General features: G+C 41.1%; 10 protein-coding genes and 3 long non-coding RNA genes across 18 annotated transcripts in view; 4 read left to right on the top strand and 9 right to left on the bottom strand.

Annotated features, from left to right (window-relative positions):
• trim62.1 (tripartite motif containing 62, tandem duplicate 1) overlaps window positions 1-11438 on the bottom strand; it is a 33300-nt gene extending 21862 nt beyond the window's left edge. The window contains exons 1-3 of one of the 2 annotated variants that reach the window (XM_078798625.1): window positions 10720-11438; window positions 10461-10551; window positions 7085-7606 (exon numbers count right to left, since the gene is read on the bottom strand). In XM_078798625.1, the coding sequence (XP_078654751.1) occupies window positions 7085-7492 (408 nt within the window). In that variant the 5' untranslated portion in view covers window positions 7493-7606; window positions 10461-10551; window positions 10720-11438. Of the gene's footprint in view, window positions 1-7084; window positions 7607-10460 lie in introns of both variants that reach the window. The other variant, XM_078798624.1, reaches the window with a different exon arrangement.
• Window positions 11439-11448: 10 nt separating this feature from the next.
• On the bottom strand, window positions 11449-19584 carry tnfrsf1b (tumor necrosis factor receptor superfamily, member 1B). The gene is made up of 9 exons (XM_058054450.2): window positions 19435-19584; window positions 16717-16822; window positions 14857-14982; window positions 14617-14775; window positions 13334-13427; window positions 13106-13269; window positions 12946-13038; window positions 12283-12341; window positions 11449-12204 (listed from the first exon to the last, which is right to left on the bottom strand). Exons 1-9 carry the CDS (start codon window positions 19474-19476, stop codon window positions 11749-11751), a joined length of 1299 nt encoding a protein of 432 aa, XP_057910433.2. The 5' UTR covers window positions 19477-19584; the 3' UTR covers window positions 11449-11748.
• Window positions 19585-21525: 1941 nt separating this feature from the next.
• On the bottom strand, window positions 21526-26393 carry miip (migration and invasion inhibitory protein). The gene is made up of 9 exons (XM_058054970.2): window positions 26170-26393; window positions 25647-25799; window positions 25471-25573; window positions 25278-25389; window positions 25123-25202; window positions 24931-25057; window positions 24197-24293; window positions 24007-24126; window positions 21526-21924 (listed from the first exon to the last, which is right to left on the bottom strand). The coding sequence occupies exons 1-9, from the start codon at window positions 26194-26196 to the stop codon at window positions 21799-21801; spliced, it is 945 nt and encodes a 314-aa protein (XP_057910953.2). The 5' UTR covers window positions 26197-26393; the 3' UTR covers window positions 21526-21798.
• Window positions 26394-34123: 7730 nt separating this feature from the next.
• Window positions 34124-49068, top strand: mmel1 (membrane metalloendopeptidase like 1). 3 transcript variants are annotated; one of them, XM_058055378.2, is made up of 24 exons: window positions 34124-34311; window positions 37518-37691; window positions 38746-38793; window positions 39302-39364; window positions 39449-39610; window positions 40730-40810; window positions 40930-41025; window positions 41101-41219; window positions 41384-41449; window positions 41586-41720; window positions 42757-42846; window positions 42965-43101; window positions 43169-43262; window positions 43327-43455; window positions 43608-43706; window positions 44340-44423; window positions 44499-44602; window positions 44686-44744; window positions 44820-44939; window positions 45809-45942; window positions 46035-46100; window positions 46171-46266; window positions 47024-47100; window positions 47217-49068. In XM_058055378.2, the coding sequence occupies exons 2-24, from the start codon at window positions 37535-37537 to the stop codon at window positions 47314-47316; spliced, it is 2316 nt and encodes a 771-aa protein (XP_057911361.1). In that variant the 5' UTR covers window positions 34124-34311; window positions 37518-37534; the 3' UTR covers window positions 47317-49068. The 3 variants fall into 3 exon arrangements, with proteins under 3 accessions (XP_057911361.1, XP_078654621.1, XP_078654622.1); XM_078798495.1 differs by lacking the exon at window positions 34124-34311 and having other exon boundaries at window positions 37495-37691; XM_078798496.1 differs by lacking the exons at window positions 34124-34311; window positions 38746-38793 and having other exon boundaries at window positions 37495-37691.
• Window positions 38091-41672, bottom strand: LOC131106386 (uncharacterized). The gene is made up of 4 exons (XR_013630272.1): window positions 41601-41672; window positions 40924-41008; window positions 40696-40796; window positions 38091-39591 (listed from the first exon to the last, which is right to left on the bottom strand). It is a non-coding gene; the product is annotated as an uncharacterized LOC131106386 (long non-coding RNA).
• Window positions 42603-44089, bottom strand: LOC144902037 (uncharacterized). The gene is made up of 3 exons (XR_013630273.1): window positions 43190-44089; window positions 43061-43114; window positions 42603-42769 (listed from the first exon to the last, which is right to left on the bottom strand). It is a non-coding gene; the product is annotated as an uncharacterized LOC144902037 (long non-coding RNA).
• Window positions 49069-50092: 1024 nt separating the features above from the next.
• On the bottom strand, window positions 50093-57188 carry prxl2b (peroxiredoxin like 2B). Its single transcript, XM_058054955.2, has 7 exons — window positions 57026-57188; window positions 56541-56745; window positions 54716-54767; window positions 54556-54619; window positions 54386-54461; window positions 51970-52088; window positions 50093-50299 (listed from the first exon to the last, which is right to left on the bottom strand). The coding sequence occupies exons 1-7, from the start codon at window positions 57086-57088 to the stop codon at window positions 50273-50275; spliced, it is 606 nt and encodes a 201-aa protein (XP_057910938.1). The 5' UTR covers window positions 57089-57188; the 3' UTR covers window positions 50093-50272.
• Window positions 57189-58387: 1199 nt separating this feature from the next.
• On the top strand, window positions 58388-68857 carry slc45a1 (solute carrier family 45 member 1). Of its 2 annotated transcripts, XM_058055792.2 has the most exons (10): window positions 58388-58545; window positions 58918-59360; window positions 60287-60379; window positions 60549-60773; window positions 62439-63307; window positions 63388-63541; window positions 64976-65152; window positions 65225-65430; window positions 66689-66914; window positions 68471-68857. In XM_058055792.2, the coding sequence occupies exons 2-10, from the start codon at window positions 58940-58942 to the stop codon at window positions 68497-68499; spliced, it is 2400 nt and encodes a 799-aa protein (XP_057911775.2). In that variant the 5' UTR covers window positions 58388-58545; window positions 58918-58939; the 3' UTR covers window positions 68500-68857. The 2 variants fall into 2 exon arrangements, with proteins under 2 accessions (XP_057911775.2, XP_057911773.2); XM_058055790.2 differs by having other exon boundaries at window positions 66689-68857.
• A 211-nt stretch (window positions 68858-69068) lies between these two features.
• Window positions 69069-72359, bottom strand: LOC131106178 (uncharacterized). Its single transcript, XM_058054999.2, has 5 exons — window positions 72133-72359; window positions 71647-71724; window positions 71269-71335; window positions 70589-70665; window positions 69069-69935 (listed from the first exon to the last, which is right to left on the bottom strand). Exons 1-5 carry the CDS (start codon window positions 72184-72186, stop codon window positions 69861-69863), a joined length of 351 nt encoding a protein of 116 aa, XP_057910982.1. The 5' UTR covers window positions 72187-72359; the 3' UTR covers window positions 69069-69860.
• A 6581-nt stretch (window positions 72360-78940) lies between these two features.
• odad1 (outer dynein arm docking complex subunit 1) lies at window positions 78941-89594 on the bottom strand. Of its 2 annotated transcripts, XM_058055181.2 has the most exons (16): window positions 89019-89594; window positions 88693-88773; window positions 88528-88624; window positions 88256-88445; window positions 88059-88184; window positions 87870-87983; window positions 87726-87793; window positions 85197-85384; window positions 84959-85093; window positions 84661-84743; window positions 84407-84575; window positions 84135-84280; window positions 83317-83414; window positions 83081-83171; window positions 82909-82996; window positions 78941-79070 (listed from the first exon to the last, which is right to left on the bottom strand). In XM_058055181.2, the coding sequence occupies exons 2-15, from the start codon at window positions 88757-88759 to the stop codon at window positions 82922-82924; spliced, it is 1647 nt and encodes a 548-aa protein (XP_057911164.2). In that variant the 5' UTR covers window positions 88760-88773; window positions 89019-89594; the 3' UTR covers window positions 78941-79070; window positions 82909-82921. The 2 variants fall into 2 exon arrangements, with proteins under 2 accessions (XP_057911164.2, XP_078654664.1); XM_078798538.1 differs by lacking the exon at window positions 78941-79070 and having other exon boundaries at window positions 82233-82996; window positions 89019-89592.
• LOC144902045 (uncharacterized) lies at window positions 89171-113125 on the top strand. The gene is made up of 3 exons (XR_013630282.1): window positions 89171-90571; window positions 90686-90977; window positions 112896-113125. It is a non-coding gene; the product is annotated as an uncharacterized LOC144902045 (long non-coding RNA).
• Window positions 89812-96887, bottom strand: tas1r3 (taste receptor, type 1, member 3). The gene is made up of 8 exons (XM_058055184.2): window positions 96691-96887; window positions 96312-96612; window positions 93675-94031; window positions 93208-93609; window positions 92928-93131; window positions 91528-91648; window positions 90680-91050; window positions 89812-90613 (listed from the first exon to the last, which is right to left on the bottom strand). The coding sequence occupies exons 1-8, from the start codon at window positions 96885-96887 to the stop codon at window positions 90026-90028; spliced, it is 2541 nt and encodes an 846-aa protein (XP_057911167.2). The 3' UTR covers window positions 89812-90025.
• A 17749-nt stretch (window positions 113126-130874) lies between the features above and the next one.
• errfi1a (ERBB receptor feedback inhibitor 1a) lies at window positions 130875-141932 on the top strand. The gene is made up of 4 exons (XM_058055182.2): window positions 130875-131043; window positions 135099-135311; window positions 135393-135475; window positions 138029-141932. Exons 2-4 carry the CDS (start codon window positions 135157-135159, stop codon window positions 139117-139119), a joined length of 1329 nt encoding a protein of 442 aa, XP_057911165.2. The 5' UTR covers window positions 130875-131043; window positions 135099-135156; the 3' UTR covers window positions 139120-141932.
• Window positions 141933-142374: the final 442 nt, after the last annotated feature.

The raw sequence follows: 142374 nt of genomic DNA, 5'->3' as shown, positions 1-142374 counted from the left end.
TAGTATAATGACGACATGATAGCAATTAGAGCAGTGGCACTTGAAAATGTTAGTTTGTAACCTCACAGACGTGATATCCACTTGTGGCTTCCCCCGTGGGACACAAACGAGCTTTGAGCTAACCGCATTGCTTGTTTGTGTTAACAATAAAATGTCATTGTGGTAAAAAGTCACATCTGGAGTTTAAAGAAGCTAAGCAAATAACTTTGCCACAAATGTAAACTTCAGCAGGTGAAAGCCAGGCAAAGCTTGTAAACAAAAGATGCAAGAATAGTCCGACGGCAATAGGTTTGATAAGGGAGTGATCAAAACACGCTGGCATCGATTGGCGTTGTCTGTCAAGCTGTTTCACTGAAGCCATTGCTGTTTCATAGACTAGTTTTGATTCTTGCAGCAATACACAACAAAGTGAGTCTTTTGTTGGCTCAATACAAGATGTGTCATTTTGTTGGCAACCTTACGTGACGCAGCAGATGTAGGATTTACCACCACATGCTGATTTTTGTGATCAGATTTACATATGCTAATCATGTATTTTTTTTACCGAAATCACACAATATTGATCAGTGGCTGATCAATTGATGCATCCCTTGTGTAATACCAGTCCAAGAGCGAGTACTGTCATTTTCCTAGTTTTCAGCCCGAGAATGTGGTCTGTGTTGGGTATTTTTCATATAAAAATACCCAACAGGTAGTATGGAGGCTAACAATGGGCTAAAATATCAAATATCATTTATCAAAGCAAATACATGAAAAAAAAAAAAAGACTTCAGCTGCTGAAGAAAAGGAGGCCAAGCAAGGCGAGGTGATGCTAAGCCACAGGGGAGGTGGGGGCGGCATCCGTGGGTGCCCTTGAAAAGGCCTGACTCATTACTGCAGCAGCACGGCCACGGGGAACAAGCGCAGCGATGGTGGTAGTGGTGGCAACAGCGTCAGAAGAGAGCTGTCGGGCCACAGCTTTTTAATGGTCGGGAGAGTGAATAGCCTTCTGCTGTGAAAGCACCAGAAGAGCACTTGGGAACGGGCGACAGAAATGCTAATGTGTTTTCATATTTGATGCGCTTGGTGAGTTGGTACAGGGGGGCGAACACTTAATCAGGAAGTGACGGGAAAGGTACTGGTGGATGCTTTCAATGACAGACTGGTGGGTACAGTCATTTAAATGTGCTTTTTATTCCACTGTATATATATATATATATAAATAAATATAATTGCCTAAGTCTATCAAGAATATGCAGCAAAGACCCCAAATATGACCTAATTAACTGAGCGACAGCCCCCCCCCCCATCAGTAAACTGATCTTTCACTGCTGTCAAGTAGAGTGTAAAGACTTCTTCGGGGCAAACAGACAGCAGGAGGAGTGTTCTGGTCTGAGTCTCAATCATCCAATTAAGGAGATGGCTACTATGCAATGACGAACTAGTATGCGTGCAGCCTCATGCAGATGCAAATATAAATCCCTCATTTAGCTAGCCTTCAAGACCCCCTATTATGCACAATCGGCTTTTTTAATGACGTAATATGTTCCTAGAACCCGTTGATGAACAACGTTGAGCTGTGCGCGTCAGTCATCGTGCACAGCACAACAAAATAAAATCAAACCTGAACTGTAAATAAAAAAAAACATTATTTATTCTGTAATATTTTCCGATGCAACTCCTGAGTGACAGGCGACAACAGACTGTAACAACACAATGATGATCACGACAGTCGATTTTGAGGCTTCGAGTTTTCATGACGTCATGAAGGCAAAACCTAGATGAGTCCACTCCACGTATACACCTACCACTTCACTAAAGACGGATGCAAAAAAAATAAAAAGCAGGCTTTGCTACACATCTTAAAAATAAAACCTTGCCAACTATCCATCAGTCGGCTACAGACATAAGCTGTAATGAAAAAACGATGTTAGCACTGAAGCTCACATAGCTACGCTTGCAGTGCCAACGGTGCTAAAACACAGTTACATTGTATCATCAGTTTTTCAAAAATATATTAATAAATCATGCTGTTTCATGGTTGAATACAGCCAATTCATATAAAAAAAAATATGTTTTTTGTGTGTCTTAATTAAACAAATTCAAGCATAAAAATGGCTAAATGAACTAACACAAATAAATAAGGTGTTAAAAAGATGCATTCAAAGTGTGATAGATGATATTCTACACCGGTCACTCGTGTTTTCGTTGAAACCTACATGCGCCAAATCTGATCGCCAGAGCAACAGGCTTTTATTGCAGGATTTAATTATCACAACAGGCACAATATGAGTAATAACATGATAATCATAATCATAATAACGCTGGCTACTGTTTCGCAACGCATGCCAAGCTAAAACTCTACTTTGAACCACTGAATCACTTCCTGTCCCCCACACATTCAGAACACATTTATTGTAACACACACAAGTACAAGTTTTATTCACGTCTTAATTGGCTTATTTTCTCTGATTATATCTTCTAGAATGTGTAATACAAGTGTAAAGGTGACTATATGGGTGCTATTTCATGTCTAAGATAAGATAAGATTTCTTTATTATGACCCAAAGTATTACATTTACAAATAATATAGATCCCCCCCCCACACACACACACTTATCACATTCAGGTCAGGAGACAATTAACTATGATTAATCAGAGATTACTGCCTATTTTAAAAGTGAATAAAGTACACAACAGTGCTTCTTTGTCTGAGACAGGCGTGGTCAAACAGTTTACTAAAGCATGGAAGCTAAAAACACAACAAACACCATTTGGGCTTGCTAAAAGCACTTCATCAGGGCCAGACTTTGACCAGCACACTTCCACTATTATGGGACCTCTAATACTATAAAAGTGTTGAGAAATATTGTAACATAGATCTTTTAATGACCATGTTTCATCATGCCCATTCTTACAAGCAGATTCAAGCAGCCGTTTGAGTTGGTTGGTTCTGTTGCCTTCACTGGCAGGTGACAGTGTTGGGATCATGTCACGCTGTTTACACATCAGACACAGCACATCGCACCCCCAGCCAACACACCTCGTAGTACAAACAAGACATATCAGGATTAACCGATCCCAACCGTGGTGAACCCAACTGAACCACTGCTGGGAACTGCTCTAGCTTTTATGCTAACAAATCAGCCCACGCCAGCAATTACATGCTGGATGAACATCTGCCAGATGTGTGTCATGTCGTGATGTCAAAAGTGTTTGGAGGCTTGTTTGTTTGTTTTGTAAATTTTGGCCTGCAGCGGGAGGTAAAGCCCCAACAGGCAGGACGCCGCCTTCGTCAAGGCCCGAGGTCAAAGCAGAGTGACATGCCAGGCTTAAAGGAGATTATGGCCTGCTACAGACCAACCCTGGGGCTGCCCTCCTCAGTGGCCACCAACTGGCATAATGCAGTTCCCCTCATAGGTCATAGAGTCCCAAGACTAGACATCGGTATTGAACCCACTACTGCTCAAGATGCTTCTTCATGTCCAGCCTCCCCAATGCAGCATCTATACCAGGGGTCTCAAACTCAATTTACTTGGGGGCCACTGTAGCTAGGGTCTGGGTGAGACTGGGCCGCATCAGTTCTAATCGAATTAAAATGTGTTTAGTAAGTGCATATTGCTGGTGTAATTCAGTTTTTCCAGGAAATAATCTTTAACTACAAGAAAAACGAAAAAAATATAACAGTTAACAGTATCGTGATATATCGTAACGTGAGCCTAGTATCGTGATACGTATCGCCAGATTCTTGCCAATACACACCCCTAATAGACATCGATCCATATGTTCTCATTGTGTTACTGTATTTCTGGCCAGTGTGTATCGCATGTTCAAAAACAGAATTGAATATCCTCTTGGGGAGCCAACAGCGGGCCGTTGTTCTTCTTCTTCTTTCTCTTATTAATGAGGCTTTTACAGGGGGTAACCCGAGCAAAACGAGACCTTGTATCTTGTTCAGACCAGCTCATAGCCGTGCCTAACAATGACAGCACATTTTTCACTCCGGCCTACGTTTGTTTTGTCTTGAACGTGACTTCAGAAGAAAGATTAGAAATCGACGGACAATGACACGCGCCGCAAATCAGCATCTCTGTATTTCAGAGAGTATACACTACACTTGCTGGCAGAGTGGATAGATTAGTCACGATGTCTGTGTTGTGTAGTTTCTACTGTGTTTAAATGTGTTTTGTTGCCCTTATTGTGGGGGGGGGAAAGCTCAGTGAGTCAGCGGAGGCCATGCTTTCTTCATCTGCTGCTTGTCGAGCGGGTGATGAGGTGAGACAACGCTAACTCACAGTCACTGACGCCAATAGAGGATTATCACTGCAGGCATCAGTAGTGTCTATTTTGTAGGTGTCATGCTGGAAAAAAACACCACCAGTTTCCCAAAAGGAGGGGATCATCTTGCTTCAGAATTCCACAGTACTTGTTGGAATTCAACTCAATTCAAATCAAAGCAACTTTATTTGTAGAGCACTTTTCCTGCAAAGATATGCAACACAAAGTGCTTTACAGAATTAAAAACAATTACCACAATTAAAAGGAAAAGCAATGGCTAAGAAAGCCCTTCACTCCCACACTCCATACTAGACACACACACACACACACACACACAGTAGGGAGACTAGCATGGCACTGAGGATCAAGGAAATGCCACCTTCGGGGCCATCCACACTGGGAGGAGCCGCAGGCCGTGCCATCGGGGGACCAGCCCCCGGGCCCCCCGACTCCGACAGACGGGCGGACCCCCACATCAAAAGGGAGGAACCCCCAGCTGGCCGGGTCGAAGGGACCCAAGGATGGCACCCCCTCAGCAGACCCGACAGTGTGGAGGACCCCCCCTTAGGAAATACTGGAGTTAAAAGCTAAAGACTAAGAGCATAAAATAGGACTAAAAAGAGTTAGTTAAAAGCCTGATTAAAAAGGTGTCTTTAATCTTCTTTTTTTTTTTTAAATTCCCCGCAGCTTCCCAGTACCAGCAGCACTCATGCAGCGCCACACCATTACACTACTTGACCATGACTGGAGGGAAGGCTTCTTTAAAGTCAGGGTTAAAAAAAAAAAAACCTCCGTCACTGCTGCATAGCCTCATCATGTAGATCTGGCACTGGCCTTTTGTACCACATGTTTAAAGTGCCTGCAGGCAAAGTTCTTCTGCATGCTTCTAATCGACACACTGCTCCTTACTAGCTCACTGGCGAGGACCAAGAAATAAAAGCAAACCTTGTACAAGCTAATGATACAAATCCTTTATACTATATTTTTTCTTGGATGCCAATTCCTAAATTAATAGACATTTGTACTCCTCATCATGGGACAAGGCTTTGTTTCCAGGGCTCATACTTTTTTCTTTCAGTGCCGGGAAGCCTTGCAAAGCTAGATCCAGAATACAAAACGGCAGATTGTTGCCGTGCAAAGCTCAGGGGCCGTGGGACAAGCTGGTTGGAGACAAGAGAAACATCTTGTGCTTTGCCTAATTACGTCCCCTCTCAATGTTGCACAATTTTCTCAGGCTTCAGACACAGAGCTTGATTGGGAATGACGGAGAGGTGGGAATGGACTTTGGCTGGATTAAAATGTCCTTCATTTTACAGTGTGAACTATTTAATTGATAATAATCCAATAAGGTTAATTTGGTGTATCATTACTACATAATAAACAGAGTTAGCTAGTTTTTCATATAGTTCATGACAATTTTGACTGCTCACATGCAGTCTTCAATTCAATTGAATTGACTGACTTTCTATTATTCATAAGGCAATTCATTCCCAAGCTCCCAAAGACGCACTAATTGGCTTTCAAAATGAAACCAGATGGGGAAAACCAGTACGCCCAGCTCTTAGGGGCATGTTAACAGAAAATGGAACACATCTTGCTAATTTATCTGGTGACCCAAATTGAATCTCTTGTGACCCCACAGAGGCCTGGCCCATTCCTCAACATTCTGGGCTCATCTGCCGTCTTGTTATTAGGTCATACAACTGTACTGTAATGCATCACTTTTTATCCCATTGTTGTTTGCAGGAGGAATAATCAATGTGGCGACCAGTCCAGGGTGTACCCCGCCTCTCGCCCGAAGACAGCTGGGATAGGCTCCAGCACCCCCGTGAGGAAATCGGTAGAAAATGAATGAATGAATGAATAACAAAAGGGAAGATAATGCTGTTTGTATATCATATTGACTTTTTTTAATTCGATTCGATTTTTGAAAGTTTTAAAGAGTTTTGCCGAGCGGATGGGAAGATACCAAAGAACCCAGAATTTTCCTCATTGTATGGAATTCTTCATTTACAGATTAGATTAAACTTTGTTATTGCTTATGTCACTGATACAGGGCAACAAAATGCACTAAGCATCCAACCAGAAGTGCAAATTTATAAATAACCTATTAGTAAATAAATGAAGAAATAGAATAGAGCTGTAAATGGACAGATACATGTACACATAATAACAGGCTATGACTATGATACAGTGTGGATATATACAGAGATATGAATGACTATAGTATGGCTATTGCAGATTCTACAGATTATAAACAGCATGCACAGTACGACTGTGACAAGATATAATAAGGGTAATATGTACAGTAGTGCAATGAAGTAGTGCAATGAAGTGACTATGAGTATAGTATCAGTATGTAAATGTTGGTAGTGTGTCCCAGAGTACAGCCCTATGATTTTGCATGGTAACGGAATCAAAGAATAGGCCAATAAAATTAACAATTTAATAAAACAATTAACTGTTAAAAGCGGAATCCCACAGGATTTGATATCATGTGAATGAAATTCTGTCTTGTTTGTGTGATTCCGCCAGCAGACCGTTGAATCGTAGCGAAAATGGTGACCAGAAACAACAGTGAAAGTTTGAAAAAAAAAATGAAAATAAAGTGTCTGACAACACACTTCCAATACATTATTGTGAGACCTCAAAGACTACAATAGCATGAGATCAATATGAATGAATGTATATGGAATAGGAAATGTGCATACACAAAGCCTAAATATTCATATTATTTCCATTCCCAGTGTGCTGCTAAGCGCTGACAAATGTTGAGAAAATGTCAGCCTCACCCTTGGGAGTGTGTGTGTGTATGTGTGCGACTGACCTGGATCTCCTCGTAGGCCTCGTCAATAGTGGTGACCTGATGCTGCTCGTGAAGCGCCGGCTCGTCGCAGAAGAAGCACACCAGGCTTTTGTCGGTGAGGCAGAAGAGCTTGACCTTCTCGTGGTCCTTGCAGGGATACGGGCTCCTCTGAGCGTTGAGTATGGCGTCCAGGGGGAAGGCCGAGTAGCGCTCCACAATGTTGGACAGCTTTAAACTGGGCGACAACAGCGGGTCGGCGAAGGTGCGCCGACACTCGGGGCAGTCCCGCGCTGCGTGAGGCTCCTGTCTGCTCCAGTGCTCTGTGATGCACTTGCGGCAGAAGTAGTGCTCGCAGCCGAAGCTGACGGGGTCCTGGTAGATGCTGAGGCAGATGGAACAGAGGAGCTCGTCCTTCAGGCAGCAAGCCATTTGCGGAAAAAAAGGAGACGGCGAGGGCAACACTCTGGAGCGCTTTAATCCTCAGCTGTGGAGTTTACTGGCATTCTTCGACAGTTTGGAATTCCTTTGCTTTTTTTTGGGTCTCTGTTTAAAGACAACAGTTCCACAGGTATCATCACTTTGAGCATCATCATGAAGCAGGGAAGGTCAAAATGCGGCCCTGGGGCCATTTTTGAACTGCAGCTGTTTTTGTGTTTGTTTGTTGTTTACTTGATGGGCCTGATTTTAGCCTAGCAACGAATAATTAACATACTCTTTTGATTTCCTGTATGTACTGTAAGTTTGCCATAAAGCCTATGAAGTCCATCTGATCTGGGAATGATTTGGAAATTTTAACAGTTCTATTTATGGTACAGACGTTACAGAATTCTCGCTACATCAAGGTTCAAGCATCGTGTCATCATACAAATTCAGTGTTATTTCATATTATCTGCAAACTGTATTTGTATATAACTCTGGGTAAAATTGTTGATTTGTTAATACTTGGGTTGTTTATATATTTTTTTTTATAATGTGTATTTTGTATATTCTGATTCTATACTCTTGCTGCTGTGCAATGCAGATTTCCCTACTGAGGGACAAATAAAGGCATATCTTATCTTATGTTGAGAACAGTATGTAGTGCAAATATATGAGATCCAACACCTGCGGAAACAACTCTTGCATCAAAGGCCATCGTCAATTACGTATGACGTACCACCGAAAAGAGCAAGTACTACAAATGTGAGTTATTGTACGTGTAAACATGTTAAACGCAGGAAGTGCTGAGAAATGGAGTAGTGGTAGGATTAAATAAGACCTGCTAACCATATTGGTTGCATAAAATGGACTCATTTGTACGGTGGTCGAGTGGTTAGCGCGCAGACTTCACAGCTAGGAGACCAGGGTTCAATTCCACCCTCGGCCATCTCTGTGTGGAGTTTGCATGTTCTCCCCGTGCATGCGTGGGTTTTCTCCGGGTACTCCGGTTTCCTCCCACATTCCAAAAACATGCTAGGTTAATTGGCGACTCCAAATTGTCCATAGGTATGAATGTGAGTGTGAATGGTTGTTTGTCTATATGTGCCCTGTGATTGGCTGGCCACCAGTCCAGGGTGTACCCCGCCTCTCGCCCGAAGACGGCTGGGATAGGCTCCAGCATCCAGCATCCCCCGCGACCCTCGTGAGTATAAGCGGTATAAAATGAATGAATGAATTATGATGCTAATAATACTTTGATACAATATGATGCAACTGATTTCATAATATGACATGTTTGATACCTGTGAGGCATGCGTGATATGAAGAAAGCCAGTTATGTTAGTTAGAGTAATTACACATTTAAAAGAAAACGAAAGACACAATGGAAAGGTTTGAGACCAGTGGTATGTAACAGCAATTGTTGGTTGTAGAATACTGTTAGCGATTAGTTACTATAAACTGTTATTTACTTAGCATTGACTATTGTTTAGACCGAGTGATAGTTTGATGCCATTTTGTTTTGCCATCCAGTAGGTTTTCTGGCTGATCACCAATCATAAACTTTTAAAAAGCCTGACCTACCTTTTTTTTTTTTTTTTTTTTTTTTAATATTGACAGCATTCAAGTTCCATGTTCCAATCTTATTTTGTTCAACAGTACCCGTGAAACAAGGTATATTCAAGACATATTTAAGAGTCAAAATACAAACAGAGTACACAAAATGATTTAATGCATCGTGTTAGCCAACAATGCCAAACATTTGGTTTCACTTCAGTTCACCATTGTATCGTTTTGAAACAGTAAACCATACTTTTGAGAAGCCACTGATGGATTCAACAAAGAGAATGGAAGATGATACAGTAAACAAAGACAACAATGGAGGACATCTAACATTTTGTGTTCTGTGTGGCTATTACATTCCTGTTGTTACAAGCAAAATCTGGTATTTGTTGGCTTAAAAGACAACAAAACAACAAAAAACTGCTGTAAAAATATGCTAAACCCCCACCCCCACGGTATTTTAAAAGCACTTCTATATAGTATATACACTACATAATTATATTTCGGGGATTTTGACCCTTTAGAGTCACATGTTTACATAACTACACTGTTTTTTTAATTGCAAAAGCAAAAAAATATTGAAATCGAAATACATACACATTTCAGTAAAAAGTTACAAATTTAGCTGCATGCTTTGAATGAGGAAGAAGTAGCGCCATCTGGTGGATAAATATAAGAATTAAAAATAGGAGGCCAGTCCTACGAAGAATTGTAAAGGTAACTTTAAGGATTGCAATACTTTATTAAAGATAAATGTGACATCGAAAAATTGCCTTTTTTCCCACGAGGAACAAAAGTGTGCAGTTTTTGTGTAGCATTGACAGTTTAGGTTAACTCGTAATATCTTAAAAGTTACATGTCATATAAACAGGAAGTCCCATTAATATTTATATTTAGTTCTGCACTTTTTCCCCTGAAATTTGGTGAAAATATTATTTTATTAGCTTAAGAGGATAATGTTAAGAGTTATAATTGTGGTATGACCCTGATGCTTTTTTCTTTCTAATAAAAAATAATAATAAAATAAGTCCTGCAGCAACCAACAGGGCAAGCACCTGCAGCAGGTACCTCAAGAAATTCACCTATATTTGTGGAATTTTACAGCTTAATACATCTGATAAAAATACACAAAAAATATTCTTAGATCACGTCTTTATACTGGCGTGTGAGCTTTAATTGTCTTTTGTTTGCTAAGATAGGCTAGATTTGTCAACACTAGCCAGTATAGCCACCAGCAACAGCAGAGGGGGAGGATGGGACTGTGGACACAGCCACATAAACCTCACTAAACAGTCCTTAAACATGCAACATTAGAAGCTGAGGAGCACAAGAAAATATATAAGACTTGACAAGAGTGCAAAATCGACAACCACTAGTGAAATAAATGGATAAAAAGCAGGTTAAATCCTTGACTTACCGGAGATTGTCAGGCGACAACGGCAGCTCGGAGGCAAGTCTCTAACCAGGAAGAAGAGAAATACACAGCGGCAACAGGCGCAACCAACTCGCTGAAACGATGGGGGAGATCGGAAAACAGATATATTATTAAAAGAAAGGTATCGTTTATATTTATGCAAGAAAACGTTGAACACACATTTAAAGCAATTAGTTAAGCGTTTTATTGATTGTTTTTACGATTTAAAAACACTCGTAAAATATAACAATGCAAAGCTTACCAATGTTGGTATAGTCCATACTTCCTCCCGGTGTTCTCCCAGTTTACACGTTTAAACTCGTAACAAACCAATCAAAATGTATACTTAAATTGGGAGGACAACTGATAAAATGACCACTATTTCAGGGTGTCAACTGAGTATACATTAAATATATATTTTATCAGCATAATCAGCGAGCAGCTCAAAACGTACCCTTTCCGCTATCGTACAGCAGATGGCAGCAGAGCCCCCTACAAACCATTCAGTAGATTTAACAGGTTTTCTAACTCGTTTTCAAGGAGGGTTACAATGCAATATGGCTGCTTTCAGAGGACCACTAGAAAATGCCAATATATATGAATATAAAATTGTATATAACCTAATGATATTGTTATACAATTGCACATGCATTTGATTGTTAAAATAAAATAATAGGAGTTTTTATTTCTTGCTTTTCAATACTTTACATATTTTATTTCAGGCCCAGCATTGAGTCTGAGGTGGAGATCCTACATGGCGGATACTTCACCTTTGTGGAACGCTTGTATTTAATTACCAAATAAATGCATAATGCAAGGAACACTTCCTGCCTTTCACTTTGAATGCACAGCCCTATTTGCTAGTGTCGCTAAATTGTCAACACTGATCTCCTCTACGTATGAGGTGTGTTATGAAACAGAGTTATGGTCGTCGCATTACTATCATTTGCTGTGGCCGTGATGAGGACCAAGTGTGGAATTACAACACTCCCAGACACTGGGAACACCAAGGTAGATTGAATTGCAAGGTTTGATGTGCGTGTATAGCATTTAATGTATGATGCCTTTTTCACTTAGTATTACTATGATCATTCATAGCTATGCCATAGTTGAGTCCCATTGGCTTCTAGCTGCCCTATTGTCTACAAATGAAAACTGTTGTCACGTTTTAATGTTACGAGATCTTGTGATGCGTGATCTTGTGACACTCCTACTATTTACAGATATATACAGTAGGTACAAACTACTAATATATATATATATATATGTATGTATATATATACATGCTTTTTCATGCTTTTTCATTGGCACTCTCCTGCTCGGACAACTCTTTTCCCTCTTCTTGCTGTGGCATGTTGAAGGACTTCATATCCTCCTCCTCATCTCCAAGTTGGAAATCAGAGTGTCTCTGAATGAAGCATGCAGACGGCATGTAGTGTGAGTCTCCACTCCCAAGGTTGAAAGTGATGTTGACATTAACGTGCGGACTGGCGGTGACAGGACTCTGAGGCCAAGGGGGCTGTTTAGGTTGGATGGCGGTCTCTGAAACAGCAGACTGGTGCAGGGCTACGGTGGACTGCAGGGGTTCGGAGGACTCCTGACTGCTGGTGTCGCTGGTGGTGTCACTGCTGCTGCTGCTGCTACAGTGACCTGAATCCCCGCTGACTTCCACACTCTGCAGCAGGCAATGTTGCTCCAGCAAAGGGACCGCAGTCGGTAGAGTTTCACCCAAGTGACCCTGATTGACCTGCAATGAGAAGAAGGAAATCAGAAATATTAGCATGCAACACACCAAAGAAGGAGAACTGTCAGAAAAAAAACTCACTTTATCACCACTCTTGCAATTTTCATTTCCATTGTTTTTAGGCTGCAACCTTGCAGTGCCTGACAAAGACAATGTTATTAGTAAGGATGGGCATAGAAATCAACTGATAGTTTCTTAACAATTTAGTCACATGACACACCAGCGACTACATAGACTATATATTCATTTTTACTGGTTTAATTTCGGCTGCACGGCGGTCGAGTGGTTAGCGCGCAGACCTCATAGCTAGAAGACCGTAGTTCAATTCCACCCAATGTTTTTAGAAACATTAGTCTTCAATGAACCTATCATGCGGACAGATTAGTTCAATTAACTTGAAAAACACTTTTGTCGACATTGAAAACAAGTTGGCTGCGGTTAAAGCGCAGGCCACATAGCTAGGAGACCCGAGTTCAATTCCACCCTTGGCCATATCAAGTGTGGAGTGCGGGTACTGCGGTTTCCTCCCACATTCCAAAAACATGCTAGGTTAATTGGCGACTCCAAATTGTCCATCGGTATGAATGTGAGTGTGAATGGTTGTTTGTCTATATGTGCCCTGTGATTGGCTGGCCACCAGTCCAGGGTGTAAGACAGATGGGATAGGCTCCAGCACCCCCGTGACCTTCATGAGCATAAGCGGTAGAAAATGAATGAATGGTTTACTTTCTTTTTTCAGGTTACCTTTCTTCCATACTGTCTTGTATAGGATCAGCAGAATGATGGCGATCAGGATGAAGAACATGACCGCACCAACAACGCTGGCGACTGCTGCAACTGAAGACACGCAGGTTAGCACGTTTTCGTTATTGTTGCTTAAAGACATCTTATCAAGACAGCGTACCCAGTTCCTTGTCAGTGCCAAGGCTTTTTGGCGGGATGGAAACAGGTGATCTTGGAGTGATTGTTTCTTCACTTTGGTTGGCATGTCCACTTGGCAGTAGGTGATCCTCACACACAGTGTCCGAGGTTGATGTTCCTTCATTTAAGACCGGTCTCCCGTGACATCTGCACGGATAGAAACAAACAAATACAAGGTGCAACGACTCAGTTGAAGCCATATCACACTCACATTCTATGAGGCCTACAGGGCTCCACTGCAGAGGAGATGTTGGAGAATGTTCCGTCACTGCATTTTTTACACTTCACGTTAGAGGTTGCTGTTCCTAAAAACAAAAAAAAAAATCACAAACCAGTCAATGGTTGTTTGTCTATATGTGCCCTGTTATTGGCTGGCGACCAGTCCAGGGTGTACCCCGCCTCTCGCTCCAAGACAGCTGGGATAGGCTCCAGCACCCCTGCGACCCTCGTGAGGATAAGCGGTAGAAAATGAATGAATGAATGAATGAATGAACACAAACCAGTCTGTAATATATTTGATAGTGTCAATGAGAAATAACTCTTTTATTGGATTAGATCAAAATCCATACCTAAGAACTGAACATAAGATGCAGTTTTTCAATTAAACTTGATTATAAAGGGTGGCTACGGCTGTCGAGTGGTTTGCGTGCAGGCCACACAGCTAGGAGACACGGGTTTGATTCCCTGCTCGGGCATGTCTGTGTGGAGTTTGCATGTTCTCCCCGTGCATGCGTGGGTTTTCTCCAAGTTCTCCGGTTTCCTCCCACTTTCCAAAAACATGCATGTTAGGTTATCAAAGGAAATCGAAGGAAATAGGTGCAGATTCTGGAAGCTCTACAAAGCTTTCTGTGTGGGTTATTGTGTGTAGCAGCTCTATAGGAGTCCACAGCTCAATACAAAGGGATGAAAAATTTGGATAATAGGTCCCCTTTAAGGTCATGCCACAACATTTCAGTTGGAATTGAATCAGGACTTTGACTAGGCCACTCCAAAGTCTTCATTTCATTTTTCTTTAACCTTTCAGAGAGGGTCTTGGTTCCATTTATCACAGCAAGTCTTACAGGTCCTGAAGCAGCAACGCAGGTCTTGACCATCACACTACCACCACCATATTTTACTGTTGGTATGATGTTCTTTTTGGCTGCACGGCGGTCGTAGTGGTTAGCGCTCAGACCTCACAGCTAGGAGACCGGAGTTCAATCCCACCCTCGGCCATCTCTGTGTAGAATTTGCATGTTCTCCCCGTGCATGCGTGGGTTTTCTCCGGGTACTCCGGTTTCCTCCCACATTCCAAAAACATGCTAGGTTAATTGGCGACTCCAAATTGTCCATAGGTATGAATGTGAGTGTGAATGGTTGTTTGTCTATATGTGCCCTGTGATTGGCTGGTGACCAGTCCAGGGTGTAACCCGCCTTCTCGCCCGAAGACAGCTGAGATAGGCTCCAGCACCCCCCACGACCCTCGTGAGGATAAGCGGTAGAAAATCTGGGTACCTGGCATTAAGACTCCATAACCAGCTTTGCATGAAGTATGGTGTATACATTCAGTGCAGCGTTGCTCATCAGATTCCATGATGCAGTACATGCCAGGTTGACACGTACACTTGGACATGACGGTGGAGGAGCAGGCGTGGGCAAACTGCAGGCCTTTGTCTGCTTACACACAAAAAGCGATAAGATAAAAAAGATAAAGACAAAAAGATAAAAGTGAAGATAAGATTCAGAGCTACTGACGAGCTTTGCACTTAGCACAAAGGAAGCAGTTTGGGGCGTAGTTCCAGCTCTCCATGTACTGGTCGCGTTCACACGGTTCACACACACTCTCTGTTGTTTCATTGCAGTCCCGCGTCAATCGCCACCCTGTGGAGTGTGTGGGTGGACACACCAGACTTTGACTGTATTTTTAGCATTAAATGTATTTTAGTACATTGTTTGACATTTTTTCCAATACATGGATATGGCAGAAGGTTGAATTATTGCAATATTATTGGAGTTGATTAGTATTACATATTTTTTGTATTGTTTCCCTTAGTTTTTATTCATTCATTCATTCATTCATTTTCTACCGCTTTTTCCTCACAAGGGTCGCGGGGGTGCTGGAGCCTATCCCAGCTGTCTTCGGACTGGTCGCCAGCCAATCACAGGGCACATATAGACAAACAACCATTCACACTCACATTCATACCTATGGACAATTTGGAGTCACCAATTAACCTAGCATGTTTTTGGAATGTGGGAGGAAACCGGAGTAGCCGGAGAAAACCCACGCATGCACGGGGAGAACATGCAAACTCCACACAGAGATGGCCGAGTGTGGAATTGAACCCTGGTCTCCTAGCTGTGAGGTCTGCGCGGTAACCACTCAACCACCGTGCTGCCCCCTTAGTTTTTAATTATATATTATTCACTTTTTTGTAAATGTCTTGACATTTCCTTTCATTTTAATGGAACGGTGCTAACTTTGGTTCCTTTTATTCACTCTGGGTTACTAAGAGTCATTCACCACATTGATCTGGTTCATTTGAGTTACTTGAGTCCAAACAGTTTGAGTCTTCACTCTTTCCGCTAAGTTCGGTGAATTCAGCAGAATCATTTGAGTCCACCGTGTTTTTGTTCATTCTGTATAGTCAAGTCAGTGAATCAATTCAATCGAATCAGCTGAGTTTCTTTCTAGTGAAGAACCAACTCAAATGAATCATGAGTCTACGGTGTTTCAGTGAATGAAAGCGAATGAATCATTTGTTTGTGTTTTGGTGAGTCGGCTGACTCAAATTGATGAATCAATTTAACAGAATCATCTGAGTCCACTGTGTTTCTGGTGAGTCAGCTGACTCAAATCAGTGAGCCAATCAACCTGCTGTGTCCTAGGAGTTCGATTCCCCTCTCGGGCATTTCTGTGTGGAGTTTGCATGTTCTCCCCGTGCATGCGTGGGTTTTCTCCGGGTACTCCGGTTTCCTCCCACATTCCAAAAACATGCTAGGTTAATTGGCGACTCCAAATTGTCCATAGGTATGAATGTGAGTGTGAATGGTTGTTTGTCTATATGTGCCCTGTGATTGGCTGGCGACCAGTCCAGGGTGTACCCCGCCTCTCGCCCGAAGACAGCTGGGATAGGCTCCAGCACCCCCGCGACCCTCGTGAGGATAAGCGGTAGAAAATGAATGAATGAATATTTGTCAAATGCCAAGCATCCATCCATTTTCCTCCGCTTAACCGGGTCCGGGTCGTGGCGGCAGCAGTCTTAGTAGGGAAGCCCAGACTTCCCGGTCCCCGGCCACCTCCTCCAGCTCCACCGGGAGGACACCAAGGCGTTCCCAGGCCAGCTGTGAGACATAGTCCCTCCAGCGTGTCCTAGGTCTGCCCCGGGGCCTTTTCCCGGCTGGGCATGCCCGGAACACCTCACCAGGGAGGCGTCCGGGAGGCATCCGGACTAGATGCCCGAGCCACCTCACACCTAACTCCTCTCGATGTGAAGGAGAAGCGGCGAGGAGGAGTCAGTTGAGGTGGCTCGGGCATATTTGTCAAATGAATCTATAAATCGCAGCTTGCATGTATTGCATATGTGTGTCTTGCAACAAGACCTCCAGATTTACCAGGTGGGCACTTCCTGCAGCACAGGCTTAAAGCCTCCAGCAAGTACTCACGATCCGGATTGTTGCACTTTCTGCTAGGCCCAGCATAATAGGGGAGCGACAACACCTGTGGGAAAGCATGCAGAAGAAAAATTAATGCAGAATGCAGACCACCGCTGAGGCCAAACCAATTATAAAACTTGTTTGGAAAATCCCTCCTGATGCTACATCCTCATCTGCTGGATCTGATTGGTCATTGCATCATCAGGACCCACTGCAAGTGGAATTTTACAGCAACTTTGTATATCGGTACACTTTATTTTGATCACAAAGAGTGTGTTTGTGCAGAATCCTGCTAACAAACAACAAATAAAACAATACCTCATACTTGCATTTTTGCCCTTGTTGCAATTAATGGTAATGGTGGAACAGAGATGACTATTCAAAAATGTTATAAACTAATTCATTCATTCATTTTCTACCGCTTTTCCTCACGAGGGTCGCGGGGGTGCTGGAGCCTATCCCAGCTGTCTTCAGGCGAGAGGCGGGGTACACCACAATCACAGGGCACATATAGACAAACAACCATTCACACTCACATTCATACCTATGGACAATTTGGAGTCGCCAATTAACCTAGCATGTTTTTGGAATGTGGGAGGAAACCGGAGTACCCGGAGAAAACCCACGCATGCACGGGGAGAACATGCAAACTCCACACAGAGATGGCCGAGGGTGGAATTGAACCCTGGTCTCCTAGCTGTGAGGTCTGCGCGCTAACCACTTGATCGCCGTGCCGCCATAAACTACTTACCCACAACCAAAACATAAATTTAAAAAATGTTTCTGTTAAAGGGTATTTTGAAAGGTATAGCAAAATGAACATATTGTCATGTTTTCAAATAACCTCTAACAATTTTAATGGCGGTGGAGGGCGGGGCGTGAAACAGGACCAGACCATCTTCCACCTGTGGCCACCTTGCTTGTGCTGCATGCGTACAAACAGAGGACACCTTTGTTCTCAACCTGAGGTGGACTCCATCTCAATCTCTCCAAAAATGCTTGGACTTTGAGCATGGCTGTGCATTTGCCTCTGTCAGCCACCATAAACTTAGCATTAAATTAACATCATTAAATCTTTTTCATACCTCTTTGACTATTAATCTATTGAATATTACTTTTTACTGTAGTTATGTTAGAAATAAACCAAAAAAAAGCTAAATCATACATCCATTTTCTGTGGCGCTTATCCTCACGAGTGTCACAGGTATGCTGGAGTCTATCCCAGCTGAATTTGAGTGGTACACCCTGGACTGGTCGCCTGTCAATCGCAGGGCACATATAGACAAACAACCATTCACACTCACATTCACACCTATGGACAATTTGGAGTCACCAATTAACCTAGCATGTTTTTGGAATGTGGGAGGAAACCGGAGTACCAGGAGAATACCAACGCATGCACGGGGAGAACATGCAAACTCCACACAGAGATGGCCGAGGGTGGAATTGAACCCTCGTCTCCTAGCTGTGAGGTCTGCATGCTAACCACACGACCGCCATGCAGCCCTGTTTTCAACTCTCTGGAGTCTATCCCAGCTGAATTTGAGTGGTACACCCTGGACTGGTCGCCTGTCAATCACAGCGCACATATAGACAAACAACCATTCATACTCATATTCATACAACAAACTAATTGTACCACAAATGACTCAACTATCTAGTAACAATAACATAAATAATAATATAAAATAATAATGGTGAATAATAATGTGTAATAAATAATAATACAAAAAAATATACTAAATAATACTAAATACTGTGAATAATACTAATAATAATCCTTAATATGTCATCTTTCACTCTTCTAAGTTGTGGAGTTGCCGTTGAGATCTATTTTCTCACAGGAAATTGGTACTGTCTGTAAAACGTTTGGAGTATTTCTTGAAATGCTGCCTTTTCAACTATATTAAAGAGCAGCATTTCTTTTGTGACGTAGCAAACTACACTCTCTGTTAACTGTTAACTTCTCAGTGGGTGCTGACTATCGTGTAGTTTTTTTTTCCTTGATGGGAAAACTTGGTCGGTCTGGTTTAAGGTGGACGAGTGTGTTTTGTTGCCTTTCATCATGCCACCACGTTCCTCCTCCTTCCTAATTTCTACTACGTTACTTTGTATCGCCCCTCACGAGGGTCCACTATTTTGCTGTGCCCATGCTAGGTATAGCTTAATAATACAGGTAAAAAAAAAAAAAAAAAATACTCCATACTTCACTGATCATGCTTTTTCCTCAAGCACTGAGATTTTGTACTTTGTTTAGCAGTCCTTGAAAACCGGGTGCTGTGAAATGCAAAATTTTGGCTATAAGCACTAGCTGTATACTATGTAGTATGTACATAAAAACTGACTTTATGACACTAGAAACTAGCATTTAGTATTTTCATAGTCTATTGATTTTATTTGTTTGATTAATTCTGATCCAATAAAACATTATTTTACTATCCTTTTCCAATTGCAGATTCTTCCCAAACTTCATGACTCTAAAGATACACTAAGCTGACGGCAGCAGAGGAAAAACGTGACAGGAAACAGGACGTCAGTTTTGAAAAGGCTTAAAGGATAAATTCACACATTAAAAACCAAAAAAAAGAGTCTAGTAAAAGTGATATGGACTGCACTGAAAATCAGCATCACTAGTGCATTTCTTTCAAATGGAGTCGAAACACAAACAAAACCTACCTTGATAGCGTGTGCAGCCAGCAGAACAAAAACGTCCTTCATCGCTTCTCGGAGGCTGCAGTAGGCGGTAAAGTGGAGCAAGCCACTTGAAGTGATTTGAGTGTTTGGAGGAAGGAAGTGAGCGTGAGGCGGCGTGCCCCCTCACTCACAGTCGCTCTCACCTTTGAAGACAGAAAGTGTATACTCAGTAGGCTGTATAAAATATCTATACACTTGGAAATAACATTTCAATCACAGATCTGGATGAATTGATGAATGTATGGTCTCCATGCATTCCCTACATCAGTTGTGAGACTGACTTTGCAGTGACATTGTGATGATTTATTCCTGTATTAACAGATGAGTTTATGTGTATGTGCAATAGAATATACCGGAAGTGTCATTTTGCTCGCTTGACTTCTGAATTTTAACAGGAAGGTAAAGTCGTGAAAGGAATTACTTCCCTTTTTAATTTTTAAAATAAATTCCAAAAAATAATACATGAAAAAAAATCTATAAATTATGTACTTGTGATGGAAATCTTCACAGTGGTGCATTTGATATCTGGCCCTCAGTGATTGTCACTATGAGAGCTGACATGGGCCTGCACTACTGATTTTGAAGGCGCTGGGTAGAGTACATTGACATAGCAACACATTGAAGCTGTAATCTAATTGGACAAAAATTATATCACATAAACATACGCTACTGCAAGCAGTGCAGACAAAATATTGGTACAATATGAAGATAATAAACTTGAATAAATTAATACAATTTCATTCATTCATTTTATATAGTGGGGGTGCTGGAACTTATCCCAGCTGTCTTCAGGCGAGAGGCGGGGTACACCCTGGACTGGTGGCCAGCCAATCACAGGGCACATATAGACAAACAACCATTCACACTCACATTCATACCTATGGACAATTTGGAGTCGCCAATTAACCTAGCATGTTTTTGGAATGTGGGAGGAAACCGGAGTACCCGGAGAAATCCCACGCATGCACAGGGAGAACATACAAACTCCACACAGAGATGGTTGAGGGGGGAATTGAACCCTGGTCTCCTAGCTGTGAGGTCTGCGTGCTAACCACTCGACCGCCGTGCAGCCCAGTCCCCTAAAAATACGTAACAAATTTTGCAGTAGTTCCGTGGACTTATGTGGTATAATTACAGTGCCACCATGTGTTGTATGACAGAAAAATGATATCACAGGCAACACATTAAGGGCGAGTGTTTTCACCATATTTCACCGTTTTGTTTTCAGTAGTTTAGTAGAAGAAGAGTTAGCTTAACCATCAAATGCATGTAGTCATGTGAAAAAATTAGGATTTAGCCTTAGTCTTGATTTGTCCACCAAACATGTTTTTCTTGAGCACAGACATTAGACATTTTTGTATCTCGTCTTGACAACACAATTGTTTTGTGCCGATAATATGACATGCAAATGGGTTAGAACACAGCAAAGCAAAACTTCACTCCAAAAAGACTAAAAAAAGATGCAGCACTTCTTCAAAAGCACGTCAGTCAACTGTTGTCACATCCAAAGCAGGATATCATCTTCAAGGAAATCTTTATTTGTGTCAGTCCCACAGTGAGAAAGGGGAAGTCGGAAGCTCGGCTCACTACCAGAAAGACAAAAACAAAATGCATCCCGGGCGACAAGAGAAAAAGAGGTTTCAAAATGAGTCAGCATGTATTGTGACATGTAAAAAGGCAAGTATGAAAATAGAACACGATGTCGTGAAGGTGTTGCTTCACATCCGCCAGGTTGCAAACATCACAAGGCACTCGTGCATGTTGGTTATACCTTTTTACGACACAAAGTGAAGTTTCATTTTACAGTACGATATGTATTACTGGTGGGCGATACTGCATATTTTGGTATCAAGATGAAACAGTATTGCTGATATCGATACTGATGGACCATTCATTCATTCATTCATTTTCTACTGCTTTTTCCTCACAAGGGTCGCGGGGGTGCTGGAGCCTATCCCAGCTGTCTTCGGGCGAGAGGCGGGGTACACCCTGGACTGGTGGCCAGCCAATCACAGGGCACATATAGACAAACAACCATTCACACTCACATTCATACCTATGGACAATTTGGAGTCGCCAATTTTCCTCGCATGTTTTTGGAGAACAACACAGAGATGGCCGAGGGTGGAATCGAACCCTGATCCTCCTAGCTGCTAGGTGCACACTAACAACTCGACCACTAAAACATCACACATAAATAATCCAAATTTCAGTACGTTTATTTAAATACATGACATTCATTGGCTGACAAGAATATCCCTAAGACACACATAATGTACTGTAGCTTCGCCAGCTTTACAGTTGCCTTGATAATATTGTAAATAAAACATTTTTGAGAGTGTGTAGTCAACTCTTAGTGGAAGAAGGTATGCGTCTTAATTTTCTTCTGGGGGTAAAGTGCTGCAAGTTGTGACGGGCCAATCGACAGAGAGGTGGTGTCTGGTCAGAGTGAGCGCTTCTGGTTACCTGATCCTGGAAAATAACATGATGACCACTTTAGAAGTCTTTATTAGAATCCCTTTCATGCCCACTACATTAGGCACACCTGCTAACTGCTCTCTCTCATTCATGACCTACCAACACACACATCGCAGTTCAACTCTTAATGGGATGATGATGTAATAACACTGAGGTGGTGAATGTACCTCTGTGAATGTTATTGGTGGACAAGATGAAAGTGTTGTTGTGAGTGTGTTATGAGTAAATGTCTCTTCCTCACTCACAATAGCACTATGTGTGCACAACTCGCACAAACACAGCATACTCTGCAACACACACATCAAATAGACCAGGGGTCGGCAACCTTTCCTGTGAAAAGACACTTTGCACCCTCGCCCACGTAAAAAAAAAAAATGTAAATGATTGCATCCTGCACTTGAAAAAGGATTTTTTTTAACCTGCTACAACAACAGAATGAACAAAGTGCAGTGTGCATGTCTAACGGATACCAACAAGTATGATGGTTAAACCTCACAAATGACTTAAGAACTGTGAAGCACAGTCAACTGACAGCCTGTTTCTTTTAGCTTGCTGGCTAACGCTGCTCAACTTAAAAGCTCAATTAATGGACTTTGCCAATTTGAGCCCGGTCTACTTTAAAAGAAAATTTCAATAAATGTTGTTTGTTTTGTCAAATAAATGCCTTATTTGCTAATTTGTCGCCACATAGAGATACATACAGAGGTAAGCCGGCATTGTGTTTCTTTTTGGGAGGAGTGTATTCATTGGGTAAAAGATGTCCCAACGAACGCAGGCAGAAATAAAATCACAGCATAAACTTGAGCATGTGCAGAAGCATCAGGAGGAGAAGTTTTTATAGTCGACTTGTGCAAAGAATAAAAGGTGAGACAACATTCAATCCAGGTTTCTTTGAGCACCTTCATTCAACAAGTGTGGAGAACGAGTGGCCCCTCAGTACAGCTTCCATTATTCCATACAATATTTATCTATACTATACTGACAGTTACTAGAAACTTTGAAGTAGAAATGTATGCATATTTATACTATAAGGAGGGTTTTCATTTATTACTTGTGGATTTATTGTTGACTCAGTGCTCGGGTAGTTTAAATAATGATGAGTTGTCATGTTGGCACAGTTGATTGCACATGGGTTGGTGCAAAAGTGGACCAAATACACACTGGGTATGGTAGAGGCCGGTTTGAGCTCCAGTGATATAACCAAGCTGTTCTCAACCCACCATCAGAAACCTGCATAAACGCCACAACAGTGACAACTCCCGACCAGGATCGCTCCATTCGGTTGCAACACCAGCGGGAACGGTTTCGCCGTGCCAGTCGTAAAGCACAGAAAACACTCGGCATGAACAACACCCGCATCAGGAGCCCCACTGTGCGTCAACGCTTGCGGGAAGTCAACCTCCATGCGAGGAGGCTTTTTCGCATTGTTGCATTGTGTTTTTTGTTTTGAAATTATTCTTGAGACGTGAAGATTTTTGTTTCTGTATGAGGAAAATCTAGTTTAGGGATCTCGTCAGTGTATATTATCATTATATTATCATTCATGAAAGGAGGAGCAGACTAAAATGCTGATTATTGAAGATTATTTTTATTGAAGTGGCTTATTTTCTATTAAGTGTGCCTTAAGAAGAGAAGTACTGTGTTCCATTGCATGTTTTCAAGTGGATAAGCTATTGTTAGTTTCGAATAGTGCTCTAGGTCATTGAGGTGGAGGCCACATGAAGTACCTCATTGTACACTGGAATGATAACTCATTTTTCACACTCTATTAAACTTTACCACTAAGTTTTACTTCATTTAATGATCTTTGGTTGATGACCAATCACAAATGCTATTAAATATGTGTATAACGTACATAACGTGTGTTTAATGTTTTAATAAAAGACAACAGCAGGAGTATTGCATAGTTTCTGTCCATTACTATTTGTTATACAGTTTGAACATGGTGTTTACATTAAGTAAAGTACATGCATACAAACCTATTACGCTAACAACAAAGGAGAAAAGGTGATGGTTTCGTAATGGCAAATATATAAGAAAAAATGTATCAAAAATCAAAAGAATAAAGAACATCACCTGTCCTTCCTCAGCTGGTTGCTCAGTGGAGTTGTCCTTAATGAGGTGACTCCGCAGGTCCAGGTTGCTGGGTGGGGGCAAGAAGCTTTGAACCTTGTTGGACCAGCCCAAAAGGCAGTGCTGTATTACAGTAAAGACAAATAAGGACACAGCTAAAATACAACTTGAACATTAAGTGTACAGTACTTACCGATGGTAAGCCCAAACTGTCAGATGGATCAAAGCTGCAGCGACGATGTGCTTTGTACTTGTAAGGAGACAGAATGCTGGCACGAGGGATGCTGACCCTTTGAAATGGCCGCACACAAAAACACACAGTGAATTGCTTTTGAAACCATGAAAAGACACAAAAGACACAAATAGTTGACCCTTGGAGGTGGAACACACCACTTAGTATGCCTCCACAGGACATGTTTAGCAAGGTTCATTGTGAAATACAAACACAAAGAAATAAATACTTGTAATAAACAACTGTTTCGAGATAGGTTATTAAAATGAATATATTTGTTTCTGTTATTACTATTTTTCTATTTGCCTTCCAATCAGATTTTGAAGCATTAAGCGTGTAGTAGAGTGGGTTTGTGTCAATACCAAAGACGGCCACCAGAGGGCGAAATGCTTTATTATGTACAGTCGATCTTATTGCTAGAATAGCTTTTTTGTTTGTTTGTTTTTAATCATCATGTTTGTTCTTAAAAAGTACAAGTTTTACCTCTTTCAAATAAATTTATTATTAACCCAAAATGTAACAGTTTTAACTTAAAAATGTACTTAATATAACCGCTACAGCATGTTGAGGCTGGGTTGAAAAACATTGTTAAACATTTTTTTAAATTATTTTATTATTATTATTATCCAGAAACTGACCAAATGCAGTAATCAAGTTTGTGACAATTGCCGTTCAGGTTCCCAACTACTCTTTACCTGACGTGTGCTGGTTCAGTCATAGTGTGCGGGTGTGAGGATTTTAGCCTTTTGCACACAGGACAACATTCCGGAGAGTGAACCGGGATAGGAAACAATCTGGTGTTCATCTTATAAGAGAATGTACCTAAACAAGAGCAAGATGAGGATATTAGAATAATGAATTACACCCAACAACAACTGATCTCTTACACTCGTGAGTATCTGTGTCGGCTTGTGAGCTGCCTCTGTCTGCAAGAAGCGTCAGGGCTGAGTGTTTATCCCGGGGAACTCTATGGGGTGATCATTAAGTGACAATGAGGAGACGAGTCGTACATCAGCAACACAATACAATGAGCAGGACTCACTCTGAGTGTGGCTGGTGGATGCACTCTCTTTTGTTTTGTGTTCGAAATGCTTGCAGATCATTGTAGAAGTCATCAGAGTGTTCCCCCAGGGTTTTTTGCGCATCCAGGACTCCTTAAATGGAACAGACTGTGCTTATCTTACATATGAATGTATGTTTAATGAGATTAGAAAACAACCATGTGTGCCATGTACCTGCGATCCAATCATAACCAAGTAATGGATGTAGACGATTCCTTTGTGCAGGTTCCTCAGCATGGGCATCGGTCTGGAACGTCACTCGATTCTGCATCTTCCTCTAAGAAAGAAAAACATTGATATCCTGAATTTAAGAATAGGAAGTTTACACTTTCAAGCGTGTTTTGACTCACCTGTTCATTGCTGCAAGACTTCAGAGAGGACTTTATGCCATCCCCTTGTGAAGATATTCGTAATGGTGAAACCTTCTCAGCTATCACTTGGCGTTTGGGGGTCAAAAAAGGTGAAGGGGTGGGACCCCGGGTGCCCATTTGTCTCTCACACATCTTAAGTTAGGAAAAGTAAGAAAAATAGATTGCTGTTAATGCAATGGATCATTTTAGCACAATGCAAGTTAGCTTTTTTTAGTTGCAAAAGCTTTATCTTCAGGGAGAATTACCATCAGGTGAACTACTTTAAACGATACACCTTAAAAATAGCAAACAAACGGCAATTACATCATAATTTAAAAGCTAACTCGTTGTTGTATTTACCCCGATAAAGTTGTAGTTTACACAGAATACATGGGCTGTCTCCAGACGTTTTTTAGACGCACTGTGGTGCAATAAACTGCTTATAAACTTTACATTTGTTATGGTAAAGGAAACAGTGCAAGCTAATGGTCGCTGCTAAAATACTATATTGAGTCTCTCTTACCTTCAGTTGTTTGCTATCCTGCTTCATTTCTTTAGTTAGCTGACGTAATTCATTACCTTCTCATAATACGTAATTTATGTCCACAAACAACACATTTAGATGATAAAACGTCAATGCCGCGAATAGTTAACGTTCTGATGTATTTACATCAAATTGTGCGCTAATAATAGGTCATCAAATTCACGTATCACTGCCTCGTCGACAAATGACGCCATTTTCTTTCTGTGATTTAAATGCTGCGATTCGCCACCGTCTCCTTAGCAACAAGCAACTTCAGCAATCTGATTGGTTAATATTTTTTTCCCATAATGCCTTGCTAAGAAGGCTCTTAAAGGAATAATTATGTTTACGTCGAAGCAGCGCTGCTTGATTGTAAACAGCAGAGAGCGCCATTCACAAATTAAGAATGCAAAATACATTCGATATTTATATACTGTAATAAAAAATAAATCTGTTCATCATGACTAGAGACCAACTGGAGAATCACAATCATAAACATTGTTATGTCACATAGATATCTGACAGAGTTTTAGTTAGTTTTATTAGCACAGAGATAATTCAGGTAAAAGTCATATTTGTTGTTTTTCCAGGTAAGTGACACAAGTGACACAATTCATCATAGTTTCATGTACATTAAATCCATCCATCCGTTGTCACGCTATAATGAGTGTTTTGCAGGTGTTGCAGGGTCACGGCTGAGCCCCTGCCGCCCGCCCTTCAGGCCCCTGATGCTCAATGACGACGTGGAGGCAACACTCTGTATTCCAGTCACGGCTCGTTTTCCACCAGAGCCGTGCAGGCTGGTCCCATTTGATTAGTTGACCATGGCGGCGCCCAGGTGCACCCCATTATGATGAAACAGTGCCAGTCATCAGCTTGTATATTCCTTGCCTACCTCTCCGATTAACCTCCCGCCGGTGGCCTTTGAACAATTACTGTCGGCGGCTATTGCTCATTAGCCTTCAGACACACAATAACATCAACACTCTTATTTCTGATAAACAAGCTGACATACATAACAAATTACACCGTGGTGACTGCAAAATAAGAAGAATATGGACTCCACTGTATGCACTCCCTACAACATCTAGACATACTCTTGGTGGTCTGTTTTGGGATCTCCACCCAAATCTGAATCAGATAGTGGTCTTGTTGGTGTACTAACTTGTTGCTATACTGGCCTGTCTCCTGATATCTCCTTCATGTTCTTGACACCTCTGGAAGTCATAGCAAACCCTCTGCAAAATGAAGATCATACAGTGGTATGAAAAAGTATCTGCCTTTTGGAATTTCTCACATTTCTGCATAAAATCACCATCAAATGTGATCTGATCTTTGTCAAAATCACACAGATAAAAAAAACAGTGTCTGCTTTAACTAAAACCACCCAAACATTTATAGGTTTTCATGTTTTAATGAGGATAGCATGCAAACAATGACAGAAGGGGGAGGAATAAGTAACTGAACCATCACATTTAATATTTTGTGCCCCCCCAGATGCGCTTTCTGTAGTTGCATATCTGTCTGGCACATAGATCAAGACTAATCTTGACCCATTCTTCTTTACAAAACCTGACTTAAATTGTTTGGTAAAAATTGGTTTCAATTGCTCTTTAAGTGGGCGGCACGACGGTCCAGTGGTTAGCGCGCAGACCTCACAGCTAGGAGACTAGGGTTCAATTCCACCCTTGGCCATCTCTGTGTGGAGTTTGCATGTTCTCCCCGTGCATGTGTGTTTTCTCCGAGTACTCCGGTTTCCTCCCACATTCCAAAAACATGCTAGGTTAATTGGCCACTCCAAATTGTCCATAAGTATGAATGTGAGTGTGAATGGTTGTTTGTCTATATGTGCCCTGTGATTGGCTGGCGACCAGTCCAGGGTGTACCCCGCCTCTCGCCCGAAGATAGCTGGGATAGGCTCCAGCACCCTGCGACCCTTGTGAAGAAAAACGGTAGGAAATGAATGAATGGATGCTCATTGTTTGCATCCTATCCTCATTAAAATATGAAAACCTATAAATGTTTGGGCGGTTTTAGTTAAAGCAGACACTGTTTTTTTCATCTGTGTGATTTTGACAAAGATCAGATCACATTTGATGGTGATTTTATACAGAAATGTGAGAAATTCCAAAATGTTCAGATACTTTTTCATACCACTGTATCCAACTCCAGGCAGTTTCTTTAATGCGTGTATGTCCTCTCTGTGTATGATCCTACATGAAGTTAGCATCTAATTTCTCTCATCTGACTCATTGTAACTCCACACATGAACCAAGAGGAGAAACAGGAAAAGAAACAAAAGAAGGATGACAAAAGCACAAAAGGTACAATTGGATGTTTGCACCCCACACACAGCCTCTTTTCATAGGTGACATAAGAGAGCTAAATCATCCGATGGAGCAGGAGAGGCTGCTGGCGGGTGGGAGACGGGTGTTTGAGGCCTGGCGATGGAAAGATTCCTGTGAGATAAGGAAAGGGAACAGATCAATAGTGTGTGTGGATGCCAATAAGATCAAGGAGATTAGAGCTGTCATTGCCCTTCGTTGCCTGACACAATGTGACCACAAGGTTGGCAGGGCTTCTACCTACAAACATGTTTGTTTACATAATTGCAAGTATGATTACTCATTTCTTTTCACTCTTGGACATTCATTTTATATTCATTTTGAATAAGGGAGGGTCACTTCCCTAAGCCTTTGGAAGCACTCCGCTGTGGTTGGTCATGAGGACTTCCGGATAGCTGCCGAAACCAACTTTTTTTTTTCTTTTTTTTAGAAATGTAGCCCTTTTTTAAAAAAAAAATACAATATTTCTTCCTCTGAGATTACAAGCTACAAGTAAAGTTGTTTAGGTTATAGTTATCTGAATAACTTTTTCTGTTATTACTATAACAAAACCAACTTCATAGGAGTTGATAAACGATATAGAAGTTGCTAATAAACGGCAAGTTATCTTTTTTTTTTTTTTTTAGAAATTTAGCCCTTTTAAAAAAAAAAATACAATACTTCTTCCTCTCAGATTACAAGCTACAAGTAAAGTTAGTTGTTTAGGCTATAGTTATCTGAATAACTGTTAACATACCACCTTAGCCTTAGCCTGTTTTTCTACACTGTTATTACTATAACTTGCCTTTCAAGATGAAATGTCTGTTTGTGGTCGCTGATTTTATCAAATAAATTTCCCCCCAAAAATGCGACTTATATGTGGTTGTTACTCCTTCACTTGCATTTTTGGCTTGTGCGGATCACATGGTGGACCCAGTGATGGCCCTTTATGGACGTGTGACCAATTAAAGTGAACAGAAAATATAAACTATTCTCATGCTTGCAGACCAATCAAAGTGGCGATTTTGCAGGGCGTAATTACGTAATTCAGCTGTTCCGGTTAACGTGACAGCAAGAACAGCAATGTCACTCAAAATGAGCCAATGAATTTCTCTGAATATTTTGTCTTATTTCTCATAATTTTCCATTGTGTAATTACAATCAATATATTAAAAATAACAACTTTCATCTCTTGATATTAAACATTATAAACTTGTGTCTCATTAAAGTACAGCAAATGAATACCGAACAAGTTTTAGTGGCTGCAGGCATGTTATCACTATTATGTTGGCTCACGCTTCTGTTAGAAGACGCCTTGTTTCCTGGCATTGGCGTTTTGGTGTGTGATTGGTACTGCGAGTCCATCAGCAGTGTGACCTCATTTAATCTTTTATACGCCAGTGCAGAGTTTCTGTCAGGCCTATAAAAAGAAAAAAATTGTCAATAAATCAGTAGTGAAGCAACAAACCTGCTAATTACTGCTTTTATTTGGGAGCAGAGTGAAGGCCGCATGGCTACAAAGTCACATGATCACGGGCCATCGCCCTGGCCATGACCATGGGCTGTCATCACTGCAGAGAAAACGCACTTTGACTAGTGGAAATGGCATTTTTCATGTCAAAGTCTCACACAATGTGTTTTAAATCAAAATACCCCAACTATTACATGTTATCGTCAGTGTAATGCATGATCACAGCATGTAATTCAAATGATGCAATGTCGTTAGAGGAAAATAGGTGTATCCCAATGACGTTCATTGTTAGCTAGATCATATTAACTTGTTTTCTTGTGTTATAATGCACAGAAATGGGTAAGAAACGTGTTCATGTTTCACATTAGGATTGTGAATGATGGGCAAAATTCCCCAAAAAGTGCAGTTCCCCTTTAAGACTTTTTTCATTGCAATATTGTGACTTTTTTCATAATATCACCACAACCAAATCTGGTTCTTGGGACATGGAAAGTCACTTCTCTGGTGGGTAAGGAGCCTGAGCTTGTGTGAGAGATTTTTCTGACTGGACTCACCTCAACCCACAGTTTGTGTCCTGGAAGTAAGGTCATTCCTCATGAAGGACTGGACCTTGTTCTACTCTGTAGTTTCCCCAGGGGAGAGGTAGCAACTTGGTGTGGGCTTATTAGCAGCTCTGTGCCTCTGTGTTGGGAGTAAGAGAGGGTCACTTCCCTAAGCCTTTGGAACCACTCCGCTGTGGTTGGTCACAAGGACTTCTGGATAGCTGCCGAAACCAACTTTATAGGAGTTGATAAACAATATAGAAGTTGCTAATAAACGGCAATTTATCTTTTTAAAATACAATCATATGTGTTGGATCCCGAATATGATCTGAAAGTACAGACTGGACAGTCTGAAGTTTCTCAAGAGGTTACTTCAGGATGTCTCTCAATGGTAAGTAGTTTTAGCATTTTAGCGTTAGGCTTTCTACAACACCGATAACATGTACTAATGTGGTCATTACATGTTTTTCAAAGGACTGTCAGTGTTTAAAAACATCTCTAATGCTACACAGACAACCCCTATTGTTACTTATACACAATACAAAAATAAACTTTTGGGTGACTGCACAGTGGTCGAGTGGTTGGCGCGCAGACCTCACAGCTAGGAGACCAGCGTTCAATTCCACCCTCGGCCACCAAGTTTGCATGTTCTCCCCGTGCATCCGTGGGTTTTCTCCGGGTACTCCGGTTTCCTCCCACATTCCAAAAACATGCTAGGTTAATTGGCGACTCCAAATTGTCCATAGGTATGAATGTGAGTGTGAATGGTTGTTTGTCTATATGTGCCCTGTGATTGGCTGGCGACCAGTCCAGGATGTGCCTTGCCTCTCGCCCGAAGACAGCTGGGATAGGCTCCAGCACCCCCCGCAACCCTTGTGTGGAAAAGCAGTAGAAAATGAATTAATGAATGAACTTCTGGGTGTCTCAATAACTCACCAATAGCAAGGACATTGTGTTTTCTTGTAATGTTGCAGCATTCTCAACTGTAACAATTTTTCCACCTAATATGACTATTTTCTTTAAAAAAATAAGACTTTTTTTCTTCTTAATATTACTTTTTTTTGTATATCTAAGGGTCTTTCTTGCACACATATTGCCTCCTCCACCACATTTGCTCTTAACTCGACTTGTGCACCCTTTCTCCTTTCTATCTGATACATAAAACTCATCAACAATAATAATTAAAAAGCTTTTAAGCTTGTTTTTGAGGCCAACTAATCACAATACCCAGAGTCCACTACTTTTTCATGAAAGCTAAACAAGACAACCAATGGTCCAATTGACCGCTTCTGCTTGTAAACATCATTAGGGTCCTCTGATACACAGCAGGGAGGCGGTGGGGGGTGGGGGGTGGGGGGGGGAATACGACAACGACAATGATGACAAAATAAAGCAACAAAAGCTGCTGCAATGCAAACACAGCTGGCCACTGACCAGCTGGAGTGTCAGCGGTGCGCCAGCAAAGAAAATAGCAAAGCAAATAGAAATTGTCACAAACAATGAAGCTCTTTTTTTGTGCCTTTTTTTTTTAACATTAAAGCAATTTAAATTTCTGTTCTCTGCTTTAAAGTGGCAAAAAAAATCATTGGTGCTCTTCAGCACCACAAGAATGAGCCCCTGTACCACCAGTGGCGCTCAATCCACAGTTTTGAAAAGGTGACTCTGCATACGCCTTCCTGCTATGGGTCTTCAAAACAGGATTACTTTTATTATAACCTATTTTTATACGCCGATTGTGATAAACTATAGAAGCAACAACTTCCTGTTAGGTATATGAGCACTTTTGCTTTACTGTAGTTTTATTATGCAGTGGTTAACCTCTTATACTACGGATTGTGTCAGACTCCATTGCCTCTTTGACAATGTGAATGTCAATAAATAGCAATCTTGAGGTTTCCAACATGAAAGTAGATGGCGTGTACTAGGAGGCAAACAAACAGGCATGACACACAATGAATATTTATGTATAAGCTTCCTCATGGCTCAATCAAATCTATGAATAAAATATCAAGTCAGCTGCAAAGCTCTACCACCCTCCCGCTGGGCTGCAAGGCCATCAGTCAACGCTCATGACCAATAAGCACTGCAGCCACAATCAGTATGCTACTGTGTGCCGTCCTATAAAGATATTTTAGTATCTCAATCACCTTCAACCATTGAAGGTCATTTCTCATTCTGGCTTGACTCAGCAAGCACTTATTCTTTATTAGCACATAATGACTGCTTTTAATCCGGTGCACAATGATGACAACATTGTGAGGTAGGAAATATTCCATTTTTAGTAAGGCAATTTGCAGGAGTGAAAGCGTAACAGGAAATGAATTATAAATCTAAAAATATATTGAAATATTACATTTTAAATACATTCATTCATTTTGTATGCCGCTTGTCCTCACAAAGGTCGCAGGGATATGCTGGAGTCTATCGCAGCTGACTTGGTGCAAGAGGCGAGGTACAACCTAGACTAGTCGCCAGCCAATCACAGGGCACATATAGACAAACAACCATTCACACTCACATTCATACCTATGGTCATTCATTTTCTACTGCTTATCCTCACGAGGGTCGCGGGGTGCTGGAGCCTATCCCAGCTGTCTTCAGGTGAGAGGCGGGGTACACCCTGGACTGGTCGCCAGCCAATCACAGGGCACATATAGACAAACAACCATTCACACTCACATTCATACCTATGGACAATTTATAGTCTCCAATTAACCTAGCATGCATATTTTTTTCATGGTAGGAGCTGAAATGCCCGGAGAAAAGATAGGCGGTAGAAGAGTGACAGACACAGTAAGACCACACCCACTAAATTTTGAGAAAAAAAAAAGATTTGTTCTTATACTGTATAAGCCACACATGCCAAAAACTTACCACTTCCACACGGATAGGGAGGATAACTATTAACAGTTATTTAACCTTTAACATGAACATTAATCAAACGTAATCATTTTTTCTGGGTACATGATACCATACAGCATCCATATCAAACTTGCGCGGGCCGCACTAACATGAAACTTTCATATCAAGGCGGGGGCCTCAAACCCGTGTCCTGCGGGCCACATTTGGCCCACGGGACGCGTGTTTGAGACCCCTGCATTAAAGGCAGGATATACAAAAGCCGGGTCAGAGATTTCAGCTGTCAGGTTCCTCTCCGAGGAACATAGTGAGGAAGTGGAAAACCACAGGCACAGTTCTGGTTAAGGCCCAAAGTGGCAGGCAAGGAAAAATCTCAGATAAGTCAAACAGTCAAACTCAACCCAGACGAACAACATGATCTTGTTCAACTATTGGAGTTGTCATTCTCCATTCCTTGTACAGCCCTGGTTTTAACTTGATGGCCTCATGAAAAGCATGAAAACATCTCCAAAACCAAAGTGGAGGAAATGATGTTTTTTGTCATGTTTGGTGCCCATGAAGCCAACTACCATTAGAAGATGGAAAAGTAACTTTTGCAAACCAAAACATGGGGTCTTTGAAGGTGAAATCAGAGATGCCCCATAGTGAACCCATCCAACACACATATTCAGTACTCCCAGCACTCCTCTTATCACCTTCTTCCCTCCCTCTTGTCTCACTCTCGCTCTCTCTCCCCCTCACCCCGGAGCACAGCACAGCCCCGTCAGTCCGAAAGCAGATCTCCCCCCTCCAGCACCGCAGCACGGACTCATTTCTCCACGCACCAGCTCTGAGTGGATGCTCAGCAGGGGTGTTTTGAGATATTAGCGCGCTGTGTTTTGGGGGGGAGCGGGGTTCTTGTTGCCCACCTCCACCATCTCCCCCCACCACCACCACCGTTCAAAAGGTAAGACTCTGGCCCGCTACTGTTGCCGGGCGACTCCGGGTACCACTGATGATGATGATGATGGTGTTGATGATGATGAAAGAAGTTTGTCGTTATAAAAGTGTGCAGACGTGCTGGTGTTAAATCCTTGCATGGGAGAAGAACTGCATGTGGTCTACTTGAACTAGCAGCCTTGAAAGCATGTCACATTACATTGTAGCACTTTCTGGGATTTCTCACCCGGTTAAACTGTCACCTACTTGCATGCTGAAGAATAGACTTTGCCTTTAAATAGCAAAAAACGTGACAAAAATGATCTATTTTTGTGTTATTATTACATTATTTCATGTACTACTTTATTGAAAAAAGTGAATCTGCAGATTTATAGTTTTTACAGCTATTGTTTTTTGACAATTTTGAATTTGAGATGGACAGTTAAAGCCAAAACTTTTTGATATAAATTTTCTATTTGTCAATTTCTCAAAAAGAAAGTGACAAAATATATACAGGAAGACCCGGGTTCGATTCTCTGCCTGGGCATCTCTGTGTGGAGTTTGCATGTTCTCCCCGTGCATGCATGGGTTTTCTCCGGGTACTCCGGTTTCCTCCCACATTCCAAAAACATGCTAGGTTAATTGGCGACTCCAAATTGTCCATAGGTATGAATGTGAGTGTGAATGGTTGTTTGTCTATATGTGCCCTGTGATTGGCTGGCGACCAGTCCAGGGTGTACCCCGCCTCTCGCCCAAAGACAGCTGGGATAGGCTCCAGCATACCCGCGACCCTAATGAGGATAAGTGGCATATAAAACAGATAATATAGTATAATATTTATAAATATATATATTTGATTTTTTACATTGTGAAAACAAGTTCCATGATCAAAATGTTGATAATTATGCTAGAAGTTAACAGTGTTAAAAATGGTGCAAAAATTTTTGTTACTTTTCTGTGTCATTTCAGGCTAAACTATAAACATTCCCCTCACTCAAATGTGACTGATTTTTGACTTAATTGTACTTTTAAATCAACTATGAGGATTTCAAAAGACTACTTAGGAAAAATGACAAATCAAATCAAATCATGAAGTAACTGTCTAAACCAAAATAAATCAAATTTGAGAACCAGATATTTATATATTTGGTCTAAGAGATGTTTTACAGCCATGACATTCATGGTAAAAAAATGCATTTTTTTTAAAAGGCGGAACACTTTTGTTGGTAGTTCTAAGTGTTTATTAGAGAGTGATGAAATTGAATTATGGAAATTACATGAAAAATCAAACATACTGATTAGTGCCAGTAAATTGAGTTCCATGAAAAATAAAAATAAATGCAAAAACTATATTTGTTAAACAGGATATACATGTATATATGCCTTTTTCAAATGTAGGTGTTTCTCTTGTTTATATTATATATACATATTTATACAGTATATAAATATATTTTAAAACAACATTTTTTAAAATAACAATGTTATATAATTTTTTAAATATATTTTACAAATATTCTTACAATACAGTAACTTAAATATACTAAAAACTATTTAAAATCATTCATTCAAAATCAAATTTTTAAAATTGTTGTACAATTAATCTGCAGAATAGTTGAAGAATATGTACATACTGTATTTTCTATTTTATATTTCTAATACACAAAATCATGTTTAGAACATGTATTGAACAAATATGAAAATATATTTTAAAAACAAAAATGTTTAACATATTTTTAAGAACAAATAAAAATAGTACAAGTTGTAAGTAATTAATTTCAATTAAACTAAAAAAAATAAAAACATTTAAAAATACTTTAAAATATTTTACTTTTACTTAAGAAATATGTTGTATACAATTAAGTTTAAAATAATGTATCCTCTTTGAATTCTCAAAAATGTGATTTATAAAATATTTGCTGGCCAATGAAGTTACAGTACAATATACAGTATACTTTATACAGGGCCTGAAAAAAGTATATAATATTTGTCTCTGTACGTAAGACTGCATATAAGACGGGAGGCGTCTGGGTGCCGTGTGATGGCGGTGATGCTCTAACAAGCCGCCCCCCTCCCTGGCCATTCTTCACATGTGTGGCCGTGAGTATTCATCAGCGGCAGCTAATGGCGGAGTGCAGTGTGAGCCAGTGATTTACTGTCAGGCCTAATGATAGGTCCACGCCGGGGAAACAGGTGGCGCACAATGAATAGAAGCAGTGCCATGCTGCTGATTGTCCTTTTGTCCCCCTCCGCACACGCTGATTTGCAATATTGACTGCACATGTACGGAATTATTGTGCATGCAAATGAGCTCTCTTCAAATAGGCTTATGCCTCAAAGCCTAATGTGTGTTTTTGTGAGAGTTTAATAGTGAAAATGACCAAAACATTCAACTCTATCCAATATAACTATTGAAAGCATATGGAGGCCAGTGATAAGTCTGTTATGTTCTGTTTTTTTTGAACGGCCTATTGAAGCTGTCTGTGCTGCTCAACGTCTCACCCGCTTCCAAATATTTCACTATTTCACTTCTATTCAAGGCCTGAATGTATGATTTACATTATGTTTATCCCCATTTAATTATGATTGAGGTAAAATATGAGTGCACTACCTGGCTGCGACCAGCAGAGGCGCTGTCAATTCAGTCGGAACTACCTTAATCTGTTGTCTGAAGTTCGGACATTTACAACAATGGAGTCGGAATTATGAGAATAATGTGAAAATATTATGACAATAAGTCATATTTTCAGTGTAAAGTAATATTAAAAGAGTTGAAAAATGAATATTATGTATATTGCATTAAGAGTGAAAAAAGTAATATGATCAAAATAAGAGAATATTATAAGAAAGTTGGAATGTTGTATGCATAAAGTCATCATATTTTATTTTATAGTCATAATTCACAAAAAGAAAAGTGGAAATATGTATGATGACAGTTAAGTTTTGTGCTTCAGTCTTTAAGCAATTGAGGTAAATTAGACTGCAATACTTAGCTGTAACCACCAGAGGCGCTGTTAATGACAAGGGTGTTAAATACAAAAAGGGACAATAAGTATGACATTTTCACATTCATACCGATGGACAATTTGGAGTCGTCAATTTACCTAGCATGTTTTTGGAATGTGGGAGGAAACCAAAGTACCCGGAGAAAACCCACGCACGCACGGGGAGAACACGCTATTTGACATTTTTGGACACAGAGACAGTGGACTGTACCCCGCCCTTATGCCTCCACAGAGCGTGCGGTCAGGAGAATGGGCAAATCGGAAAGTCAAATGGACATCATGGAGAAATCGAGCAAACCTGGCAAACATCGTTGGACTGCGGCAGAGATCGGTCTGTCTGTACTCCTGCTGCTGCTTAGCTGTGCCTTGGCGGGCCTGGTGGTCCTCTATACGTCAGTACTTAAAGGTATACCGTCATGTCGCTCTCATGCATTAAACAGTTGCCATCTAAAGTCATTGGTGGTTCGTTCAATGATAATAAACCAGTTAGGAAGGCTATATTGCCCATGTGTTTTTTTTTGTTAGAATTGCTGATTCCTTATAAAGCTTCATGGTAAAGTTGATTTTCAAGACAGCGGCACCGTAAATGTTATTAATTTGTGCTTTTTTTAAATTACAAATTTATGATTTTTTACAAATTTGCAGTTTAATCCCGGTTCTGTATTCGCTATAATAATATAAATGTTTTAATTAGACTGAATCGTGCTTGTTTTATAACATACATTTGTACAACATAAATATTATATAAATAACATAAATTTTTACTTTTTTTAAAAACACATTTAAAGTTATTTTTAATACAGTGCAGCGATTCACTTTCAAGTTGAACCTCTAGAAATAACCTTTTCACATTAATTTAGAAATTTAATCACAGCTCTGCATTGGATATTAAATACAAAGAGTATATCCAAAATACAATATACTAATATATAATAATGCAAAATACTACATTTGCAGTACAAACAAGCAAAATACATGTTAGATCAGTGGTTCTTAACCTGGGTTCGATCGAACCCTAATGGTTCTGTGAATCAGTCTCAGGGATCCGGGGTGTCAATTCGTGATAACATGCGCTGCTTGGCCATCACTGGCAGCAGATGATCATGTGACATTGTTTGGCCAATCAGTGCTGCGGAGAATTTACTGCTTGGCAGTCAATGTGTGACTGACGCGGTTTTACGTCGTGTAATTTGTTGCTTAATATCGTAATCCATACTAACTATTTCGAGCACAAAATGGAAGTGGTTGGACAAATACAGACAACATGGTGGGTTTCAGTACCTCAAACAGGTTAAGAACCACTGTGTTAAATGAATATGTACTTTTTAACGAGTGTTGTTGAAAGCCTAGCTTATGCTGCTATATAGCAGGATGCGCAGGAGGACAAAATGTTGCAATCTTTCTGTGTTACAAGAGCTATGCTTCTAACGAGTGCTTCTGGGAATCTCTCACTCTTCCAGAACAATCTCACAGGTCGGGCCTGTCGCGGAGCTCGGCGGGGGCCGGAGGTGAGCGTCTCTGTAAGCCGCCCCAGCGGGACACGCTGGGGGTTAAATGGTGTCATACTCTCTTAATGCTCTAAGTCTGTTTGGTGCCTCATCAGCAGTGCCCCACAAAAGTCAGTGCTGACACACACAAGCAGGGACGCAGCACCAAAATCTGGCCCCCCATACATAAGCCTCCTGAAGGGCCTGAACTACTGAGCTAACTATTTTGTGAAAAAAACATAGTAAGCATTTGGCTTACTTGTAACTTTCTTTCCCTGTTTCTCCTTTCTCTTCTGGTAGCCTGTTTTTCCCCCAAAATTCCAGGGTCCCCTTGTGCTTAGGACTGTGGTACACCATTCCAATCCCCCCCCCCTCCATTTTGACGTTCCTGCACCCAGCACCACACAGCATATCTTTTCAGCGTGCCTAAATCCATTTGAAATGCTCTTTGCAAGCTTCTTCCCAGCTGTGATGTCATATGTCAATAAAGCCTGATTATTTTCTTGTTGACCCCAATTTTGTCTTCCAGGTCAGCTGTTTCGTTCCAACCTGGACCACCATGTGTGCACAAGTGCAGACTGTGTTACAGCAGGTGAGGGTGAAGAGATTCCCAGCGCCCTCCAAAAAACATGTCTCATGCTTACTTTTTTTTTTTTTTTTTTACCTCTTCCTGAAGCATCGCGGCTCCTGCAGAACATGGATCCATCTGTGAAGCCTTGTGATAACTTCTACCAGTACGCCTGCGGGGGCTGGCTGGAGCGCCACGTCATCCCAGAGACCAGCTCACGCCATAGCGTCTTTGACATTCTAAGGGACAAGCTGGAGATTGTGCTCAAAGGTCAGTGGGCGACGTTGGTTGGGGCGGGGGTCTTGCTGCAAATATTGGAGCTACACTCATCTATAGGGGTGTCTGGGACGATAATAAATTCATAACAATTTATCACACAATCAATGAAAATGAACGGCCGCAATATATTGCCGTGGGAATGTGTCTGTTTTCCTCGTCTCCTGCCTACAAACAGGCAGGAAGAGAGATCACTCCCTGGGCATTGGTTTCAGCACCTTGGTGTGTTTGTCCCATAGAATAACGGCATAAATGGAGTGAGCCCTTTTGTCAGTCATACAGTCACTTGTGTGCATACATAGACAGCGTGATGTTGATCACGTGATCAGCGTGATCATTCTGTGTCGGCGGCCGAGTGGTTAGCGCGCAGGCTAATGAACATTTTTCTAAGCTTAAAAGTACAGTTCTGTTGCACAAACTTAGCAACATATATTAATAATATTATTATTACATAATTATTATTATACTAATATATATAATATTATTCATTCATTCATTTTCTACCGCTTATTCTCATGAAGGTTGCAGGCATGCTGGAGCCTATCCCAGCTGTCTTCGGGCGGGAGGCGGGGTACACCCTGGACGAGTCGCCAGCCAATCACAGAGCACATATAGACTATATTATTATTACAATTATTATTACATAATATAGGGCTGCACGGCAGTCGAGTGGTTAGCGCGCTGACCTCACAGCTAGGAGACCCGAGTTCAATCCCACCCTCGACCATCTCTGTGTAGAATTTGCATGTTCTCCCCGGGTTTTCTCCGGGTACTCCGGTTTCCTCCCACATTCCAAAAACATGCTAGGTTAATTGGTGACTCCAAATTGTCCATAGGTATGAATGTGAGTGTGAATGGTTGTTTGTCTATATGTGCCCTGTGATTGGCTGTGACCAGTCCAATCCAGTCGCCTCTGGGATAGGCTCCAGCACCCCCGCGACCCTTGTGAGGGTAAGCGGTAGAAAATGAATGAATGAATTACATAATTTTTGTACATTTTTGTATGTAAACATTACCAACCATTTTTTTCTACAGCACTTTAAATGAGCTCTATGAATAAAAGTGACTTATTTACTTACTGTTAAATGCAAAGCTAGTGTTTTCTGCTTCCAGGCGTTCTTGAAACAGAGTGTGAGGAAGACAGAGATGCCATCAAGAAGGCCAAAATTCTTTACAGCTCCTGCATGAATGAGAGTAAGTTGGGCATCTTTATTTTCCTGAACAGGATAAGGCCTAGAAAATGCACGGATAGATCTTGGATTGGATCTCATTTTGTCGTGCACGCAATGTTGTTTTCATGTGCTTACCCACAGGCCTCATAGAGCAGCGGGACTCTCAGCCTCTCCTGAAGCTCATAGACAGTATTGGAGACTGGCCTGTGGCATCTGATGACTGGAACGCCACCACCGGTATAACACAAACAAAAACACACACCAAAAGTTGTCTAATGGACTTGTTTTGATTTGAGTATCATTGTGTTGCAGAAGAAGAATGGAGCCTTGAAGACACTCTGGCTACATTGACAGCTCATTATCACAAGAAAGTCCTGCTGGACATGTATGTGTGGACCGACGACCGGGACTCTCGGCGCCATATTGTTTATGTAAGACTGTCGCCATTGCTGCTGTGTAATTATTACATCAACACAGGTAGAAGAGAAAGAAAGCTATATTTTTGTTGTTTTTAATATTAAAATAAAAAAAAAACATGGCACCAGATGCTTTTTATATGCAAATTAACAGTTTTTTTATGTTGTATTTTGGTAAGATTGACCAGCCAGGACTTGGGATGCCATCGAGAGATTACTATTTTAATGATGGAAACTACAAAAAGGTGAGGCGTTGTGTTTTGATGATTAATGTCATGTGACTGTTGCTGCTACTCCGAACTCTATAAACAATGTGATCATGATTTCAGTATTTGCCAGATACAAAATAGATATTCCTCCAAATAATGATCTGTGCTGTAGGTCCGAGAGGCCTACCTCCATTTTATGGTCTCTATTGCCAAAATAACCCGTGAGGACAGGAACCTGACACAGGATGATGACCGTGTGTGGGAGGAAATGATGCAAGTGCTGGACCTGGAGACAGACATTGCTAACGTGAGTGATGACGAGCTATTGCAGTTATTTTTTCTGATCTTTTCTTTGACATTTTCAGACTAAAAACTGTATTATATGTGTACATGAAGTGGACATATGCATACACAAACATGGTTTAAACTTTTAACAGGACTTGCAAGAGAACAATCGTAAAGTGGAGATACAAAATTTTCAGTCAAAATGACACAGGATAGACTTAGGTTAATGCAGCCAGACTACGGGTGGTGCTCGGTTTTACGACGTTCCGTGTAACGACGTTTCGTGGTCACAAACTCACTCCCATAAATTAACAACAGACTTCCTTGAGAACTTATTATTACAGTGCAAGAACGCAGTGTGTGCCTCACATCTCCTCCCATTATGTGTGGAAGTGGTAAAGTTTTGTCTTCTTACTTTGTCCCCCTTTCTTATTCTGTTTTATTTATTCATTCATTCATTCTTATCCTCACGAGGGTCGCGGAGGGTGCTGGAGCCTATCCCAGCTGTCTTTGGGCGAGTGGCGGGGTACACCTTGGACTGGTCACCAGCCAATCGCAGGGCACATATAGACAAACAACCATTCACACTCACATTCATACCTATGGACAATTTGGAGTCGCCAATTAACCTAGCATGTTTTTGGAATGTGGGAGGAAACCGGAGTACCCGGAGAAAACCCACGCATGCACGGGGAGAACATGCAAACTCCACACAGAGATGGCCTAGGGTGGGTCTGGAACTAATAAACAATAGAAGACTGAGGTGTATTTTATGTCCTTGATAAGTTCCATGTACAGTGTGAGTGACGTATGAGTGAATTTACAGTAAGTGTAAGTTCCGACTTAGACTATAAACTCAACTTACATCACAATCAAGAAACAGAGTTCTAAATTAGAGGTCCACATGTATAGATATAGCAATCCAGAAAAGTAATATCCGAATGAAATGGTAACAGCATCAGTTGGAGTTTCTGTTTCTCTGCGTTGGTACAATCATCGCCGTGAGACTTTTACTGACAAAAAGCCTGCATGATTGGCAACCCTCGTCTTCCTTCCAGGCTACATCGCCGGCTGAGGAGCGACAAGACGTCACAGTTCTTTACAACAAAATGACACTGAATGAGCTGCACACCACATTCAGCTTTAACGTAAGTTCTGGCTTCAGTGATAAGAAATAAGATGGCAAGAAGCAGCTCGACAAAGGAATATAATTAGCATGAATATTTCGCAAAAAACTTATTTAGCCCTATTGTTTTGTTTTTCCAGGGTTTTAATTGGACACGGTTTATTCAAGGAGTGCTATCTAGCGTTTCCCTCAATGTGGAGCGGAAAGAGGAAGTGGTGGTGTACGGTTCGTCCTACCTTGACAAGATGAACGAAATCCTCTCCAGACATAGCGTCAGGTCAGCCTTAGGCCTTCATGCCAATAGACAACAAAACCAACAAAATGTAACCTTTTCACATGCGCAGAACAATGCAGAACTACCTCACCTGGCAACTGGTGATCGACAGAGTGAACAGCTTGAGTCGCCGCTTCAAAGATGCCAGGGCTCGTTACAGAAAGGTAGCCTCCGTTGCTACAACGATGGGACTCCAAAATCCATGCTCTTGTTACTGTGTGTGTTTAGACTTTGTACGGGACCACAGTGGAGGACGCTTGGTGGAGGGAGTGTGTCCGTTACGTCCAAAGCAGCATGGAGAATGCGGTCGGAGCGCTCTATGTGCGGGAGACCTTTGCCGGTGAAAGCAAACGGATGGTCAGTGTCAAGTAGGATGTCTGAGTTTAGAATGAAGACATCTTCTTGCACATATCCAGCTTTGATAAACCTGCTGCTATGTCAGCATCCTTGCTAGTCTCGTCGGTCTTGAGCTTTTCTTAAATTTCCTTTCTTACTTCATCTGTTCACAGGTCAGCGACCTCATTGGGAAGATCCAGACTGCATATGTGGAAACGCTGGATGAGCTAGGCTGGATGGATGCCCCCTCCAAGGAGAAAGCAAGAGAGAAGGTAATGGTAATATTTCATTTGAACATGAATCAGATTACAATTGAATGCATCACATAATCAGTTCACAGTTCCACATGTCCAAAAGGAGTAGGAAGAAGCAAAGCTTATTAAATCCTACCCCTCCATCTGGTACTTTTACAATCAGTGAACTGTTACATTTGTTCACTTCCTGCTTTCCTAATATATATATTATTTTAATTATGATTTTTTTATTTTATTTTTGTCACGTACCGAAGTATGAGGTGATATGACCATCTTACTCAATCCATTCCATAGTTTGATTCCACATACTGAAATGCTATGGCTTTTTAACGTAGTCCTAGCATATAAGTGTTTCAAATTTAGTTCTTCCCTGAGATCAATTTTTTTTCTCTCTTGGAGAGAATGTTTTTAGATAATTGGTTATTTTTAGCCTTGTGCATTATTTTTAGCTGTTTGAAGATTAACTATATCAGCAAGTTTCAGTATTTGTGATTTTAGAAATGGGGAGTTACTATGTTCTCTGTAGGCGGCATTATGAATTATCCTTACTGCCCTTTTTTGCAGTACATTTAGCGAGTGAGAAGGTAGACTTACAACGAGTCACTATGCATGCACTGCAGATGATCTTAACTGTGGTTCATTTATCTGCAGGCAATGTCAATCAAGGAGCATATCGGCTATCCAGATCACGTTCTACAGAAAAGTAACTTCAAGCTGGACCAAGAGTATGCTCATGTAAGGAGATATTTTAGCTTGGAGAAAAGTACTGCCAGTACTTTTGAGTCCTTGCTGATTTGCTCTTCTTTACAGTTGAATTTCAGCGAGGAACACTACTTTGAGAATGTCCTGGAGAATCTAAAGTCCGAGGCCCACAAAAGTCTGAAGAAGCTCAGAGAGCCAGTGGATCCCAACTTGTAAGCTGACACTTTGAAATCAGCCTGACTGAGGATGAAGTATTTAGTGCAGTGTAGTGCTTGATTCATTGTTTACATTCCAGGTGGATCATCGGTGCTGCTGTGGTGAATGCGTTTTACTCTCCCAACAGAAACCAGATCGGTAAGAGCTTTGAGCAATAACATTCTTCGGTAGCTTCTCCAGTTTCATTCATGAGCGTTTTTCTTGTGTGTGCAGTGTTTCCTGCAGGCATTCTGCAGCCACCTTTCTTTAGTAAACATCAGCAGCAGGCTCTGAACTTTGGTGGAATCGGAATGGTCATCGGACATGAGATCACACACGGATTTGATGACAATGGTAAGACTAAGAAGACAGTCAATTGTAGCTAGTTTGTCTAATGGAGAACTGGACATTGAAGGGAGCCTCTAGAATAGAGTAAAGGTGGTAAGCCCTGTTGCATCACAACAGGATGGTTCAAGGTTTCATTCTGTCCAGGACAGCTCTAAACACCCGACTTTGAGTTTTCATGTTTTCTAATGGTACTTGTTCTGATATCAGATTTGTACCGACCGATATTCATGGTTTTAGAAGTGAAAAAATTTTGTTGACACCTTTAATACACTATCTATTCTATATAATTGATTAACTTCTTAGTAGTTTTACAATAAAATAAATGACAGGAAAGTATTACAATAATCTTAAATAATATGCCCAATAATAATAGGTATGATATTAAATAAATACAATTTAAAGGTGACGGCACGGTGATCGAGTGGTTAGTGCACAGACCCCACAGCTACGAGACCCGAGTTCAATTCCACCCTCGGCCATCGAGTTTTGCATGTTCTCCCCGTGCATCCCCACATTCCAAAAACATGCTGGGTTAATTGGCGACTCCAAATTGTCCATAGATATGAATGTGAGTGTGAATGGTTGTTTGTCTATATGTGCCCTGTGATTGGCTGGCGACCAGTCCAGGTTGTACCCTGCCTCTCTCCCGAAGACCCTAAGCAGTATAGAAAATGAATGAATATTATCAGGCTGCACGGTGGTCGAGTGGTTAGCATGCAGGCCTCACAGCTAGGAGACCCGAGTTTAATTCCCCCTTCGGCCATCTCTGTGCAGTTTCCCAACATACTCTACTTTTCTCCAGTTTGATATCGACCCAAACCCGTGACTGAGGTGTACCTGCAGCTACATACTATGTTAATTATGTTTCCTCACAGGTCGCAATTTTGACAAGGATGGCAACATGCTGAACTGGTGGAGCAATTACTCTGCGGAGCACTTTAAGGAGCAGTCACAGTGCATGGTGCAACAGTATGGCAAGTTCAACTGGAAGTTAGCGGGTGGGCAAAATGTAAGAAACCTCCACCCCCATTTTGTTTTAAATGCTACGTAGCTTAATAAGGTGCTGTTTTTGTGCGCATTTATGTTCTTTTGTGATTCCAGGTAAGTGGGATTAGCACTTTAGGTGAGAACATCGCAGACAACGGAGGGGTTCGCCAAGCCTATAAGGTGAGTTGTTAAGTTGTTGAAATATAAAATCTACACACAATACATGAGATGTCTTCACATGTTTTCACAGGCTTATCTGAAGTGGGTGGAGACAGAGGGGGAGGAGCCTCGTCTTCCCGGTCTGAACATGGACCACAAGCAGCTTTTCTTTCTTAACTTTGCCCAAGTAAGCAAGGGAAACATGACAACAATTATTGTGCTTGTGGTTCACAACTGCTCTGCATCAAACTGAGCGCTGTTTCCAGTACATAATTGAGTCATTGAGACCCCAATAGAAACTTCTATTTTGACACTCACACAAACTGACAAATACATCCATCACTCACAGTGTAACCAACCCAAGTAACAAGTTGTGATGAAGTACCGTAGAAGTAACTGTAACCTACTTTAGGCCCACCTTGTATTATGCTATAGAAATCACAGGAAGCTGGACTGGTTGCCAGCCAATCACAGGGCACATATAGACAAACAACCATTCACACTCACATTCATACCTATGGACAATTTGGAGTCGCCAATTAACCTAGCATGTTTTTGGAATGTGAGAGAAAACCCACGTAACACGGGGAGAACATGCAAACTCCACACAGAGATGACCGAGCGTGGAATTGAACTCGGGTCTCCTTGCTGTGTGGCCTGTGTGCTAACCACTACGTCAACGTGCAGTACGCAAAACAACACAATCTTATGGAAATGTATAATCCGCAAGGTATGCTGGGTAACTTCCTGTTGGGAAAGTAGACTTTCCAGCATGCTTTGCAGGATTTTAATTAGTATTAAATTACATGATGTGTTGCCATAATTATAGAGATTTCTAAGAATAAAATAGTAAGTTTTCCCACAATGGCTGAATCATGAAAATGCAGTAATCCGCTGTTTTGGATATTGGACGCGCGCCAGTCTTAAACGTTCTTCTTATTCAGGTTTGGTGCGGTGCTTATCGGCCCGAATACGCCAGCCAATCCATCAAGACTGACTCCCACAGCCCCTTAGAATACAGGTAAGGTCCCTTTCTCAAGCCATCAGTTTAACTCATGCATGTGTTTCAGTTAGTTTGTACTCAAATATTGAAAGAACAATTCTCACTCCGACAATGTTCTGTTCTTTTGTCTTTAGGGTTCTTGGTTCGCTCCAGAATTTCGAAGCTTTCTCTGAAGCCTTCCAGTGCAAAAAAGGCAGTCCCATGAACCCCGAGCAGAAGTGCCGTGTCTGGTAGAACATTTTAACGCTGAAAGGAGACTCTTTAAGCTTGGGAGTCATTTATTTGGCGTGACCGCGATTATTATTGCACTGGCTGTTGTTGTACTTGGCAACGGGTGATATCCTGGATTCCTTTCGAGTCTTGGATACAAACTCTGGCATATAATACGAGCTGAGAATGTTCCTTAGAAAAATCTAGTGCAGCTCTTTGTGATTTACTTGTGAATGTTTTCATTCGGCCCCACGCAGAATGAACTCGGGTGAGTGCTTGCAGGATTAATGAAAACGTAGGTGGCAACCACAGAATTAGTTCCATTTAGTGACTTTGTCCAGTGACTGTTATGTGCAGCAAATTATCAGAGAGATTTAAGACTGTTCATTCTTAAATTAACATTTAGACTGAGCTGCAGCTTTTAACAGACTCAGAAAAGATGTCAACTTTGGCTTTTGCGAGGACGATTTCTTAGTATAGTAATCCCTCGCCACATTGCGGTTTCAATTTTGCTGCAAAAATATGCATATACAGTAGAAGCAAATGTTATGTAGTTTCTGCCGAAATGGCTAAATTAACTGAAACACAAATACTACAAATTAAGAATTTTGTGAACCTGTGAATGTAGTATTCCACATTGGTCACTCTGTGTCTTTAGGCTTTTTTTTTTTAAATTATCTCACAACAGGCACAATAATAGTAACATAATCATCATCATATCAACAAGGGCTACTGTTGTGGCCGTGATCCAGAAGCTGTCTGATTTACAAATTGTTCAGGTTTTGAGATTATGGAACTAGAAGTAAAATATGAATGAACTGTTAATTGTCATGAAAACAAAGTGAATGAACCATCGCCACAATTCACCATCATAAAAAAATGTACATGATAACCTCACCGTCATACAGGTATAATGACAAATTAAGCACTGTACAATAAAACTAAAATTAAGCAAAACTACTCACCCTTTGAAGACACCGGACAGGCAAGAGAGGGAACAAGAGGAATATTGATCACAGGAAATCAATAAAACAAAAAAATAAGTAAAACTAAAATTAAGCAAAACTACTCACCCTTTGAAGACACCATACAGGCAAGAGAGGGAACAGGAAGAATATTGATCATGGATAATCCATAAAAACTAAAATTAAGCAAAACTACTCACCCATTGAAGACACTGGACAGGCAAGAAAAAATATTGATCATGGGAAATTAATAAAACTAAAATTAAGCAAAACTACTCACCCTTTGAAAACACCGTACAGGCAAGATTGATCAAGGGAAATGTTGGTTGAATGGACCACTTTCCGGCAGTTTAACTTTGGAGATGCTACTGTGTCTATCTTTCTCTTTGGCTGATTTTCACAAATTCCCCAAAACAAAGTAAAATAAAACGTAAAAAGAGACTAGAAAAATTGTATGACTCAAGCCGCGTTGTTTAGTTTTTGTCAAGATTAGGCATAGTGTGTATTTTCTTCATTTTGGGCTGAAGCTGAATTGTTTGGGTAGACTCAATGTAAAATCTGACCAAAACACAACACAGTTAACACTCAACCTGTTGCCTTTAGGGCACAATCAAATGACACGTGAAGGTTAGACTGATCAGACAGCGAAGGCAGATGAAGCTCACACTGGTGATCACTAATGGACATGAAAAGGACGCTGAGGCCTCGTGACCATCAAGTACAAGACGGCCAGCGAGCAAGCGAGAATGGGGCTCAGACTGTTATTTTCTACCTTTATTACCACGTAATGGCAGTGGAGAATCAAAGCGGGGGTGGTGGGTAGGGTAGGGTGGGGGATTAGTGCTGCAGAGAGCTTTTAAAAAAAATGAACATATTCAGGATGTCTTGCAAGCAGAACTGAATGTGTTACACTATAGAGTACTATGTGTTATATATGCTTGATGTTCTATATAGCAGTATTTACATATAGATACATCATGTCACATCCACATGGCCAAACTGTATTGTTATTCTTTTCTCTATTACCATTTTATCTTTTGCTATAAATATATATATACAAAAAATATGTGAAATGTATTTATTTATCTATTTATGACAATGCATTGTTGCTTTGCAAGATTTAAAGATGTATAATAATAAAAAGTATTTACAGTATACAGTATGTTTTATGGAATGTTCCTGCAGGAATATTACTTTCTATAACTATTTTTGTGATGCTAACCTGCAATTATTGCCATTAAAGTGAATGTGCCGACACAACAAAGAGAAATTCAAGTCTGAATGTGTTTTTTTAAAAAATGTTGGTGGCTTAATTTATACTGTACACCATTTGCCTGCATTTGACCGTTTGCATGCTCGCAAACCTAGTGAGGATAAGCGGCATAGAAAACGAATGGATGGTGAATGAGATGAGAAAAAGTAAGAATGAGAAATTATCAAATTTGTAGGGCCCATTTTGCAGTACTGCATTATTTCCAGGGGTTGCTGGAGCCTATCCCAGCTGTCTTCAGGCAAGAGGCGGGGCACACCCTGGACTGGTCGCCAGCCAATCACAGGGTACATATAGACAAACAACCATTCACACTCACATTCATACCTATGGACAATTTGGAGTCACCAATTAACCTAGCATGTTTTTGGAATGTGGGAGGAAACCGGAGTACCAGGAGAAAACCCACGCATGCACGGGGAGAACATGCAAACTCCACACAGAGATGACTGAGGGTGAAATTGAACCCTGGTCTCCTAGCTGTGAGGTCTGTGCACTAACCACTCGACCGCCGTGCAGACGTGTATTATTTTACTTGACCGAATTAAAAGCAACAACAAATAAGCAACTATGACATTCATTTATTAGTATCTTATTAGTAATTCCATACAACCTGTGAATTACACATCATTAACATTAATGATAAAGACAATGGAATGGTCATATAAAACAATCCACATTCATCATGATCAAGGTATTAGAATCATTTGTGTACATTACAATCAGGCTGGAATGGGCGACGTCCTCACCGAGTGCAAACATCGTCATTGCACTGCAAGAAAAAATTAAACTTTGTGTACGAGATGCACAGTGTCGGGGGATAATAAATGCATAGAATCAATGGTGATGTGCATATCTAATAGCCAATGATACTGCAATGCAAGCGTACAGATGTACACTGCCATGACGCCTGACCTCCATCCACAGAAACATGGCTATGCCACAGTGACGCACAAATACACAAAAAACATCATTCATGAAATCTGGATTTGCTTTCATACTATGTTTTTGGGTCATTATCCATGTACGCTCTTGGTGTGGTATACGTTGGATGATTAGCTGTTCCGTTTGCTCCATACACTCCTAAAAAGCGGTTGAGCGAACCACTACGATTGGTAAACAGGCATAAGGTGCAATAACACTTAAATTAGGACCCAGGTTTAAGGGTGCCAACATGTTTTAGGTATTGTACTACTAAAGTTGGTACCCTGGCATACAGTAAGAGTACCAAAGGGTTGTAGTTCAAACCACTGTAATAGCACCCAAGTGTAAGGCTCCGAAAGTGGTACTTTTTAGGTTACCCATCCACTACAAATTGGTACCCGAGTAGTACTTTTAGGTACCAGTCACTTTAGCTATGCAAAAAGGCTGCCAAAACTTTCCTACTTTGTAGTAAAAGGGGTGCAAAAGGGTACCAAATAGTGGTACTTTGGGACTAAACAACAAAAGTTGGTACTCTCGGTGGTACCCCTAGCATGAGGGTACCAGATATGAAATTGGTACCTGAGTGGTACCTCTCGGTGGTACCCCTAGCATATGAGGGTGTCAAAAAGTAGTACTGCAATTGGTGCCTTAGTATAAGAATGCCACAAGAGTGGTACTTAAGTGGTACCATCCCAAAAAAAACGGTGTTTTGTAGGTATCGAACAAAAGGAGTACCCAGAAATTAGTAGAGTACAACTTATGACAATGGTAAGATATTAGATAACTGTAGATTTTAAAGGATATTTGATATATTTAGTACACAAGTGTTACATAGTGTGTCTTTAAATGAGGTCAGCTTGTTTTGCGTGCTACAGTGAGCTGCTGAGCTCTGAGTTACTGTACCAAATTAATGGGACGCCAATTTGTGCAGATAAGAAGCGTCTTAACAGATAACTACTTGTTAACCCAAATGTGTCGAATTCCTCGAGGAAAAGGTTTCTACTTATCGGCGGCTGAAATCGGTAGATTCCTGACAAAGGTTTCCTGTGACGACAAATGTTGTCAAGGCCCCATGCAAACAAGCATGGCCGCTAGCTTGTGACTAGCACTCGTTTCTGCCACATTTTGGAGCTCGCGGGCAACAATAATGTCTGTTCTATTCATCGACTGATGAGAAGATGCGTGTTGCTCCTAATACGGTTCATGGGGAGGTCAAATCTTCTTGACATGGTGGCAGGACATGCCATAGATGTCAGAGGAAGATCTGACGGTCACAGGACAGACTCCCACTCCCACCACAAGCGCATGTATCACCGTATGTTTCTGAGTTGTTATTGCATTCCTGAGGAGCTTTTCTCTTTTTTTTTCAAAGTAACAACGCTGAGTAATGAACATTTCATTGTCCGTGACGAAGCTTGTCAAATGTGCATGATGCTGCTGACGTAAAAGTGCTGTAAAACATTTTCGATTTAACCAAAGGCTTATCTTACTAATTTGTTGAATGGAAGTGCGTCTTACCACTGGCCTCTGACCCTCTTTCACTTGAGATGAGATAGATAAAGCTTTAGCAATATCCTCCAATGGTACATAGTCTCCTGGGGAGTCTTGAACAAAGTGGAGCAAGACCTTGTCACCACCTTTATGCAGCAGAACACATTAAAAAAGGCATGATCATCAATTTGTTCTCAACTGTCACACAAGTATATAAAAAACTAGCTGTATAATTAAACTAAATACATCTAAAATGCATTAAAGAAACTCATCCTTTAGCAGTGCATGACAGAGACATAGCAGTTACACGCATACTGTATATAATAATACAAATTATATACAAATAATAATACGAAAAATACAAATTATTACAATACTGTAACAATTAATTAGAAGTTTTTCAATGTTTAATACGAACTGCGATTTGTCCAACTTTGTTTGACGGTCATTGAACGCACCACGAACGTTCTCCGATGCAAAGAGCTTTATAAGGGCTGTATGGATGTATTTTGATGTATTTTCCCACTTTTTCCTTTCACCTCATACTTGCTCCCGAATGCTGATACTATGTAGGAATGCATAAAGGTAAGATTTGGTGACTTTGAGTGCTAATGTGCATGTTTGCGGTACACAACCTCTCTGAAAAACAAAGTCCACCAAGCGACATGGCGGCTCTGTATACATTTAATGCTTTTCATTTGATGTTGTACCTGTCATAGTTTTATGCAATACATCATAAATAGGGTCATTCACATGTACGTTTGTTTTACCCTTATGTTGAAAATCTTCTTGCTAGCTCGATGCTAAATGGCTAACGCTAGCAAAACACTGGAGTTCAGCCACGGTCATCACATTGATAGCCCGTCAATAGCAGCTGGAATTCCAATTTTAGCTAGCAGTTCAATGCAAAAATCATCAGAAAGATGTTAAAATGTGAAAACCACTGGTTAGTTGGGCCACATTTATGTCAAGGTAGCACAGTATATGACAATTAAAAACAATACCTGCACTGCTCCAGTCTCTGGCAGGCCATTTAATCCGTGATAAGTCAAACACAGCGACAGTTGATACAAATAACTTTGTTCTTGCTACTAGAGCTATCTGCCAGGGCTTAGAAGCTAACTTTACCAATCTAAATATTCTTTTCTTTCTCAATTTCCCATCAATATTTGTTCCAGCTTGTGGCTACAGAGTTACCGTGCTTCAATCAAACTACGGTGGGGGCCGAGGGTCAAACAGGACGTTATTATGCACCCTTAGATGCATAATTTAATATTTTACGAAAACTGTGCTAGTGTTAGCTATTGATAAAGTCTGCCCAACAATACATATAGTAATGTTACCCAGCTAGTGTCAGCTAGTTATAAAATAGGCTAATTTGTTGCTAACTAATACCAACAGTCATGAAGGACACACACACAATATCATATGAAGATAATACTTACATGTATTAGCACTTGATGTGTAAAATAATCTTCCTGAGGGCTGACACTTCTCATATAGTTTGTGTGTTACAGTTAATTTATTCCTGACAGCCAAAGTTGATAAGAATCAAAGGTTCCTATTGGATTCCATAGAAAATAAATGCGGGTCATTTTTCACCCACTTATGGAAGGTTGGGGTAGTAACACAAAAACAAAAAATTCTTAAAATGTATAAAATGTAAGTTAAAAATTTGAATGGCATTATATCAAAAACATGTATTTTGAGGAATACCTTGGAATATGAAATGATAACAATTTTTCATTACGAAGATATTTCAAGAAAACAACCTGACCGGGTCATTTTTCACCCACTTATGCATCTAAGGGTTAATTATAGCGTTAATTTTGACAGCCCTAATTATAACACATGGATTTTGGGGTTTTGAATAGTTAACTTGAACTTAGAATTAACCTAGAATATATGAAGGTTTCACAATTTGAATGATATTACAGAAGAAAATGAACCTTTACACAATATTACTGGATTACTGCCTATGAGGCAGTTGTTGGCATTAGCCATGTTGTACTGAGCAGTCAGGACAGAGAGGACTTGTGCTACATCGCAAAGTTAAATTTACTGTTGTGTCTGTTGTGTATCATCACAATTTTCCTCTTTGCTGTCACTGGTTGACATCTGTTGTTGTATTGTATTACAAACAAAAAACTTTGTTTACATTGTCAAAGAACACTTAAACACTCAATTTGTAATATAATAATGCTATTTTGCATGGTATTTACATTATCAGATGTTGATAGTATTGGAAAATACTGTACTCTCCACTTGCTTGTATTATTATTTAGTATTTTGTTGTAACAATACGCATTTGTGCAATCACATTTCATGATACAGTACTGCCCTCTAGTGCATGGATTGACATACTGTATGTACTGTATATTTGTACACATTAAGCTGCTAACTTTCTTTATCGTATCATTCCTTATGTGTGGCTGCACTGTACCTTTGGCTACGATGATCATGCCTCCACTCTGGAGTAGGTCACCTGAGAAGTTTCCCTTGATGCCGTCAGCACTGGCCTGAGAGCAGCAGCAGCAGCAGCAGCAGCAGAGAGACAGAAGTCAGGCAATAAAGTGATGTCAGGTATAGCCACACCATTATGCACACAGCTACCTTTGCAGCTACGTCTCGTACTTTCTTCCCCAGTGCGGCAGGAACTATACTCAGAGCAGTGTACCTGCATTCAGCAGCATGTTTGTCATTGTGCTTGTATTGGATCTCATGCAGTTGTGGATAATAATGTTAAATGTAATTTCCACAGGAATTCACTTACCTTTTGAAGCCAAAATCTGTATAGCATTTCTTCTGCTCATCAACATAAATTGCTAAAAAAGCAAAGATTAGGGTTAGTGTTTCCCATACATTTATTTTTTGTAGCAGTCATAAATAGATTTTGTGTTGTGCGCCCACACTCGGAGAAATATTACAATGAATTCCCAGGCACATGTGGTCAGACAGGGTTATTAAAAAAGGAATTCACCAATTTTGTGTCACAATGCTTCAGTTTTCAAACAAGGGGGGTGAGCCATCAAGTAGCCAACTAATATGAAGAAAACGTCATGGCTTTGAAAGGACAACACAGGCCTGCCCTTTTCTTCTTCATGATCAAAGATGTGTTATATTATATATATGTGGTACTGCAAACTTATTCATGAAAGAGGGAACAGTGTGCACACCATCTGATGTCAATCACCATGTGATTTCCTTCCGTTTGTGCATCATTTTGTAACATGATAAAGATTAATAAATAATACAAAACGGTGCCGTGATTCCAGAAGTAACACCTCATTGTACACGAATTCATTCATTCATTTTCTACCGCTTATCCTCACAAGGGTAGCTGGGGTGCTGGAGCCTATCCCAGCTGACACCCTGGACTGGTCGCCAGCCAATCACAGGGCACATATAGACAAACAACCATTCACACTCACATTCATACCTATGGACAATTTGGAGTCACCAATTAACCTAGCATGTTTTTGGAATGTGGGAGGAAACCGGAGAACCAGGAGAAAACCCATGCATGCACGGGGAACTTCACACAGAGATGGCCGAGGGTGGGATTGAACACGGGTCTCCTAGCTGAGGTCTGCACGCTAACCACTCAACCACCATGCAGCCCTCATTGTACACTAAACATCCAAAACATGTACTTGTACTGCGACAAAATGTTACACCTCATGAAAGGTAAATCACTTATTCCACACATATTTGCATATGCAAATGAGTTGATTTTTCCGTTTTCTTTTGGAATATTCAAAAGTAGAAATATTGTGATTATGATTAAAATCACTTACTTACTTATATTTTAGTGTTTTGTCTTTTTTGTTTGTCTTGACATTCAAATGATAATGTTAAATACTCTTGGGTATACTCTTGAGTATTTAAAGTTTATTACTCACATTATTATGCCATATATTATTACATTCATAACAAAATGGTTCCTCCCACATTCCAAAAACATGCTAGGTTAATTGGCCAATCCAAACTGTCCATAGGTATGAATGTGAGTGTGAATGGTTGTTTGTCTATCTGTGCCCTGTGATTGGCTGGCGACCAGTCCAGGGTGTACCCCGCCTCTCGCCCGAAGACAGCTGGGATAGGCTCCAGCACCCCCACAACCCTCATGAGGTTAAGCGGTAGAAAATGAATGAATGAATAACAAAATGGTGTCAAAATGAAGTTGACAATAGTATTGTTCATGAGCAATCATTTGTAGTCATTATCATGACAAGCCTAATTGTTCTAATAAATAGTTTGTCCATATATACAGTATCTTTATGGTTAGAGTTATGCATTTTATAGTTCAATTTTTACACTAAAAACATTAAAATGTCCCCTACTTTGATTTTTGTTTATTGGTGAAAAATGAAACTAACAAGAGGGATCATGAACATTTTTTAAAGTGAGATATAAAGTAAACAAAACACAAAAGTAAGAGAAAGCGCTAAAACTACCCTGGACTCCAAATATTTAATATAGAATGGTTAACTTCTTTTTGCACTTTTATGACAGTTTATATTTTCCAAGTTGGAATTTCCTATGAAAACACATTTTATAGTTTCATATAAAAGAGCATAGACAATAATGGTGCTTACATCCTTTAAAGAATCCTAAATCCTTGAACTCCTGGAGGCCAAACTCCTCGGGTCCGACACCCACCAGTGCCACACCGCTGGCTCTCAGGTCTGGCTCCAGCTTGCTGATCTCAGCCGCCATCCAGCGACACACCTGGCAGCCGAACCTACGCAGGAAGAACACCACCACCGGCTGGTCCTGCCACAGAGACTGGAGCTCCACATTCTGGAAGCACAAGACAAGGGGAACAGTGTTATTATTGCAGGATGTCACATTGAAGAGTACCTCTCCATAGCATCATTATTATGTCACCCTGGAGACACCACTTATGAGCTATTAGCTTAAGTGGGGGATGTAATAGCAGATACATGACAGTAGATCTCTCAGCAGGATGTTTAGTTAAGAGCTTAATAGATTTTAATAATATACCATTGAGAGCTTGCTGGAAATACAACTGGCAACAATTAAAAAGATCGATTTTCAAGCTAGGTACTTTATAGCTTACCTCTCCAGTGTCAGCGCTCTTTAATAAATTCTTTCCTACTCGGACAAGGTCAGCATTTGCCATGTTTCACAACAAAACCAAACCATATGATCAAAGGAATGAGGTTGTATTATAACGCTTGGACGCCCGTAAGCAGTTGTTGCAAAACAACCACTTCCTGGTACGCCCATTACAAAAACTCCTCCAATCATATTCAAGTAGCTCGGAGTTGTTAGCCAATCAGAGCAAAAAGATGGCCTTAAAAGTAGGCGGGACCTAGGCAAGTGTAGCCGCTTAAATCAGGGAAATAATAGATTGTGTAAGTTGAGCAAAGGTCAATGCACACCAACACCATACTCACCCACCTCATTACATACACTTTTTAAAAAGTTGTCCCGATTGTGACAGTCAGTTGTTCATTAACTTAGCCTTGTTTTTACTTCTCTTTGCTTTTCCTATATACGTATGTGCAACTTGTGACTTTCTTTAGCCACTTCCAGAAAACACAATGATATACCACAGTTATTTTATTATGTACTATGGGGCTTGAAACATATTATTTTCTACAATAGTATTATATATAAGGGTAGTATACTATGAAAGGTTTTATATTGCAGTACCACACATCTGTATTCTGGTACAGTGAGAATATTTTTATTATTATTTATTTTATAGATTTATTTTTCACTAGCCATATTTTATTTTTAGTATTTTAATTGTCTTGACTCTGCAGTGCACAACCACAACTGAAACCACAATAAAAATACAATAAAAAAATGAAAAAGACAATAAAATATATAATATATTATAGAAATATAATTACATATTTTAATCAGTTTTATGTATTTTTTATTTTAAATATTTATTTTAAATTAGACATTTTTAGTATTTTAAGTCTGTTGACTATGCAGTGCAGTTCTACACCCACAATATGGTTCATATATTAATATAAAATATAACATGTCGTATTTTTATATTTTAATCAGTTCAATGTATTTTGTATTAATTTAAAAAATAAGTAATATTTTATATTTTTTTTATTTTTAATAGTGTCGACTATGCAATTTTAACATGACATGGGTAAATTATAACGGCATAAGACATTTTGTACTATTATTTTTATATATATTGCATGTATTTTTTTACTTTTTACGTATGTTATATATTTTGAATGTGTAGTATATTGTAACTACGAGGCCGAGTAGTGCAGGTAATATTGCTAATATTATACATACAATAATCCATATATACAAACTGTGCGTACAATACTGTAAACAGTAGATAATACTACGTTAATATTGTCATAGATAGCGGTGCTGATGTTGCAGGGAGGGGCGTGACGTCACGGCACAGACCGGCAGGAAGAGGCGAAGGGGGGGTGGGAGGAAAGGAAAGGGAGGGTGCAAGGAAAAAGGCACCTAGGAGAGAATGACTGCATCAAAAAAACAGCCATCATGACTTCTGTAATTCATCTGACGTCTATAAAAAGCCATAATGGTAGCACGCTACACACAATATAAATGACGAGCCAGCGCGACAAGGTAATTATCATCTTTTCGTTCTGCACGCCTCTTTTAAACGTTAGCTCGACGGCATGCTCTTTACCAGTGAGGACTCGATTGTTTAAATAGACGAGAAAGGTGAAGGTTGAAATGTGAAGGGTGCAAGGGTGCATTGTTTGGATAATAGAATCCGAGCTGTCCGACGTGAGCTTCCTTTATGAAATATTTAAAAGGAAACAGGCTTGATGATGCCGCATACTCCTGCAGCTGTGGGGAGCACATGGTGGCGTGCGCAGCTCACTATAAGACTGCAGTCGTGCACGTCCAGGATGCCTGCAGTGTCCTCCTGGTATCCCCTACACGACCATCAGCAATGACTCCCACTGTCCGTGTGCTTCTTTTATGCGGCAGACTAAGCTGGCTTAAGAGTGAGATGTCATCCCCAGGCATGGGTACCCCCAGTGACCCCCTCCTGGCCAGTCCCGGGGGGAGATTATCCTCCGCTCAGGAAGGTCTCTGGAGGACCTCCCTCCCAAAGACGGCCAGCTTCCCGACGTCCTCCACCCGACATCTAAGTCACCGTGCCAACAACTTCCAAAGGCAACCCAAGAGACAGAAGCCCATTCGACCTTCGCCGCCGCCGCCACCCAACACCCCGTGTCCTCTGGACCAGCTGGACCTCAGTGAGCTGCCCCCGAGACGCACCTTCCAAGAGCTGCTCTTCAACGGCTGCATCCTGTTTGGTATTGAATTCAGTTATGCCATGGAGACAGCCTATGTGACACCCGTGCTTCTCCAGATGGGCCTGCCAGATCAGTTTTACAGCTTGGTGTGGTTCATCAGCCCCATACTGGGTAAGAGACCACCTGCTGGTTTGATGTGGTAAAGGTCTATGTACTATCATTCATTCATTTTAAAAATAGTCTTGGAAGTGTGCTGTCTAAAATCTAAACTTGATGCTGGGATTCAGATAGTCGACTGAAACATGCCGTTTGGTGTGTCTGTAGCTTTAATTGCTTTACACTACAATGCGTAGGCCACATAGTCATGAGATTGGGAAGACCTGGGTTCGATTCTCCACTCGGCCATCTCTGTGTGGAGTTTGCATGTTCTCCCCGTGCATGCGTGGGTTTTCTCCGGGTACTCCGGTTTCCTCCCACATTCCAAAAACATGCTAGGCTAATTGATGACTCCAAATTGTCCATAGGTATGAATGTGAGTGTGAATGGTTGTTTGTCTATATGTGCCCTGTGATTGGCTGGCCACCAGTCCAGGGTGTACCCCGTCTCTTGCCCGAAGACAGCTGGGATAGGCTCCAGCACCCACCGCGACCCTCGTGAGGATAAGCGGTAGAAAATGAATGAATGAATGACTTCATATGATGTGATACGGGCTGTACGGTGTTGAAGTAGTTAGTGTGCAGGCCACACAGCTCGGACACCCAGGTTTGATTCCCCCCTCAGGCATCTCTGTGTGGCGTTTACATGTTCTCCCCGTGCGTGCATGGGGTTCCTCCCACATTCCAAAAACATGCTAGTTTAATTGGCGACTCCAAATTGTCCATAGGTATGAATGTGAGTGTGAATGGTTGTTTGTCTATATGTGCCCTGTGATTGGCTGGCGACCAGTCCAGGTTGTACCCCGCCTCTCGCTCGAAAACATCTTAAAAATGTTAGCAACAACATTCTCATAAAAAGATTCTAGGTATGCATATTACTGTGACAACATAATTAAAAAGTACATTTTGCATAACAATGTTTATCTTTTGTTTATCTTGAAGGATTCCTCGTTCAACCTCTTATTGGAGCTTGGAGTGACCGCTGCACATCCCGTTTTGGACGAAGGAGACCGTTTATTTTTGCACTGGCCATCGGTAAGACACCAGTTCTTTAGCAGTACTTACAAGAGATAAGGAGTAGGTGGTATGTTTGTTTTTAATCCCTTGTATGGATTAAGGATTATCTGTCAAAAGCACCTGGAAATCATGCTTCCTGTCATATACAGTATGGGTTTTCACTATCATCTCTATTTTGGACCTCCAGGGGCGTTGGTTGGTTTGACTCTGGTCCTGAACGGGCGGGACATCGGGGGAGCGCTCGCCGACACTGCGTCCAATCACAAGTGGGGCATAATCCTGACTGTATGCGGTGTGGTTCTGATGGATTTCAGCGCAGATTCCGCAGACAACCCGAGTCATGCCTACATGATGGATGTTTGTAGCCCCGAGGACCAGGACCGCGGATTGAACATCCATGCACTGCTGGCAGGTAGGGATAAAGTGATTTTTTGTGAACTGTCAGGGGGAGCATGCAAGGCAGGGAATCTCTCCAATCAATATAATTGACAACCACTGGGATAAGGACAGATGATGTATGGTCAACCATAATTTAATGGTCTATAGCACCAAGGTTTATTATTACCAATTCTGATGGGACTATCTAAGTGACATGCAATATACAGTATTCAATGTTATTGTGGCTTAAATTACCAAGCATGTGAAACAACCCAATAATGCTGGTATAGATTTAGAAGTGACAACGTTGGGGGCATACGTAGGTTGGCCTGGATTGACTCTTTCACCCATGGCTTCCAAAGGCAAGGAAGCTTAGCAAAACTGCAAAGGGTGCCATCAGCCACAGTTTTCCGTGATTTAATGTTCTACAGCTTTCTGAGGTTTTGATTTACTAGAACTGCTGTTCTTTTAAGATCCTGATACCAGCGTCTCATCTAGTACCTTTATCCGAATGTTTTGAACTTCCTACTTACTTTCAAATGACCCATTTCTGTTATCACTGAGCAACCTAAATCAACCCAGTAACGCAGGTAAACAACTCCAAACTGATACAGAATTGGAGGTAAAAACCATGGAGTTGGGCTGCACGGTGGTGGCGTGGTTAGTGTGCAGACCTCACAGCTAGGAGACTAGGGTTCAATTCTGTGCATGCGTGGGTTTTCTCCGGGTACTCCGGTTTCCTCCCACATTCCAAAAACATGCTAGGTTAATTGGCGACTCCAAATTGTCCATAGGTATGAATGTGAGTATGAATGGTTGTTTGACTAGATGTGCCCTGTGATTGGCTGGCGACCAGTCCAAGGTGTACCGAAGAAAGCTGGGATAGGCTCCAGCACCCCCCGCGACCCTCGTGAGGATAAGTGGTAGAAAATGAATGAATGAATGAACCATGGAGTTATATACTTTGGCCTGAATACAATCTTCCCCCTATGGGTTAAAAAGACAAGTTACCTCAGAAAATTGTCAATATCAGCTATTGTATTCCCTGTTTAATGGTCTGCAGCTTTAACTGATTTACCACGGGTGCATTATGTTCCTTTAAAAGACCACTAAAGTTTAAAAAAACATTGCTTCTCCTGTTTAATTTTTTTGTCAGTATTAAAAAAAGCCTTGAGCTTAAGGACTAACTGTTAGCATGCTTTATGTTGTCTTTGGCTTTACCAGCAATGATGAACCATCACTGGTAATAAGGGTTCTTCTCGCAAGTGATGGTGAATATCTGTGGTGTCAATCTTTGGCTGGATTTGCACTGCAGGTCCTGCTGCCCAATTCCAATGTAGTGCTTTACTACATCAATTGGGTTTTTGGGTAATGGTAATGGTTTTAGCTGGGATAGGCTCCAGCACCCCCCGCGACCCTCGTGAGGAAAAAGCGGTACAAAATGAATGAATGAATGAATGAACATGCATCAGATTACAATTGAATGCATCACATAATCAGTTCACAGTTCCACATGTCCAAAAGGAGTAGGAAGAAGCAAAGCTTATTAAATCCTACCCCTCCATCTGGTACTTTTACAATCAGTAACTGTTACATTTGTTCACTTCCTGCTTTCTTAATATAGTTTTTTTGTTTTTTTATCTTTGTAACATTTTTGTAAAATCAGTGTTAATCAACAACTGTTTGTTTCTTTGTCCAGGATTAGGGGGTGGCTTCGGGTACATCGTGGGTGGCATCAATTGGGATCAAACCCACTTTGGAAAATCAATGGGAGGTCAACTTCGTGTCATCTACCTGTTTACGAGTATCACTCTGGTGATTGCCACAGCCATGACTCTTACTAGCATCCCAGAGCGGCCCCTGCCAAAGAGCCAGCCAAACAAAAACCCAAACTCAAGCAAAAGCCACCTGAAGAGCCCCAACCTTCTTCTTCCTCCGTCTCCCCCGGCCCCACCGGGATCAGCGCTGGGAGTGGATGAAGAAGACGAGGAAGGTCTCTACAGTTATCACTTCTCAAATTCCCACCTGAGCTACCCGGACCCACTGGCTCATTCTTGCAGCGCTAATGCCCGACTCTGCGCGGGCCTCACTAGCCCCATATCCCCCCTTAGCCCCCTTACCCCAAAGTACGGCAGCTTTATAAGTCGGGACAATTCACTCACCGGCATCAATGAATTTGCCTCCTCATTGGGGACCTCTTATATAGACAGTGTTCTCATAGACTGCTACACGGGTCAACAGACACCACAGGCCCTCCTGGTGCCCAATTCTATACACATGCCTCCAGGGGACTCCCCTCCCCCAGAAGGGTTCACCCAATCAGCAGAGAGCCATCCTGAGAGGCAGCCTGATGGGGTCCATCATCCGGATGCAGAGGGCGCTCCACAGTCTCAACAAGCATCTCAGGTTACGTCAGGGGGGCAGCAGCTTGATTTGGGGCAACGTCGGGGCTCCAGTGGTGGAATCCTGAAACGACCACAAAGTCTTGCACTTATGGAAGAGCCAGCAGCGACGCAGGTAGTCGGGCTGGAGAACGGACGTAGAAGGACAGTGACTTTTAGCCAGCAGGTAAGATAAACCACACATTTTAGTGTCTAAGACAATTTCCGAACTCTTCATAATTTATGTTTTTTTTTTGCTCAATGAAGGTGGCGAACATTTTGCTGAATGGCGTCCGCTACGAGAGCGATCTGAGTGAGAACGTGGAGACAGGAGAATCCCAAATGTCAATGAAGCTTTTGTGTATAGCCATTTACAGAATGCCTCCGTCCTTGCGCAGCTTATGCACTAACCATTTTTTGGGTGAGTAAAACATCGTTATAAACTTTGCAAAAAACGTCCAGGTTTATGGTGGACCCTTGGAACTCAGCATAAATTATGTTATCATATTAGGAAAAATATTCCAAAACCTGATACACTACGAGCCAGTATTTTTTTAATGCTTTTGCCAGTTCTCAGGTTTTTTTGTGTGTGTAGAGCCTTTGCTTTACACACGAGTATCAGACATGATAAGTCAAACAGGAAACTGCAGTATAAAAGTTAGTGGACGTAGGGTTTGCCTAACTATGATGGATAGATGAGCTGAGTACTACGTGACTTAGATCTCAACATGGGCCAAAAATTAGGTCTCTTTCTTGAACTGTGATAAAGTTATGACTTGGACAACATTTATGTTAAATATATACAATATCATAAACAATTGCCAGACTCCCAGTGGGATACTTTGTATGGTCAGAGCAAAACGTCTCAACTTTTCCTGAATGTTGATAGTCATGAGGGTAACAGCAATTACTGTATTTTCTGGACTATAAGTCATTCCGGAGTATTAGTCGCACAAGGCCAAAAATACATAATTAGGAAGAAAAAAAACATACATAAGTCGCATTTTTTGCGGGTAATTTATTTATTTTACAAACTACAAAACAGACATGATGTCCTCTTGGAAGGCAAGTTCTAACAATAAAAGAATAGAGAGCAGACTGAATAGGTGTAAGATATGCTAACACAATGGTTATTCTGAGGGTGGAATCAAACCTGAGTATCCGAGCTGTGTGGCCTGCACACTAACCACTTCATCACCGTACAGCCCGTATCACATCATATGAAGTCATTCAATCATTCATTTTCTACCACTTGTCCTCACGAGGGTCGTCGTGGGGGGTGCTGGAGCCTATCCCAGCTGTCTTCAGGTGAGAGGCGGGGTACACCTTGGACTGGTCGCCAGCCAATCACAGGGCACATATAGACAAACAACCATTCACACTCACATTCATACCTATGGACAATTTAGAGTCAATTAACCTTTTTGGAATGTGGGAGGTAACCGGAGTACCCGGAGAAAACCTACGCATGCACGGGGAGAACATGCAAACTCCACACAGAGATGGCCGAGGGTGGAATTGAACCCTGGTTTCCTAGCTGTGAGGTCTGCGTGCTAACCACTCGACTGCCGTGCAGCTCACAATGGTTATCAGCTAACAAAAAATAAACATAAACAGAAAAGATGTCCAGTGTTTATGTAACATAAACAGTTTTTTCATTTATAAGTCACTCTGGAGTATAAGTCGCAGGAACAGCCAACCTATGAAAAAAGTGCAACTTATAGTCCGGAAAATACGGTGTATAAAATCTACACAAATGAAAGGTAGAACAGGCCTTGAGTTCCAAGGTTCCACTGACTTGAAGGTCATATTGTATTACAGTAATGTGTGTTGTCATTGTGTTTTTTTTTTTTAGGATGGCTGTCCTTTGAAGGCATGCTGCTTTTCTACACCGACTTTATGGGGGAGGTAGTTTTTGAAGGAGACCCCAAAGCGCCCCATGACTCTGAGGCTTACCAGCGCTACAACGCTGGGGTCAGCATGGGCTGCTGGGGTATGTGCATCTATGCATTCAGTGCTGCTTTCTACTCAGGTGAGTGGACACCTCTTTGCATCCCCATTCTGTTTTATATCCATTTAACCTGTCTATATTATCTCCTTTCAGCCATATTGGAGAAGCTGGAGGAGCGTTTCTCTCTTCGCACATTGTATTTTTTTGCCTACTTGGCATTCGGCTTGGGCACAGGTTTGGCCACGCTGTCCACTAACCTCTACGTGGTACTGTCTCTATGTGTCACCTACGGGGTGCTCTTTTCCTCGCTATGCACGCTGCCTTACTCTCTGCTGTGTGAATACTACCAGAGCCCCCAGGTCAGTCTCTATACTACTACTATATACTGCACAAGCATGTTCATTTTAAACTGCGTAGTAAACTGTTTCTATTGACACAAAGGTTCTTAGTGAGGTTTTTTTGGTTTATGTTTGTCATAGTAAATTCATATCAGCTGTGGGAAAGCCTGGTTTAGGAAATGTCCTCAATCTGAATCGGACACTAGGTGGTAGAAATGAGTTGTGAATAGGAGTACAGTTGCAGAGCTCTCAATATAGGAAAATGACCTTTAAATAGCAGAAAGCATTATTTTGTAAGCTACCTTTCAATGTCTTGGTCCATAAGGTAAGATAATTGTCTTTGACTCTGTAAATGTTAATACATATATATATATTTTAATATGTAAATGTGGGAATATGAGTGAGATAATTGTTATTCCCATTCATTTTAATAAATATGATATATTATATTATACAAAAGTACAATACAGTTAGTGTTTTGTATTATTCAAATTTGTAATTGTATTTAGTGTTATACACACACACACACATATATGTGTATATATATATATATATGTAAAAATAAATAAATGTTTAGATTTAGGGCTGCATGGTGGAGGAGTGGTTAGCACGCAGACCTCACAGCTAGGAGACCAGGGTTCAATTCCACCCTCGGAGTTTGCATGTTCTCCCCGTGAATGCGTGGGTTTTCTCCGGGTACTCCGGTTTCCTCCCACATTCCAAAAACATGCTAGGTTAATTGGCGACTCCAAATTGTCCATAGGTATGAATGTGAGTGTGAATGGTTGTTTGTCTATATGTGCCCTGTGATTGGCTGGCGACCAGTCCAGGGTGTACCCCGCCTCTCGCCCCAAAACAGCTGAGATAGGCTCCAGCACCCCTGCGACCCTAAAATGAATGAATGAATGTAAATGTGGGAATATGAGTGAGATAAGTTATTGTCATTCATTTTAATATGATATGATATATTATATATTATATGACAGTACAGTACAGTTAGTGTTTTTGTATTATTCAAACATGTCATTGTATTTAGTGTTATACACACACACACACACATATATATATATATATATACGTATGTGTAAAAACAAATAAATGTTTAGAATTATTTATTATACATTAATAGGTGGCTATGTATTCCAATACTCCAAAAGCATTGTTGTTAACCGTCTTGTTTTTGCAGGATGCTGTAGATGACATTGTTGTAGAGCAGTGACATTTATTTTAATACACTTGCTACACTCCATGAATAAACAAAACATTCTTGCCTTGTCAGTTTTGCGGCTCCTCCGAGGAAGGGACCAGACGAGGGATGGGGGTGGACATCTCCCTGCTCAGCTGCCAGTACTTCCTGGCTCAGATCCTGGTCTCAGTGGCCATGGGACCCCTGACCTCACTGGTCGGTGGTGCCCAGGGGGTGATGTACTTTTCCAGCCTGATGTCATTCGTGGGCTGTGTGTATTCCTCGCTCTGCGTCGTGTACCAGCTGCCCGCCCCAGAGGGTGAGCCCCCCGAAAGCGAGAGCCAGCCACTGTTGGTGCACACTTAAGTAAAAAAAATAAAAATAAAAAAAAAACAAGCAAGCTTTCACACACTATTGAGTGTGTGCATAAAACACGCCACATCTCCTGCCGCACACTGTACAGCACAACATTGTAGTGTTTCAATGAGCGGGCAGAAAGACTGACATTGCCGGCGCCTCCACGTGGTGTGTTTATACAGTGTGTGTGCCCATGCATCATGCATTACGTGTGACTGAAGCTGTTGTTTGTGTGTTTGATTATTTGCAGTTAATCATCTATTTTGATGCCGTTTCAGAGGATTAATGCAACATTTTTTTTTCACTCTTACAGTGGAACCTCCAATCTTCACTTCCTTTACCCAGAGGAAAGTGAATTAATCTGTTCCAATCATCATAAAACCTTCATTATTTGTAAATGCCATGTTTTTACATATAACATTTTAACTGTAGAAGTGTATAAGGTAAATAAATAAAAGCAAAACAGAGGTATGCTACTCACTCAAAGGTGTTTGCATAGTGGCCTTTTATAGGTGTATTAACAAGTTTTGCATGTACGCTGTAAAGGTTCCCTGTTATGCAATAGGGGACTCCAGCTAGATAAGAAGATGACAATGTGAATTTCTGTTAAGTAGGATTCAATATCAATAAACATAATATTTTTGCAGTTAGAGCATAAAAAACCTGTTTCACTTTCTAAATTAGATTTTTACCCTGATTTGATTTTTTCGAGACAGGAAATAGCCTGATGAATTTAGTAAACATAATCAGAGAAAATAGGCCATTTAAGATATAAGGATGACTTATGCTCATGTGTGTGTCAATAAATTGCTCCCGGACATGTAGACAGGAAGTGACGTCGAGGGTTCAGAGTTGAGTTTTAGCTGGAGTACGGCCAACAACAGTAGCCCGTGTTATTATTATGATGACTATTATTAGTAGTCGTATTACGTTATGACTGTTGTGGGGTACATAATTATAAAATATTAAAAGCCTGTTTGCGATCAAGTCTTGTGCGTGTTACTAGTGAAACCTAGTGGCCAGTGAGGACATCTTGTATTTCCTTAAACTTTATTTAAATTGATTGTGACATTTCTGAAAAGCCAGTAAACATGTTTTTAGCAGTTTTACCAGTTAAATTTCCCATTTCCATGTCTTTTCGCAATACCTTGTATCCTTCTGTGGCATCACGAAACCTTTTTTTTTTACTTCAACATTTGGAGGTACCACTGTAATGTGTTCCCTCATGTCTGCATGTTTGTGTTTGTTTTAGGTCACGCGAATGTTAATCACATGACAGTATAGCATAGCAACATTTTTAACACTTATTATTTCAAGGGCTTGTGTCATTACATATTTTAGGGGTTTCATGAAGTGTAAATAATTACAATGACATGTGGGTTTGGGTGGCATACACTTACCTTGGATATAGGTGTGTACTGGTGGGGCCCCTCCCCTCACTTAAAAGCCATGACACTGCATGGTGACGACCTCCTGGCCGACCAGTGTAATAATGACAGTCATTCTTGTCATTATCAGGAAGAGGAGAAGTTGAAACTGGGGTGTGACTCAAGATTCAGGTGGCTACAGAAGAAACAGAAAGAGAAGACATGTGAACTTTGAGTAACCGCACCTCGCAAAGTGGACAACGAAGACTCTTTGGGGTTCATTAAAGCCAGCAGCAGCAGCAGCAGCAGCAACCCATCATCATTGTACTGCACTGTCAGTTGCCCTTTAAGGGCAGCGTTCTTTGATGCCCTGGTCAGCACAGGCAAACCCCATCACTCCCAGTCAGTACTGCTGCCTCAGCCGAAAGTCAGTGTTTGCCTGGGAAACAGTAAATGTACAGAAGCTTGCTTTATTTATAAACATTGTAACACTAGTGCCACCTATTGTTCAACATCTCTAAAAACAAACGCTTTTAACTAAATTGATCATTTTTGGACTCCTGTGTCAACTTATTTGAATGAGGCTGCATCACTCTAACACACCACAAGGGGGAGTAAGAGGGTAGATATTTACCCAACAGCACTTCCTTTCCCATCATTTTTCCTGCATCTTAGACAGCCATTTTCTAAGGAATAGGAAAGTGGGTCACTTCAATTAGAAAAAAACAAAACACGCAGACGGCGGGAAATTAAGTAAAAAGACAATTTATTTTGTTTCAGAATATACAAAGCAGTTGGCTGGAGTGACCAAAATGTCATCCTGGTTCTTAAGAGAGGCAGTTTTTGGACACGATGCCATGTTACTCAGCCATAAATGTAAACTCATTGTAAAAGAAAGCAACCCGAAATAGGTGTAAATGGTACAAACCTGCGTGGAATGCATACAGAAAATGACCAAAGCATTAAGATTTAAGAGGGGTTAATTCATATTGCAAAAAAAAAAAAAAAACAAGCCCACCTTCAGCAATCATATGGAGTCCCTTTTCATATTTGCTCCATCTGTTATTTTAACAGGGCAGCCAAGCATAGCATTAACTAGCAGCTCAAACACAAAAAGGTTTTGCTTTAACTAATGTCCTTTTTAAAACTATTAACATTATCCCCTGCTTAAAACTTATCTTTGGTCCTCAAAGTGAATCTTGAGAGGTCAACATGAGCAGCTGCCTGAAGAACATTGATGAATCAGCTGGTCAGCACTGACTTGATCGAGATTGTGCTCAAAATGGAAATAACTGATCTTATAGCATGGCCCTGTTTATAAGAGGGGCTCATTTTAAAAAGACCAATAAATAACATTTGGTAAAAGAAATTAACAACAAAGAAAAATAAAGGAGATGGCCATTACATTTCACAACAACTTCAGTGCAATGTGAGAATATGACAAAAAAAAATGTCTTTGGGGGGGAAAAAATAAGAAAAAAGCACAAGCTCTACAACACGATGTTGACCAGAGAGGAGGAGGGGGGCTGCATAAGGAATGTTTAAGCCTCCACTTCTGCCTCTTTTGAATCTCCATTCTCCTCGGTCTTCTGTTTTTTGGTCTCCGCTTTTTCCTCCTGAATGACACAAAACATTAATAAAATTACATTTAAATATTAAAAACATGAACATTAACGCTTCAGGAGATTTTCAGCCCCAAGTCACATTTTGAAATATAGGTGAGATTTGCCAGGAGATACTCATTTTCAAATATTTTGAATGGTTAGCTCTGTTGCTTAAATTAACCTAAAATGTCAAGGCTTAAGATACAGCTGTTACCTTGATAAAAAAAAAGATCCAATTAGTAATCTGAAATTATGTTTTGTGATCCCACATTTATAACACCATCCAATTGTTTAAGATTCAATTCAGACTACCTGTGCTCAGTTTTTGTATTTGTCAACCAAAGGGTGCCACTTTCCATGAAGCACTGCTTTCCTAAAGAGGCCTTACTACTGAGATAATCATCTGTCTCGTTGGGTAGTGGGTGTGTGTCAAAAAAATGCATCAAGAAAATATGGCGCTACATATATCCTTAAGAGTTACTATCACCCACATTCACTGCATCAAATGTAATGAACTTCTGACCTGACCACAGTTTTAAAAATATATCTTCACATTTTCATACAAGTAGCCTTAAAAGTGACCTACATGTTACATTTGATACTCCTCGGGTGCCTTTTTGGGGTTAAATAAGCTGAAATGCGGTTATTAGAGTTACACAACAAACCTCTTCTTCCTCATCAGCAGCACGCTTCACGGGCTGTGCATCCGTATCTTCAGCAGGGGGCGCCTCGTCCGCATTGCCTAACGAAAAGAACAGATTGTTTCTTTAGGGTGTAATTAAGAGCAAACTGTATTCTTACTAGGCCATTTGTACCATCCTGGACTTAGATACCACTCACCCCAATTTACCTGACAAGGTGGATCATTTGCAGTCATTAAAATTATTCAGATTTCTATTGTGAAAGGTGGCGAATGCCGTAAATCACTTGCGTTTAGACTTGATTATTTTGAGTCTTTGTAGACTTAGTTCTTTTTATAAAATGTGTCATGCAAGAACTATGCTGGTCCACCCAACCATGCCAAAGGAGGGGAACACTACCCAACTTGTACACAGTACCCAAATGTGCTGCATGTACATCTTGTATCAGGGTTTGTCAGAAATACACAAGAGTATGCATGCAATCATGCTGTGCCAGGGCCCACCTCTTCCAATCAAGCCTAATGATGCTGAAATGTGCCTAAACATATATTACACTCGGCACATAAAAATTAAGTGGCTTATTTGTTTATTTTATAAAAAGGTGTCAGGTATCATACACAACAGTCAATGTAATTAGAAATGTTTGAAGTGAGGCACTGTATAGTACACCCTTATAGGACAAAGATTTTTTTGTAAAACTGTACCATCTCCATTCTTGTGCTCCTCTTCCTCTGCTGCGTCAACTTTGTCATCACTGTGATTGGCACCGTTCTGAGTAGAGGAGGTAAGGGAAAGATTGTTGAAAAGATATATTTTTTTTAATGACTCTCAGTGGTTTGAATAATCCTACCCCCCAAAGAGAAGAGGGGGTTGCTTGCTAGTGTTCCCTAGAGGATTAACCACTAAGCAGCACCAGTCCTCTTGTGGGGAAGACATTGCCAACATCTGAGCCATTTATTTCACAAGGCAACACAAAGCAGGCAGAATGGCGACACCTGCACGACGACCATGAAGGAGGGGAGGGCTGTTAGAGACAAAAGACCCTCGCTCTCCCCCACCATCACCATTTACTCCAAACTCACTGTGCCATTAGCAGGTGCGTCCCCGTTGTCCGCCGTCGTCTTCGTCTCCTCTTCTACTTCTTTCTTTTCTTTCAGCTCCTTTTGAAACAAAACGACACAATGACGAAAAAAAATCCAGTAATATAGATTTAATGAGTTAAAAAAATAACTTCAATATATTAAATGAATATTTAATTGTCGAGGAAGCGCTTGAGACGTTCAAAGGCTTTTCCCGCCCACAGTCAGCTTTTGTCTACTTCTTGTAGACAAATTCCACCCCAAAAACGTTCACCTCTGTTAGTAAAACAAACCCGTATGGTGTACAAAGACGAAATAAAGACCTCTACCTGGCTTAGGCGTCGAATTTTTATCGACATTAACAACATTTGAGGGCTGCACACACTAACCGCCATTTAACCACCAAACAACATCACCGCTCCTTAGCAACATGTAGCAACTTTATACACTTATTTAGAGCGTCATTATAAATGAATGAATCAAACGCACCTTGGCTGTAACCTCTGCAGTGGCGGTCGTGTCTACAACAGCTGTATCGGCCATGGCTAAAGGGAAAGATAATTATTTATTCCTATTTAATGTGGAAAACTCTAAATATGTTTGTTTCTTCTTTGTCGTCGTCGTCGTCGTCGTAGGGGGATACAAGTCCAATGACGCCGAGAGAGAAATGAAGTCTGCCCGTCTTTTTCTGTGGAGCCGCTTGAAAGCGACTCTACTTGGAGGCAGAGGCTCAACTCGGTAGCTGATTGGACGGGAGTGACGATGGATGTATGTGATTAGAGGAAAGCAATGTCAGTCATAGCAAAAAATCCCGCCTCCCATGCGTTCTGGTCGTTGATTGGTGAGTCGTTTTAAAGCGCTGCTTTACAATGACACTTTTTGTCTATCTTATGGTTTAATTTAAACAATAGATACAAGTTCTTAAAGTTGTCATATATCTACAGAACATACAGACAGCTCAATAATTTCTGATTACGACAGCAGTCGAATCGACATTCGAGTCCATGTTGAGTCTTTTTTTGGTCATGTTTAGAACTCTTTCTTTGTCGAGCATGGTGGTGTCAAATTACACTTAAGGCTGAATTGTGTCAAGATGTGAAAACCATGCTCCTGGCTGGCTGGCTACTCCTTCCTGTCTAAATTTAACTCCTCTCAGTGAAACCAGTTTCTACACACTGGCAACAAAACATTGCAAAATACTACCTAAAGTGCACCATGTAACATTATTAGAAGTATTGAGTATGCATTCAGTTACTTCATGCTCAGTCTTTTTAGATATTAAAGTTATTTTTGCATTAGCAGTGTGCAAAATACAATTAGAAACCTGCATACATTCATACAGACAATTATATGTTTAATCTCTGTGTTTAATGCAAAATGTGATGTAAAAAAATATTTTCTCAGTTTCGATACTGCTTGTCTTCATAGGGTCACAGGTGACTTTTGGGTACGAGAGGTTGGCAACCAATCACAGGACACATATAGACAGACAATCATTCACACCTATGGATAATTTTGAATCTCAGATGAGCCTACTATGCATTTTTTGGGGGATGCGGGCGGACAAAAACATCCTAGTACACAACAGAACATGCAAAGTCTACACAAGAGTTCACCTGACTGTGAGGCCACAGTGCGGCCTTAAAGCTGAACACATAAAAAAATGGCAAAATATTCATAAAAGTGCAACATATGACATTAGATCAGGCTGTGGTTTTGCAGTACTAGTTCACACTGTTTTTTTTTTTAGATGTTTATCTAGCCAGTTCAGCAGCAAACAGGTAAAAAAACAAAAAAAAACAAACCCATAATTATTCATCCCATTAATGAGTAATCCTTATATCCTGAACCTGTTTTATTTTTTTCTCACTCGGTGGTTCCTGAAGTTCACTTCCTTTCATCTTCAACCCGTTCATCCAACTGTTAAACCAAAGGAAGTGACTACAAGCGCTAGTGCCCCCCCCCCCCCCCCCCCCCCGCCGTTTTTTTTCTTGGTAGAGCCCGCATATCACTTTCAGTTACAAAGCGGAACAGCCAGTTTATTGGGGAAAGTGAATGCCTCACTTTATTTCCTGATGTTAAAAAAACAAACAGTATTTTAGATCGCAATACCTAAAAGACATTATTATTCCCACTGTTTTGTCACTAGCCTCTAATTTTAGCACATCTCCTGAGAGCTAACCATCCCGGTCTTATCTCCTCCCCGCCAAGCCACCGATTTCAAGGAAGCCTTGGGGCCCTATAAGCCCATTTAGTGACTCACCTCGCATTCAAGAAATATAATTATGGAACGTAATTACACGCAGAGTTCAAAGGCTTGTATGCCTGCGCCCTGGCGGGTTGTTCTGCAAGGTTCTGCGGGGCCTACTGAGTCTGCTGTTACATGACACAAAATAACTCCAAGAGATTGCACTGCAATCTAATGATGTTTGGGAGTAACTCGCGGACAGCAGAAGGCATTACTCACTCCCCTTTTTCTGTGAGTGGAAAGTGGGCGCGTGCATGAGAATGAGGTGGGCAGATTGTGAGATAATTTCCTCCCCTTCCTCATTTGCCTAGCACAACATCTTTCCATTCGTGTTTCTGCAGCTAAAAGGGCAGCCTGTGTGCTGTGTGCAGGTTAAAGCCAAACAGTAGGGTAGCCAAAGAAAAAGAGATGCAACAGTGCCCCACATTTTCCCAACTGGAAAAAAAAACCCACATGGCACCAGCAAAAGGAATCATTCACAAAAGACAAGCTCCTCTATGTGTCTTTATTAAATTAAAAATGTCACGTGTGGAAATACTTTTCCAAGACCCCGACTGTTCTGCTCTGCAGTGACATGATACAGGATGGCAATTCGCTTAAAAAACACCTTCGTTTCACCTCATTCTGTGAGGACAAAGGCCCAAAGACATGACTTGTGGAATGTCAGCACTCAGAGGAACGTGCTTCAAAGAGCAAGGGTCAGGATTAGGGTTGGGGGTTTGAGAAGGGCCGAATGGGGGTCCCGATAATTGGAGGAATTGGTGGCCGCAATCTGAGCTCTTTTGTTTTTAACAGCGGGAGTCCCACATGGTCCGGTGGGCTTTTCTGTGCTTGTCAGGCGAGTCCCGCAGCGCACGGGGGGCCAACATAAAGTTGACTTTCTCACTGGAGAAAGAAGAGTGAGGCCTTGATGGATCAATCTGTAATTAACACCATTTAGTGCCATCATGCAGAAAAGTTTGGAATGAAGTCATCATAGAAATTATGATAGGGACAACAATCAGGAGGCATTGTATTAATAAAATGGTTACAGTATTGGTTTAAGGCAGGATTGAATATTAATTATGTTTTTTTTAAATCTACAGTTAGTCTAAATCAGGGGTCTCAAACTCAATTTACTTGGGGGCCACTGGAGCTAAGGTCTGGGCGAGACTGGGCCGCATCAGGTTTTCAAAAAAAAAAACTCATTTATTAAAAACTGAAAAATTAATAAACTTTGCTTTGGTTTCGATTTTCTACAAGAAAAGCTCTGATAAAACATTCCACTGTTCTCAAATATCTTACTTTTTATTTTTCTACACAAAAAAAGATAAAAAATAAATGAACAATTCAAGAATAAAGAAAATCAATCAATCAGTAATAAATAAATAAATATAATAATAACAATAAAACGGCAAATAATAAAAACTCAAGAAACCACATATAGTTGGTGGGTAGACAAATTATTTTTTTCAGATTAAAATGAACAAAGCATTATTAGAGCCCTGTAGACATGACAAAACACGACTATAGTCACATTTATACTCTTTTTATTTACAACATATTGCGCAACTGCAGGGCCTTGAGACACATGCTAACTCGCAAACTAGAGAGCTAGCGATCTAAACGGTAGCCTTCAAGTTATTTCCTTTAAACTTAAATAGCCAAAAACTTACCACTTCCACACGGACAGGGAGGATAACTATTAACAGTTATTTAACCTTTAACATGAACATTAATCAAACGTAATCATTTTTTCTGGGTACATGATACCATACAGCATCCATATCAAACTTGCGCGGGCCGCACTAACATTAAACTTTCCTATCAAGGCGGGGGCCTCAAACTAGTGTCCTGCCGCGTGTTTGAGACCCCTGGTCTAAATAAAACCATTAAACATGATTAAAGTCTTGAGATACATGTAAACCACTATGGGAACCTAGGAAGCCAATATTCTGCCTTTGGAGTTAGTATCAGAGCTGTAAAAGAGAAGGTGTTTGTGTAAAAGTACTTTTACTTTATTTTTGTTTGCAGTAGTTTTATATCAAACATCTTTGAAGGGTGAGTAATTCTAGATTTTTTTAGTTTTATGTCAGGCATCTTGAAAAAGTGAGTAATTCTATTTTTTTTACATCAGGCATCTTCCAAGGGTGAGTAATTGTACTTTATTTTTGTTTTATACCAGGCGTCTGCCAAGGGTGGGTACTCTTACTTTATTTTTGTTTGAAGTAGTTTATGTCAAGCATCTTTGTGGGGTGAGTACTTTGACTTTTTTTAAATGTAGTTTTATGTCAGGCATTTTCCAAGAGTGAGTACTTTTACTTCATTTTTGTTTAATGCCAGGCGTCTCCCAAGGGTGAGTAGGCTACTTTTACATCATTTTTCGTGCAAGTAGTTTTATTTCAGGCATCGTCAAAGGGTGAGTAATTGTACTTTTTTGTTATATGTAGATTTATGCCAGGCATCTTCCAAGGATGAGTACTTATACTTTATTTTGTTTTATATCAGGGATCTTCCAAGGGGGAGTTTTTATTAAATTTTATGTATTTAATCATACAATGGTTATTTTTGCACTTTTATGACAGTTAAGAATATTCATGTGTTCCCTACAACATTACCTTTACAAATAAATTATACTTTTACGAATAAAGGTTATAGGATGGCAACAACCTGAGCCTGGAACAAATTAATTCAGTTGACTTTATTTCCTATGGGAAAGTGGTTGTGAAATTAGAAGAATATGGACATTACTCAGCAGAACATTTGAGGTTCCATTGTAGTGGCATCCATTTGTGTGTCATTTTAATATTTTATGCAGTAGATTTACATCAATTAAAGTCAAGTCAAGTTTATTTATATAACCCTTAATCACAAAATAGCCACAAAGGGCTTTACAAGCTGGTAACAATGGACGACAAGCTTTGCATTTAAGTAAAATAAAAATGTGTTTTCCACCTTTTATTTTTGTTAACCGTCTTGTTTGGATCAAGATGATCAAGGCTGGTGGATCTTGTTGGACAGTTGTGGTTGACTTGTCTTTTTTTTTTTAACGCGGAAGACGGATTAGTGCTTTGAGGATTTGCAAAATGCTAGAGTGTTTGGAAGTGGTCCAAAAGATTTAAGGCGTGTTTGCTATCCACTTCAAAAGATTTCAGTTGCCTCTTTGCCCTTTTATGAAAAAAACAGCATTGGTACTTCATTTTCTTTTGGTTTCTGCTTGTGGTCTCTGGCTTTTGACTAGTTAGCAATTAGCAGAGTAAAATGCATCAACAATAGCACGTCTGTTTAATCAGATCCCTTTGGAATGACAAAGGAGCTGTGGGGTCTCTACACTCAGGACATGCAATTATTGCTGGGACAAGAAGTCTCTGTTTGTGGCTTTTGTTTCCACAGTAGAAACTGAAATAAAATGAAATGGTCACACAATGTCCATAAAAGTCACCAGGAAGTCGCTTTGTTTGAGTAAATAAGGTTGCTTACATTGAAGCTAATAATAATGTTTCACAAATGTCTTCCTCCCTCGTGCTTGGCTGCAACCACCTTATTTAATTTCACATCTAAGCTCCTCCCACCCCTCCAGCAACTGACTTGCAAAGAGAAAGTGGAAATTTCCAGTCATTCCGAGAGCTTTTTTGCGAGAAGAGCTCCTCCTCCTTCTTGTTCCTACTTTCCCGCCATTCACTCTACCTGCTTCTTCCTGCTGCAGACATCAAGGCCCTGCATGGCTCTGTCTGCTCTGTGCTACCATGTTGGAACTCATTCTCCTGACAAGACCTCGCTTTGTTTACCATCTTAAACAAATATTTAGCATGTATTGTTATGCTGTGAATAATTAAAGAGGTTTGACTATGACATAAGTGATAAGAATAAGCATTTTTTTTGCACCGCACAGCAGATGGTAAATTTGCATTTGTGTTTTTTTCTGGCTGGTGTGTGGTTGCGTTTACAAGGATACCACATGCACCAAAGCATGGCTACAGTATAAAACACCAAAGAAATCAACAATGGAAGAATTCTGAATAGAATTCTGTGCAAAAGTCTTAAATTATTACATTTTTTGGATCGCACAGCCACGCAACACTGTTAGTATTAATGCTGAGATTGAATGATTCACATTGAACTCAATAGCATTGATGTGCATGTGTGGCATACAACGGTATTGGTATAAAATACTTGATTATTATTCATTCATTCATTCATTTTCTACCGCTTTTCCTCACGAGGGTCGCGGGGGGTGCTGGAGCCTATTCCAGCTGTCTTCGGGCGAGAGGCGGGGTACACCCTGGACTGGTCGCCAGCCAATCACAGGGCACATATAGACAAACAACCATTCACACTCACATTCATACCTATGGACAATTTGGAGTCGCCAATTAACCTAGCATGTTTTTGGAATGTGGGAGGAAACCGCAGTACCCGGAGAAAACCCACGCACGCACGGGGAGAAAATGCAAAACATGCAAACTCCACACAGAGATGGTCGAGGGTGGAATTGAACCCTGGTCTCCTAGCTGTGAGGTCTGCATGGTAACCACTAGACCACCGTGCCGCCCGTCTTAGCTTGGTTGTATGTGGAAAGCACAAACACATAAATACTGGGATAGTCTGTTATGCCTCTGATGGAGCAATTTTCCAGGATTCCTGTGTGAATGAGGCTAAAGTAAAACATTTTTACACACTATTGTATGCAACGTCCAAGCTACCTTATAAACTACATACTTCATACTACACTGAAATAGTACAAAAAATGCGTTGGCTGCCCTTTCTCGGAGCAATTGACAACAAGTACAAGTAGCGAGAAGCAGCTGCAGAGGAGAACTTTTCGAGTGCGCTTGATGGCATGAGGCACACTGACCTCAGATCCATTGTGAAGCACCAACAAAGAGCCATCTGCACAGCAACCAAAGCTGCCACGACAAGGGAGACACACACTGGGGACATACTAGTAGACAGAAGGGGGGGGGGGACACTTTAGAAGTGAACACCCATAACAACAAAAATGAATGGAGATATAAATCAGCTGGATGATATCGGGGTGGGGGGGGGGGGCATCTTCAATGTGAGAGGAAGACGACGGAAGGACGGCAAGCAAAGTGGCAGCCATGAGAGCTGCAGGTCTTAATCACTCAAGAACACATTTCCTGTGTGAAAGCCTCACACAATGCGGTCATGGTAGAGCGACTGGAAGCCAAGACAAATTCTGGAAGCAGACAAAAATAATTGTTACTCTACTTTTAGAGTGACATTTGTCAAGGCGTGTGCTATCAACGCTATTTAATATGAAGAAAATGGTGGCAGGGATTATCGGCTACGTAATACCCCCACGACCCGAGTAAGGACAAGCAGCATAGAAAATGGATGGATGAATATCTGCAAATGTTTCACAGGTAAAAAAAAACACAAGAGTCAAGATTGCTTAGCAACAGCAGGGGTAAAAAAAAAAATGGCATGAGAAACCCACTGTGCTGCCACCCAGTGGACAACTATTACCACACGATAAAAATAATCCCGTTTTTAACAGGGGGCAGTGAAGTAAACAAACCGCAGATGTCTATGTATATATTCAAAATATATATTTTAGTTCTTTTCATTCACGTTTGAAAATGGGATGATTTGATTGGTTGGAAAAAAAGCTCTCATGGTGGGCGGTTGCTTAGCAACATCCCTGGGATGTCGGGAGTGAGAAAGGGGAGTGGGGAGTGGCGGGGATGGTGGCAGGGGGTGTTAAGCATACGTCAAGGGGAGGGTGCAGGCAGACTGACTGGGAAACTACCTGGCAACATTCCCAAATAAATAAACTACAGAAGGAGAGTCTGGACATTTTTTTTTAAGTCTAGATAGCATTTTGTAACCGATAACACACATTCAAGACATGAGGGGAAGCAAAAAAAAATAAGGAAATCTGCTTAAAGTTCACGTTAGCTACTCCAAACCATAACCACACTTTAATTAGGACTAAAGGGAAGAATCCAGAGAAACCTGATTACTCAAAGAAGGCCGTAAAGAAGTGAGGTGTAAATAAAGTATACTATGTATTGGGGGTGTATGCGGGTGGGGCGCTGGCAAATGGCCGAGGCGGGAAATGAGGGCTCCTTTGTCAGGAGCAGGAAAATGAGGTTTGTGTTGCGATTAAAAAGGAGCGTTTCTATGGCAATGCAGGGCCGTGTGCACGCAGCACTCGTCGGGGGTTTCAAAGACATCAGCCTCCTCCGTCACGTTTCCCCTCGCCTGTCAGCCAACCCCTCTGTTTGCTGTTTTATCTGACATAATCTCTTTTTTTCACAGACGGGATTATCTTGAACAAACCGAGACGCCGCCTGCACCGTGTCACACGTGTGGTAGGAGTAACAGTCCCACATCCTGAAAAGCATCCACTAAAACCGCACAAGCTGCAGTCAATTACATCAGATTGACCCATCTGTCTTGTTTAAAACACCTGGTGATGGAAACACAACAATGCCATCTACTGTATGCAACCTACCTTTCAAGACTAAATATAGAAACAGGCTTTGTACATTGTTTAGCAGGGGCCACTGCGCTAAAGTAAACCTCCTAAAATAAGCACCCATTCACTTTATCTTTAGTACTCAGTGTTTGGATACAATGACATTATATAGCATTGTACAGTAGCCAAAAAAAACAAAAATCCTCAACAGCTAAAATAATGCATAAGGCTAAAAATAACCAATTACCTAAAAATGTAGAAAAGCAATCTTCACTCGCTAAATGTACTGCAAAAAGCGGCAGGATTGTCAACTTGTGCAAAAAATTATTATGTGGGTATTGAAAAACTCTTCGGGCTGCACGAAGAGTTTTTCAAAACCCGCATAATAACTCTTCGGGCTGCACGAAGAGTTTTTCAATACCCGCATAATAATTTTTTGCACAAGTTGACAATCCTGCCACTTAATTTGCTGAATTTTATTTAACAATTATTGAATATTTTTTGTTGCTGCTGCACACTTCAGCCTAGTAGTTGACAGCAAGGAGCAAATGAGCTACTTTTCCAACCCAAGAGGAAGAAAGAAGACAAACACCAAAGAAGAATAAGGCAGGCAAATGTGTGTGAAAAAAGGGTGATACTGGAGTTAATAGTATTTATCAGTAATACAGTAAAAATGAGAGGAAATGTGAATGTTGACTTTGCAAGTCAATTGTGATGTGCACCCCTACATTTTCTGCTTATGCTCTGTAATGGAAATCCGAATCCCAATTGATTTGAGCAAATATAGTATTTCTACTTTGTGTCAGACTGATTTGCTAGCAGAACAGAGTATGCTTTGTTGTGACTATTTGCTCATGACTTGAGCCCTTCAGTGTCCAAAAACAAGTTTTTCCAACGGCGTTTCCATGTCAACAGGTTCTGACTAACCCGGAATACGTCCTTGCACCTAAAGTCCTGATAATGTCTGTATAACTGCGCTTCCCAAGGGTTTGTTTTAACTGTCTTCCCCTTGTTATTATTAAGTGAGGGGCCACTGTGCACCTAGTAAAAAAAAGGTAGTCTGGAGCCATGGCTTATGGCTACCAACTACCACATCAGGGTGAGCAGCCTGGAGGCAAGATGGGTGACGTGTCTTGCCCAGGGACACAAAACTTGAATTTTGAAACTAGCACAGCTTTCAAAAACTACATGAATTAATAAATCATGCTGTTTGGTGGTTGAATATAACCATAGGCATTCATTCATTCATTTTCTACCGCTTATCCACACGAGGGTCGCGTGAGTGCTGGAGCCTATCCCAGCTGTCTTCGGGCGAAAGGCGGGATACACCCTGGACTAGTCGCCAGCCAATCACAGGGCACATATAGACAAACAACCATTCACACTCACATTCATACCTATGGACAATTTGGAGTCACCAATTAACCTAGCGTGTTTTTGGAATGTGGGAGGAAACCGGAGTACCCGGGGAAAACCCATGCACAGGGAGAACATGCAAACTCCACACAGATGGCCGAGGGTGGAATCAAACTCAGGTGTCCTAGCTGTGTGGCCTGCGCGCTAACCACTCAAACCATAGGCATATTGAAGCCAATATTACACAATATTATACACCCATCCATCCTCTTTCTATGTGACTTATCCTCACAAGGGTCGCGGGTATGCTGGAGCCTATCCCAGCTGTCTAAATTCCCAAAGTGAAAAACACAAAGTATTCAGAAGACAGATTAAAAAATGCTGATTGATATGTAATATTTTACACTGGTCACTAGGGGTCAGTAATGTTCCTGTAATGTTTGGTGAGACACAAAAACACTAGACTTGATCACCGGAACAACAGGATTTTATTGCAGGTTATTTCACAACAGGAAAATCTGTACTAAAAACACAGGCTTCTGTTGTGGGCATGACCCACACAAAGCTGAAACTGAACTCTGAAACAGGGCCTATACTGGTCTAAAGGTGACTATACGGGTAATATTTGATGTCTAGAGGGCTCTAATAATGTTACAAAACCTTCATAAACAGGTTTTCTGTGCTATGAAAATATTCCATTTATAAATGGACTTTGCGGAAATTCACTTATCACGGTTGGGTATGGAATCAATACACCATGATAACTGGGGAATTAATTTACTGTCCTGGGTGGGTAGTTGTATTATGTGGTGACATTGCCCCGCACTGCTTACACATTTGCTCAATCTCCCACAACAATTTGTTCCAAAATCACTGCTCACATGCAGATCCTCCCTTATGTTTGGAAAGACTCAGAATCCAAATCTCAGCAAGCCAATTAGAATGACAAAAGCTTTCTGCTGCCCCCAACCTTTGGAGCATAGCAGTAAGTGTCACGTAGCGACACCGCAGTGTCGTCAAAGCCAGATGGCCAGTAACACATGAAAAGCACAGCTGGTTACCACAGGGCTTTTTTTATGGCTAAACAACTAATTAGATGCACATAAACAAATCACTCTATTGTTAGAGTAATCATCAAAGAAAGAATATGCATTGAATATTTCGATTTCATATACAGTGTGCAAGATGCATTTTAAATCATAACCTTGCACATAAGGAAATATTTTGAAATATCTACCGCTCAGGTTGCGTCAGTGGGTGTCCTCCACGACACGTGGGCTCGTTTTGGAGCTTTTGGTCGTCATCTGACTCTCCCTTTGCACAACCTGTAAATCACAGAAGAAAAAGTTTTGATGTAAACGTCTCCTGTGGAGAATAGACTATAAATAGCCTCTTTTTATCTGACTGACCCCTTGCAGTATTCTTCTGCGGAGTTCCCCCTGTGAGAGTGGACGCTCTTCCTCATCCGTGACAGGCGGGTTGTCCACGTCATATTCCACACTGGGAGGTCACAGAACACAACACACACGTCAGCATAAAGCCTTGAACTGTAATATAATGTATGTGCAATTTTTTATTATCCAAACAGGTTTATAATACATAGCTTAAAACATAGTTTAATAAATTGCTTTAAAAAAAACAAAACCTCTGGACTGTAGGTTGGAGGTTCGCCTGGAGCATCTCAGGGGTTTGGCCAAAAAGGAACTTAGGGAGATCGGATGGGTTGTACTCCTTTCCAACATCCTGGAATTGTAAATAAAAGTAAATTATACACAGTGTTTTTTTGTTTTGTTTTTTTACATTGAAAACCTTCTGAAGTAAGAAGTTTTGGCAGTGCCGAACACACTTTTAAAGAATAGTTGCTTCAATTATATGCTAAAAACAATAGAAAACAAGCTTTAAAGAAAATAAATCAGATATATGCATTTTTTTTACCAGTACTGTTTATGAGTGTAACATGGAGCTGCAGGAGCAGCTTGACAAAAAGAAAAGCAGTTTTTAAATCTGCCAAGCTATGTTCATTGCAAAATATGTTTTTTCCATACAAACAATAGCACACATTTTTTTCATAAAAAAAAAAAATACATCAAATAAGTAAAAAAAAATGGGCTGCATGGCGGTCGAGTGGTTAGTGCGCAGATCTCACAGTTAGGACACCCGAGTTCAATCCCACCCATGGCCATCTCTGTGTGGAGTTTGTATGTTCTCCCCGTGCATGCGTGGGTTTTCTCCGGGTACTCCGGTTTTCTCCCACATTCCAAAAACATGCTAGGTCAATTGGCGACTCCAAATTGTCCATAGGTATGAATGTGAGTGTGAATGGTTGTTTGTCTATATGTGCCCTGTGATTGGCTGGCGACCAGTCCAGGGTGTACCCCGCTCGAAGACAGCACCCCCGCAACCCTTGTGAGGATAAGCGGTAGAAAATGAATGAATGATACTAGTACCTCAGAAAGACCTTACCTTGTTATCGAGGAAGGCGTGTATGGTGAGTAGCTCGTTGGTCTTTTGCTCCACTACACCCAAGTAGGACATCATGTTGTTATCACTAATGGAATCCTCCATCGCGGAGACGTCGGGTGCCACTTTAGAGAAGATGTTCCTCACTCCTGTAACAGTAACACTACTCTGTATTATATATAATTGCTCATTTGCCTTGGCTCTGTACGAAAAGTAAAACTAAACTGTCAAGCTGTGTGTGTGATGATGCCATGCAAACATGGTGCATGCTGGACCTGTTTTAATCTCCTTCAAATTTTTGTTTAAGATATCAGCTCTGTTTTCATAGTCCTGAGCTTGCACTTGGGCTTCCTTCTGTTGAACATCGATGTCTCTCAGCAAAGCATGATGATCCTCCTCCTGTTCCAAACCTCTCTGGCGAAAGCGCTCCATCTCCTCTTGGATCTTTGTACACACAGACACAGTTAACAACATTACATCAACATACACACAGTATTGATGTGGTCGTGCTACGGCATAAGAAACACACCTGGCTGATTTGGTCCTGAAGCACCTCGGCCTCATTGTTTTGCTCATTTACAAAATTGAAGAGGGCAAAGTTACGGTCTTCAGCTGCACAGAGAAACAGCAAAACTTAAGAGATCTATCTATCTATCTATCTATCTATCTATCTATCTATCTATCTATCTATCGTCTGTGAGGAAAAAAAACATGTGGCCTCACTATATAATGCATCATGTCACTTACCAAATATGGTTCCTTGTCTTATAAAGAGACACAATTATATTTAGCTCCAAACGCTAGTGCAACAACTCCATTGACATTACCCTGGATGAACCTCGTGACCAGCAAGTCCAGGTCGTCCTCTCCTGTCACAGACCGAATCCTCTCAAAAAAGGCCTCCAAATCATCCTGAGACTCCTCAGCAGGGTCTGTCATCCGCTGATCCCTTACACCTGACACTTGGAAGTGCAAAAACATTAGCTGTGCCAAAATGGGAATGTGATGAGTTTAAATTGTCTTCTCGGCAAGAACAAGTTGGACCATAGGTCCTGTGTTTCTTACGTTGTCCAGGCCCTGCCTCCTCCTGCTCATCATCCTGGCTTTTCTCACTGTATTTGGTGGTGATGAAGTCTTTGAGACCACACTCGTGGGAAATAACCCTTTCAAGTTCCCTCATTTCAGTGTTATAGTGGGAAACCTCCTTGTCAGCTTTCTCTCTCATCATCGCCAACTTGGACTGAGCCTCCACCCTAATGCACAGAATATGTGCAAGCATGCAACATTGTTATGGATAGAACGACATCATCTCACATTTCAGGCAGTTTTATTACATCATATCTTCTCAAGGGACATAGAAATTAAACTTAGGTGTACTTTAGAGTAGTCAGTGTCCAACTTGTATCGTAGTAGAGTTACTGACCACTGAAAATGACAAAGCCATATATTATTTCATTCATTTTCGACCGCTTTTTCCTCACAAGTGTCGCGGGGGTGCTGGAGCCTATCCCAGCTGTCTTCGGGCGAGAGGCGGGGTACACTCTGGACTGGTCGCCAGCCAATCACAGGGCACATATAGACAAACAACCATTCACACTCACATTCATACCTATGGACAATTTGGAGTCGCCAATTAACCTAGCATGTTTTTGGAATGTGGGAGGAAACCAGAGTACTCGGAGAAAACCCACGCAAAATGCAAACTCCACACAGAGATGGCCAAAGGTGGAATTGAACCTTGGTCTCCTGGCTGTGAGGTCTGCGCGCTAACCACTCCACCGCCGTGCCGCCATATATTATTTATTTTATAAAATATCTGCCAACACAATTAAATACCAATACAACTGCCATCGTAGTGGTTAGGTCATGGTCACGATAAATCTACTTCCGTCTATTTACTGAGCTGTCATGTTCCAGGACTCTACTGTTGAATGCGGACTCGCTCAGAAATTGAAATTATGTGAATGAAATGCTGTCATTGTGAGGAGAACAAACGTTTCTGTTGGGAAATATTTCCCCTGCAGACTATGCATTCATTAGTGTTTGTGATGAAACCAGCAGACTGTTCATTCATTTCATCAAACACCAACCCATCCCCTCCCCGAAGAGGCCAACTGAAACACTGTCTACGTTGGCAAAATTATTTGGAAAGTCATCTCTTTTTCTTCAGTGAGCTTGAATGGAACATGGCGGGGTTAGCGGAGCTTGCTCGTGTGAGTGTTATGTTTGCTTCTTGCAAATAAAGTGATTGGAATTGCATCACAACTCTGCATTACCCACAAGCACCAACATAACAATCTGTTGGGGATTTTGTAGCAATGTGGGCACAGGCTGACATCCCATTAGACAATTTAGCCGAGCTACATCGGTTTCTAAAATACTTGGTAAAATTGTCCAGTGATGTATTGCAACAATAAATGGAAGGATTTAATTAACAGACATTTTATTCTCTGACGCAAAAAGCACACACTCTATGTTAGTAAAATAAGTGTATCTGTGGACGACATTACTCCCCTTGCACTAGGCGATGCTGAGGCAATGGTCTAAGCGTGGTGTGCCGAGTCCGGTAGCATGCTAGTAGGTACCGCAACATTGTCAGCCTGAACGGAGGGGGCTTGGCTTGAAGCTAATTAGCTAAGCTAACGTTTTTTTGTAGTAGTAGTAGTAGAAGTGACTGGCAGTGCACATTGGCAAGTTGCGTGCTTTGAGGAACAAAAGCAACACGTGTCCACTTTTTATGTGAAATGCAAATCACTTAATAACTCATACTTTAATAAGCATCAATGCTTAACCATTACAAACCAATGAAGTTTGGAGCAGAACATGTTTCATTATTCTTCACTGAGACCAGGGGTGTCCAAAGCGGATATGCCTGTTGCTCGTTTTTATTGAAAGAACTTGATAGAAATATAATTAAACAGAAAACAAAGGGGGAAAATAGAGCTAAAGGCACTATGTAAAGAGAATTGCTTGACTGACACTCAACAAAAAAAAAAATTACACCATAATTATACTCGACGCTGTATTTAACACTCCAGCCATCCATTTTTTGCACTGCTTGTGCTCAATAGGGTTGTGGGTATGCTGGAACCTATCCCAAATTGCTTTTTGAGAGACAGGTAAGATACACCATGTACTGATCACCAGTCAATCACAAGTTGCGTTTAACCTTTTTAATTCATTCATTTTCTACCGCTTATCCTCACGATGGTGGGCGGGCGTCCTGGAGCCTATCCCAGCTGTCTTCGGGCCAGAGGTGGGGTACACCCTGGACTGGTTGCCAGCCAATCACAGGGCACATATAGACAAACAACCATTCACACTCACATTCATACCTATGGACAATTTGGAGTCGCCAATTAACCTAGCATGTGGGATTGAACTCGGGTCTCCTAGCTGTGAGGTCTGCGCGCTAACCACTCGACCGCCGAACAAAAAAACATATATAAATATCAAGGTGGCACCACTGCGTCCTTTGACTTTTCAGTATGCGGCCCTCAATGGGAAATGTTTGGACACCCCTGTTTTTTATATAGCGGTTGCCAACATGTGTACTCTCTTTTTGAGAGATACCAAACCGTGAACGTGTTGTACCTTGCATCGTGTGCTGCAGTAGACACGGTGATTGCTTCCCCGATCGTCTTTCGGACCTCTTGGATCTCCTGTAAAGAACAAGATCAAATAAACATAGAGAAAAAGCAGCTTAACACTTCAGTAGCAACATCTCACATCGCTCACCTGGACCAGCCTGTCGTGTAGCCGCTGGAATCGCACTCGCTCAATGTGAAGGGTCTGCAGCTCCTCTCTGAGGTGGCTGTTCTTTGTCAACTGTTCGTTGAATCGGGTCAAGGCCTGAGAAGGACAATGGAAATTTAAGTGTCATGCTAACATGTGAAGCTGTGCAGCTGACTGAGCCTTGATACTCACGCCTTCAAGTTTGTTTTCCATCGTTCTTATAGCCTTCTGATTTCGCCTCGCTGCAGACCTTTGAGTGTCACTTGTGCTGGCCTCTCCTTTTCTCAGCTCTTTCAGCTTCATCTCCATGCTTGAGATCTGTCCATATGACTCAATAAGTATAATAAAACAATATATAAAAAGTCAAACAATGTTAAAATGACTCTTACCTCTTTCTCTATCTCTTTTTGCTGCTGTACTTCTTTCTCCAATTCCACTTCCAGCGAGTCTCTCTGCTCCATCAGTGCATGAAGGCATGCTGCATCCTTCTTGTCTTTCTTTTGACGGGACAAGCTCTTACAAGCACCCAGTTTATGTTGCAGCTCCTCCTGCTCCGCCCTCAGGTTCTCTATCTCTTGTCTTATAATGCACAGGCAGCCATTTAGATGTAAAAATAAAAACACTGTCAAGCACTGGTAAATTGTACTTTTTTAGTTCTCACAGTTGTTTATGCATCTGCTGTCGGGTCTGAATGCTGTAGGCCTGGCGGTCTCCATCCATGATTCTGTACTGTCTCAACAGCTTTGCTTTTTCTAATTCTGTTGAAAAATGACACGTAAGTGTAAGTGTTTCTTATAAGAGATGTATTAATAATTACACACATTACCTGTCCCATCAAAATCTACATCACTGCTATCTGAACGGGCACTTTTGGATAATTTTCCCTTGGGCATGTTTACACTGCGCTCTAGAGGACAAAAGGGGCGAAAACAAGACATTATTTGAAATACACAGAGTTGTCATATTTTTGGGCAAAATTTAACAAGGTGTTTAGCTTTCAGAAGTTAGCTAAATCTCTGACGTCACTATTCGTCAGGTAAACCCAATATGGCGACGAAGAAACACATTTGGTAAAATTGTTGCAAAAGTAGCTAGTTCGTACAAAATGTAAGGTGTTTGGGCTTTCTAAACGACGAATAAAAGCAGTCTTACCGCACAGAAAGTACAAACTCGTCTCTCCGTAGGACTTGAGCAGCAACTTGAGTTGTTAGCAACGGTTACCAAGTGGTTTAGAAGAACCACATTTCCCAGCATGCATTGCACAAGAACCGCAATGGTAGGTTAAACAATTTATGAAGACCGTTTTGCTTGAATTAGTATTTCACCTCTTACCCAATATATTTAAAATATTTAGTAGACAAACTAAATACTCTCGAAATTAGGTTTTATTCGTGCTAATTTCTTGATAAACGCTCGAAATACCTACTAGCATACTTGTCATGGACATTAGTTAAGAATGCCATAGGTTACACATTGTCCTGGACAGCTATGTCGCGTGAACTTGTATGACCTTTGAACCAGGAAGAGGAGAGAGAAAAAATGACGGCGTGGAATGCCTTGGTGCTGAGATGTTCAAAGTAAAAGTTGATTGGAAGTAACAGGTAACATTTCCTTCTCTGCTGAAGTCAGGTCGCCCTTACTCCGGTTCGGAGCTGAATAACGCTGACAAGTTAATACATAAATCATTGAATAAGTTCCCGCTACTTCTAAGGTGTTGGAGTTTTACCGGAGAGAAATTAATAAGTCATTGTGACCTCTCTTCCCGCACGTGACCTAGCATACTTGGAATGGAGATTAACTAAACCTAGCACTAATAACTTAAAATCGATTAAAAACAGTCAAACGTCCCCAATTGCACACGGTATGGCAGGTGTAAAGGCATTAACAGACTTAGGAGAATCATCTCCCAGGATTTGTTTATTTGAAAAAGCAAATGTAGGTAATGTTGGCTGTAATAGTTGGCCGTTGGTAGTACATATAAGTGACATATAAGATGATGGATGGATAGTAGTACACAGGAGCAAAAGTGGCGTACACGCAGTATATGAAATGAATGGTTGGATAGACAGTATTGTATTTTGATTGTTCTTGTGTACCACTATATAGAGCCCACATACCACCAGTGGTACACCTACCACATCTTGAGAATTGTTTTTAGCTTATTTGCCCTGCTGTGGCTGTGGCTCCTCCTTGGCAGACGTCAGCGGCGTTCCCTCCAGGAAGGTACAGAAGTATTCCGAGGTATTGAGCCCGGGTTTTCTCAACAGGAGGTAACATTTTGGGAAATAGTAAGCTGCCACAAGTCCGAAGTTGCTCATCAGATTAAAGGAAATCATAACAAAAAGCTTACTCTTTTCACCCAGACCTATGTATATTGGAATGAAGGTTCCCCATATCACGCAATAGATTAACGTGGAAAAGGTGATGTCCCTGGCCAGGTTATACTGATGAGGAGGTTTCACCGCCAGAAAGGTGCACATGAACGACATGAGGGCCAATACAAAGTTGCAGCTCTGCATCAAGCCCAGTCCAAAAGCAGGTGTGACTGGGCATGACAAGAAGGTTCTCAAGAAGTCGATTTTCATGTTTGCCACATACTCCGACAACAAGGTGCTTTCTTGGCTGTACCAGATGCAGAAACATGCTTGCAAAGCCCAACATATGATCAAAAACAGCCAGCAAGCAGGTCCTTTCAGTGTTTGCAGGTGAGGAGCAGTCTTGTCATGGAATTCTGTTAGAAAGAATATCTGCACAAGGAGAGGACTTTTTTTAATGTTTACAAATGTCTTAAGTTTACAAATGTCTGTCCTCACCTGCAGGGAAATCGAGGCGATAACGGAGACGGCAAGCGTTTGTAAAATGGAGATCAGAGGCAGCTGAAGACGACACACCAAATTCCCCGGATGACCCAGGAAGAGCACCACACTGAGGCAGGCTCCAATCAGGCTGAAAAGCACCAGAAAGCTCCAGGGCCCACCAGAGGCCGCCACCATGGGGGTCTGCCGATGCCGTAGGAAGATGACGGCCACTGCACCCTGACATAGCAGCAGCAGCAGCCCGCCCAGCACCACTTCCAGTGCTTCTGGTGTGTCCCAGGACAAAACCTCAAAGGTGGGTCTAGTGCAGTTAGTACTTCTGGTCTGGGACCACTGGCCCTCTGGACACTGGGTACACTGGATGTCCTCTAGCAATTGGAAATCATAAATCATGAACAAGGAAATTCTTCAACATCTGATTGCATATTTGTAAAAGAGTGACAATGTCTGCTGTCCTCCAGAAAGTGATGAGAAAGATACATACATACAATCATTTTATATACATAATACAGTTAAATCTTGGTTTAGTGTATTTCTCTCCATCATGTCTTCAATTTTGCTTGTACTTCTGTACAAGTGACAAGAATAAATTCCATCTCATAGTGGGCAAACTGTTTTCCTATCTGGGGGGGGGGGAAATACACATCAAGATGCATCTCAACACTTAGTGAGACATTGAAACGGTAATACTAACCGTACGGAGTTTTAATCATTAATACCGGTAATCGTTACATTCCTAGGTATTTCAATTAATAGCAATTTGTCCCCATTCGCTGGTTGTCTCTGAACATAACGACTGCAGTTGCGGACATCTATTGTTTATTATTTAAATGAACAAACCTTACCATGGTTGGCCTGATAAGTGCCGGGCAAACAGTCAATGCAATCGAAACAGCACGAATGAAAGCCTTTGACTCTTCGTACTTGGCCTATGCCACATTCTGCTGAACAGGTGGATTCGGGGATCTGCAAAAGTGGTGACATCACAATCATTTTTAAGGAATCCATCACTTGACTCCATAACCCCCTTTTAACTAATTCACTCCCAGAGACATATTTAGACATTTTTTTTTCAAACCGACTGTTCGTTTCCAAAGACGTATTTATACGTCTTTTCACATTTTTTTGCATGAGGCGCAAAGAGGTGATGATTCAACTTCACAATCGAAGAGATCATGTTTAGTGCAGTTGTTCAGGCCAAAAAATGGCCACAAGATAGAAGAAATGCATTTTATAAGCGCTCTGCCAATACAGGCAACAATCCAACTGTGTTCAAAGACAGAAAGCTTTTTTACCTTTGCCATCAAGAGATCGTGACTACCTGACAGAAAATATCTTAATCCACATTTTGGCTTTTAAAGGCTGTAGTCTTAAACTTTTGTTCAGCCGATGAACCGCCTATTTCAGTTTAATAGTTGCGGCCAATAACCCGAAAAATAATGGACGAGAGCCAGACACCGGTTTTGCAGAGTGCTCACATATCTGGAAGTCGTGCTACAGCTCCAAACATGTACTCTCACATCCAAAGTCTCCTTAAAGAAGGCGTCTCACCCTCAGTAAGTTTCACGAGTGAGATATGTTCTCTTCAAAAAGTAAGTAAAATATGTTTGTCTGAATTAAGGTGATTTTATCCTTCCTTTTTTCATATCCCATAGCCAGGAGCAGGGGTGCAACCTGAAATTCACGGTCTCATAAAAAAAAAAAGCGTCCTACACCATAAATTAATAGGTAGGGGGTTCCTTGGGATTGTCCAGACTTTTCCCCTTTCTATGTCCTCCTTGGCCAATACCACTCAAATTGGAAAAATATATAATTAATCCATGTGATCAGTATTGGTATCGCCTGATTTCAGTCCTCGATGATTGGTATCGGAATCAGCAGCATTAAACCATGATCGGCGCATCCCTAGTTAAACTGTGAGTGTAATGTTAGAACCGTAGCTCTCATAGCTATGCTGGTGGTGCATTTTGTTTGTGTCCTCCTGCCCCATGCTTTAATGTCAGGTTTTTGTATGTAATGTATGGCATCTGTTACACTGGATAAGTACAGTGTTGTAGTGTACATGTAAAAAAAAGTGGTTGAACTTCACAATAGCGCTTCAACACACTCTGGAAAAACACAGTTCATTAGCATTTGAAACTAAATTGTACCATCAAGTTTAGATTTTGTATAAAATACTAACAATACATTACTGTGTGACCCAATAGTAAAAATAGCACTATAATATGAGACCAGTACTAATTACCTGAGAGTCTTCAGTATGCCATTTGAAAAGAGATTTGTTGATGGACAGTTCTTGGTAGAAACTTCCAACAACAGCAAAATCCAGTTGCAACTTTTTCCAGATCCACTCCACCACTGTGAATCCGATGTTGGGATTGCCATTGCTGTCAAACTCTAAATGCGTGCCATTAATGTCAAAAGACATGTTACGTAAAACCCTCAAGAGCTGCAAAAAAACAACAATTGTTAGGTTAGAACAGAAAAAGTCCTGCAGTCACTCTCAAGAATGATAAATGCTTCACCTTCCATGGAAGAATTTTGGTCTCTGTATCCCAGTTACACGAGCTTGAACTACAGTTTAGCATGTTATGCAACGCCTTTGCCACACTGTAGATGGCAGCATAAACTCGAAAAGATGCTTGCTGCACTCCAGGATCCAGGACGAGGCTTATATTTGCTGGTGTCAAGTTCCAACATTGTGGACAGGGATTGTGGAGCTCAGGCGCTGCAGGCTTCATCTTCTCCTCGCTCAGTTTGGTGAGGAGCACCTCCATGTAGGCCGGTAGAAGATTTAGCTTCCGTGTTGTGTCAGCGAATCCGATGATGGTACCAATTTTTTCCATACCAGGGAGGGAAGTCAGCAGATTATGAACCACCCAACTTGTGCTGGCAATCCATACACCTGTTATGTTCCTATTGATCACCTTGAATAAAGGGAATGATGGGAAGTTAGTTTTGTTAGTTAGTTTATGGTATAGTCTTTACTTACCTCTTTAAAAAAAACTGCTGCTGGTTCTGGAAGAGAAAACACCACCACTACTTTGACCTTTGTGGTTTGGATGTTGTCCACAATGGTTCGGATTGTGGCTGCAGGGTCAGAGTAGACAGGAATCAGCCCCTTGTAGGCTACGCACACGGACATGGTTTCAGCTAGTTTGGTGAATTCCTGTGTTCCCTGTTGTCCGTACTCTTCGTCGCTGCCCACCACTGCCACCCAGTTCCACCCAAACTCTTTCAGCAGGAGCACCATGAGGTCCACTTGCCATTTGTCGCTTGGCACTGTGCGTAAAAAGGATGGGTAGATGTGCTTGTTGCTGAATTTGTCGCTGGTGGCACCGAAGCTGATCTGAAACCAGAATAGTCACATACAAAGTTAGACACTATGTTCTTGCTGTAACCACTGTGTGATGACTTTTTGATGACTTTTGTTCATGTACGGTTTGGTATGACACTCTCAAATCTGGGCTGATCAGAATATACAGATTTGTTCAAGGATAGGTTGGATTCGGACAAAAATTTTTGACTGTCAATAGTAAGTACAGTGGTACCTCGGTTAACATTTCCCCGGTAAACACCTTTTTTGGTTAACAACCAAATTTTTCCTTGGCTTGCATTCGCCTGCTTGTTTAGCATCCAAAATACCATCCAGTTTGTTTACGGCGCCATCTTGGATCACTTAGTCAAGACAAAATCTTGTGATACTTGCACATGATCCTTCAAAGCATTATGGTCTGCGGATGCTATTTTGGGTTGTTCATATGAGCGTTGTAGAGAGATACGCAACAAACACATGTACCACTCAAAAGAGAAGGTTCAAAACCTCAGAATTGTATGGGTTAAAGAGAAGACCGTTGTCATTTCAGAGGTACATGTATGTAAATGTGACGGGAGTGGCTCCGTCATCAGCTGTGACGCATACTACTCTGATTCCCGCATAACAGTCCATCAACCCAGTGGAGCATCGTGGGTGACACTGTGTTTCGGCCCGTCTCATTTTGCATCCGTAACACTCATTGCTGGTTCCAACAATACATACTTATCCAAACTTACTGTAGCATGTTTGCAGCATTCAGAGTCACACATAGCACACATCACCACCTTGCAGGCACACTATATTAAACGGCAAGGCAAATTTGCTTTGGTTAAAGTCTGTTCTGGTGTGAGAAAATCCATATAGTGTATATGTAGTCCTAAAAATAACCACTTATGGACAATAGCAATAGCAATATCAATAGAATAAATAACACTATAAAGTGAACCAGTTCATTACATCATAGTGAAATGTTTTATTCTTTCTTGTCTTTAACCAAGTAAAATTATTTTTTTTCCATAGCTGCAGCCCGAATTGGATTGGAAAGAAATCAGTGGTATGCACATCACTATGGTCCGAGAGAAACAGCAATAGCCTCAGTTTGTGTGGGATGCATGCGCACCCAGCTGGCCAAACTGGGAATTACACCAATGGGGCAAATAATACTAATGCAAAGTTCCACTTGGTCTGGAACCAAGTAACCACGATAAATGAGGGATTACTGTGATTACTTTTCCTTGTAGCTGGTTACATTGATGAAAAAGTAATTCTCTAATTCAGTTACCTTTATGGGAAAGTAACTATAACTATAATGCATAGGTTTCATTTGCTAAGTAATATGTGGGACACAGATCCGTATAGAATGCTGTCAGGGTCTGGAATGAAACTCCTGTCCGCCAGTTAGTGACCTGTGCTCTTAAGGGTCACAAAATACCTAAATACTTTAAACAATCAATACAACTGTAATTTATCAAAACCATGTTGAGGCTTCCGTGTTATGTAATGTTCATGAAAGACTAATTAAGTGCTAGGCGATATATCAATATTTTAAAAATATCGATATTTGTTTTAAGCACAATATCAAAAACAAGCATATTGTTCATATCGATATAGATTGGATTTGATGCGGAGGTCTCATGTTTCAAGATGGCGCTGCCCTAGTGCAAGCTGTTGATGTAGATGATGTAGATGTTCATGTTCATCTTACATTTGTAGCTTTCGACTAGCTCCATTGTTTTTCACTCTGGAGAAGCTGTTAGCTTTGAACACCCCTTTGCTACGCAGAGCGACCAGACATCCCTGCGGCGATACAAAGGAGGAGAGGCTACATAGCGGGAGTGAACAGCGAAAAAGACGGTATAAATGTTGCTGGATAAAGACAGTATCAACCATGTTTGCCATCATGGGGAATGTGAGATGGAAGAGCTAATGTTGAGAGACTACTGTGTCTGCAGCATGATTGCATATCGTATATCGATATTCAACCAATATGAGTTTTGGTCATAAAGTCCAGTCCTAGACTTATCCGTGCCTTTATTTCCAGCAGGCTTGACTACTGTAATGGACTTCTAACTGGGCTCATGAATCGAACTGTAAAACAGCTGTAGTATATCCAGAATGCTGCTGCACGAGTCCTGACTAGAACCAGAAAATATGACCATTTTAGTCCCGTCTCAGGTCTCTGCACTGGCTTCCTGTGGCTCAGAGACTAGTACATCTCTGACATGTTAGAGCCACCTAAACCATCTCGGGCTCTGAGAAGCTCAGAACCAAAATAGGGTGCATACAAAAACACATGATCAAAAGACATCAAACCTGCGGCATGAGAAAGAATCCCAGTAGTTTCCCAATGACCACCACCATTTCCGAGTTATAGGGCCCGATCACAGCCACCACACTGGTCTCGTAGTCAGTGTAATTGCACTGCACAGATAGCGTGCTGTTGTTTTTGTTGGTAAGGAAGGAGACGGTGGGCCTCACAATGACGGCGGCTTGCTTGCAGGTGTCGTAGATTTTGTATCCCAACTTGATGCCAGGGAGCAGTGTTTGGTTGGCATTGATCTCATCCACTGTGTATTTCATCACCAGTGCAAGGCCCAGTTCTAACTCATTCAAACTGAACATAATAAACAAAATATGAAGCTTTGTTAGTAATACGACAATACATACTCTCACATATCATATCCTAATTTACCGTTCACAGCTGATGTCGTTGGGCTCTGTCCTCTGGGAAAGGTTACTGGTCAGCTCGTTGATGGAAAACAGCCCGCCAAGCATAATATCCCCAGTAAGTTGAAAGATGCTGGTGGAAATATTCTGGAACCAAGCAGGTGAACCCACACAGTGAGTCAGTGTCCAACACAGAACCAGGAGATGAAAACATACAGCCATGTTTTCTAGAGAAGATGCAGAATGAGTCAGCAGGGGCGAGGTCAATGTTTGTAGGTGTACCATGAAAGATTTCCGCATGCAAAATCACATTTGAGGTGAGTCCCTTAATGACCCCTCCCACTCCTGGTCCAATGAGAGTATTGGGTCAGGTGGTTGAGTGGTTCTCTCTCAAGGTAAAGGTAGTTGGTTTGTTTAATTGACGCTGAGCAAACAAACCTACAGCTGCTTCATCAGTGGGGATGGTCGGTAGAGATGGACTAATGTCAAAAGTCAAGTCGTATTATAATTGGGTGGGAGAATCTGTTGCTGAAAGAAGAAACTGCAAGGCGAAAAGGTGTATTATTTGAAGGAATAATACATTCCCTTTTATTTTAAAGGAGTTTCTTGAGAATATCAGGATTTGTTGTCTCTTTTTACAAAGAGGTGCTCAACTTCCCGGCACATTTACCTGTCATTTGTTTGTGGTTTGTCGTTTGATTCTCTTGTCTGGCAGGAGGTGACCACAACATTTAAATGTTGTTTATGCACTCACGACTATACTGTACTTCATAGCCAAACATTGCAGCCATATCAATCATGAAAACATTACTTAAGCTTACCCAATTGGCTGTCTTCTGTTTTGTTTGTTTTTGTCTCCATCTCAGCATCATTGTTTACATGTACATTTGCATAGAATGTGCAACCCATGCGAGCAAATTGACACATTTCCTGCTCCGATATTTACATACATCTGTCAACATGACATGTCTTTTGCTGACAAACGTACGTACATACTGTAGTTATCAAACTGACTTTTTGAAATTACAGTTTAAATTTTCTTTCATGGGTGGTCTTGATGTGGGATTGCAGTTTTTGCAAACATCCATTCGTGCAGTTTCTATACCGCTTATCCTTATTAGAGTCTCGAGAGTATGCTGGAGCCCACCCCAGCTGACTTTTGGCGAGAGGCGGGGTACACCCTGGACGTGTTTGGAAAGAACCATGATCATTTTTTATCATGTAGTCTCCTATGGCTATCTTGTTTGGGATCTTGACGTAAGAAGGCTATGATGAAACTCATTGTTTTTCTTTGGTATAGTCACCGCTAAGCAGATGTTCTGTTTGGTAGGCAAAATCAATTCGAATGGCTTACAGCAAAAGGAGGTACATCTTGTGTGCATGGTGGTGTAGTGTTTGTGTGGGATGCAAGTCCACAGCAGCAGGTGGTGGATTCAGATCAGAATGTGCACAGTCTGCTCGATGTTTGAGGAGCTTTGTTTCTCGAGTATGATCTAATCTCTTCTTTTGGATCTTGTGCGTTGTTGCCACTGATTTTTTTCCAGTTAGGATTTCAACATGTCCTTAGTCCCCTGCCCCCCTTTCTTTGCTGTGAAAATACGGCAATAAATACAGCAGAATTTTGAACATTTTTTTTATGTTTGAAAAGCTTTTTTTTGTATTTTGTATATTGGAATTTTGTACATTGGAATCACTCTATTTTTTTGACTTTGGAATGGGACAATAGGAATGGGATTGAATTACTGCTCTGCATTGCATATGAAATACGTATCGGCACACTTTTTTTGTAATTTAAACTAGAGTAATACAGTAAAATACTACATAAAACTGTAATTTTTCCTGTTGTAATTTCAATTATAGTAACTACAGTAAAATAATACATAAAACTGTATTTATTTCTGCTGAAAAATTACAGATTTATGTAGTATTGCAGTGATTCAATCCCATTGAAAGATAAACAAATAACAGTATGTACTGTGAGCTTATCTATTATGACAATTATTATTAGTATTAATATTGGCAGCAATGCTATTATTATTTACAATGTAAAATCTGGTGTTCTAGGCCAGATTATGGTTAAATTACACCCTCTTAAGGTTACACATCTACTATGCTTACTTTTTACATAAACATGTGAATCGTGGACATTGTAGTATGTGGTTTAGCCACTGGGTGTCAGACGTGGGTCTTTGAACCCCTTCACCTGCAGCGCTCACACTCTCGCATGGGAGGTTTTCAGCCTTCAAATGGTCATATATGGGTAACATTTTCATGAATTAAAGCTCTGCATATTGTAGCTCAGAGCTGAAAGTTTTGTGGTGGGATAAAGGTGAAGATGCAGCTGTGCAGTCATGCAGATACACAGTGCAGCCATCTGATGAGAGGGAATCACTTCTGAATCTGAACCCGCATGAAACCCTGTATTTGTATACACTTCTATTGTGATTAGCCTTATCACCTGCTGCAAAGATAGGACAATGTTCACAACACACACATTTAGCACGCTTGTCTTCTTTCCTTTCACGATAAAGAACCAGGAACACCAGCCTCTCACTGTGGTTTCCGTTTAGCCCCGCTCTTCTAATCTCCATGGCTGGCTTGAGAAACACTGGGCCCGTTGTTGACATGCTGGCCTCATACCCCACAGGCACTGACAAATTATTAGCCGGCCCCTGAGACTGTCAGCTAGCCCAGTCCAGCAGCAGAATGCTAATCTGCTCTGTGGGATGTTGGACCACATTGACATAGTCTTTATAGCCAAGAAAACATGGGAGGAAAAGCACCTGTTGTTGTTTGAAAGAGTGCACCGGAACAGCCACAAAAACTAAATCTTTTGGAGTTTAATCATGCAAACATAAAAAAAATCAAGTATTCCAAAGAAAAAAAGTGTGATGATAACCATAGAAATTGAAATATTTGTGTAAATTTAATTTACCAAGCCACTGCTAACCTATTATTATACACAATTAATATTAATTCAAGTAATATCTATTAAACACCACTGGGGGACAGTATTGCTCTGTAAACACATTTCTGCTTTACTTAGAAATAGGGTTGGGCATCAAGTCTTGAGCATCAATGGGAACTGAGATTCTCCATTCTAACATTTCGATTCTCCCGGGATTGTTCAAATTATTTTATTTTGATTCCTAGAGTCGATGCTTGCCGACCACAAGTAATAGCCGCAAACACCAACGAAAAGAAGCTGGTGAGCATCAGCGAAGAAGAAGTGGCTAAAAGGTTTGCATTAACTTGATTTAAAAAAAAAAAAGAGCGGTCTAAACTGTTAAGGATTTCTGAAAAAATAGCCTACGCCAACATTGAGGCACTATGGACTTGAAGTAGAGATTCAGACCTTTGCACTACACCATTCTTTCGTTTTCTACCACTTTTCCTCTCAAGGGTCGTGGGGGTGCTGGAGCCTATCCCAGCTGTCTTCTGGCGAGAGGCGGGGTACACCCTGGACTGGTTGCCAGGCAATCACAGGGCACATATAGACAAACAACCATTCACACTCACATTCATACCTATGGACAATTTGGAGTCACCAATTAACCTAGCATGTTTTTGGAATGTGGGAGGAAACCGGAGTACCCGGAGAAAACCCACGCATGCACGGGGAGAACATAGCAAACTCCACACAGAGATGGCCGAGGGTGGGTTTGAACTTGGGTTTCCTAGCTGTGAGGTGACTGAAGTTTTTCCACGACCCCCTGAAATACTAGAGAAACCAATAATATTTGTTAATTTTTTATCTGTACTGTACAGGCTGAACTTGAAACTAAAACCAGTTAAATGCAAGAAAATGGAGAGCATACAAGTGTATTCAAGTAGTCAAATTGCATGTTGAGTAATATAAATTTGGATATGTCGGTTGGTCTGCATTAAAATGAAAGCCTCTAGTGGCTCCCCCAGGGGGCCTGTCAAACTATTTGAGAAGCACTGCACACAGCTAGGAGACCCGGGTTAGATTCCCAGCTTGGGCATCTCTGAGTTTGCATGTTCTCCTCGTGCATGCGTGGGTTTTCTCCGGGTACTCCGGTTTCCTCCCACATTCCAAAAACATTTTGTCCATAGGTATGAATGTGAGTGTGAATGGTTGTTTGTCTATATGTGCCCTGTGATTGGCTGGCGACCAGTCCAGAGTGTACCACGCCTCTCGCCAGAAGACAGCTGGAATAGGCTCCAGTATGCCTGCGACAGTCGTGAGGATAAGCGGTATAGAAAATGAATGAATGAATGCAAAACACCAATTAATTACCCCTTTACCTATAAACCACAGCTAAGTGGCAGTATTTCTCTGCAAATGCCTCCCTGTTGCCTCTTCATAATGTGTCCAGTGACCATTGTTACTGATGCTATTGTGTGCTAGTGTGTACAGTTAATAAATATTTACGATTGTGACAGTTTGACCCTGGAACAGAATATTTCATTTAATTTCCAATGGGATAACTTGTTTTGAAATGAAACAACTTCGAAGTCAAACACTCGGTTCCACTCTAGAGTAATATCTCGTGTGAAGACCGTTCATATAATGAGATTATTCCTATGCAACATGCTTTGCACCTGGAAGGGGTTAAATCAAGCATCCCTCCTCCCCCCAGCAGTAAAACTTGTTCTTCTTCGTGTCTTTAGCCTGCGTGTATTTTACAAGTGTGTTGCAACATGTACACACATCCACATGTGCAAAGATGCATAAGCATTACAGGATCAGTTTGCGTTTTACAACCATCAGCATTTTATGCCATTGCTTTCTTCTGTTGAATTGGTATAATATTCGGGGGGGGGGTTCAATCCACAAACTAAAATAACCATGCAGATCGTGACACATGGAGTCCGCTATAACTGTTTAAGGAGTTTCCAGGGATTGTTTGCAGTCTGGATTCACTAATAACTCTCTTTGGTCTCAGTTCAAATGGGGACAAGAGGACGGGCCTAATGGCCGCCGTCTGCTCTGCTGCTCACACACAAGCAGTGACCCAGCGGGCGTTTTATGGGATTGTTAAATAATTTGAGGAAAAGAATTGGAGAAGTGTTTTAGAAAGCCACTTCTGGAGGGGACATCTATTATATCACTATGTCTGCTGCAGTTATTAGTGTAGCATGTACTGTTAAATTACATTTAACATATGATAATAAACATTGTGTTATGCAAGAATTGATCTGACTTTTTCAATGTAAATTGAACATTATTCGCTGGTGTGTGGGTTTTCTCCGGCTACTCCGGTTTCCTCCCACATTCGACAAACAACCATTCACACTCACATTCATACCTATGGACAATTTGGAGTCGCCAATTAACCTAGCATGTTTTTGGAATGTGGGAGGAAACTGAAGTACCCGGAGAAAACCCACGCATGCACATGGAGATGCCTGAGATGCCCGACGGTGGGATCGAACTCAGGTCTCCTCGCTGTGTGACCTGCGCACTAGCCAATTGACCAATTGCGGCCCCAATACAAAATTACATTTTATTGGAGGAAAAAAATATGACTTGTGTCCCATTTATTTAAAATTAGAGTCTACTGTTTTCAATAATTAAAAAATAAAGTTATTATATAGACTTGAGCTTTTCGAAGTTGCTTTTGGACCATTATTGTAGACATGTAATGGAGGGAAAAACAAGCAATTTCTTGCATCACTGCAGTGGTTGAGTTGGCTCCATCCTTGGGCTCGCCAAGCACACACTGTCCAAACCTTAGACATAATGTCCTTGGTCACCTTGTGCGTACTAACGAGGAGTGTGATAAGATTCCTGTGGTGATAGCGATGCACAGCTGTGATATTACTTACTCAAATGACAGCACTGTTTCCAGACAGAACATATGCATTGCATCACTTTGGATGGGTCTAACAGATCTCACCCTCATTATTGATGATGCACTCAGTGCACTTGAATTTCAAATGATTATAACTGATAGAGCAGAGCTGGACATGCAACACTTTATATCTGTGATGTGTGTATTGCTTTCTGTGTGGTGGTTTTGTATTACACGGCAAAGCAAACTGATCTGTTCTCATCTGTCATCCTTCGGTCTGTGACTCATTAGACGAGTAATGCGTGATCTCAGAGTTAGTCTGCTTTCCTGCTGTGTTTATTTCTTTCATTTTTGCATTTCTATTTCCATAAATGCACATAAATATCATTTAATGTTGAACAGATAATGCCGTTTTAAGTTTCACATTACTCAGTGACCGCAGAGGCTTCCCCTCGTCTGCACGAGGCCTTTCTGGAAACGCTCCAGGGCGGTAGACAGGCCCACCGAAAACAATGACACACACTGTATTCGGAGATGGAGCGAATCTCTTAAAGGCAAAGTCGCATTTGACGTGACGCAGCCCTACGGTTGTAAAGCAGCTGTAAAAACATCCCACTTCTGAGAAACAGTGAGAAATTGTTGTCACTGCGGAGCGTAACACTTGGAGAAAGATGGAGGACAGAGGCGCGAACGAGTGCTGTGGAATTTTACCAGGTCAAGCTTATGTAAGAGGCGTACAACCCGTCATAGGACGCTGGCCTCGTCAGACAGACGTGATGACAAGTTGCCTTGCTTCAGTGGATGCTGTTTCCTGAGAAATAGATATATAATAAATTACATAAATAATAAGAAAACAAATGATGGCATTCATATACATGTATGTCTGTCAACAAACATCGTCAAATGTCAAGTTTGAGTGGGCCTTCTTTTACGATGTTTCATCATTACAATACAAGCCTATAAATGAATACTATACAAAAGCAAAAATATACAGTTACTAGTTATGTGAGCACGGCGGAAGTAAAACATAATCCCGCATCGCTACATTGACGAAAGAGAACATTAATGTCGGTCTTTTCCGTCCCTCAGTTAGGCATAACAGAAAATAATTGAGAATTGTTGCAGTTAGACTGTCACGACTATCACCAAGGATGAGAGTAGTATCCTTGAACATATACAAGGATCTTCTGGACATAACCATGATAACTAAGCATACTAGTGGTCTCATTATTGATACTAGCGCCTTCCAATAAGCCTCTCTCCTCCGTTTTATTACTGTATTTTACATACGTATATGTCCTTCATGTGTTCTGTGTACAGTACTAGTAGGAACGGAACTTGTACATAGACCGAGGACCTCATGTGTTACTTTGGGCACAGTGTTTAGGGCAGTGATTTTCAACCACTGTTCCGCAGCACACTAGTGTACCTTGAGAAACCATCAGGTGTGCCGTGAGGAATTATCCAATATCACTTTTTATAGTTAACATTGATTAATCATCATTTGCAAATATTATGTCAATAGCCATGAATATATGGACCCAAATATTCCAATTGCATTTGGTTTATTTGCTCAAACGGAAAGAATTGAACAGGGATGGAATATTCCTTTAACCAAACTAAATTTCAAGACTGGTCAGACGAACAACTGGCAATACAGAATTATTCAAACAAGTAAAAGAAAAACTCGGGGAAGCCGATATCACGTGATGTAGATGTTTACGTTTTACTGCGCATGCCCTATTGACTATTCTGGTTGATTTTCACGGTGCATGTAGACAAGAGATTGGAATATTCCTTTCCATGGATACCATTGTTTCCCGAAAGGTCATTTGGAAAGGGAAACCTCGTCATGTAAACATGGCTACTGTCGAGTGTCTGGTGTAAAGACTGGCAGAGCAATGTATTATTAGTCCGTGTGGCAACACCTAGCTTGTTCCTCCGATAGACTTATTGATGCACGTGTGAGGTCATGGTGATGTCATTTTATAACATTTTTGGTTAGTGGTGTGCCACAAGATTTTTCCAATGTAAAAAACGTTCCGTGGCTCAAAAAAGGTTGAAAAACACTGGTTTTGGCAAATAACTGAAAATAACTTTTCACTTAAAAGACAATACATGACTAAAAAATAATTATGTATGTCCAGAAAATGTTTTCCCAATTGTTAAACTTATGGCTCAACTGAAGTAGGTGATGGTACAACTCCACCTCATTTATATATTGTCGTCAATGCTTCTCCTGCATTTCCAGCCAATACATGAGTCACACTGCAAGGCTGCCAGTTATGGGATGATTTGATATGCACTTATAAAACGGAGGCGTGTCTGCCTCTGAGTCAATAATTGCTTCCTCTCGACGGCAGACACAGATCAGCATCTGCTACACATACATCACAAGAGGATGTCTTTGCCTGTTTATAGAAACATACCAGCTGCTCTAAGTTCTGCCCTCAGGGGTGTCTGTCCTCCTCTAAAGCACAGGTTAGGATCCGCCGCCAACACTGCCTTCAGCCTGCATGGCCAGTCATCTTAGAAAACCTGTCTCCAAGGCTCCTGTGCTTCTTTTCATGCTTCACAAAGCCAATGTAAATACACCTACTTCATCATTACAAAGTGAGGGAGTGAGTCAGGTTGTGTGATTGCAGTTTCTTTGTTGTTTTAGATGGCCTACGCTGTCAATATCATTGTTGATTATGTTCACATTGTCTGCATATTTTCTTGAAAGACAGGGAATTTCTATACTACATTTAATATTTAGGTTTGCTTACATGGTTTTTCTCAGGGTACTTGACATAGCTCCCCAAAGATCTTATTAATTTATTATCAACTTTAAAATTAGAACGCGGGGTTCGGCAGTAGTCCGGAAGTACTTGGGAGTGTGACCAATCACAGCAGAGTGGGCGTGCTCAGAGGTGGGCTGTGGGGTGGAATAAATTAAAACAGATCTGTGCTGGTTATTGCGTGGAGCTGCTCTATAGCAGTCCACAAAGCAATAGAAAGGGATGAAAAATTGTCATAATAGATTCCCTTTAAGGTCAAAGATAACTATTCTTTCCTACTGCAGCAATGGATGGATGGATTCTGTTGCATTTGGGTTGTTTATGTGTTTCCTGGTATTATTCTCTTTTTTCTTGTGCATTCCCCGTGTATAGCTGTACCTTCTAGCATTCTTTGTTATTTTGGTACTTTGGCTTTCATGGATTGTTATGCTCCACGTGAGCTTATATTTTTGTTACTTAAAGATTTTATTGACTCAATTGCCCAATTACCTGGGATAATGCTAAATCAAATAAACTGAAGATAGCTTAGCCAGTTTTAAACGTATGTTTTTTTTTTTTTTTTACATGATTTTCTTAACAATAACACACAAAATACAAGAAGTGAATAATCCTATTCATAATTGACATGAAACGGATTGTTCAAATAAATTTAAACCTTTACCATTACCATTATTTTCCTTCTGAAGTCTTCTAAGACCTCACAAAATTGTTGGCTTAGAGCAAAAGATGATCTACAGCCTGGATAGGCCACAGCAAATTGCAGAACGCTTGTCATACAGAATGGGAATTGACACCATACCATCTGCATGGAAGTCAGCTAGGTGTACAACTACCTACCAATTGTCCACAATCTTGGACCTGAGGGACCATCTTGCAGTCTTGTTATTCCTAACACGATGGCTGTATGTTACAGAAATGGAACAATGTTGTCATTTGATAGGATGACTATAAAATCTAAAAAAAAAAGCAGAGTGGCTTTTTTTTGCACAATTGCTTCAGGGTACCACACATCTGAAAGTAATAAAGTCCAAACTGGTCCTTGTATTTTATTCAGAAAGATGACTCAGTTTGTGCACTAGAGACGGAGGTTTTGCGTCACTCTGGTGGTGACTTTACAGGAAAATCCACATTGCTTTACTCCAGGCAGGCGACAATACCAGTCATCGCCACAATTATACATTGGTAATCGCCCTCGCAACATGACAACCTGAGCACATTAGTGGAAGTAGATTGGACTGAAGACCAAAGACCTGATTTGGGAAGAATTTCCTCAGATTGTTCTCACTGTCTTTACCAGTTTATATAAACCAATGACCCAGATTTATCTAGATCTGTTTCTTCACTCTCCTAATTTGACCTTTATCTAGGGACCTGAACCTCAACCAAACTCAATCTGTGTTCATATCTACAACTGGTCCAAATCTGTCATGGTGTCAACACAGATTCCACAGCTGCAGACCCTGCCACTGTCTCCAGTGTGTTGAATCAATGACAGCAGGATTGCGTGTCAAGATGTAGGCTGTCTCATTGCTATAAACCTTAAAAAAAAACTGGGGAAGGGGGTGGTGTTAGAGGCCTCGCTTCAATTGCAAAACACCTGTATCTGACTCATGCAGGGTTAATCACGCACACCTTTTATGCTGCCTAACACTGAGGGACACTGTGATATAATCACCGCCGCCAAGTACAAAATGTTGTTGTTTGTAAGTTATCAGAATTAGGAAGAAACTGCTAAAGCTATTTCAGAGATGGCGCTGGAAGAACACATTCAATTCCGTTATCAATTCAAATTGAAATTAAGCAGTTGTTGCATCATGCTTTGTGAACCAGGCCGAAGTGATTCATATCCTGGTCAAATTTTCAAAGTAAAATAGAATTTTTAGTTGTTGAATATGTGGGTTTTTTTCTGGGAATAAGGCAAGGCAATAAGGCAAGAAGTTGTAATAATATATTTTTCTTATTGGAATTATTTTTTTTTTATTTGTAATTGGACATTTGAGGAAAAGCCGCTCAGTGTCCAAGTGGTTAGCATGTTGGGAACACAGTCAGGAGATCTGGTTATGAATTATTGGATAATTATGAGATATTGGATATGTTTGGGCTTTTCTTGATTGAACACTGCAACCAATATCTCAACTTTAATTTTTGACTCCCTTGTTAGGTTCAAAGAACACTGACAGTTGTCATTATTGTAAAAGTGTTTTTAATTAATGCTTAATGTTGTTAATAAATTAGGCCTAAATTAGGTCATTTTTATGAATTTGTTGTATGGAATATGCTCAGGGCATTGATTCTGGCGAGAGGCGGGGTATAGCCAATCTGGTACTGGTCGCCAGCCAATCACAGGGCACATATAGACAAACAACCATTCACACTCACATTCATACCTATGGACAATTTGGAGTCACCAATTAACCTAGCATGTTTTTGGAATGTGGGAGGAAACCGGAGTACCCGGAGAAAACCCACGCATGCACGGGGAGAATATGCAAAATCCACACAGAGATGGCCGAGGGTGGAATCAAACTCCGGATTCCTAGCTGTGTGGCCTGCGCGCGAATCACTTGTCCTTTGTCACTCCTATTATAATAAAATACTTCTGGAATACTCCTGGAACATGCAAACTCCACACAGAGATGACCGAGGGTGGGATTGAACTCTGGTTTCCTAGCTGTGAGGTCTGCACGCTAACCACTTGCCCGCCGTGCAGCCCTCACAGGCATACCTTATATATGAAATTTGCAAATGAGAGCATAGTGTTTAGTAACGAGTTTAGTATAGCAACAAAATCTATTTTTCTCTTAAACAGCATCTTAAAAAACCTGTTTACATGGTACGCTAGCTTGCACTAAGGGAATAGCCATAGTGACTGTGACTCACCAGCTTTAGCTAGCTGTAATATCGGTGAACCTACTGGTGTTATTGTTACAGTTTAAAAACAAATTTCAGCTATTACAGTAAATTGCTCTTCATGACTAGAAGGGGAACCCTGGAAGAAAAAACAAATGCTTCTCACTGCAGCTTCAATGTTTAGTTGTTTGGGTTGTCTTTCATTAATTGTACATTGCGTTTAAGTGTAATGAATAGAGTCAGGTCACACAACAGTTGTCCTTAATTATCTAGTTGTCCTAGTTCTTTGTCACCATCTTGGTGTGTCCTTCCTTGGTAAGTCTTCCAAATTGCTCAGAGGGTAAAAAAAATATACATTTGTTTTGTATGCAAAATGAAACAAGTATTTCTTTTGTGGCTTGAATTACTTCTGACAGCAAGGCTCAGGATCAATCATGATGCTGTGATTGTTTTAAAGCCAATAGATTTGTGCAAAATAGGCAAAAGGTAACTAGCATGTATGCACATACATGCTAAAGTTGAGTTGAGTAACTGTGCCGCATATCGGTTCCTCGACAGACCGGTTTGGGGATCAGTATAGTGAGCGGATGAATCAGGGCCCTGGTGCTTGGCAGCTCAGCATCCAGACATGCAATAGCAGCTGCACGGGATGTACTGTACTGCCTGTCATGCATTTTACATAAACAAGCCTTTGCCCACACTTCCAATGGATCCCCTGTCTTTGTGTGGATCAATCCCCAAATATGGTCTTTCTAGCAATTAGAGTGACAACATATAGTGAGTAAGCCTGAGTGGCAATATGATAGGAAAGGGTTGTTACGGTTAATTACATGATCTAATCCGAGCACACCTGCATAGAGAACACACATTAAAGAGGTGATGCATATGTGTGTGTGCGTGCGGGAGGTGGAGGGGGGTGCGTGTGCCAAAGGGGTAAAGTGGACGGGTGACTCCACTGGAATGTGGCGCTGAGTCAGTCCGCCTGTCAGCCACGGCCATGTTTGCTCTGTGGACTTATTCACACTCCTCAACCCCTTTTGGGGGTGAGGGGGTTGCTCAAGCTGGATTTCCGGCAGGACACTCGGAATTTCAGGGAACAAGAATTCCAGGAAGTTCATAGCCCGTGCAAGATGTCCTTGTTTTGTTTCAGGCTGTACTGTCAAATTTGCATACGAGAGTGATACAGTGCAACACACTCCACTTTAAAGAGTGCTACTAGTTTGATCAACAGTACACAATGTTACATTCTGTAGTGAAGCGTGGATGTGACCGTATTACCTTACCGTATTACCTCGAATATACGGTACACAGGTTTTTTTGCCACGACATCAGGAAAAACTAAACTTGAAATACTTATATAACTTGTATGCATGTTCAAATAAAATCAACCATTACCATATCGTATGTCCTTCATGTGTTCTGTACAGTGTGAATGACTTAGGTGTTGATTTTGGGATGAATTCAGACACAAAAATTTGAATTGTCTGGAATTTCGTTTTTTTTGCACGTTAGTCACACTTACATATTTCAGATCATCAAATTAAAATATCAGTCAACACAAGTGCACACCAAATGCAGTTTTTAAATGAAACTAAGGAAAAACTGATTGCATCCTATACCTAATAACTGGTTTAGTCTCTTATGGTCTCTTGCTGCCCAAAAAGTTCAACTTTTGTCTTGTCAGACCGCAGAGTATTTTCCCAAATGGTCTTGGGGATCATCAAGATGTTTTCTGGCAGAAGTGAGATGATCCTGAATGTTCTTTTTGTTCAGCAAAGGTTTTCATCTTGAAATTCTGCAATGAAGGCTGTTTCCCCAGTGTCTTTCTTATGGTGGAGTCATGGACACTGCATTTAAAGGGGACTTGTTATGGTCATTTTGGGCCCTTTGCATTGAGTTGTGGACTCCTATAGAGCAGCTACGCGCGATAACCCACACAGAAAGCTCTTTAGAGCTTCCAGAATCTGCACCTATTCCAGCTTTTTTCCCATGGATTTCCAAATCTGTTTTATTATTCCAAATTCCATTCACAGCCTGCCTCCAGGGCCCGCCTACTCCACCGTGATTGGTCCCACAGCAAACAGCTTGCAACCGGGTACGCCTATATAAGATTCTGACAACATTTACAGGTTTAGTGTTGTTTAAATTTGAGCTATTGTGGTTCTGATTTCGATTCCTTCTTCTGATTCCGGTTCCTAACGATTCCCGATTCCAATTCTTTTGAGAGGTTGGGTTATGAAAAACTTGCATTGTTTAAATGAGGGCGCTAAACAAAGTTCTTGGATGAAATGTCTATTTCATTTATTATTATTTTTGAAAAGCTTATGAAACTAACTCACCACGGTAAACAAGTAAGGGGAATGAGGGTCCGGTCGATTTCCTGGCTAAAGCTAGCATTGACACTTTTTCACACTGCTGTTTGTCATTTCTTGCCACATATTCCTGAAAGTTAAGTCCTTGTTTTTGCAAATGAAAAGCTCAAGACGTTTGTCCATATGGCGTTCTAAAGATGACACAACGCTCCATCAGAGAAGTGTTTCTTCCAGTAAGATACGACTTGGGCATTTTGCATGCCATCACTCAAAGTTGCCTTGCGGGTGATTATGGTGCACCAATGAGGATTAAATTACATCAGCTTGAACAAACTTGAACATTTGATAGCTGTCACATATATACTGTTTCATGGTGTTCATCCTGTATGTAAAGTAGACAAGTAAATGAGCAATTGACCATGAAGGGACCCTGTTAACCCTCAAACATACAAACACAGCACTTGTGCATGTACCTGTTTAGACACATTAATCACACTGCATGTGCCTGTGTATTCCTGTGTGTGTCTCTCTATCACTAGTCAGTACAGAACACCCCCTCCCCTCCCCACACACACACACTTCCACACTACTTGAACCCTAGGGCAGAATGCCAAAGAGCTGGAGGAATGTGACCCGCTGACCTTGGCTTGCAGACTTCCACATGGAGACCGGACACTAGGATGTGGCTTGGGAAGCGGGCGCCAAAATAGCCGTGGTGTCCGGTGACGGCAGACATACTCTGTTTGTAAACCATGGACATATGACACACAGTCTGCAATGCATATTTATGTGTATGCACATAAATGTATGTGCATGTATGCACAGGTGGTAGAAACGTGATTGCTCATGTTGCACAGAGGTTAGGAGGAGGTGAGGATTTTGAGGGGTAAAAGGGCGTGCTTATTTTTTTCCCATTCCTGTTTGTTGCACACCTTTTGCTTGCATAAATCCTGACTTTCCCGTTTGACCTTTAACCTTTTTTTTCCTCTACATGAATGCATAGTGGAGTGGCTCCAATGTTCTATGGAAGCCTTGAGAGGCAAGTATCAAGTATATAGGACATATTTAGTTGATTCAACTTGATTCAAAATAGATGCTAAATGCAAGGTAGAAAGCAAAATATATTGTTGTAAGTTGAATTTAGGGCGGCACGGCGGTTGAGTGGTTAGCACGCAGACCTCACAATTAGGAGTTTGCATGTTCTCCTCGTGCATGCGTGGGTTTTCTCCGGGTACTCCGATTTCCTCCCACATTCCAAAAACATGCCATGTTAATTGGCAAACCACAAATTGTCCATAGGTATGAATGTGAGTGTGAATGGTTGTTTGTCTATATGTGCCCTGTGATTGGCTGGCGACCAGTCCAGGGTGTACCCCGCCTCTCGCCCCAAGACAGCTGGGATAGGCTCCAGCACCCCCTGCAACCCTCGTGGGGAAAAAGCGGTAGAAAATGAATGAATGAAAGTTGAATTTAAAGAGGAAAAAACAAGAAAATACAATTAAAAAAAATGCAATGGAAATTGTGAAAGGCAAATATACTGTATATAGTAATAATTACATATATTTGCAGTAATCCATATAGTGTATATATAGGAATAAAAATATAGTAATATACCGTATTTATTTGTTTATCAAAATAAGATATGCAAAATATAACATACTATATATCATGATACAGTTGTGTGAAAAAGTGTTTCAGATCAAACGAAATTTAAATATTAATGATAAAATAACTGACCAGAAAATACATGGCCTCCCTGTTAAAACATACTGTAACTATGATTAATTGAGATCTATCAATCTAGAAAAGATTATAAGTGGGGGATGCTGATTATGATCTTGATCATCCAGGACTGAGACCAGCCGACACTGATCCTGATCACATAAATTAATTATACATTTATTTTGTGCTGTGTGAGGAGGATACGTGAGGACAAACTCCAGGTCATTATTTTTTTCATGGGACACAGCATTCCTGGCTGCAGCTCTGGCACTTGTTAAAAAAGAAAAAAAAAAAGAAAATTGTGAAATATAAGAGTACAATACTGATATTTTTATGTATTGACTATAAATATAACCAACAAAGGTGGTCCAAATGTCTATTACAACATCTGCCCAGCATAATTGAATCAATTATACTCCAATGTAGGATTTCCAGCTCCACAGTAAGAGAATAGAAATGCATGAAATAGTCATGCACAAGTTCGCAAACTCACCCCAGATTACACATTTCAGCACTTGCATGAAGCACACAATGATTGTTTAGTGCCAAAACGGTTGCACAATATGCTGACCTGTTTTTCCTTCCTATCCTTCACTCCGTACATGCAGTGGGGATCCAAGTCATGCATCAAAGATGGTTTGGAGATTAGCAGTGCCATGCTTGACAGAAATCTTTTTATACACCACTGTAGACACAAATTCACCTTGTCTAAGCTTATAACTCCAAACTAGGAAAAAAAGTGCACTCATTCCTTGTGAAAGAAAATACAATTAGGTAATGTAAATCCATTTTTTTTTTTTCATGCAGGCCAGCGCTAAACCCCACACCCTCAGCACTTCTTGAAAGGACAGAGATACATGCGACAGATCAGGTCCAACCAGTCACAGGTGACAAACATTCAGTGTTGCTCCACGGTAGTCTTGACAAGCTTGTCTGCAAGAGTCATTCTACATTCTACTTTTTAATTTATTTTACATCTTGAAAAGCTCGGTTTAATGACTGATTTATCTTGCTTCAGGGAATAGACTTAAGTACTATACATTCAGTGTGTGAGTTTATAGGAGCATGTGATTGCACACTCGGTGATGTCTCTTGACGTGTGTGTGTGTGTGGGACGTCTTTGCTTGTGACCCAGCGCAACACACAGGTGCAGATCATACCTGCGGCAGACGGTCTGGTGCCAAAGGATTGTAAAACAATCAAACAGAGGCAATATAGCACTCTTTATCAAATAGCTAACAGAGCAGAGCAGAGCTTTTTCAGCCCCCACCTCTCTCGCTCTCTCTCCATCACTGTCATTCCAGAAACAGCATGCAGACACTCCACACCGGCTAGAGTTACCAGTCGGGACTCTAACAGCACATGGCGTTGAATGTTAGCAACACCCGTGCTTAATGCAAACATGAAGAAGAAAAAAAAAAAAGCCTAATAAAGATTGCATCATCATCATCTGTTTATGTTGTGCGGCAGCCAAGCCGCCTACTTCCACAGCGATCTATTCAGGTCAACTATTGAGGGGTTGCCACTATCCCCATGGCAACAAGTAAAACAAACAACGTGTGGGTTTGTATGAAACACTAGACTTAAATCGGTGGGCCTCACAAAATGCAGTTTGCGGGAAGAGACGCTGCCCTGTGAGACACGTGTGTGGGAGTTTGAGAAGCTGTCAGACTCTTGAAATCCCTGCTAGCCCGCAAATTGGGAAACTCTGTAAACAAAAGGGTTTGACGCCACTTTATTCCGACACACTGGCATGCTTTGATTTGCAGGTTCACCGACGTTGTTGAAGTATGAGCTCAGTCATTCATTCATTCATTTTCTACCGCTTTTCCTCACGAGGGTCGCGGGGGTGCTGGAGCCTATCCCAGCTGTCTTGGGCCAAGAGGCGGGGTACACCCTGGACTGGTCGCCAGCCAATCACAGGGCACATATAGACAAACAACCATTCACACTCACATTCATACCTATGGACAATTTGGAGTCGTCAATTAACCTAGCATGTTTTTGGAATGTGGGAGGAAACCGGAATACCCGGAGAACATGCAAACTCCACACAGAGATGGCCGAGGGTGGAATTGAACCCTGGTTTCCTAGCTGTGAGGTCTGCGCGCTAACCACTAGACTGCCGTGCCGCCCAGCTCAGTAATTCATTTATTCATTTCTTGATGCATGTATGCGTACACTAGCTTGTACACTTTACACAGAATGCAAACAAATATGTGCAAAACTTCCATGATGTCATGCATTTTGATAAATCCTGGGTGACTTGAGCCTTTTTTTTATGCTTTCAGCATCTGCAAGACTTTTTTTTTTCCGCTCCCACGCCCTCTTGAGTGGCCCCTTTCATGCAGAAAATTTCCACTTTGCACACCTGCAAATTTTTGTAACTACAGGGATGGAGACATGTGGAAAAAGTGGCAAACAAGCAGGAGATGCTCACAGCTGAAGTATAGAAATACTTATAGGTTATCACATGGTTTGTCTGGTATCAGGCCCATTATCACATACTACAGTATTAATTGTCCCTGTACCCTAGAAACCGCCCATGAATGATACAGGAAAATGATACTGTGTCAAAGCCCAGGGCAGTGATACTGATAAAATATAGAGTTTAACCATGTCCAGTATCAGCCCCCGTAGCTGTCCACTCAGAGCGCGCTGCTCTGGTATCGTGCCCGTGAAACAACCAATCAGAGAACAGCACACAAGTGCTTAGTGCCTAGTGCTTCTCCAGTCACCAAAAAACCCAAACTTGATTAATGGAACTTTAATTGTCAGACATTGATAAGATACGACTGTTGATAAAATATTATTGTTGAAATATTTTTGCAATTGTTGTGTTTACACTGTTTAGATATAATACATGTAATAAACTGAACATTTTCTGGAAACAAAATGGTCTTTTGATTAAATAGTATGTGATAATAAGCTCATGATTAAATAGTATGTGATAATAAGATCATCACATGGTTTGTCTGGTATCAAGCCCAGTATCATGCCCCTGATACTAACACTTGGGAGCATGATACCTGGCCTGATACCAGACAAACCTTGTGATAACCTAAGTATCATTCCCCCCGCGTGCCAGTATCAGCCCGAGACCGAAGGTCTTATGATCTTATTATTACATACTATTGTGTCCTCCTCATTAATGGTGATAAAATGTTCAATTTCTAATATTCTGTTTGCTATTTTCCCTATTTGTCTTTTGCCAGGAGTGTCAACCGCTGACATGTTGACAGAGCACAGACGGCAGCAAAACAAACGTTGTGTGTTCACGCTCGTGCGCTGTTCTCTGATTGGTTGTTTCACGGGCACGATACCAGAGTGGACAGCTACGGGGGCTGATACTGGACATGGTTAAACTCTATATTTTATCAGTATCATTGCCCTGGGCTTTGACACAGTATCATTTCGGCCTTTTCCTGTATCATTCATGGGCGGTTTCTAGGGTACAGGGACAATTAATACTGTAGTATGTGATAAATACAGTTATATGAGGCAGCCTACCCGGTCACACAGTAGTTTAAGCATGAAGAAACCCTGAAAGTTGTGGTTTAAGTCAAGTTTTATTTTATTTTTTCCATGTTCAGCATACCTTTTGTAAGCACATTCATTCTCCTGCTAGGGTACCTGTCCCTGTGGTGGGGAAAAATGACAAGCTGTGATTTCAGCACTCCCCCTGTTCAAAGGATGAGTGGACCAACTCCTCTTCCTTTTGTGTTGCAGCAGGAAACAAATACAATACAATTCCTCCTCTTCAAGAATTAGACGGCTAAGTGTCGGAAGTCGAGTATAAAATCACACCCGGTCTCTCGAGCGGATTTCCTCATTCGGCTCATTTGTGTGGAAAGTATAACACAGACTTAAAATCTGTTTATATATTCTCAGAGTATCGATCGCAACTGGACTTTTCACGTTGACTTAAAAAAATGCTTCGCCTCTCATCTGAGCAGACTTCATCAGTTCATGCTCAAGTACTAGATAGAACAGCTCTAGAGAAGTATTGGATGACATTTTTAGGTAATTGGTTATTTTTAGCCTTGTGCATTATTTTAGCTGTTTGAAGATGAACTATATCAGCAAGTTTAAGTATTTGTGATTTTATAAATAAGGAGTTAGTATGTTCTCTGTAGGCGGCATTATGAATTATCCTTACTACCCTTTTTTGCAGTACATTTAGCATGTTGAAATATTGAAAATATTATTATAGACCAGCATAACAAAAAGATGCTTATCCTTACAGGTTATCCAATATTTAATAAGACAAGCTTGTTATACCTTTTAAACTGCTCAGTTTTTATTGCCATGGTTCATTATAGGGTGCATAGTGGAGCTAGAAGTTTTGCTTGTGCACTTGAAAATAGTGATGACAAACATGGCTCCGCCCCCTGTGCTGTTGAGTAATCATTGCCATGCACACCCTCCTCTCTCCAGGAAAGTGTCTATGTGTCTCTCTCTCTCTGTCTTTCTCTCGCTCTCTCTTTTGCAGATAAGATTTCAGTGTGTCCAATCAAGAGACGCTCTATGAAGAGATTTTATACACACACACCGCATGTATTTTGTATGGGTTAAGAGTGCAGGCAGTGCTAATCACAAGCTCTTATCTTACTTAGTGTTCACGGGGTAGGTGGTGGTGGGGGTGTGTTGTCGACTTGGCTGCACAGGCCGGAGGCGTGCGCACAAAGTGACTGGGGACACTGTGAGATGAAAACAGGAAACGGAGGCGAGGTGCTAAAACACATACACACACACACACACACACACACACCGACACTTATATACACAGTTGTTATGGTCTCACTTGGTACACAAGCATGATGATAACAAACGTTATGTAAAATAGTCTCACAATGACTAACTTATACTGTATTTTCTTATAATGTGCAAATGTCCGCTGCTGTAAGCTCTGCTTCTTCCTAGTCCTTTTCAGACATTCATTCATTCATTTTCTACCGCTTTTTTCCCTCACGAGGGTGCTGGAGCCTATCCCAGCTGTCTTTGGGCGAGAGGCGGGGTACACCCTGGACTGGTCGCCAGCCAATCACAGTGCACATATAGACAAACAACCATTCACACTCACATTCATACGTTTGATTAATGTTCATGTTAAAGGTTAAATAACTGTTAATAGTTACCCTCCCTATCCGTGTGGAAGTGGTAAGTTTTTGGCTACCAAAAGGAAGGCTACCGTTCAGGTCGCTAGCTCTCCAGTTTGCGAGTTAGCATGTGTCTCAAGACCCTGCAGTTGCGCAATATGTTGTAAATAAAAAGAGTATAAATGTGACTATAGTCGTGTTTTGTCATGTCTGCAGGGCTCTAATAATGCTTTGTTCATTTTAATCTGAAAAAAACAATTTGTCTACCCACCAACTATATGTGGTTTCTTAAGTTTTTATTATTTGCCGTTTTATTATTATTATTATATTTATTTATTACTGATTGATTGATTTTCTTTATTCTTGATTTGTTTATTTATTTTTCATCTTATTTTGTGCAGAAAAATAAAAATTAAGATATTTGAGAACAGTGGAATGTTTTATCAGAGCTTTTCTTGTAGAAAATCATTTATTCATTTTTCTGTTTTTAATAAATGCGTTTTTTTTTTTTTTGGAAAACCTGATGCGGCCCAGTCTCGCCCAGACCCTAGCTCCAGTGGCCCCCAAGTAAATTGAGTTTGAGACCCCTGATTTACAGTAATTGTGTTTAAATGGGTGAATGACTCACACTATGACACTGTATGTCCATAGTACAATGTAAGTAAAGCAGAGCAAAAGACTGTGAAAAACACATCTACGATTGCAATTTAGAATTTTCATCCAATCATTTTTTTTCCATCAGAGTGGGAGTGTTTGTTTGTTTTTTTTCTGACTACCATCTAACAAGCAATCATCCTGTTTTGCAACTCAGACAGGACACTGTGTTCCTGCACTTGTCAGCAGTGTGTGTCCAAACAGTACACATCATTTTTATGAATGGCCCCATGTAGTATATAACAAAAGACAGGGATCAATCTCTGTTTAACATAATGTCAGGTTGTACACAACTCAGCTCTTCAAAGTTGAAGTATTTCATTATAATAGGAGTGACAAAGGACAAGTGGTTCGCGTGCAGGCCACACAGCAAGGAAACCCGAGTTCGATTCCAACCTCGGCCATCTCTGTGTGGAGTTTGTTTTTCCCATCTATGGGTTTTCTCCGGGTACTCTGGTTTCCTCCCACATCCCAAAAACTTTTTGACTTTGTAATAATAAAATAATAATAGTAAAAATTACATACCTTATAATATATATACAAATATTAATTAATTAATTAAATTAAATATTATGTATATAATTACTTATATTTATTATATATATTATTATATTAATTATATATATAATTTGTAAAATTTATTTATTTACTAAAAATTACAACTTTATATTTATATTATGACAGAATGTCATAACTTGGTTCTGGTTGACATATCACGTACATATCCAGATAAAACTGTGACCTATGTTTTTTTTTCCTTTTCACTTGGGGTTTAGTCCACTTTGACCAGCCAACCCACTAAAACCATGACTTTTATTTTGCATATTTAAACATGCTAGGTTAATTGGCCACTCCCAATTTTCCATAGGTATGAATGTGAGTGTGAATGGTTGTTTGTCTATATGTGCCCTGTGATTGGCTGGCGACCAGTCCAGGGTGTACCCCGCCTTTCACCCGAAGACAGCTGGGATAGGCTCCAGCACGGCCGCATGAGGATATGTGGTAGAAATGAATGAAAGGAGTGACAAATAACTTTTCATGGATGTCCTGCAAGAGGATACCCACTGGTGGGTCCCTGTCCCCCAAACCGTCCACCAGCTGAAGCACATGAGTCAAGCTTTTGTGGTTATGGTGGGTGGTTTCTCTTGTGTGACTACTCCCTCTCTCAAACCCCCTCATATTCCTCCTCTGCAACTCCCTTTTTTCCGTCTGAATCATTTGGCCAATTCAGGCAATGAAAGTGGATCGTCGCTCATTTTAGCTGTTAATATCACCAATACTACACCTGCTTGGAACGATACGACTTAGCTCTGTTTGCCAAGTTACAGCTGTGTCACATGAGAGATCAGCATGACGTGATGTGGACACGTGCCCATGCAAACACGAAAGGCCGGTAGACAACAGGGAGTGGTGTTTGTGCTGTTGTACAAGCAAGGTGCAAAGAGGTCTATCACACCTCTTTGTGTCTTTCCCCTCATTAACAATGTTCCCGCAAATTTTTGAAGTGTCTGCACATACACACAAACGACCTGTGAGCACGCTTGTAATGTCACACCTGTTCAACTTCCATTCTGTTGTATTTTGTATACGAGTTCAAAAGGTCAGCAAGGCAGAATTAAAAAAAAAAAGACTCAATGTAGCTTTTGACAAAGCGTTTTTGTCCATCTCAGACAAAACAAGGCATGGTACGTTCTTATCCAATTTCTTATTTATTTTCTGTTTTGCAGCAACATATTCTGGCACTACATACTGGAAATTTCATTAAAAGGGACGCCACATTTGCTGTATATGTCTACCTAAGCGAGCGGCACAGTGGTCAAGTGGTTAGTGCGCAGACCTTACAGCTAGGAGGACCAGGGTTCGATTCCACCCTCGGCCATCTCTGTGTGGAGTTTGCATGTTCTCCCTGTGCATGCGTGGGTACTCTCCGGGTACTCCGGTTTCCTCCCACATTCCAAAAACATGCTAGGTTAATTGGCAACTCCAAATTGTCCGTAGGTATGAATGTGAGTGTGAATGGTTGTTTGTCTATATGTGCCCTGTGATTGGCTGGTCCAGGGTGTACCCCGCCTCTCGCCCAAAGACAGCTGGGATAGGCTCCAGCACCCCCGCGACCCTCGTGAGGAAAAAGCGGTAGAAAATGAATGAATGAATGAATGTTTACCTACAAACAAATTCTCTGCTCTCTTTGTATTTGCTGTTAGAAAAACTGTTTGTTCAGTTGGAAAACAGCGTAAAGAGTACCAGCAGTACGCCATCTCTCTGTTTGTTTGAATTGTCTTGCAGGTTATTCCAACTTCCTTTGATTAATCTGAATCTAAATTCCAGGCAATGTTTCAGTCTTTGTCCATATGGACTATAGCAAGAAGGTCTCTACATAGACCACGACAAGTGTGTAGGTTTTCTCCAGGTGCCCATAACCCCCAAAAATGTAAGTTTAATTTCCAACCGGTTCCCTTATCTAAGATCCAGATCTGGATTTGATCCCTCGGGCACCCATATTTTGCTTTACATACTATATGTGACAAATAAAGCAGATTTAGCTGTTCCAACTGCAAAAAGAGTTAAGGCCAGCTGGAAAGATCTCTCCAGTGTGTCCTAGGTTCGTCCAGAGACTTAATTATGATTGGACACCAGTCCAAAATCAATATAATCGATGCATAAGCCATGCCCAGGAAACTAATTTCTACAGTGAATATCCACAACCTAGTGCATACTAGAACTTGAGACCATAGATAACAACAAGAAGATAAATAGATTTACCAGGAAATACCTCTTGGCTGAACTATGCGACGATCTATTCTTCAGTGTCTTTGCTCCAACACCTAAGAAGCTTCTGACTGAAGTCATATCCAGTAAGGAATTTTTGCTCTGACAAATCTTAAGTAACTTTATTCTAATGTAGAATTACGACAGCTTCTGCTTGGATATGAAAAGAGCAACAGCTGTTGAACTAACAAGCAAGTGCAGGTGGGAATGCTGACTGCTGATAGGATTGCAAGGTTTATACACTAGTGTGCATAAAACACTTAATATATGGTTCTAATCCTGCCTTGCGCACTGCCACAATCCATCCAGTTTCTATACCGTTTATCCTCACGAGGGTCGCGGGTATGCTGGAGCCTATCCCAGCTGTCTTTGGGCGAAAGGCGGGGTACACCCTGGACTGGTCGCCAGCCAATAACAGGGCACATATAGACAAACAACCATTCACACTCACATTCATACCTATGGATAATTTGGAGTCGCCAATTAACCTAGCATGTTTTTGGAATGTGAGAGGAAACTGGAGTACCCGGAGAAAACCCACGCATGGGGAGAACATGCAAACTCCACACGGATGTCCATGCGGAGAATCAAAACCAGATCTCCTGACATGCTAACCACTCGACCACTGTGCAGCCTGCCACGTCCATATTACATATGATATTATTAACAGTAGCAATGCCTAGTTCAGTCTCATAGACTTCTGGTTGTCTAAACACATTGGGAGATGTTATTATTGTGGTACCCCTTCTTCTAGGGTATTAGGGTTGCTTTTTATTTAGACAGGGATGTTTGCATGATAAATTTGTGAACTCACATTGAAGAGAAGTTCAACCGAAAATCAATTTTTTTGTGGACAGACACTTTCTGGGAGGATGAAGAAACTAAAAAGGCAAGCAAAATATGTTTCAACCACTTTGACATGAGTCCCTATTTAAAGGCGGTCCTTCAGCTGAGGCAAGTGCGAGGTCAGGGGGACACGTATGTGGGTGTGATATCTCTTAGGGAAGTGTAAAACGACACCCTTTTCCTGTGTGGTGAACATTTCCATAGGTTTCCACGATTTGGATTTGACTTGATGAATTTTTTCGTGGCAGCTTTTACATAGTAGTTATTTGTGCACACCTTTTTACGGGTGACTTTATGTCTGTATACATAACCAAGGTTTTTTGTGTTGTACTTGACAGAGATGCAAGAACCACTTTATGCACACCTTCTACACGCCTTCAGGCTACATGGGCCCTTGCAGTGTTTGGTCTGGGGTGTCTCCTGGCTGATTTACTTCCTGCCCGAGTGACCACAACAGTGAGTAGGCGACATCGTCTCCAGAGGGCAGAAACTTGGATAGCATAAACTGAGATTTTCTTGTGGTCATGCTGGTTAAACACAAACCTACACGGTAATGTTAATGTGCAGTAAACCTACCTAATACTGTTGGTTCATATGCTCAAATGCTACATGATTTAAAAATAGATCACATAGGCACTGATAACCTATTATTTTTCTTCATAGCTGAGAATAATCTGCTGGCTTGGAGATAATTACAGCCCCATCTTTAAACCTGACACTGCGTTCTTTCCACTAGCTACATTTACAAAGCAGCCATGATGGCTCGAGTCACTTTTCAGCATTGTTCTTTTATTTCGAGAAACAGCTATCAAGTTAATATGGTATATCAGGATTAGAAATGCTAGATATTAGGTTTCCGTTTCTTACTGATATTGACTGCATCTGCGGTTCAGAAGGCAGCGGATACGGCTGGAGGGGCCCAGCAGAGGCGGGGAAAAAGCTTTTCATTCAGGTTTTTAGTTAATAATGTGAGAAGACTAGGAAAAAATGCATTGTGAAATACAAAATGGAAATAAGCTATGAAAATAATTGTTACAAAATTTTCATTTTGTAAAAGTAGCGCTCACAAGAAAAACCTTAGTGACCCCCAACATAGCCATTGGTATATTTAAACATTTACACTTAATCTATGTGATTGGTATTGACTGATTTCACTCACGGATGATCGGAATCGGTAGTATAAAACCCTGATCGGGACATCCCTATTGTATAGTAAAGATGTTCGGAGTTCTTTGAATATGCCTATTATTCCCAGGGCAAACAGACGGACGTGTTTGTGAGTTGGAGATACATATATGATAGTGAAATTGCACTGCTATCGATGTGTTCAGGTCAGAAATAATTCATAAAAAGCTTGTCACTCTGTTGATAGAGTTTGTTACTACCATATTTTTGACAACCTTTAAACATCCCTAACCTTAAAGGGATAGTTGATAGTTTTGACATGACGTTGTATGACATGTCCATCAACAGCGACTTACTCCCTCACTTGGTCTCGTTATCCCAGTTCTGGTCAGATTTTGGTGATGACAAATGTAGTTCAGATTAGCTATCAGGGTTATTTAGGTAAAGAGTTTGGCTTCTCAAAACAATATGCGTACAAAAGAGTAATACAAATGCCTCCTTTAAAAAATATCAGACCCACATATCCCTCGACTTTACTTTCTCTGACGTCATATGAATGCGTGCTATCGGTTGTCCTTTGTTGTGTGTGTGTGTGATAAAGATGCATCTGCCGTGACATTGCAGGCATCTTGTTTGCGAGGGTCACAGCCATTTTCATCAAATACACAACAATGGACAGCTGATAGCCTGCATTACTCGTATCATATTATTTTGAGAAGCCAAACCACTTAAAAAAACCAAGAACTAATCAGAACTACATTTGTCATCACGGAAATCTGATGTGAACTGGGGTCACAGATACAAGTGTGGGGTAAGTCACCATTGATGGACTACACTGCTAATGGGAATGTCATACAACTTCATGTCCAAAAATCCCAACTATACCTTGAATAACCAAGGTTACAATAAACGCTAACCACTATACAATGAAAACATATAAATACTGTACACTAAAGTATGTAAGCACTAAAATGTATAGTATGAACTTTTGGGTATACAGATTTTGAGGTACTGTTGTTGTGCAAAGTGGATGGTGGCTTACTGATTTATCAAGCATACGGCTGTTTCTATGTGGCCTCAAGGCTTAAACAACCATCCAACTACATAGACTAAGCTACTCATTACTGCCCACGCTTGGTTTCCTGGATTTTCTAGACCATTGCAATTCATCTTAAATATATGCACCTGCACAGCTTATTTTCTGGAATAGAATGGAAAATGGGCACTGGGCGTCATTGTTAAGGTGATCAGTGGAGTGGATAATTTCTGTTGCAGGGCATGAAGGTAGTAGCAACACCATCAGGTTGGCTTCCCAAGGTCCTAAGTCAGGGGTGTCAAACTCATGCCATGGAGAGCTGAGACATTACAGCAGTAAACTCAAGTAAACTCAATTTACTTGGGGGCCACTGGAGCTCGGGTCTGGGTGAGACTAGCCCGCATCAGGATTTCCCCAAAAAAACCCCCAAAAAAACGCATTTCTTAAAAACAAAAACATTTAAAAAACTTCGCTTTGGTTCCAATTTTCTACAAGAAAAGACATTTTCACATTCCACTGTTCTCAAATATCGTACTTTTTATTTTTCTACACAAAATAAGATGAAAAATAAATAAATAAATTAAGAATAAAGAAAATCAATCAATTAGTAATAAATGAATATAATAATAATAATAATAAAAAAACGGCAAATAATAAAAACTTAAGAAACCACATATATTTGGTGGGTAGACAAATTATTTTTTTCAGATTAAAATGAACAAAGCATTATTAGAGCCCTGTAGACATGACAAAACACGACTATAGTCACATTTATACTTTTTTTATTTACAACATATCGTGCAACTGCAGGGTCTTGAGACACATGCTAACTCGCAACCTAAACGGTAGCCTTCAAGTTATTTCCTTTAAACTTAAATAGCAAAAAACTTACCACTTCCACACGGATAGGGAGGATAACTATTAACAGTTATTTACCTTTAACATGAACATTAATCAAACGTAATATTTTTTTCTGGGTACATGATACCATACAGCATCCATATCAAACTTGCGCGGGCCGCACTAACATTAAACTTTCATATCAAGCCGGGGGCCTCAAACTAGTGTCCGCGTGTTTGAGACCCGTGCATTGCAGGTTTTCTTTCCAATCAGTTTCTCCAGCAGGTGATTTAATTAACAGGTTCTTCCCTCAAACTGATTAAAATCACCTGCTTTAGTGACCGACTGGAAAGAAAACCTGTAGTGTCTCGGCCCTCCGTGTCATGAGTTTGACACCCCTGCCCTAAGTTCTTTTTTTGAACAGAACAAAAAGCCCTCTGACACTGTGCATAGTCTGGCCCCAATGATTCAGATCTCGTCATTCTGAAGAATGCACTCACACGGGGCAAAAAAAATGTGGACGTATCAAGCTGACCGAGTGCAGATCATCTGCCTTCTATCCATCAGTTGCCCTCTTGGCTCAACTTTGTCTCAACTCTGTGGCTGGATTTATACCTAACCACATCAAGAAGTGATGCCAAACCTGCTGATCTCTTTGTTGGACATCTGAAATCTTTATCAGCTCCTCAAAGGGTGCTCTGATGTGTGCTTTTAACATCCCCCTTATGAGTCACTCTGGACCAGGAAAACCGAGGGAGGATTCGAATCCCCCAGTAATGGCTTGTCGCCTATGATGAATAGATTTTGACGTGAGGTCAACTATTAAGTTTTTTGCTCTGTTGTGAACATCAAGAGCACCAGGCGACTGGGATAGTCATCGGCCAGATGCCAGAAACTCCTGTTTTGGCTGAATACAAACCAGAGTACATCTGTTCACCGTCCCCTTCAGGGATGACTAATCGCTAAAAGATGTCCGCGGCACTCCATATTTGCTGTGGGAAAAAAAGTGCCGGAAAACAGGGCATATTTAGAGCAGGTTATTCACACACTTGCAGCTGGAGCAGCATGACGTTCTCCTTTTGACCACAGCTGTCATTTTTCACAGCTTCTCTCCCCAGACATCAGACACCGTAGGGAAGTGGTGTCGTTTTTAAGCCAGTGGAATCCATGTTCCCATGCTCTTTAGCACAATGATTACAAGGTGAATTCAGCAAAAAACGTGCACACACATGTGATGATTACTAACTTTGATTCACAAGATATGCTCGACAGCAAACTGTTGGATGTCTCATAGACTCAACACACCCTGCCATCATCAGCAAGGCTCAGCATAACAATGTGGAGGCATGATGCAACCATGGGTTGTATCACTGCTCTTGATTATATTGCTCGCTAGAATAGAATACCTGTCTTGTGAGGCAATTTACACTCAAATCTCATCATTTCCCATAAGCCTTTGTTAATAGAGGAAATGATTAAGAAGCAAAGCATCTCAAGGAGTGCACTGCTCTTAAACAGCGTTCTTTAATAAGTTTCATACTCGAGTGAGATTTCTCATTTGTTTCCATGGAGAAAGGAAAAGGCAATATGTGTTTGTGTTAGAGAGACAGAGACTAAACAACAATAGAGCAGTAATACACTGAAATGTGTCATCTGAAGCTCACACCTGCACCATTGAGATGCACATAGCGACTACAGTATGAGACACAGTGACAGAACGGGATCTCAGTGAAATATATGGTAGACTTACATCAGCATTTGTCTGCCAATGTGGGTGCTTAAATAAAGCATTTTCTGGAATAGAACCCATATATTTTCAATAGGTGTGAATATACTGTAAGCCCCTTTTTTGAAAAACCTCAATGTTAAAACTGAAGATGATATAATGCAGTTTTAAAAAAAATTCTCAGAGCACAAACTTCCCCAAATAAAAGTACCTAGCGGCTGGTGTTTTTTCATAATCCCAGGAACTTGCTGTGCTGAAAACATCAAACCAAACAGAATATCAGGGTAAATAAATTATACAGTTATACAGAGAAAATTTTCAAGAAAAATGCTACTTAATTCAACATGTATCAAAGGATTTCATCTGTCTTCAGCCCCTTTTGGAACACATACGAACATAGTTTGTGAACTTCCTCTTTTTCGTCTTTGGTAGACTTTTGACAAATATAGTACTTATGCATGTAGCTTTGGTGTATAAGACCAAAAATATATCAGGACAAAGTCGACTGGGCTGAAACGATAAAATACCGTTTTGACCTGAAAACGTTTTTTAACGTTCAGAACCGTAACATCGGTGGGACGACCGACAGCTGTAGAATTTTATAACCTAATGTCAATATTAAATATGTTTAGGTTTCTTTATTTCTGAACTAGTTAATTTTACTTTGAATGGGTTTGTTTTCCTGCTTTTCACTGTGTACGCATTAACAAATGATACACATCTCCTAGTTCAATGAACCAATCAGCTCCGTCCTTTCTTGGCTATGCATTGATTTATAAATAAAAGTGATACTAACGCTATTAGCGCTATAAATCAACACAAAACACAAGCATATTGTTCCATTTTGTGTTTTTATGGTATGCTCTCAGTAGCACAATCCAGATATTTGAAGGTCTTTCCAAAAAGATATAATTACTTTTCTTGGTAATGCTTTAAATTTATGAAGTAGTAATTCCATTACTATTTTTATTTATTTTCAGGGAAAGAAGATAGTTTTAACGAATGACTTTTTTCAAGTCATTTAACACCGATTTGTCTGCTTCCCCATAATCCCGACAATAGGCTGCTTATTTGTGCACTGTGCAGCTGTACAGGCTCTCAGGGTTGACGTCACCTTACAACCTAGCTTGCTTGTGTGTTTATATCAGTGCGGACTTTGCTCTTGGGCTGAAAATGCGTGCAATTTAATTACCTTGGCAGGCTGGGGCAATCAGTGCTCTGACCTCCATAGTGAATAAATCATTGACACTCCACCCTCACCACAAAGAAAGGGACATTTTTCCTGTAAACACACAAAAAGTTGTCATTATTATTATCATATTTTTTTTACATTTTGTACAAGTTTTGTGTTAGTCAAAATGATGAAAAGAAAGAAATTAGGAATTATTCACTTATCTCCCTCCTCCATCTCACTTTATAAGGAACTTCCTGTGAGTGATGACATCGAGATGCAGAAAGACAGCACTTCGTTCACGTAGCCCACTATTTGCTGCAATACATAGTAAGTACCAAACTGTGTCTTTTTGATTTTACACTAAAAAAATGCAATGCACACTCCCTTCTTCCTTCCGAGGAATCCCAAAAATGTCGAAAGGCCCATTACAGGTCCATCAATGTAATGATAAGCCTGCAGGATTTAAGGGAGGCCCTCTTGTGCCCAAGCTCTAAAGCACAAAGAGCGCTCTCTGTTCCCTCCACACAAACACACACCTCTCCTTTTTCCAGTATTGATTCAGCACATGAGGTGATTGTCGCTATTGTTGCTTGTGTTTGGTTAGCCTGCGTGTCACTGTGCAGGTTTGCTTAGCCTGCTTTAGTAGGGTACATAGTTAATAAACCACTACTTTACTGCTAAATAGGCTTCATGAATGTACTATATGCTGAGCATTACGGTACAGTACACCTGTACAAGATCACAAATGTAGTCATGTTGCTAAGTGTGAACATTTGTCACAACTGTGTTCCCTGTTCTGTTTTTCCTCTGACGACTACATCACACGGTGGCGCTGCTATTAAAACACAAAAGTTGAATTGACTTGAAATTTCTCACACAGCTCAATGCACTCAAAGCTGTAACTTTTGGGTGTTTAGTTGACTCGTCAAGAAACTGGTACTTTTGTATTATTATTCATTCATTAATTTTCTACTGCTTTTCCTCACGATGGTCACGGGGGTGCTGGAGCCTATCCCAGCTGTCTTCGGGCGAGAGGCGGGGTACACCCTGGACTGGTCGCCAGCCAATCACAGGGCACATATAGACAAACAACCATTCACACTCACATTCATACCTATGGACAATTTGGAGTCGCCAATTAACCTAGCATGTTTTTGGAATGTGGGAGGAAACCGGAGTACCCGGAGAAAACCCACGCATGCACGGGGAGAACATGCAAACTCCACACAGAGATGCCCAAGGGTGGAATTGAACCCTGGTCTCCCAGCTGTGAGGTCTGCGCGCTAACCACTCGAACGCTGATTATAAAACAACGAATCCATGCACATTTGCAGATTTTTGTTCCCTGTGACTCCAATTTTATCTGTTTATGAATCATCTTATAGTATATTAATATTAATTAGTGGAGAATACCTGTACAATTAAAATGTAAAGTGTGTGAGGCATATTTCGGGTTTAAACCTGGATTGTCAATTGAAGAGAGAATTGGACAGTCCCTTTTGTTGCAAATGATCCGAAATCAGAGGAGAATGTCAACATCAAGCTAGCAGGTGGATTTAGAGGGGGATATACGTATGTATCATAGCATGTCTTCCAAAGCATTTTGAGTCATTTAAACCATGGTGTGTCCTAATGTTTTCACAATGCTGAATTTAGTTACAAAACTGCCCTGCACAGAGGTTGTGTAACAGAACAGGTAGAAATAATATTCAGAACCCCTCACACCATAACACAGTACACAAAAATACAGTACATGTAGAGATTCATTCAAACAGGAGCTGCTTCATAGGACAAAAATGCTCAGGGCAATCTGATAAGCTTGCAGAAAAAAAACAAAACAAAACAAAGCAATGTGGGCTTGGTGTGGCTGGCAGCAGACTGCATGTGTGTGTGCTTTTGTGGTTGCTTTCTGTGTTGCTGGTGCAGCCATGTTGGAGGGAAAATGTGGTACAAGTGCAAGAAGCATGCCAGGCTTTGTTCCTACTAGAGTTTGTTGATAAATGTCCCAGAAGGTAAAAGTAAGTCAAGTGTAGTTGTAATGGAGTTTTTGAGTGGAAGACTGCAGGTTTATATTTGATCATCTGTATAATCTACTGGCCTAAAAGGTCATCTGTTTAGGTCAACGTTTACACAAATTCCAGAACGAATAAGCAATGTGAGTGACACAAAAACTGGTAGATTAAAAATAAAAGGATCGCCACTCTTCATTACTAATGTGCCGACAACCTTTGATAATTTATGTTTGTTTTGATATGACACATAGTATAAGGACAGGCGGCACGGTGGACGAGTGGTTAGCGCGCAGACCTCACAGCTAGGAGACCAGGGTTCAATTCCATCTTCGGCCATCTTTGTGTGGAGTTTGCATGTTCTCCCCGTGCATGCGTGGGTTTTTTCCGGGTACTCCGGTTTCCTCCCACATTCCAAAAACATGCTAGGTTAATTGGCCACTCCAAATTGTCCATAGGTATGAATGTGAGTGTGAATGGTTGTTTGTCTATATGTGCCCTGTGATTGGCTGGCGACCAGTCTGGGGTGTACCCCGCCTCTCACCCGAAGACAGCTGGGATAGGCTCCAGCACCCCCGCAATCCTCGTGAGGAAAAAGCGATAGAAAATTAATGAATGAATGGATGACATAGTGTAAGGTGGATAAAAAGAATACAAAACGTGTGTACTCACACAAGGCCAATCACACATAAGGTTCGTCATAAAATGACTAATATGAATGCTCCTCGCAAGTTCTTAATGATAATCAACACATTTCACAATAGAAATAAATACAATGACTCAAAAAACAACCACAGCTACATTTGCGTTCCTTTTAATTTAAATTGTCAATTAGATTGCAACGTTAGAGGTGATAGACCAAGAAAGCAAGTCATTACCTATATGTGCACACTTCAGTACTTTACACTTAGCATTTGTAAGTAGTGTAAGTTCCGTCCAAATAAAAGTAGGCCGATGCAAAATGCAAAATTATACAGTGCACCGAGTGCAATCTTGACTACGTAGCGGAAGCTCAGGGACCAGTTCGAGTGGTTGTGATTCAGGATGCAGATAAACACTGTGATCATCGTTTCTGGTATGTATGTAATGGACAGTAATGGATTTAGGTCTACATCACACATCCAAATTTGTGCCCTGTAGTGCTGAAGTGTGGGTGCAAGACTGCACAGATTGAAACTTTGGCCTAATTTTGGTGAGAATGTGGGTGAACACAAAATGGTAACCTCATAAACCTGTACTGCCCCTTATCATAAAGCGCCTCATTTGCCCCATGGATTGAAATCCTACAAAAAATACTACAATTACAAAGATGACTTGAGACACTGCATAATTTGTCTTGCGAGATAGTGCTCCTGTCCGTGCAACTTTGCAAGCGTGCATGCATAAACACACACACACACACACACACACACACACACACACACACACACAAAGATGCGTATGCCTTTAAATGGGCGGATCCAGGGCGTCTCTGTCTTGGTGCTTGTGCAGCCTATAAACCAGCTCTCTTCCATTCAGCACTTTATCTCACGTTGTAAAATAGGGGATCGTCAGCCTCATCGAAGGCAGTTTGATGGCTCCCAAGAATCGATAGATCCACATCACGGAATCATTGTTTTTGGAAAGCCCTAAAGGACTTTTGTTTTTACGCTTCGGGAGGGTTGCGGTTTCTTTTTGGTGAGTCGTGGAGAAATGTGTGGGACTTGTTTGTCTCACCCTTGTATGTATGTATGTATATGTATATATATATGTATATGTGTGGCAAACAACATGCGTATAGGGGATATGTTCTTTATTTTGGACGTTGGACGCCGGCCTACAAAAATACAATGTATAATAGAATAATCGTGTTCATCTACAGCTACTGTATTTACTTTACCGTGGGTACAGTTTAACTGATGCAAGCCTCTTTTTTTTTATTATGTTTGACCCACAAACGCATCATCTTTAAGTGTTTCCAAATCTCAAATTGTGTATGTGTGTGTGCGCACGCGCCTGTGTGTGTGTGTGTGTGTGTGTGTGTGTGTGTGTGTGTGCGGCGTGGCGTGACTCAGCCCGGATGCTAGAGGGCTTTTTAGCCATGATTGTTCAATCTTGTAAGGTGAGGGGGTGTGCGCACTGCTTGCTTGCTTGCCGCACAGGTAAAGCGGGTATGGTTGCTTGGAAACCGCTGCAGGGGTGTCGTGAAGCGGGGGCGGCAACTCTCTTCTCTTCTCTTCACTTCTTTTGGAAGCAAGGCTTTCAATTGTCATCACAAGAGCTAATTTTGCACCCGTGCAGCCATGTACGTCTATTATTGTACACCCATAACAACTTTTTTTTTGTGGGGGGGTGGGGGGTACCTAGGCTTGTCACTCAAATGACTTGTTTTTGTTGCCTGTTAAAGTCATGCATGTCCAATAATAAGCAATGCAAGTGAATACATTTAGGACTGGAAACGTTATATTGGATTGGAGTTCAATAATTAGCCACACAAACTGATGATTTCGACACCATATACCCAATGGACCATACCAAGTGTACCTTGGAGTCCAATAAATAGGATTATGGGGTGCTACGTTTGTCTATATTGTACCTAAAGGGTGCACTCTATTTCTTGAATATGTATTATATATTTTTGGTGCTGGAGAAGATGAATGATTAGCCTCTTATGTTCAAGCTAAACAAACTAAATAATGAAATTTAATAAGAGAAAAAAACATATTTTCTCATCATACACCCTTTTAACCCCAGAAAAATCACATTGGAACTGAATACTCAGTATAGATTGTACCTAAAGAAAGACACTCTTACATTGTTACATTGAGATTAGAATACTATATTGTAGACCCGGACCTCTATAAATCCCATTTCCAGATATTGTACCCCTTTGACCCAGGAAATGTTTCACTGGAATCGAACATATAGCCTTAAATGGTCGTAGATGATCGTTTATTTTATGTAGACGGACACTTCTCTTTCCGTAAAATGTGCCATTTTTACCCCGGGAATGTTACACTGGAATTTAAGATTTAATCTTAATGCCTGGTAGATTATACCAAGAGATACACAAAAAACATAAACAGACTCTTATTGTACTTTGGTGACTAGTCAACATTGTAGACTGTCTTAAGACCATAGACAGCTGGAATAGGCTCTAGATCCCTACAACCCTGAACAGATGGTGGTATCCTCAATTAATGATGTCGTTTACATGTCCTAAAAGACTAACTTGTTGTTACAGTGTTTTATTCACGTGTTAATTGATGCCAAAAGATAAGATAATGAGTTTTGTACATTTGGAAGTGAGCCCCGAAAGAAGTTTTGGATGGTTCTGCAAGCTCAGTTCAACACAGAGTTCTACTGATATTGAGGCTATCTGGACTTCCTTATATGGGCTGCAGATTTCCTGCACTAAATGTGGACCTCCATATCTGGAAGTCCTTGGGAGCGGTTGGAAGTGTGACCAATAACAGCGGAGTGGGCGTACCTCGAAAAAAGAAGATCTAGAAAGCTTTCTGTGTGGGTTATTGTGTGTAGCTGCTCTACAGTAGTCCACAACTCGTTACAAAGAGCAGAAAATGAGCCTAATAGGTCCCCTTTAACCAAGTACTATTTTAGTACTGGGGTGGGGGAAGCGACCATTTCTCAACCATGAACCTTTTGGTTCCCGGGGTGCGATATTGTACTTTAGATTGTACATAGTGATCCCAAACTGTGATCCGACGCCCAGGATTGACCCAAAACTCTGAATGGTCTTGTGACACAAACTCAATCCTTAGTAACACTGTAAGAAATACTGTTTTTAATATGGAATAGTATTGACACTCAAAAACAGCAGAATAAACCACCATGTAAAGACAAAATAATGACTCTAACTGTGGACACTTGCTCTACCCTTGGACTAAGGTTTCTTGTAATTTTAGGTCAATTTCTAATGTGTTTGACTACAAAACTATTCATATTTGGGATATTTGGAAAGTACGTGGTGCAGATTTGTGTAGATTGTACCTCATATGAATGTTCAGAACCCCAATTTCCAGACTGTACTCTTTGGTCCTGGAAAAAGTTATAATGTAGTCCTTAAGAGGTGCTGAGAGGGACACAAATATATTCCTAGAACCTCTATTTTTTGGTGGAGTCCAGGAATCATCCCTGTTTAAAAAAAACAACAACTGTAGGATAGATTGTATGGAGGACACAAGAGCCTCTGTTTTTGATGATATAGCTTTTTCGGCCCTGGAAAAGGTACATTGGAGCCTTATAGGTCCTAGTACCAAGTGGGACACCAATTGACTCTCTCTCAAGTCCTTTTTGTTGACTATAAAAAGAGCCCCATTCTCTGACCAAATGATGTGAATAAAGTGGTTTCCATGCTCCGACTGGGCCACGCATCGTTTGTTTTAATCCCGCTGCCTGTAAGTGCTCCGATGGTGGCGTGCCAGGATGAACTGTCTTTGCACCTGTTGCAAGAGGAAGCACAGGCCCCCCAGGGGGTTCATTATCAAGGATCATATTGCTTCCAGTCCCCCCTCCCACCCCACCGCTGTGTCCTGCCGAACCGAGTCGACAAACCCACGGGTTGGCATGCATCTTGCCCTCCGGCTGATGCCCCCGTGCTTCCTGTTGTTTTAGGGCTTTGTTTCCTAGCAGCTGTCAGAGCAGCACATAAATATTGCTCACGGGGAGACAAGGAATTAGGGAGAGACTGCTGACCATTACCCCACCGATTTGTGAAATGTGCGAACAGGTTAATCCACTCACATCACATCTCTATATTTACCTGCAGTCGATTTGTAACCCCAGTAAAGCATAAAAAAATAAATAAATTGTGGCTCGCTCGGGTGTCTTTCCCCCCCTGCTGAATATGTAGACATGGTTTACTCAGGCTTGACACATACTTGGAATGACACAAACATTCAGGTCATTTGACATGAGGAGTTGTTGCAACATCAGGTGCCGCTCTGGGAAGAGGAGGATCCCCTTCCTATGCACGGATTGCAGTAACGCAAACGGTCGACTCATTGCAGGTCCTTTTTTGTTGCAGGAAAAGTAGTCAGGTAGAATATATTTGTAAAACCTCATATTATAGTATTTCCAAACATTTTTAATACGTCTCAGAGGTCCGTTGTCCAAAATGTAGCCTTGATTCTGCTTGATGTTTACTTATGTTTAATGCCATTGAGTAGTGTTATGTCCAATGTAATATATGCAATATATCACACACAGCAATGTAACATTAAGTGGGACAAGAGGACACAAACTTTAGCAACACTAGCATAGCTATGTCAGCTACAATGCTAATCTTATTACCTCATTTTTAGCAGCCACATCATGCTAGGTTAGCCTATTTGCTGAAGAAAATACTGACTGGTTGACTGATAGCTCCAAGCTGTATTTTAAGATGTGTAGTGAAGCCTGCCTTTTAATTTTTTATTATTATTATTCATTATTATTTATTTAATATTATTTATTTATTTATTCATTATTAATTTTATTATTATTTATTATTAGTTTAATTATTATTTATTTATTTTATTTATTATTAATTTTATTATTATTTATTTATTTTATTTATTATTAATTTTATTATTATTTATTTTTTAACTATATGCTCCATGAAGTATACACAATGTGAACTCATCTAGCTCACTGCGGTTCAAAGGCAGGTTTTTCCTTCATGTTATGAAATCCTGCAACTTTACGCATATTATTACATACAGCTGATATTTCTTCCGTTTGTTTTCATACAGGTACACTGGCAGCAGTGTGGCAGCCAGCTGTCCCCCATCTGAGTGTTTTCTGGCTTTGATGCGACCCGAGTGTGCCTGGAGCATGTCCACAGTGGGCCTGACTGCCCAGGAGACATATTTTCCCGTAGAACACCCCTTCCTGCGGGGCGGGTCCTGTCGTCACAGCATGGATGGATTCAAACCATCATGGAGCCATCGCCATGACCTGGAGAAGTAAGTGCACAGATTTTACTGATCTGAAATCATTGCAGGGTTTCATGTGAGTGGTAGTAATGTGTTTTCAATCCTTGACAGCTTCTACTTCAGTCTGAAATCTGCACACACAGATAACAGAGCTCATGGCCAACAGAAGGGTCCGGCAACTCTAAGTTACGAGAGTAAGTGTTGGGGGGGGAGACAAAGGCTGCATTGTTTTTATTCAGTATTTGCTCCACAAGGGGGAAAAAAGGGATTTTTAAGGGTCACAGATTTCACCAAAATGGAGCAAAGTTGTCAATTAAATTGGTGCTAAGCAATACAATAATGTAAACTTCCATGCAACTAAACATTCACAATCTTATTTTGTATGGAACGCAATGCAATGTCAATGCAAGGCTCTGCCATACTTGCTACTCTTTACTTACCAAATGGCTGATATGGACATTAAAATATACATACATTAAAACACAAGGGTTTTTTTTAAGCCTGTCAAAGATCCTCTATATTAGTGGTTCCCAAACTTTCTGAGCCCACTGACTATGGACACTTGGCAGAGTGGGCAGATCTTATTGCATTTTCTAATATAAAAATCTAATGCTCCTGTTATTTATTAATGTATATAACAAAGAAAGGAAGAAAATCAATGCTGGGTACAATAATAGTGTGGAATGACAGCATCTTCAATGCTATTGTGAAAAGTTCTGCATAGTTTTTTTTTTCATTTTAATCTGAAAAGACAAAAATCACTTTGACTTCTCCCCAGTGGATTGACTCATTAACATGGAAGCCATTCCATTGGACCGTCCCATTTTCATGGGTAACTACCGTATTTTGCCCTTTTATCCCGGTACCCTACTGTCTTAATATTTTCTCTTGTTTTAACTTTAATGAAAAATTTAAATCTTCTCTGGTTCTGCCAGATCAGCAGTAACATCAGGCCTTCAAAATAAGAGTGACACGTTTGCACCACAGTCGTACAGTCTGGCTTTTACCACCTTTCCCCCACCTGCCCCACAACCCCACGCCCCTTCTCAAAAAATGTTCTTGTGGAAGATAAGCATTTCCCTAATTTTTTATTAAGACTTAATGATCAATAGGTGTAAATGTAAAAATACAAACATGTCACAATATGAAAAATTTCAAGAAATCAAAATTCTCCTGTTTGATTTTCCGTTTGGCATCTCTGTGTGGAGTTTGCATTTCCACCTGTGCATGCATGGGTTTTCTCCGGGTACTCCGGTTTCCTCCCACTTTCCAAAAACATGCTAGGTTAATTGGCGACTCCAAACTGTCCATAGGTATGAATGTGAGTGTGAATGGTTGTTTGTCTATATGTGCCCTGTGATTGGCTGGCAATCAGTCCGGGGTGTACCCCGCCTCTTACCCGAAAACAGCTGGGATAGGCTCCAGCATACCCCGCGACCCTAGTGAGAATAAGCGGCATATAAAATGGATGCTTGGAAAAATTCTCCCATTTGTCTGAGCAACACATTGGGGTACTGCAGTGACATCAGCCTCCCTTTTTGCTTTTGGCTCCGGGTCTTCTAGCTCCCTCTCGTAGAGAGAAGCAGCATTGCAGCATCACTTTTGATGCTTTCTATGCTCTCCTCCAATGAAATGGTTTTCTCAAGTAAATGCATATAAATCCTGTATTGATATGTTTCTATATTTCTGAGGTATGACATTTGAGTGTTAGTGACTGTGTGATGAGTTTAATGTTGTTTGTAAGATGAAACTGGTGGGTCAGATCTGGATATTGAGTGACGGCCTTCTGCAGTTTTCAATTGGTTGGCTTGTCATGAGTTTGTCATGAAATCCAGAGCTGTTTTAAAATGTATTTATTTATAATTGTGCTGTCTTGTACTGAAGAGTTTAACTTTTTTTTTTTTACACTTGCCTTTAGCTAAAGGTGGCAGCCAAAATATTCAAAACTTGTGGCTCCATTGAATATTCAGTTTTAAATGTCAAATGGTATTACTATGGTATGTTTACAGTCAATGGCATTTGTAATATTGTGGTTATATTTATGTGTACAGTTCTGAAGGAGTGGGCTGTCCTGAAGTTGTTTTTGTGTGTAAACTAACTTCCACTCTGAGAAAATTACACATAAAACATGTACACATTTTTAATCTTTGCATTACAGCATTATACATCTTTGAGGATATGTATGTTACATGCATACTTGCATGTATTTTGAGGCACTGTAAACACAACCCGCAGGGGGCGCCACAAATGTCATGAGGAACATTCATTTTCTACCGCTTTTTCCTCACGAGGGTCACGGTGGGTGCTGGAGCCTATCCCAGCTGTCTTCGGGCGAGAGGCGGGCTACACCACGGACTGGTGGCCAGCCAATCACAGGGCATATATAGACAAACAACCATTCACACTCACATTCATACCTATGGACAATTTGGAGTCGCCAATTAACCTAGCATGTTTTTGGAATGTGGGAGGAAACCGGAGTACCCGTAGAAAACCCACGCAAATGCACGGGGAGAACATGGAAACTCCACACAGAGATGGCCGAGGGTTTAACTGAACCCCGGTCTCCTTAGCTGCGAGGTCTGCGCGCTAACCACTCGACCGCCGTGCCGCAAAACTACAACCACAATTATAAAAATATTGTTCATCAAAAGTGAGAATTTATTAATGCAGCTATTTGACTGATGTTTTTATATTGTGAGAAGACCTTTAAAAATGCTAACATCTGCTTGTGGTTCTTCTTCTAGGGCACAAACACAGTTCCAGCACACTGAAATTACCTCCCAAGAAGCCCCGGCCTTCCCACCTTTCCCTAACTTGTGCGGCTGAACCCTCCACCCCCAGTCCGGCCGATGACGACCAGGTGGTCCCCTCATTCCAAAGGCTCTCCATGTGTAGCAGTCCGCCGCAGACCCCCGGAAGGTGCTCCAAGCCATTGCCCCCCATCCCCTTGCGTAGGGATATGTCATCCGAGCAGGTAATGGACAACGAGGTGGAGTTCTTTAACAGTGCGGACGAGAGCTGCTGCCTGGTGTCTCAACAGTATTCCAAACCTTTTCGTCATGGGGCTTTCAGTCGAAGGAGCTTCAGAGACTGCGGGCAGGTCAACCATGCTTACTACGACGGACCCTTAGCACCGCAAAGCCCGAAGCCCCATCAGCAACAGCATCAGCAGCAGCACCCTGCACATCCGCCGCAACAGGAAGTGAGTCCAGAGCAGCCAACGGTTTGTCAGAGAGCACTGGAAAAAAGTCAGAGGAAACTCCGGCGCTCCCTCTCGGGACCAGCCGGATGTTTTAACAAACCCTCTCAGCTCCGCCTTGCCTGCCACAGTCGCTACGCCCACAACACGGACAGGTCGGAGGTTCCTCCACCCGTCCCGCCACGGACAATTAAGACGGCAGACTCTCGCCGCTGGTCAGCGGAAGTGTCGTCCGGAGCGTACAGCGACGAAGACAGACCGCCCAAGCTGCCCCCGAGGGAGCCCATGTCCCTGTGCAGCTCTCGCACCCCCAGCCCCAAGAGCCTCCCCAAGTACCACAATGGCATCTTGCCCCCGACGCAAAGCTTTGCACCGGACCCCAAATTCGTCAGTCGGGGTTTACAGAGACAGAACAGCGAGGGTTCCCCTTGCATCCTGCCTATCGTGGATAATCAGGGGCACCAGGCCAGCCACACCCACTACTACCTTCTGCCTTATCGGCCCACTTTTATGGACTCCCCTTCTGTGGAAAAGCTGCTGTTGGACTTGGAAAGCCCGTCCGCTCGCGACACGAATGTATCGGACTCGGAGTGGGACTTCCGCACTGGAAGGAAAGCACCCGTGGATCTAGTTTGAACCGCTGCTGTTTTACTTTGAAGCCGTTATGTATTGTATAACAGCGGGGTACCAGGGTATCCGGTTACTTGCTAACGTGCTAACGGTGGGCACCATCACTACATGTTGATTTTCGGCCTTCAAACTTGTGTGAAATGTGAAAGGTGCAAGCGGGCCTTGAACCTCTCATATTCAGTGTTTTAGCGTATGGAAGGGTTAGGATGTTCAGTATGACGTGTCGGGGATTTTGTTTTATTTTATTTTTAAAAAAAGCTGCTTTTGTATCTCATCAGGGACACAAGGTCCACAATGTGACGTTTAATCCGTCGGGTAAGGATGGGCATGATCAGTGACTGGTGATTGGACTAAAGCAATTGGGGTAAAAAATGGAGTACACTGCTTAGCAACCAGTAGAGGTGCTGGGAGTTCAGTCTAAGTAATGTGCTCAATAAGACCATTAAGAACATTCACTCATCCCAGTAACAGGATAAATAATACATAGTTATCTTCAAGAAAATGTAGCTCAATGCCCATCCCTGAAACGGGAACATTTATAGGGTCAAATGAAGGATTCTAACACACATGTACAACGCCATACTATATATTTGTTTATAGGGCCATTCTGTTTATGCATTGGAATGCCAAGTGCAGCTCCTTTCACACAGATATCCCATCAAATGGATGCATCAGAGCCACAAAACTATAGCAATACTATCAATTAGAACATAACAGGGGCGGCACGGTGGTCGAGTGGTTTAGCGTGCAGACCTCACAGCTAGGAGACCAGGGTTCAATTCCACCCTCGGCCATCTCTGTGTGGAGTTTGCATGTTCTCCCCCGTGCATGCGTGGGTTTTCTCCGGGTACTCCGGTTTCCTCCCACATTCCAAAACACATGCTAGGTTAATTAGCGACTCCAAATTGTCCATAGGTATGAATGTGAGTGTGAATGGTTGTTTGTCTATATGTGCCCTGTGATTGGCTGGCGACCAGTCCAGGGTGTACCCTGCGTCTCGCACCGAAGACAGCTGGGATAGGCTCCAGCACCCCCGCGACCCTTGTGAGGAAAAAGCGGTAGAAAATGAACGAATGAATGAATGAGATCATAACGGGGTACAAGAAGCCTCTGACACTACCTCCGAAGGAAAATTTGGCGTATTGAATCCGTAGCAGGAGATCCTGCAGGCGGGATTTGTACGCATTTTTGTATGTAATGTTTTTGTCAGAAGGGGACGTTCCTGTCAACACAACAGGATTGGCGAAGAGTTACACAGTTGTCCCGCCTGTGTTCTGACGTACGTCTGATGGCAGAATAATGACTTGGGGCGCCTTTAGTCTTCCTGTTCTGTTGACATTTATAGAGAACAGTAGCCTGGAAAAGCTTTTACAAGCTGTGTGAAAGGCTCAAGAGATACCCTGCTGTCAAAACAGGATATTTTTGCAACTGGGGTACGCTTTCACACAGCATTCCACAATAAATTACACAATGTCTGTGAGGTTCTGTATGAAATACTTATCAGACACAACAGGCATCCACTATTGTTGTCCTGGCTCTGTTACGGCTCTCATACTAACCTCCGATATGGGGAGAATTGTCAGGGTAACTCCTGCATTGAGATGCGCTTTCACACAGCTACACGCCATCTTGGAATGATGTCCTTGACGGACAGCGGCAATATTTTTTAAGATTCGTAAGTATCTTGCCTTTCCGGTATCCGCTATTTAAACAATCGTGGTCCTGGTTCGGAATACAGAATGACCGAAGCTAACCTGCAAAAAGGTGTAAAAGGGGCTAGGGATCTCTTCAAATTGAGAGCCGTAACAGAAGATCAGGCTTTTTACACAGAACCTATAATAAAAAAAACAGGATATCTGCCAGACTGTGCACTTTCACACAGCCACACGCCATCTTGTAATGGGATACCGTAATGTATAAAATCCTTGACGGACAGCGGCAATATTTTTTAAGATTCATAAGTATCTCGCCTTTCTGGTATCCGCTATTTAAACAATCGTGGTCCTGGCTCGGAATACAGGAATTCTGTATTCTCTTCAAATTGAGAGCCATAACAGAAGATCAGGCTTTTTACACAGAACCTATAATTAAAAAAAACCCAGGATATCTGCCAGACTGTGCGCTTTCACACAGCAGCACACAGCTTCCTGGCTCTGATGCTACCACACCAAAACCGGCTAATCATTGAGGACTGTTTATAGAGAAATAAAAAAGCCAGCTGCGTGAAAGGGGTTATGTTGTGTGTGGTGACCGTATTTGTTACTTATGTGTGTGTGTGTGTGTGTGTAGGTGACCTGAGTGAATGCGTTCTTACTGAAATTTGTAATATTGTGGTCAAGCTGTGAAGTACTACCTCCCTCCAATATCCAATCCTCTATTTCACGTAGTCCACCTTCTCTTCTGTTCTGTCATGTTGTGTGCATGCATGGTCTTAAAGCCACACATGCAGAGAGCTGTCACACAGACTTTCCTGTTCTCATACATTCCTGCCTTACATGATTGCAGTGGGTGTGGTCTGACAGACTTTGGCTGCTGGCAGCCTAGAAAAAAAAGATATATATTTTTTGTATTTTATTATTATTATAGTTGTTGGTCAGCCAAGAGACATGTTGTAAATGTAGCACACGTGTTGAAGTTCACTTTGGGCTCACTAAAGGTCAATTGAAGTATACTTTTTTTTAATGTTCTTTCCTGCTCTGACTTAAAAAGTCCAACAACGATAATGTTTACATCATACACTGGTACTATTTAATCTTAACGGTATTGAAATGTCTTATTATAGGACAAAGAAGTGAAGATGAGTTTAAAAATAATAATAATAATGATCTCTGCTGTGGTGAAGATATGCACTGGGAGAGTGTAGTATGCTGTGTACAGTATTTAACGATTCCATTTGTAGTCTTTTTTTTTTCAAAAAAATAAACTTTATTTATGAATTTTGTGGCTGGAGTGTGTTAAAGTCAAGTCTGCTTGGACTGTTTCAACACACACACACACACACACACACACACACACACACACCCTGCTGTGTGTTATTGTGACTGGCCTCCATCCAGAGAGTGACTGACAATGGTGGACTGACAGGTGCACAGCTGCCTTGTCTTTCACTTCCTGGTTCACGCCCCTTCTTCACCACTACACACACACACACACACACACATACACACAGGTTGTGTGCAGATGTACACAATAAAAGGTTGGGCACGCAGCCCAAAACCACATTGGAAATGGAATAAATCATCAGTAAAATAAAACATGCAC

This window comes from Doryrhamphus excisus, linkage group LG18, assembly GCF_037039965.1.
Source record: "Doryrhamphus excisus strain RoL-2023G ecotype Guam linkage group LG18, RoL_Dexc_Guam_v1.1, whole genome shotgun sequence".
Taxonomy (NCBI): Eukaryota; Metazoa; Chordata; class Actinopteri; order Syngnathiformes; family Syngnathidae; genus Doryrhamphus; species Doryrhamphus excisus.
This window is presented reverse-complemented; position numbering and strand designations above follow the sequence as displayed.

Coding starts and splice junctions, on each gene's coding strand:
- tnfrsf1b (XM_058054450.2), bottom strand. CDS start 19,476: ATGAAGGACGTTTTTGTTCTGCTGGCTGCACACGCTATCAAG. Junction 13,270..13,333: donor CCCTGTAGGCCTCATAGAAT/GTGAGTGTGATA, acceptor CTATCCGTGCAG/ATGTCACGGGAGACCGGTCT. Junction 12,205..12,282: donor ATTGCAAGAGTGGTGATAAA/GTGAGTTTTTTT, acceptor TTCTCATTGCAG/GTCAATCAGGGTCACTTGGG.
- miip (XM_058054970.2), bottom strand. CDS start 26,196: ATGAAGCAGGATAGCAAACAACTGAAG. Junction 24,294..24,930: donor ACTGAACCAGCACACGTCAG/GTAAAGAGTAGT, acceptor GCCATTTCAAAG/GGTCAGCATCCCTCGTGCCA. Junction 21,925..24,006: donor AACCAGCTGAGGAAGGACAG/GTGATGTTCTTT, acceptor GTTATTTTCCAG/GATCAGGTAACCAGAAGCGC.
- mmel1 (XM_058055378.2), top strand. CDS start 37,535: ATGGGCAAATCGGAAAGTCAAATGGACATCATGGAGAAATCGAGCAAA. Junction 43,456..43,607: donor CCGGTGAAAGCAAACGGATG/GTCAGTGTCAAG, acceptor ATCTGTTCACAG/GTCAGCGACCTCATTGGGAA. Junction 46,101..46,170: donor GGGTTCGCCAAGCCTATAAG/GTGAGTTGTTAA, acceptor ATGTTTTCACAG/GCTTATCTGAAGTGGGTGGA.
- prxl2b (XM_058054955.2), bottom strand. CDS start 57,088: ATGGCAAATGCTGACCTTGTCCGAGTAGGAAAGAATTTATTAAAGAGC. Junction 54,768..56,540: donor TTTAGGATTCTTTAAAGGAT/GTAAGCACCATT, acceptor TTGCTTTTTTAG/CAATTTATGTTGATGAGCAG. Junction 54,462..54,555: donor TACGAGACGTAGCTGCAAAG/GTAGCTGTGTGC, acceptor TGCTGCTCTCAG/GCCAGTGCTGACGGCATCAA.
- slc45a1 (XM_058055790.2), top strand. CDS start 58,940: ATGTCATCCCCAGGCATGGGTACCCCCAGTGACCCCCTCCTGGCCAGT. Junction 63,542..64,975: donor ATGCACTAACCATTTTTTGG/GTGAGTAAAACA, acceptor TTTTTTTTTTAG/GATGGCTGTCCTTTGAAGGC. Junction 65,153..65,224: donor CAGTGCTGCTTTCTACTCAG/GTGAGTGGACAC, acceptor ATCTCCTTTCAG/CCATATTGGAGAAGCTGGAG.
- LOC131106178 (XM_058054999.2), bottom strand. CDS start 72,186: ATGGCCGATACAGCTGTTGTAGACACGACCGCCACTGCAGAGGTTACA. Junction 71,725..72,132: donor CTGCAGAGGTTACAGCCAAG/GTGCGTTTGATT, acceptor TTGTTTCAAAAG/GAGCTGAAAGAAAAGAAAGA. Junction 69,936..70,588: donor CTGCTGATGAGGAAGAAGAG/GTTTGTTGTGTA, acceptor TGTGTCATTCAG/GAGGAAAAAGCGGAGACCAA.
- odad1 (XM_058055181.2), bottom strand. CDS start 88,759: ATGCCCAAGGGAAAATTATCCAAAAGTGCCCGTTCAGATAGCAGTGAT. Junction 88,185..88,255: donor AAAAAGAGATAGAGAAAGAG/GTAAGAGTCATT, acceptor TCATATGGACAG/ATCTCAAGCATGGAGATGAA. Junction 84,744..84,958: donor GGTCACGAGGTTCATCCAGG/GTAATGTCAATG, acceptor TTCTCTGTGCAG/CTGAAGACCGTAACTTTGCC.
- tas1r3 (XM_058055184.2), bottom strand. CDS start 96,887: ATGGCTGTATGTTTTCATCTCCTGGTTCTGTGTTGGACACTGACTCAC. Junction 93,132..93,207: donor CCAAAATTCTTCCATGGAAG/GTGAAGCATTTA, acceptor GTTTTTTTGCAG/CTCTTGAGGGTTTTACGTAA. Junction 90,614..90,679: donor TCGCCTCGATTTCCCTGCAG/GTGAGGACAGAC, acceptor CTCCTTGTGCAG/ATATTCTTTCTAACAGAATT.
- errfi1a (XM_058055182.2), top strand. CDS start 135,157: ATGCGACCCGAGTGTGCCTGGAGCATGTCCACAGTGGGCCTGACTGCC. Junction 135,312..135,392: donor CATCGCCATGACCTGGAGAA/GTAAGTGCACAG, acceptor AATCCTTGACAG/CTTCTACTTCAGTCTGAAAT. Junction 135,476..138,028: donor GGCAACTCTAAGTTACGAGA/GTAAGTGTTGGG, acceptor TTCTTCTTCTAG/GGCACAAACACAGTTCCAGC.